This window comes from Mustela nigripes, unplaced genomic scaffold, assembly GCF_022355385.1.
Source record: "Mustela nigripes isolate SB6536 unplaced genomic scaffold, MUSNIG.SB6536 HiC_scaffold_148, whole genome shotgun sequence".
Taxonomy (NCBI): domain Eukaryota; kingdom Metazoa; phylum Chordata; class Mammalia; order Carnivora; family Mustelidae; genus Mustela; species Mustela nigripes.
The window spans coordinates 2,395,574-2,539,752 of NW_026739562.1; positions in this window are offsets into that span (position 1 = coordinate 2,395,574).

The window sequence follows — 144,179 nt, forward strand, 5'->3', positions numbered from 1 at the left end:
TTGGACAAAATTACTTTCCTTTTCTGGGTCTCAGTTTTCTATTTGTAAGCTGAGGGTTGCTGCACAGGATGAAGAGCTGATCCTAGAGAAGTGATGGTGTGAACAGCAGGCTGAAATCTCTGGGGAGGGGATTTGAGACAGAGCGATTAAGTACTGCCTTCAATATCAAAACCTTTGGAGGGGAGGTGAAGGGAGCAAGAGTGGGCAGGAGTAATTGAGCTGTGATGCGGGGCCAAGGGAAGATATGGTCACTTCATGAGATGCTCTGGCACTAGAATCTCCTTTCAAGAGTAATCTCAAATTGGGTGGAGATGGCCAGATGTCCTCTTTCTCATTGACCAGCCATTATAGATGGGCTAGCCCAAGAAGGGTTATAACGTTGAGCAAGGTGGCTCTACAGGTTATTCAATCCCTGAATAGCAAGGTGTTTGCTGCCCTAAAAATGAAGTCTGTTGGCCAACAGCACTCCCAACAGACAGAAAAGGAAATGCTTGGTGGGAGGTGTGGGTGGACATCACACTGTCCATCACAAGGTAGCACATGATTTGTCATATTACCCGTCCAGCTCATTTATGCACTATTCTCCCTTCCCTATCCCAACTTGGGTCCACCTGTTTGAAACTATTTACAGATTCTCAGACTTTCCCTGAAAGCATATCCTCAGCACCAGTACCCTGGTCCATTCAGCCCCATATTCTCCACTTAGCCATCACGTCTTTCCAAATGCCTTCCATGGCATTTGAGTGTGGGTTACGTTCCTTACACATGCCCGCTTTTGGGACATCAGTCATTCTTTCTTCATGCTTCCGACTCCCCTTCCAACTTGAAATGATTTGAAGCTGTTTAATGGGACTTCCATTACCTCGCCTATAGGGAATACATGTAATAGATACTGAATGTATATTTGTTGGAGAAAAAAGATAAGTAAATATGTGAATTTCAGAGATGTAAATGAGAGTGTGAGTATTTCAACCCAAAGGACTGGGGAAATAGTCTTGAACAATGAGGAGATAAAAAAAAAAATACCATGAAGAACTGGTATGATAAAATGCCAGTTTGACACAGGAGTTAGCCTTCGTGCAATGCTCTGCCATAAAGCGAAAGAATACAGCTGCCTTCCAGATCCCGGGGCGGGGGGGGGGGGGTAGAGAGAGAGGAAGTGAGCTGTCTATGAGTCTATGACTCATGATTGTTTTTATAGCTTTGTTTCTTAGTGTAATCTTTTATTCTTAAGGTCTGATTTCTTCGACCCCTTGATTGTTGGTTATTTTTGGCTTCAGAAGTGAAAGAAAAGGAGAAAAACCACTGCCTTTGTGCATGTGCACATCATTTTCTAAATTATCAACAGGGGTTTTTAAACCAAAACTCTTTGTGAAGCTGTGAAAATGCCTCCATTTCTGGTCCTTCAGGCATTCTGACGACTAAGGCTTATTTGTGGGATAACATCTGTTGATATTTTATACTACTTATGTTTCAGTCAAATGCTTTCACGTTTTCAATCTCTTTTATCATTAAAACAACCAGTGTGGGATCTACCAGTGTCCATATTTTTTTAGGAAGTATAAAGACTCAGAGAGGCCGAAAATTTGCTTCAGGTCACAGAGCAGTGTAAAACTTGGTTCCAGTGTAAAACTTGGTCTAACTCACCTGTTCTTCCTATTTTACCACAGCGGGGATGATGAGAGCCTTAACAGGTCATCTTTAATCCCATCATTAGATATATATTTATTTTATACTTAAAGGCTTTTGGTGCTCCAGGTATTAAAAGATAAATATCCCTAGGAGAGAATTATGTACCTAATGCCTTAAATAAAGGCAGAAAAGAAAATAGCAATTACTGTAGCATAATGGGTAATGATTTTAAATTGCCACATTCTATACTTTAAAAAATATAAAATATACATTATTATCTTATTTAAATGATCAGAAAACCAAAACTCAGAGGTGTTGAGCTACTTGCTCCAAGCCCTCACACAGTTCTGGAAAAACTACCTTTTGAATTCCATTCTTTCTCGCTCTAAAGCCTCTCATCTTAGTACTATGCCCTCTCACATATTTTTTTGCATAACCTCCATATTTCAGAGTTTCATCCTCCTTCACACTTAGAAATAGCATCAACAAGTTTAAATCTGTCCAAATTGCTCTGGTCTCTTGTGGGAGCCAAAGTACAAGTCCCCACCTGCCATTCTGAGTGAGATTGCTGGATCCAGAGCTATGCATCATTTAAGATCATTAGTGTAAAATCAATAGCTGCAGGAAATAATTGTAGCTATCCCTGCGACCTTGCCCCCTGCAGTACTTCATCCTTGAAGGTTATTTAATTAAAGTCCAAGCAAGATGGGTTAGCTCTGGAGTGGTGTATAAGTGGAAGTGACATGACACCAGAGGGAAACAGCCTTCACTCCCAGCACTGCAATGTGTGGCTCAGGCAGACAAGATCTCCTGATACTTGAAGCCAAAATACAAGGCTCTGTGAAAGGGCCCTGCCTTGCAGGTGGTTTAGATCTCCCCGGACTTTACCTGAAAGGAGTATGCAGTTGTTATTCAGTGAATATATATTAGGATATCTCTTGGGAAGGTACTATATGCTACATGCTCAATCTATAACAAAGTTGAATAGGATATCAACCTTGATTAACTTCCAGGGGTTAATCTGAATGGAAGCAAACAACCCAATAACTATGTAATAAACCAAATGTCTCCTGGTATGATAGCTCCAGAGGCATTATAGCTAGACCTCTCTTCCAATTATCTAGACTCTAAAATCTGGTATATTGGGGGAAGGGAGAGGAGTTTCAGTTTTTGTCTCATGGTCCCTCTTTCTGAATTCAGGTCACAGCTTAAACTCCTACTCTAGCCTCACTAATTGCACTGCCATGGCCCCCACTTCACCCAGCAATGAATGATTTGTTTCCAATGTTCCCAGACCATTGTCCACCTTCAAATTTATGCTGCTGACATTTTGTAGTAAGAGGATACTTAACTACTTTGTACCAAGTATGCATTCAGAGTCTCACTTTATTTTTGTTCACAAAGCAGTGAAAACACTTACTCATTATTCATTCATTACTTCAACAAATATTCATTGGGAATCCAGTCATGAAATCAACTACATGATCAGTTGTAGTTGTTATTCATACTTAATTATTCAAAAACTATATATGTATATATTTTAAAATATTTTATTTATTCGACAGAGAGAGACACAGCAAGAGAGGGAACACACAAGCCAGAGAAGTGAGAGAGGGAGAAGCAAGCTTCCTGCCAAGCAGGGAGCCCAATGTGGAGCTCCATCCCAGGACCCTGGGATCATGCCCTGAGCCGAAGACAGATGCTTAATGACTGAGCCACCTACCCGGGTGCCCCTCAAAAACTATATTAAAAGAAAAGTTTTATTTTTCTTGACATGATAAATTCTGATTTAATTCATTTAACAGATATTCACAGTGTTCCCACATTGTTCCCATCTACTGTTAAAAATGCTAGGGATAATAGCAGCAATGCCCACAATAGCCAAACTGTGGAAAAAGCTGAGATGCCCTTCAACAGATGAATGGATAAAGAAGATGTGGTCCATATATACAATGGAAGATTACCCAACCATTAGAAAGGATGAATACCCAACTTTTGCATCAACACAGATGGGACTGGAGGAGATTATGCTGAGTGAAATAAGTCAAGCAGAGAAAGTCAATTATAATATGGTTTCACTTACTTGTGGAACATAAGGAATAACATGGAGGGGTTTAGGAGAAGGAGAAGACAAGTGAAGGGGACAAATCAGAGAAGGAGATGAACCATGAGAGACAGTGGACTCTGAGAAAACAAACTGAGGGTTTTGCAGGAGAGGGATATGGGGGGATGGGCTGGCCATTTGATGGGTATTAAAAGGGCATGTATTGCAGGGAGCCCTGGGTGTTATATGCAAACAATGAATCATGGAACACTACATCAAAAACTAATGATGTACTATATGGTGATTAACATAACACAGTTAAAAAATAAATAAATAGATAGATAGATAAACAGAATTTTTAAAAAATGCTAGGGATACAACAGCAAATGAAATTGATAAGGTTATTTGCTTTGAGAAACTTAGCATTCCCATTGGGGAAGCATACAACAAAATAAAGAAATTTAAAAAGCAAATAATAGATTATTGTATGTACTAAAAGATTCTGTGGAAAAAAAATATAATTAAGTTAGATGTCTTGGGTAGACAGTACTGGGCTGGGTGCTAAGGTTCTTATTGACTGGCTGGTCATGGAAAACCACTGTAAAGAAGTGCAAATTGAGATGCACCCTTTAATAAAACACTTACTGAAGACATGCAAAACAAAGTCTAACCAGAAACTAGCTATGGCAAGTCTACAATCCCAGCCCAGCTCAAAGCCTGCACCTCTGTCCTAGAAACCCATGCTTATGTTTTGTATTGTCAGCATGGTTAATCTAGGAACTTTGTTTCCTAAAACCCCTTCCCTATGTCATTCTGAGCTACTATTGGCTAAAAGGAACATGTTTGAGGTTTCAATAGCAGAAGCAAAGCAGTTACCATGACACTCTGAAGGTCATCCCACAAAATGTAATGGACACATATGGAAGGTGTCTGCCCTGCTTCTTCTCTCCAAGTCCTGCTATTCTCCTGACTGATGGCCATGTGTATGAACAGCATCCCTGGGCTACCACCACAGAGATAAGTACTGACTCGCATCGACACCTCCACGAACCTTCCCTTGGTGAGCCTACCTGCTTGTTGGACACACCTGATGTCTTAGACTTCCTGCAAGCTCCATTCAACCATACCTATGCTTTAAGAGGAATACTTAGGGGACATTTCTGTGATCTTTCAAGTCTCATTTCTAGACTTCCATTTTCCTATTTTTTCCCAAATTGTATAATTTCTAATTCCTTTAAAAATATTTTGTTCCATAACACTTATAGTGCCTCTGTTTCTCTGATAGATACTCATATTGATCCTAGAACTGGAGCGAGAAGAACAAAACCTTAAGGATGGGAATCCATAATTGGTTCTCTGATGGGTTAAATTTTAAAGCACTAAAATCATGGGGGCTGGGAGTAAATTGGGTACTGGTAGTTCATAGCAAGTGGTGGAAAAACAGTCATTTGAAGTATTCACCTGTAGTTATTTGGAATCAAATGTCTATGAAAGACAAGCATTTGAGCGAGCTTAAAACAATTCAATAGAAATAAGAAGTATAAAATCTGGGGGAGGAGTCAAGATGGCAGAGAAGTAGCAGGCTGAGAAAACATCAGGTAGTAGGAGATCAGCTAGATAGCTTATCTAACCATTGTGAACACCTACAAATCCAGTGGGAAATCGAAAAGAAGAAGAGCAACAATTCTAGAAACATAAAATCAATCACTTTCTGAAAGGTAGAACCTGTGGAGAAGTGAATCCAAAGTGATGGGAAGATAGACTGTGGGGGGAGAGGCCAGCTCCTGGCAAGTGGTGGAGCAATGGAGCACAAAATCAGGACTTTTTAAAGTCTGCTCCACTGACATTGCTCCAGAGACTAAACCGGGGTGAAGCCTATGCAGGGTCAGTTTGGCCTCAGGTTCCACAGGGTCACAGAAGGATCAGGGATGTCTGAGTGTCGCAGAGCTCGCAGGTATTAGAGCGGGGAAGCCGGCTACAGTGACAAAGCCGAGGAGTGAGCTCTCAGCTCGGTGTTACCTTAAACTGGGCACAGGCTGGGTGATCTTAGAGTGTGGCCTGAAGCCAGGGAGACGGAGTGACTGAACACTTTACTCCAAGTGCATGGCGGGAGGCCAGGGAGATGGACGAGACCGAGTGCTCTTCTCCAAGCATGATCGATTGAGTGTTTTTCTCCAAGCGGGACCAGAGGCCAGGGAGATGGGGGCAGTTAGGCGCTTTTCTCTGAGGGTGCACTGAGGAGTGGGACCCCGAGCTCTCGGCTCCTCCAGGCCAGAGACTGGGAGGCCACCATTATCATTCCCGTCCTCTGGAACTCTACAGAAAGTGCTCAGGGAACAAAAGCTCCCAAAAGCAAACCCAAGCAGATTACTTAGCCTGGCCCCTGGTAAGGTGGTGCAATGCCCCCTGGGGCAAAGACACTTGAGAATCACTACAACAGGCCCCTACCCCAGAAGATCAACAAGAAACACGGCCAAGACCAATTTCACTCACCAAGGAGAACAGCGGAATTCCAGAGGAGAAGAAAGAAAATCATCTGGACAAAATGACAAGGTGGAAAAACTCACCACAAAAAAAAAGAACAAGAGGCAGTACCAAAGGCTGGGGACCGAATCAGTATGGAAATTGGTAATATGACAGTCCAGAGTTCAGAATGACAATTCTCAAGGTTCTAACCGAGCTCGAAAAAGGCATAGGAAATATTAGAGAAACCCTCTCCAGAGAGATAAAAGCCCTTTCTGGAGAAATAAAAGAAATATAATCTAACCAAGTTGAAATAAAAAAAGCTATTAATGAGGTGCAATAAAAAATGGAAGCTCTTACTGCTAGAATAAATGAGATGGAAGAAAGAATTAGTGACATAGAAGACCAAATGACAGAGAATAAAGAAGCTGAGCAAAAGAGAGACAAACAAATACTGGACCAGGAGGAGAGAATTAGAGAGATAAGTGACACCATAAGACGACACAACATTAGAATAACTGGGATTCCAGAAGAAGAAGAAAGAGAGAGGGGAGCAGAAGGTATATTGGAGAGAATTATTGTAGAGAATTTCCCTAATATGGCAAAGGGAGCAAACATCAAAATCCAGGAGATGCAAAGAACGCCCCTCAAAATAAATAAAATTAGGTCCACACCCCAACACCTGATAGTAAAAGTAAGTCTTAGCGACAAAGAGAAAATCCTGAAAGCAGCCTGGGAAAAGAAGCCTGTAACATACAAGGGTAAAAACATTAGATTGGCAGCAGACTTATCCACAGAGACCTGGCAGGCCAGAAAGAACTGGCATATTATATTCAGAGCATTAAACGAGAAAAACATGCAGCCAAGAATACTATATCCAGCTAGGCTATCATTGAAAATAGAAGGAGAGATTAAAAGCTTCCAGGACAAACAAAAACTGAAAGAATTTGTAAATACCAAACCAGCTCTACAGGAAATATTGAAAGGGGTCCTCTAAGCAAAGAGAGAGCCTACAAGTGGTAGATCAGAAAGGAACAGAGACAATATACAGTAACAGTTACCTTACAGGCAATACAATGGCACTAATTTCATATCTCTCAATAGTTACCCTGAATGTTAATGGACTAAATGCCCCAATCAAAAGATACAGGGTATCAGAATGAATTAAAAAAAAAAATCAATATGCTGCCTACAAGAAACTCATTTTAGACCTGAAGACACCTCCAGATTTAAAGTGAGGGGGTAGAAAACAATGTACCATGCTAATGGACATCAGAGGAAAGCTGGGGTGGCAATGCTTATATCAGATCAATTAGATTTTAAGCCAAAGACTATAAAAAGAGATGAGGAAGGACACTATATCATACTCAAAGGGTCGGTCCAACAAGAAGACATAACAATTTTAAATATCTACGCCCCTAATATGGGAGCAGCCAACTATATAAACCAATTAATAACAAAATCAAAGAAACACATCAACAATAATACAATAATAGTAGGGGACTTTAACACTCCCCTCACTGAAATGGACAGATCATCTAAGCAAAAGGTCAACAAGGAAATAAAGGCCTTAAATGACACACTGGACCAGATGGACATCACAGATATATTCAGAACATTCCATCCTAAAATAACAGAATACACATTCTTCTCTAGTGCACATGGAACATTCTCCAGATTAGACTACATCCTGGGTCATAAATCAGGTCTCAACCAGAAAAGATTGGGATCATTCCCTGCATATTTTCAGACCAGAATGCTCTGAAGCTAGAACTCAATCACAAGAGGAAATTTGGAAAGTACCCAAATACATGGAGACTAAACAGCATCCTTCTAAAAAATTAATGGGTCAACCAGGAAATTAAGGAAGAATTGAAAAAATTCATGGAAACAAATGATAAGGAAAACACAGTTCAAAATCTGTGGGACACAACAAAGGCAGTCCTGAGAGGAAAATCTATAGCATTACAAGCCTTTCTTAAGAGACAAGAAAGGTCTCAAATACACAACCTAACCCTGCACCTAAAAGAGTTGGAGAAAGAACAACAAAGAAAGCCTAAACCCAGCAGGAGAAGAGAAATCATAAAGATCAGAGCAGAAATCAATGAAATAGAAACAAAAAAACAATCGATGAAACGAGGAGCTGGTTCTTTGAAAGAATTAATAAGATTGACAAACCCATGGCCTGACTTATCAAAAAGAAAAGAGAAAGGACGCAAATAAAGAAAATCATAAATGAAAGAGGAGAGATCACAACCAACACCAAAGAAAAAAACAAAACAATTTTAAGAACATACTATGAGCAACTCTATGCCAACAATTTCGACAATCTGGAAGAAATGGATACATTTCTAGAGATATATAAACTTCCACAACTGAACCAGGAAGAAATAGAGAACCTGAACAGACCCATAACCAATTAGGAGATTGAAACAGTCATCAAAAATCTCCCAACAAACAAGAGCCCAGGGCCAGAGGGCTTCCCAGGGGAATTCTACCAAACATTTAAAGAAGAACTAATTCCTATTCTCCTGAAACTGTTCCAAAAAATAGAATTAGAAGGTAAACTTCCAAACTCATTTTATGAGGCCAGCATCACCTTGATCCCAAAACCAGACAAGGATCCCACCAAAAAAGAGAACTACAGACCAATATCCTTAATGAATACAGATGTGAAAATTCTCATCAAAATACTAACCAATAGGATTCAGCAGTACATTAAGAGGATTATTCACCATGACCACGTGGGATTTATTCCAGGGCTGCAAGGTTGGTTCAACATCCGCAAATCAATCAACATGATACAACACATTAATAAAAGAAAGAACAAGAACCATATGATACTCTCAATAGATGCTGAAAAAGCATTTGACAAAGTGAAGCATCCCTTCCTGATCAAAACTCTTCAAAGTGTAGGGATAGAGGGTACATACCTCAATATTATCAAAGCCATCTATGAAAAACCCACTGCAAATATCATTCTCAATGGAGAAAAACTGAAAGCTTTTCTGCTAAGGTCAGGAACACGGCAGGGAAGTCAATTATCACCACTGCTATTCAACATAGTACTAGTAGTCTTAGCCTCAGCAATCAGACAACAAAAAGAAATTAAAGGCATCCAAATCGGCAAAGAAGTCAAACTATCCCTCTTCACAGATGATATGATACTATATGTGGAAAACCCAAAAGCCTCCACTCCAAAACTGCTTGAACTTGTACAGGAATTCAGTAAAGTGTCAGGATATAAAGTTAATGCACAGAAATCAGTTGCATTTCTTTATACTAACAACAAGACAGAAGAAAGAGAAATTAAGGAGTCAATCCCATTTACAACTGTACCCAAAACCATAAGACACCTAGGAATAAACCTAACCAAAGAGGCAAAGAATCTATACTCAGAAAACTATAAAGTACTCATGAAAGAAATTGAGGAAGACACAAAGAAATGGAGAAACGTTCCATGCTCATGGATTGGAAGAACAAATATTGTGAAAATGTCTATTCTACCTAAAGCAATCTATACATTTAATGCAATCCCTATCAAAATCCCATCCATTTTTTTCAAAGAAATAGAACAAATAATCCTAAAATTTATATGGAACCAAAAAAGACCTTGAATAGCCAAAGGAATATTGAAAAAGACAGCCAAAGTTGGTGACATCACAATTCCAGACTTCAAGTTCCATTACCAAGGTGTCATCATCAACACAGTACGGCACTGGCATAAAAACAGACACATAGATCAATGGAACAGAATAGAGAGCCCAGAAATAGACCCTCAACTCTATCGTCAACTAATCTTTGACAAAGCAGGAAGGAATGTCCAATGGAAAATAGACAGCCTCCTCAACAAATGGTGTTGGGAAAATTGGACAGCCACATGCAGAGAAATGAAATTGGACTACTTCCTTACACCACACATGAAAATAGACTCAAAATGGATGAAGGACCTCAATGTGAGAAAGGAATCCATCAAAATCCTTAAAAAGAACACAGGCAGCAACCTCTTCGACCTCAGCCAGAACAACTTCTTCCTAGGAACATCACCAAAGGCAACAGAAGCAAGGGCAAAGATGAACTATTGGGATTTCATCAAGATCAAAAGGTTTCGCACAGCAAAGGAAACAGTTAACAAAACCAAAAGACAACTGACAGAATGGGAGAAGATATTTGCAAATGACATATCAGATAAAGGGCTAGTATCCAAAATCTATAAAGAGCTTATCAAACTCAACACCCAAAGAACAAATAATCCAATCAAAAAATGAGCAGAGGACACGAATAGAGATTTCTACAAAGAAGACATCCAGATGGCCAAAAGACACATGAAAAAATGCTCCACCCACATCACTTGGCATCAGGGAAATATAAATCAAAACCACAATGAGATACCACCTCACACCAGTCAAAATGGCTAAAGTTAACAAGTCAGGAAATGACAGATGCTGGTGAGGATGCGGAGAGAGGGGAACCCTCCTACAGTGTTGGTGGGAATGCAAGCTGGTGCAACCACTCTGGAAAACAGTGTGGAGGTTCCTTAAAAAAACTGAAAATAGAGCTACCCTATGACCCAGCGATTGCACTACTGGGTATATATCCTAAGGATACAAACGTGGTGCTCCAAAGGGGCACGTGCACCTGATGTTTTAGCAGCAATGTCCACAATAGCCAAACTATGTGGCTAGATGTCCATCAACAGATGAATGGATAAAGAAGAAGTGGTATATATATACAATGGAATACTATGCAGCCATCAAAAGAAGTGAAATCTTGCCACTTACGATGGTGTGGATGGAACTAGAGGGTATTTGCTTAGCGAAATAAGTCAATTGGAGAAAGATAACTATCATATGATCTCCCTGATATGAGGAAGTGGAGATGCAATGTGGGGGGTTTGGTGGTAGGAAAAGAAAAAAGGAAAGAAGATGGGATTGGGAGGGAGACAAACCATTTAAGACTCAATCTCAAAAAACAGACTGAGGGCTGCTGGGGGGAGTGGGGACGGGAGAGGGTGGTGGGGATATGGGCATTGGGGAGGGTGTGTGCTATGATGAGTGCTGTGAAATGTGTAAACCTGGTGATTCACAGACCTGTACCCCTGGGATAAAAATACATTATATGTTTATGTAAAAATGTAAAAATTAAAAAAAAAAAAAAAAGAAGAAGTATAAAATCTAGGAAGCCAGTTGGTTACTTGTATGGGAGCAAGAGCAGACTTAATTACCAGTTTTGTTCCTTGTTTTCAGAACCCAGAAATCTTTTATTACTGGGGGGAGGAGGGGTACATTTTGGAAATGACCGACTGAGAACGTCTGTACATCTGCTCCTCCACAGAGGCAACGAAAATGTTGTTAAAATTGTCCAAATGAACTTTTTCAGAACTCTAGAAATGAATGAAAAGATTATAACAGAACAAAGAGCATTTATCTAAGAAAACTTGCTAAACCTCAGCAAGAACAGTGGATGTCTGGGACATTTTAATTTGACTTACTCCCATTCCCCTCTCCCCAGCTCCATGGAGTCTTGAAAACCAGGAGTCTTACAACCACAGAAGGGCAGACTTGGGGTTTGGATTGCCTCAGAAAGCTCCATCTCAGGGCCCCTGGGTGGCTGTCAGTTAAGCATCTGCCTTCAGTTCAGCTCCTGATCTCAGGGTCCTGGGATCAAGCCCCACATTGGGCTCCCCACTCAGAAGGGAGTCTGCTTCTCCCTCTCCTTCTGGCCCTACACCCACTCGTGCTCTCTCTCTCTCTCTCAAATAAATAATTTTTTTTTTTAAAGCTCCATCTCCAGAGCACTGTTAGTATTTGATGCATCTCACAGCTTCCTGGTAGAGCTTCATGCATAAGGCATTGCCATTATTTGACCTGACTTGAGGCTCACTCAGTGGGGAAAAAAATCCTATCCCCACTGCCATACTGCAGAATGTGGAGCAAAAGTCAATTCCTTACGGGAATAGAAAGCTATGGGTTCTTTCTTTATTTATTTGATCTGAGCTCGGAGGTTGGCAGCTGGCTTAACACATATATAATGTAAACTTCAGAAGAACTTATCAAGAGGGAAATTCAAATAGACAAAAGGTTCCAGAAAAAGAGAGAAGCAATGCATAGAGAAGTTTTAGGCAAAGATAAAAACACACCTATGGCCCATATCTTTTTTTTTTTTTTTTTTAAAGAAACGATTTTTTTTTTTTAAGATTTTATTTATTTATTTGACAGACAGAGATCACAAGTAGGTGGAGATGCAGGCAGAGAGAAAGAAGCAGGCTCCATGCTGAGCAGAGAGCCCAATGCGGGGCTCGATCCCAGGAACCTGGGATCATGACCTGAGCCAAAGGCAGAGGCTTAGCCCTCTGAGCCACCCAGCCACCCCTGGCCCATATCTTTTTGAGGAATGAGTATTAGGGCCTGTGGTTTAAGACTGTAGCCTGAGAATAACAGCATCTTAAAGAACTGGGGCTTGAACTCCCAGAACATGAGGTAGGACAGAAGGAATGCCAGATTCCTGAGCAGCAAGAAAAGAGAATAGTAGGGAGGTGTTTGGGGAGACTGATGGTGCTCCCCATCAGTTTTTTTGAGGTTTGGTATCATTGAGACAAGATCTAAGTCAGTGCAGTCTGTGTGGCTAAATAGTTACCACTTTGAGTTTTTAAAGTTTCTAATATATTTTTCATAAGAGCTAAGCTATAGACTTGCAAATCATCTTGGACCCATTTCAACTTAGGTCATTAGTTGTTGCCAAGGAATTTCCTCTGGGATTTCACCTGACAACAAAATTTATTGTCCCTTCCAAGGCTAATGAAACTCAGCTGTATCTATAGAGTATCAGTTAGCCAGGCTCAAAATCCAAGTTTAGAAAAATCCATGATACAGTGCTAATATCTCTCTTTTTGTTTTTGCATTAGTAGTTTTTCCATTATTAAAAAATCTACATGTTTTATAGAAAGGATAGCAAATTCAAAGTGTTAAACCTTTGTAGTTAGAACCAGCTAAAAGTATGTTCCACATTTACAAGGTTTGTCTCATTCTCTTTATTATACTCTCAATATCTGCTTGCTATAGCATAAAGGCCCTTTATAAATATCATGTAAGTAAATGGATAAGTGAGTAAAATGATCAATGAGTTATAAATGAATGAGTTAATATTTTGGTGAATTTTTTTCCACACTATGTTTTCTGCATAATGTTGGTTTCCTTTTATTTTTAATTTTTTTATGTAGTTGCAACTATACTATGTATATACTATTGCTTCATTAATTAAGAGAAAAATTAATATGTGGTTGTATATTCTTACAAAATATGAGTTTAAGTAGTTATACAATATTCTATCGAAGGATTGATCATTTTAGCTCACCAGTATTCTCCCTTTAGTCTTTGAGGATGCTTTCCATTATTTCTTATTATAAATAGCACTATCAGGAATATATTTATTCATAACAAGTATCATAGTTAATATGATATTGAGGACTTATTTTTCCCCTCATATATATTCTTCACAACCTACCTACAAAGACCTTATCCCGAAATTTTCAAAGTTTTCTTTTGGTGGAAAAATACTGAAGGCTTGGATGTTGCCCCAAGAAACATTTTATTTTATTTATTTTTATGTTTGTGTGTTTGGAGGAAAATGTTCTACTGTTTTTGCATTATTAACACGTTACACACTGTATTACATAATAATGTTCAGAGGCCATTTACATGCTCTGGATGCTGTCATAAGGTTGAAACTTGGAAAAATAGCTTTTCGCATATGCCCAGCTGACTTTCAGAGAGAAAATTACTTGACCAAATGAGAAAGAAGGCAGAATCAGGCATTATTCCAGCTGGCATATTTTATATGTGCAACAGTGTTAATTTGCTAAATGAGGAATAAATGCTAGATAGCACCCTAGTCCAACTAATGCTTCAAAAGATGTGCTTTCTTCAAAAAAATATCTGAAAAAGTTATTCTTACTAAATCCCAGATTTTTACTACACACAATAACTACTGTCCACTGTAGAAAGATCTCTTTACATTATGAACTGATCATGTAACACAGAGGCTCTCTAGGCAGCGTCTGTTACTATGACTACTTGATCTTTAGCTAAACATTGGCTTGTCATCTGAACCTCAAATCAAAGGCACAGAGCAGCTGACTTTATGCTGGATTACTTAAAAGCCATATGTCTTGGTATTTCATTCCATTAAAATTATAAATATACATATTGTTAACCAGTTTTACTTCTATAATATAATTGACTGTAAGCAGGAGAGACATTGTAAGAAATGGGAGTAGAGATTGTTTTATAAATCTAAAGTAAAAGGCTAATAAGTCACATGAAAGGGTAGGATGCAAACTGTGAAAACTTGGTCGTGATAGAACTTTAATTTCTAATAGATAATTTCTAAACCCACTACTCCTCTATTCCTTAAATATATAACCCATGCTTTTATTGTACTCACTACATGCTTTTCTAAAGCCTTTCTCACTTGTCTGTCTCTCTTAGTAGATAGTAAGCTTATTCAGGACAATATATATATTTTGTTACTTCTACACCTGCATGATTTAGCCTAAAAATCAAAAAGACACTTGATAAATTTAATTCTATAAAATAAATTTAGCACTGATCTATAACAACAATGCGAGACAGCTTAGAAAAAGAGCAGATAATATTTCAGACACAGACATCAGTTTGGTGGAGAACTCAGATGTCATGATTGATCAAGCAGAGTATTACAGTGATGTTGGTAAATTTTCTTAAAAAACAATGGAACTCTTTTTACTCTCTTACTTTAAAAAATGAAACAAAATCAAATACAGCAACATACATTAATTACAATATTGAGTATAAAATTAAACAGCAGCTAAATCATGAAGTTCAAAAAAAATAAGATTTCCCTATAATTATTAACCCATCCACGTTAAGCAAATGTTGGATTTTAATTAGCAGTCAAGCTCAAGAATGCATTCTTTAATTAAATGAAAAGCCTCTTTTAATGCAAAGTTACATTTCCAAATTTAAGGCACAAAAGTTAAGAAAAAAATCCACAACTAATCTTTCAAGAGTATGAAGTACCTAATAAACAACAAGAAAATAAGATATTATACTAGATGTGGATAATGTGAGCAAATATTGTTGCAAGCAGCTTAGTGTCTGTCTACACTTAACAATTTTGTTGCTTTCATTTGCAAGATTAAGTCCCTTCCAAGGCTAATGTTTCCTTATAAAGATTATTATTTTTTATGAGGGGTGGTGGTAGATGAGATTGGATTTAGGGGTGGTTGTATTTTACTGGAGTTGGAATTTGAAAATCTTATTCTTAAATTGGACCTCTTTAAAAAGTGCCTGTATCTATTTTTAACTTTTTGAGGAACCTCCATACTGTTTTTCAGCTACCCTATGACCAAGCAATTGCACAACTAGGTATTTAACCAAAGAATACAAATATAGTGATTTGAAGGGGCACCCCAATGTTTATAGCGGCAATGTCCACAATTGCCAAACTATGGAAAGAGCCAGGTGTCTGTCAATAGATGAATAAAGAAAATTAGATAGATATGATATTACTCAGCCATCAAAAAGAATGAAATCTTGCCATTTGCAATGATGTGGATGGAATTACGGGATATTATGCTAAGCAAAATAAGTCAGTCAGAGAAAGACATGTGATTTCACTCATATGTGCAATTTAAGAAGCAAAACAGATGAACATAGGGGAAGGGAAGGAAAAATAACACAATGAAATCAGAGAGAGAAACAAACTATAAAAGACTCTTTTTTTTTTTTTTTAAAGATTTTATTTATTTGACAGACCGAGATCCCAAGTAGACAGAGAGGCAGGGAGAGAAAGAGAGAGAAACAGGCTCCTTGCTGAGCAGAGAGCCCTATGCGGGACTCAATCCCAGGATCCTGGGATCATGACCTGAGCCGAAGGCAGTGGCTTAACCCACTGAGCCACCCAGGCACCCCCCAAAAAAGACTCTTAACTCTAGGAAACAAACTGAGGGTTGCTGTAGGGGAGGTGGGTGGGGGAGATGAGGTAGCTGGGTGATGGGCATTACGGAGGGCACTTGATGTAGTGAGCACTGAGTGTTACATGCAACTGATGAATTCCTAAATTCTACCTCTGAAACGAATACTATACTATATGTTAATTAGTTTATTTTAAATGAAAAAAAAGATATAAAAAAAAAAGTTTTAAAGTGCCTGCTTAGTTCTGCCAAGTTGTTCACCTGCCCCCAACTTCCAAAGGAAGAATATTTGCTTATCCCACCTCTGTTGCTGGCAAATACCCTGGTTCCTCATATTTCGAGTCTACCTTTCTTCCTCACATCTCTTTCATTTCTCCATTTTAGAAGTTACCCTTTGAACTTGGCCTTCTAGCCCTATATAGCAATCCCCCAACTTCTAAGATCTCACTTTGGGCATGAATCTGAATCTCCTCTAGGATTTTCTGACCCTCCAAAAGATGGGGACCAGAAATAAACCAGCAAAATTGAATAAATTTCTATAGAAGAGGCCACTCTTTTTTTTTTTTTCCTTGTAAATCTCACCTGATTTCATAGTAAGTCCCAAAGTCCCAAAAGTTCAGCATTCAAATTTGTGAATGCTTATCTATTTTTTAGTATGTGTTTTCACCAATGGTCATTAACAGAAATCAGGACATCTGAAATCAAGGCTTATAAACTAATAGTAAGCAACATTGGAGGAAGATGTTATCCCTTGTTTTCCTTTTTTGACAGGTCTGTTGGTATTCAGCAATGAATTATTTCCCCATGCTAGGATGCTGCATACATACTGACAGCAATTATATAAAATAAGGATTTTATATAGGCTCCATTCAACCCCAGGAATGTATATAGAAATAAAGCTCTTGCAATTACTCCAGGAGAGGATGCCTTCAGAATATGGTCTTCTTCTGACAAAACCATCACCTACTCCCTTTAAATCCCTTTAAATTCTGTTGGAGAATACCATCACTTAGCATTGCCATCTTTCTAATTATCTCTTCTGGCTAGTCAAGGGTTCTGGGTACAAGGGCAGGGAATTTCTTACCTTAGTAAAGTTAATTTAGATATCACAAACCATGTTTAGAATGCAAAATTTTGATGAAGGCTGCTGTTATCAAAAGTATCAGAGGCTTTGTAGGGGAAGGGGGAACACATTGAAAAAAATCCTGCTTCATCATTTACAAGCTGGACAAGCTTAGGCAGGTCAATCTTAGATTCCTCAGGGTGCCTGGGTGGCTCAGTCAGTTAAGCATCTGACTCTGGGTTTTGGCTCAAGTCCTGCAATGGAACCTGAGCTGGGCTTAGCTGCTCAGCACAGCAGCCGCTTGTCTCTCTCCTTTTCCCTCTCTCTCTCCCTCTGCTCCTTCCACCACCTCCCCCAGCCCCGTGTTCTCTTTCTTTCTCCCCTTCTCTCTCACTCAGTCTCAAATAAATAAAATCTTTGAAAAAACAAACAAAAATGATCTTAGATTCCTCATCTCTAAAATGGAGAAAATAATGGTTTCTATTTATATATTTAGCTCTGAATGTGCAATGTAAGTGAATGTATATAATATGGCTGGCAGACATAACAGCCGACACATAGTAGGGTCTTTAAAATAATAAAATAGTTCTTATTGTCATTATTATTACTTATGGTGTTGGCTCTGCAACTGAGCTGTTTGCAGCTTAAAAAAGACAGTATTTATTTTTCACATTAAAAAAATTAAGTAAATACATTTTCTAAATTTTAAGCTTCTTCTCACTGATTATTTTGTTTATTTTCCTCAAACATTAAATGCCTGCTATCTCTTTGTACAAGTGAATGTTAGAATATGATAAAAAATACAAAAATGAACAAGGCAAAGAAATCATAATCCAAGCAATTTCCTCTCCTCAACATTCCCATTAATGGGGTTTTTAATCTTATTAATTTAATTATGTTTTTGTTAGAAAAGGCACATGATCAGTGATGAGAAGTATGGAATTTTGAGTCAAACTGCCTTGGTGGTGTATCAGTTTTATGACCTTTTAACCTTGGACAAGTCACCCAACCCTTTTTTGTCTTGGGTTCCTCACAGTTAAAGATTATGGTAGTATCTCTTCATAGGAGTTTTTAATAATAATTAGTATTCTTTAAGAATTTACAACAGAGCCTAGTCATAAGATAACCAACCACAACAAATGAATATGATGAAATTGATATTCTAGAACAGGATTAGGATTTTCAGTGTTGCATTGAAACAGAAAAACTGAGATCTTTAAGTAGGAAAAGTTGGGAAGAAAGGAGGAAGTAGGCAGAGGCTGCAGCCTTCAGTTGTATCAATCCTACCTTATTTCAACAAGACACCAAGTATTACAAAGAAATGCATAATCTGGGTATGAACATGCAGACTGTAGTCTGCCAGCCCAAATGCAAATCTAGAGACCTGAAGTCACAGCAATTTGAAACACTCTCAATTCACTTGATGGGCTTTATTTCATCTATCCCAATTAAGGCTATTTATTGCAATTAAAGTTTCTGTCAAGAACTCTATTACACAAGCAGACTCCTTGGGGCCTGAGGCTGGGTGTCCACCTGGGCTAGAGGCATTTATACCACACACAGACCTACAGAAGAAAGAAGACGGAATTAATCCTGAGCAAGATAACTCAACTGTAGTACTACTGACACTTGGTCTGGATAATTCTTCGTTGTGGGGGTCTGTCCTATGAATTGTGAGATATTTAGCAGCATCTCTGTTCGCTACACTGTAGCTTTCAGTAGTGCCTCTTTCCCCCATTTAACAGAGCAAACAATTTTTCCAGATATTGTCAAATGTCGCTTGAGAGGCACAATGTCACTCATTTGAGAACTACTGCTCTAGTGGTGTAAGAAATGGCCTAATGAGCAATAAAAATAAATCGTGAGGGACTGTAAATTATTGGCTCTAATTAATCTAATGCTCTCTATATGAAAACCTTATATAAAACAGCACTAAGTAGGATACACCAAGGCATTAAAACATTACCAAAACCTGAAACAACTAGAGTGGACCACTAAAAAAGAAGGGTGCTTTAATATCAAGAAATATGTTTTTATAAGACAGGAAGTGTTTGGTAGACTATATAAAAAGTAAAAGGATTCAATAAATCTCAATTCATTCCAGAAAGACATTTATGATAAAAAATTATTACTAATGAAAAACATACATATGAAGAAAATAAGACATACTAGGATATATTTTAAACATGTTAAAATTATCCATTTTGATATACATATTAATAAATATTAAATGACTAGACTATTTTATGTGCTAATTATAAGTGTTGCAAATATACTGAGATTTAGTAACCATAAAAGCCTCTACTTTGAAGGGGCTTTCATTCTAGATGTGTTAAATGGAGTGAGTAAAAGAAAATAAAACAAATACACAAAATGCTTAAAAATGTGAGCATAAGGGCACCTGGGTGGCTCGGTGGGTTGAGCCACTGCCTTCGGCTCAGGTCATGATCTCAGGGTCCTGGGATCAAGTCCCACATCGGGCTCTCTGCTCAGCAGGGAGCCTGCTTCCCTCTCTCTCTCTCTGCCTGCCTCTCTGCCTACTTGTGATCTCTCTCTGTCAAATAAATAAATAAAATCTTTAAAAAAAAATGTGAGCGTAAGGAAAGCTACCTTAGATAGAGTGGTCAAGAATAAGTCTTGAGATGGGGTGGCATTTTAGCTAAGATCTGAGGAATAAAAAAGCACTAGCTACAAAAAAAAAAAAGGCTGAAAAATTCAAGTTGAAAAGAACACAGAACAACAATGGAAATCAGGAGGGTTAAGTGTGTGAACAAAAGAAAGAAAAAACTCAGAGAGCCTAGAGGAACAAACAGAAACCAGGCCTTGGTGAAGAGATGGGATTTTAGTCTACGTGCAATGGAAAGCAGCAGTAAGGTTTTAAGCAGGAGGATGGTGCACTATGACTTGCATTTTGAAAACATCCCTTTGCTGCACAGTAAATGGAACTGAACAGAGGTAAGAGTAGAAGAGAAACCAGTATTTAGAAGTCCACTACAAGAGTTTATAAATAACATGACTGTTCCTTGGAGAGAGGGATGGTGATGGAATTAGGGGAAAGTCACTAGATTTAAGACATTTTGAAGGTAAAACTAATAGAATTTGGGTATCGTGCAGATGAGGCCACTATGGGAAGAAAAAACAGGGCTGTCTTTTATACTTTTGGCTTAAGCAACTGGGGGAAATAGTCACATTCTATCATTTGCTGATATGCAGAAGACTGGGGAGGATTGGGTATGTTTCTGGGGAGAAGTAGGAGTCAGAGATCCAGGTTTCAATAATGGCAAGGAGAGAGTTGGATACATGAACATGGATTTATGAGCTCCAGGAGAAATCATAACTTGAGAAAATGTATTTGGGTGTCACCAACAAGAAGTGGTATATAGGGGTGCCTGGGTGGCTCAGCTGGTTAAGCATCTGCCTTTAGTTCAGGTCATGATCCCAGGGTTCTGGGATCCAGACCTGGACTGGGGAACCTGCTTCTCCCTCTCCCACCTCCCCTGCTTGTGCTCTCTCTCTCTGTCAAAAAATAAATAAAATATTTAAAAATCTTTAAAAAAAAAAAGTCATATTTAAAACCATGGGAGAAGATCTGAACACTCAGATAATAGAGAGAAAAAGTAGAAGAGGATCCCAAACTTGGCCCTGCTGTATGCAAACATTTAAGAGACTGAGTAGATGGTTTGGAGAAAGTAGGAAAGTCAAGTAAGAGTTTCAAGCAAAGAGTTATTAAAAACCAAACTGGAGATTCTTTAAAAACTAAGTCCACCATGATGAATATGCTGATGGATTTATAAGTAAATGGAGGTCTGACAAGCATTGCTTGGTTTTGTTAACATCAAAGTCCTCAGTGACCATGACATGAAAAATCTCAGTATAGGGATTAGATAAGGGGCTGAAACAGAATGGGCTGAGTAAACAAGAAGGGAAGGAGTGGGGGCAGCTCACAGGTTAGGCAAGTGTTCAAGACGTTTTACTGTGAAGGGCGGAAAAAGGCAATGTTCAGGGACAGGTATATTTTCTAAGAATGTTTTGCTTTGTTTTTAAGATGCGTAATTCCAGATCATGTTCTTTGGCTGACAGTGGCAAGGAAGAGGAAGGCAAGGAGAAGAAAGTACAAGACAATACGAAGAAATAAATTTGCTCTAGGGACAAAAACTTAAGCCAAAAAAAAAAAAAATGGGATTCAATGCATTAAAAGAGGCATTGACCTTTGTTAGAAATGGAGGTCTATTGTAATGAGAAAATGTTGGTACAGATGTTCGTACATTTATAGACTTGGGGGAGGTAAAATGAGGGAATATCAGTCAGATGGTCAGTATTTTCTTAAAGAAGTATGATAAGAGGTCATCAGGGAATAAAGGAAAAGGGTGTCCGTGAGAAGTTTGAGGAGGAAGGAAGGTTACAAACTAAAATCTGAAAACCACACTGCATTGTGAAACTATAGGGATTTTAAAGCTTTTTTTTTTTTTTTTTTTTTTTTTAAGATTTTATTTATTTGACAGACAAGTAGGCAGAGAGGCAAGGCAGAGAGAGAGAGGAAGAAACAGGCTCCCTGCTGAGCAGAGAGCCCGATGCGGGGCTTGATCCCAGGACCCTGGGATCACGACCTGAGCTGAAGGCAGAGGCTTTAACCCACGGAGCCACCCAGGTGCCCCCAAACTATAGGGATTTTAAATCACATAGAAGAATGACCACAACTGAAGGGAGTTGGAAAGGAATAAATGGGTAAAGTTGTATTTTCAGATGAAATGGATGTACATCCAAATCTGAGAAACTTCCAGTTAAAAGCAATTCACTAAAGTGTCTGAATAGAGGATACATGTATAAACTTCTGTGCATTTGCAGATATAAGCAATGATTCCTTGAAAATAAAATAGACAATTACCATCTTCTTATACCTGCATTTAGTGTCGTAGTTGAGCTATACTATACATTGAAAGATTGGTCTGTGCATTTTCTGTGTAACTTCCTTCCTCCTGATTGTTCAGTGGTCATCTGAGGGCCCCTTTTCTTCTCCACTTGTATCAGCCAAGAAAAAGATTCAAGAGGCCACAGAGCGAAAAGACAGGCAGAAAGATTCAGATGACCAGAAACAAAATGAATTGTGAACTTCTTATAACTCCTAACCTGTGAACAAGCTTCCAAAAATTCTGGACAATCGTGTCTCCATGAATGGTAGGGTGGAAAATTTGTACATCTTGGAGTGGGAAATAAGGGAAAAAATACAGAGTGTTATTCCCTGATCAAGATGTATCTGACTTTAACTAAGTGAAAATTTCCCTGCAGTCCCTCAAGGGCACCACTGCTTGGCTCCTTGTTTATTTTCATGTCAAGTATTCTCTAATGATGATTAATAGATTGTATTCAAATAGAATGCAGTAATCCTGTAAGGCATATCCTTTGCACATATCTTTGATTTCATGTATATTATCTTTTCTGTTGATCTTGAAAATAATAGCCTTAGTCATTTATATTGCAACCAAGTTATTCCCAAATTGGTAGAATTTTTGGCGATTTTATTTCATAAATTTCCAATGAGAGTATATGACTCATGTAACTAACTGTGATTTCATTATTTATTTACATTTATTTCTATCTTTGGCCTTATCGATGCCCAGTTATTTTAAGAAGGGTACTGAAAATATGTTAAGATATGGAGTTTGTTGACTGTTAGTGGAAACATCTACCTAAATCTATCCTGAAGTTGGTTAGAATTCTCACGTTAGAGACATTTAACTAAGGTGGACTAGTCAAGCTGTCCACTTCCATTTTCCTTCCTTTGTTGGCTCCGTTATGAGAGCGTCCAGGGCTTTACTCAGGCTGGGCACTCTTCCTCTTCAGACCCAACACTCACTTTAGGAACCACTGCAGAGCCTTTCACTCTGCTTAGAAAGCTAGTCTCTCTTTTTAAACTTGAGATTAAGTGCTACCTCGGTTCTCAAGAAGTTACTTAGAAAAAAGATGCTTTTCTCTCTCCATAGATGAGATCAGATGTGGCTTCTTTACACTGGTTTCTCCATTAGTCCGATTCTTTCTGTTCTGAGCATTTATCAAATGGTCTGACCTACAATTTATCATTTTCTAGTGCTCCTCAGTTGTGCTCATTCTGCTATCTACCTATTTAGTATTTTTCTTTTTAAGCTTGACAAACTTCTTTTTTTTTTTAATGGACTTTATTTTTTTAGAGCAGCAAAAATGATAGGAAGATAAATTTTCCATATATCCCCTACCTGCACATATACATAGCCTCTCCCATTATCCACATTCCTCAAAGGAGTGGCAGATGGGTTATAATCGACGAGTCTACACTGACACACCTTATCATCTGTAAGAATCCACACCTTACATTAGGGTTCACTCTTAATACTGTATGTCCTATGGGTTTAGACAAATTCATAAGGACATGTATGCAACTTTATAGTATCATACAGAGTAGTTTCACTGCCCGAAAAATCCTCAGTGTTCTGCCTATTCATGCCCCACAAACCTCCCCACTCCTAGTAACCACTGATCTTCTTACTGTCTCCCCAAGTTTTGCCCTTTCCAGAATGTCATGTAGTTGGAGTCACATGGTATGTAGCCTTTTCAGATTGGTTTCTTTCACTTAGTAATACGTATGTAAGGTGCCCCTGTATCTTTTTGTGGCTTGATAGCTCATTTCTTTTTTTTTTTTTTTTTTTTTTTTAAGGATTTTACTTATTTATTTGACACAGAGAGAAAGAACACAAGCAGAGGGAGCAGCAGAAGGAAAGGGAGAAGCAGACTCCCCAGTGAGTGGGGAACCTGACATGGGACTTGACTTCAGGACCCTGAGATCATGACCTGAGCTGAAGGCAGACCCTTAACCAAATGAGCCACCCAGGTGCCCAGCTCATTTCTTTTTAGTGCTGAATAGTATTCCACTGTCTGGAGGTACCACAATTTATTTATCCGTTCACCTACTAAAGGACATCTTGATTGCTTCCAACTCTTGGCAATTATGAATGAAGCAATTATAAACATCCACATGCAGATTTTTGTGTGGACATAACTTTTCAACTCTTCTTGGCAAATATCAATGAGCTTGATTGCTGGATTGCATGGTAAGAGTATGTTTAGCTTTGTAAAAAACTGTGAGACTATCTTACAAAGGGGCTGTACCATTTTTCATTCCCACCAGCAATGAATAGAACTTCCTGTTGCTCCACATCCTTTCTAGCATTTGGTGTTGTCAGCGTTCAGATCTTGGTCCTTCTAATAGGTGGTTTGTTGTATCTCAGTGTTGTTTGAATCTGCATTTTCCTTATGACATATGATACAGAGCATCTCTTCTGATGCTTATTTGCCATCTGTATATCTTTGTTGGTATGTATCTATTAAGACCTTTACCTAATATTTGAATTAGGTTGTTTTCTTATTGTTACATTTTAAGAGTTCTTGTTTTTAAAACTGTTCTTTTTTAATAAAGAGTTTATATATTTATTTGACAGACAGAGATCACAAATAGGCAGAGAGGCAGGCAGAGAGAGGAAGGGAAGCAAGCTCCCAACGGAGCAGAGAGCCTGATGTGGGGCTCGATCCCAGGACCCTGGATCATGACCTGAGCTGAAGGCAGAGGCTTTAACCCACTGAGCCACCCAGGCACCCCTTTAAAACTGTTCTCAATCAGATATGACAATCTTATTTTTAATTTATAGTATTTCTACTATTTCTTATTCATAGCAGCCTGCTCTTGTTTCATATGCCCTTGAATATAAGGATAAAAAAAAATTAATTAAATAAAAAGTGTTCCATTGTTTACTCTCTTAATTGTTTCCCTGAACACTGCTTTTTCTGATTGTTGTGTGTTTTTTCTTCCTCACACATAAGTGAGTTTGGGTTATCTATCTGTTTCTGTTGTTGAAATGAAGGAAAATCTTCATTTACCTGCTGAGAATATGTATTCGAGGTATTAAGGCGCTCTCAGTAAATTAGAGTGGGCATAAAGAGAAACTCACTTTAGCAAACATTGCTCTTGGGCTCACTAGGGAGCAGATGTGTTTGCAACTTTAATCAGAAGCCAAAAGGCTGTATCAGGTTCCCCATGGCCTTTTCCTCCCTCTGCTATATGCATGTGGCAGTTTGGTGATTCTGATTCTTCCTGCATCCCAGCAGTCATGCCCGGAGTCCTCCCCAGGCAGATGCATTACTCTTTTCCAGACCATTTGATCAAATTCACAGAAGGGAGAGAGGGGAAGCAAAGGAAATATACCAAAGGTGTGTGTGTGTGTGTGTGTGTGTGTGTGTGTGTGTGTGTGAATAACTTTTCTTAATCATTCATTATATTCCATACTTCATGCTACAATCTTTATTTATCTCTCTCAACGCTCCTAGCAAACCTCCAAGATAATCATGATCAAGTCCATTTTGCAGATAAAGAAAACAAGATATATAGGGAAATCACATGATAACATTTTATTTTTTATTTTGATCCTAGTTTTTGGCCTCACGACACAGTAATATGGTTTACCCTAGCCTTGCTCAGGTATGCTCTCTGATACCTAATAATCATCCTGTGTGTTAACTCCTTTCTAGGCTTATGCAACTCTGCTACATTTTTTTTTTCAAGGGTTTCCAGCTCAGAAAGCTGAGGTTCAAGGAGATATAGCATAATAGGTCCTACTTTTAAAAGGGTAAGGGAAAGCCATTCATTTTGTAAATTGGAAGGTATTTTTCAACATGGTTCCATAGATTTTAATTAAGGCTCCTCACCACAAGCAGAATGTAAGTGATATGATTGTGACATTGGTCATGCCAGTGCTTGTCACAGTTTATTCTTCTGGTCATACTGCTGAGGCTGTGTCCTTTTCCTCCCTAACCACAACGTATATGTCCCTATGGACTCATTCTCTGGACATGATGGGGAAAAACATTCTTTAATTAAGGATACAACCTCAAAGAATTCAAGTTACTGAGGAGAAGAGTGGATAAGAAGGCAGATAAAGACATTTAAGAGAATAGATTGGAGAGATGGTGTGATCAGGTAGAAAGGATACAAACTTTATAATCTCTTGAGAGGTCTGGGACCCAGGTGGATAGAAGGTATCATCATCTCTACCAATATTTAGTGACAAGCAGTCATCAGATATTATTATGGAGAGAAAAGGAAGATCTTACAGAGCCAGCATAAGATCACAGGAACAAGGCCCCAGGTGTTTCTATTAACTAAATCATTGTTCTTCAAGGCACTTATCTTCTTTTGTGTAAAAATATGGAATTGCACTAATTTCTAGGGCTCCTTTCCAATTCCAAGAATAATGCTTGTGTGCTGTTTCTTCTAAGATTTATGAGAAAAGAGTTTCAGAAGTCCTTTGAAAACTAGGGAGTTCTAAATAAATGTGAGATCTGATTTTTTTACAAACATTCACAAACCTCCTAGCTCTCTCCAGCCACTACCCCAGGCACCAAGAACGCTAAGTACTTTGCTTAACAATGTAGAAGTCAGTCTTCATTGTGGGGAGGGAATGTTTCTCCAGATCCTGTGATTGAATAGCGCTTTTCCTCCACTATATTTTATGGCCAAAGCAGAAATTTTGGGGTTTTTGACTTGGGGTGCGGGTTAAAAGGACAAGTTGTGGGAGAGTCCTACCTATCATGGGGATCATGAGCTGGCTACGACAACCAGCAAGCAGGCTGAGGTTCTATAAAGTTCTATAAAGTGAATAAAAATTATAGCCCCTGCCTTCCATAATTTCCATTATCAGCAAGACTATAGATGAGTTATTTTGAAAGAGAATTAATAAAGATGTGAAGGCTTACTTCCGAGTGTATGAAAACCTTGGGCTTCCTTTATACATCTTTGGGATTCCAAGGCACTGGAGTTTCCATCGTGACATTCATGATGCTGCAATGCACCAGAGAGGGATAGTGGCATAAAACATACCGTGTAGAGAGAGGATCGAGAGCAGGATCTACAAATGCACATGGCACGACTGCTCCACATGCTTTGAAGGACGACAGCAGGTGCAGTGAGAGAGTTGAACAGGGATGACAGAATTGAAATTGGGCAGTGGATCTGAAGAACTAGCTTTAAGCTGGGTTAGGAGGAGTGAGGAGTCCACCTGAGAGTTGGGAGAAGGGACTGCCAAGCCTGAAGAAGAACGTGGGTGAAGAAGCCGGGGCATGAGAGAACGTGACACATCTGAGATGGCTCCACCTCCAGAATCCCATTTACCTGACTTGGGAAATGCTAAGTACCACTAAGGAAGACTTAAGTAAAAAAATTTTTTTTCAACTCTTTCTTGATTTAAAAAGCTATTGTGTACCCATTAACTAATTTTTCAAAGGAAGAAAGAAGGGGGAAGAAGGAAATAAAAATAAAAGTAGTTTTCACAGCAAATCTATGAAGGAAAGGTAAGAGCAATGTCAGCCCACTGTTCACTAATGCTCAAACTGCTTTATCTGCGAACTTACACGGAGACTCCCCAAATACTACACTTGAAGCTCTATTTGCTTGATTAATAAAATGTCCAAGCTTTCCTCAGATTTTTCTTCCCAAGTACTACCAAGAATTAGGAGGTATATACCAGCCTGGCCATCAGAGGTAAGGTCCTTTTTCTTAGAGTCCCCTGGGTGGACAGCTGCCGTCCCTCGGCTTCAGTGTCTACTACACTTCCGATCTCTCTTTCAGGTGGTTCCCCTCTGTTTTAGTTTCCTGTGACTTCAGTAAGGAATTACCACAAACTCAGTGGCCTAAAACAACAGGAATTTCTTCTCCTATAGTTCTGGAGGCCAGAAGCCTAAAATCAGTTTCCCTGGGACAAATCGAGGTGTCGGCAGTGCCCTGAGCCCTCATCTCTAGGAGAATTGGTTCTTTTCAGTTTCTAGTGGCTGCTGTCACTCCTTGACTGTGGCTACATAACTCCAATCTCTACCTTGTGGCCAAGTTGCCTTCTCTTTTTCTGTGTCATCTCTCTCTGACTCTCTTATAAGTATACTTGTGACTCCATTTTTGGGTCACTCAGACAATCCAGAATAGTATCTCCATCTCAAAATCTTGTTTTATATATAAGACAGTATTTTCAATTTCTAGCAGTATTTTCAATTTCTGACATTTGGGGGGAGGGGGGCATTTTTCTGTGTGCCTCCTCCCACACTGATCTATTGCACTGCAGCCCAGAGATCTAAGTTCATGACTGCATATTGCAAAAATCTCTAGGTGTCTGATCTTGTTAGGCCTTTGGAGCTCCTCTCATTCCCCATTATTAGGAAAATGATTTTGCTTCTCACTTCCATCTTTTTTATAAGGGGTTCCCATGGAAGAGATGCTAGACTCCTAATTAGAGAGCTTTTTCCTTTATGCTAGAGTTCTGCAAGGTCAGTTGCAGAGTTAGGTAGGATCAAGCTGTTCCAGAATCTCAAATCCCTCCACCATCAGGTCCTACTTGTAAGTCATGGCCCATTCTGCCATAATCTTTATTGACACATAATGATTTTCTTACAGGTGCATTGCGATGGTTAATTTTATGTGTCAACTTAACTGGGCTAAGGGGTGCCCAGATAGTTGAAAAACATTATTTCTGAGTGTAGGAGTTTCTAGAAGAAGTTACCATTTGATTCAGTAGACTGGATAAAGATTTGCCCTCACCAATGTGGTTGGGTATCATCCAATCCACTGGGAATTCTTACAGGAAAAAAAAGGCAAAGGAGGGACACATTCCCTCTCTTTCTTTTTGAGTTGGGACATTCATCTTTTCTAGCCCCTGGCTATGAGAGTTCCTGATTCTCAAGCAGTCAGACTATGGTTCTCATACCTGTAGCTCCCAGTTCTCAGGACTTTGGACTCCCACCAACTTTCCAGGTTCACCAGCTTGTGGACAGCAGATTGTGGTCCTGTTCAGCCTCTATTACTGCTTGAGCCAACTCCTATTATAAATCTCCTCATATATACCTCTATCTTATCAGTTCTTTTTCTCTGGAGAACCCTAATACATGGATGTTTGTTCTCAGTTTGAGGTTTTGTTCACTGTGCCAACTCATCAGAAATATATGAAAGTAGAGAAACCCCATTTGTCCATAGGGTTATTTACCATTTCATAGTAGAGAGTTACTACCTCCCTCTCCAGAAATGGAGTGCTGTTACCCAAAAAACAACAGGATCCTAGATGGCAACTGAAACTCTAAACTATAGGCCCTCTGGAGGAACTACTGTGCTAGGTATGTTACGTTGAGCTATATGCTCTCACATATTTTCTTCCTGGGTTTAAAAGATGGTTTTGGTTGCAAAAACCTAAGAGTTATTCTAGCTAATCAAGCAATGGATATTTATTGAATGGCAACAAATACTTTACAGCAAAATTATTGTAGGCATCCAGCAGAAATAATTAAGATACAACCTTAGCTGTACCTCTAGCCCCCATAAAAACCAAGGATAAGCACACAGATCTATAGGCTTGGGAGACTGTAAGAAATGATGCATAATCAGAAGTATAAAAATATAGGAAAAGCTGTATAGAGTTGAAAACCTAGATTAGCAACTGAAAGGTTGGTCCATAGTTAATTTATGTCTTCTGACCCCAATGACTCTTCCACATCTCCATAGCAAGAGCGCATTAGTCTCCATTTGGTTCTCTGTCATTATCCTAAGTAAATCATCCACTGCCTATCTTGCCATTTCTACTTTTGGTTTTCTACCAATCTTCCAATTCGCTTTATAATTTTTCTGGGAAGATCTCATCAATCCAGTGTGCCTCCACCGGACCTGGTCAGCAAAGTTCTTAATTACAGTTCACCAACTGGACTTGCATATTGAGTTCCTTTGGGACAAATGTCCACTAATGAACCAATCACCTATGGATGTTGGGCTCACACAGAACTATCTGGTCATCATATATGGTTGAGAAGTATTAGTAAGGAGTTGGGACGTGGGAACTTCAAGAATGTGGATTTGGGAGAGTAGATGTTACGTCTTGGCCTATTCAGGGTACCCACTTGCTCCGAGACCATGGAAATCAGCCCCGCATTGCTCTAGTTTGAGCTTCCTACAAAGCTTTCCTTCCCTCTTAGAATGAGCATGAGCTCAGTTGTATAACAGAACATGTATGGAGACTAGGGACCATATACACACAGTCTGCTCCTGCTTGTAATGAGATGCCCAAAGAGAGAGCTAGGTAATGTGTTAAACCTGTAATATAAGCTGAGTGCTGTGTCAGCACTGAACTAGCCACTCTCTTTGGTGCTGTTAGATACACATGGTAAGACTTCATTCCCATCATGTTTATCGCTCCAGCATTGCCTAAGGGGGTTATAAAAACTAGTAGCAGCTTGTGTAATTTTTCTGGCATGGCTAAGAGAATAGCCTTGAACTTGGAGACTGATCTCTGGGTGTAAAATGGTAATGGGCTATCATTCACATCACTCCTTCCCGGCTGCATTAAATAACACTTTGGTATTTAGCTATAATTCACAATCTGCAGTGGCTGTGTCAGAGGGAAGGAGGAAGTTCACTCAGTTTGACTGCAATTTCAAACACAAATGAAGTGAAGAATAGCATTGCTGAGCCTACAGAAATTATTATTCTAGGCACAGCTTTTTTAATTTGTGTAAATGTTGGATCCTGTACTTATAGAAGAAAAGAAAAAAGTGGCTGTGCTGGGGGAATGGGTGTGGCACAGAATGGTGGGATAAGGCACAATTTTTCTTTAATGAGGTGATTTTTTTTTTCTGCCAGAGTCTTGGACTCTGAAAAAGAAAAACTACATTTGAATATATGAAAGGAACGCATATAAAATGTCTTGAGTGGGGTATTAAAACACAGTCATTCCATTTCAGAAAGACATAACATATGAATCCACAATCCCCAAGTGGTGGTGAGGTCTCTGGGGTTGGAAGAGTCTGCTGTCCTCGCAGAGTGCCCATTCTGTTCCTGGACACCCCCACACAGTCCAGGAGCCCCAAGGGCATCTCTGCCTGGCACAGAATGCATACTTCTCTGTATGTTTCTGAAGGAGTGCCATTCTGATGGGCCACATAAAGCAAAGGAAGAAGAATCAGATGTGAGATTGGTAAATGGAGGGAGATTTTCTTTCCTTGGTCCTAGGAGTTAAAACTGAGAACAAGTGAAAACTATTGATTTTTCTATGAATAAGGCAATGCATTATAGTTACAAGATGGCGATGATGATGATGATGATGATGATGTATGTTGTTGCCCTCAGACAGACTTTGATTTGAATCCTAGTACCACTTCCAAGCTAAAGGACCTCAGACCAGTCACATTAGCTGCCTGAACTTTGGTTCCTTCAACTGTTGAAAGATGACATTAATGTGTACAAAGTGTTATGACAATTAAATTGGGTAGTATCTTTAAATGCACATGACCTACCCCAACTGGCCTTTCTTGCCGGCTTCATTTTGGGGCAGTCTGATAGTGTACATTCACCCTCCTCACTTCCTGACCTCATTTTAGTTTCTCAAATCCCTCATCTCTGGTCCTTTGTAATGTTTCTACTGCCTGGAAGGCTCTCCCACCCTCCAACATCAAGGTTTCACCTTTTAAACGGGATTTGTCAAACAAGCTCATTAGTTTGTCTTTATCCACAAAACAGATGAGGTTTCACAGGTGTGTTTAGTTTTGTTTTTCTTAACACCTTACAGTTATCTACCCACTGCATTTATTACAGCTATGGTTAAATATATTTTTTACAAACTATCTTTTGAAATGTCAGTCTCCAGCACAGAACTGAAAGCTTTATGAAGAAAAAAAAACTTACTGTATTGTTCACCAATTACCTCCAGCCTCTGGCCACAGTAACTGTACCCAGGAGTTACTCAATAAATCTGTGTAGATTATACTTCCATTCCCTGTGGTGGTTTGTGGGAAGAGAAGCAGTGAGCACTACCCAACTGAAAGTAGAATGTCTATAAAGCCAACAGGAAACATCATTTGGGTCCAGATAAGTGGTTACAGTCTCCCTACAAAGGCAGCAACTTCTTTACTGTCCTTTTCTTTTTTTCTACACTCCCAAAAAATACACGCAAGGCAGGAGAGAGTCCAATGGGATGCAGGGACAATCTCTGAGCCCTTTGGACATAGGCCAGCTTTCTCTTAGAGTACCCATGTTTTCTCAGTTCAAATTTTGATAGAGCTCATTGATTTGGTAAAAACATGTCAAAAGGACTTCCAGGACCTTTCAATGTGTTTGATAATATGGATACATTCTCGAGTAGGCATTTGAATTTGAAGCTGTATTAAAAGTTAAACTTCGCTTCCCAGATGTGAAAAGGTACTTCACAGAATTTATTTGACAAAATCAACTGGGAAGAGTCATACCCATGCTGTGTAAACTTTCCACTGAAGAAGGACTGTGTTCTATTGTTTCTGTATTTCCAGTGCCTGAAGGAGTATCCAGTACATAGTGGTAATGTATACATTTTCAGAATGGATGGATGGATGGATGGATGGATGGATGGATGGATGGACGGATGGATGGATAGATCACTCACACATAAGCTGGTAACCCATATTGCAACTATATACAGGAAACAGAATTTTTGAGTGTTCCAGTTTTTCATTTCATTACCTTACTTAATTCTTATAATAATCTTATGGATAAGTGCCCTCTGTTTACAGATGATGTTGAGAAAATCTACCTTTTATTAAACACAGCACAGAGCTTGTGCAGGATCTTGCAGAGCTGACTCTGGAGTAAGAAACGCAATCACAGGACTGCATGGTAAGTTCTAATGTACAATGTGTATCTAGAAATTCTATATAGGAAGTGACTGAGAAACACATGAAAGGACACTTAAAATCTTTAGACCAGGGAAAATTTTAGAAAATAAGTGACTTTCTTCTGATACTGAAGGAAGGAGAATCAGAGACCCAGACAATGAGCAATGGAAACAGCAAATAAGAATTCTTATTATAAATGGGTACTTGGGGGCACCCGGGTGGCACAGTGGGTTAAGCCTCTGCCTTCGGCTCAGGTCTCTCAGCATCCTGGGATCAAGTCCCGCATCGGGCTCTCTGCTCAACGGAGAGCCTGCTTCCCCGCCACCCGCCCCCCCTCGCCCGTCTCTCTGTCTGCCTCTCTGCCTATTTGTGATCTCTCTCTCTCTCCGTCAAATTAAAAAAAAAAAAAAATTTAAAAATGTGTAGTTGGCACAGCTGAGGAAGTCACAGAATACGGGGTGGCTGCGTGGCGGGGCTGTGAGAGATGAGAACTAGGGAGAATGGGGGCTGGAAGAGCAACAGTCCCGGTAACCTGATGCCAGAGGAACCACCGTATGTCTTTAAGTCACTGGAGACGTAGGGATTTTTTTCCCCCACAGAATTCAGTTACAGTCTAGAAAATGGATTGGGGCAGGGCACACCTGGAAGAGGGGGTGAGAGGGCCAGGTAGCAAGGGACTGTAGTGGCCTGTGTTAAAGAAGGTGCATGAAGTTTGGGAGGGAGAAAACAGATGCATTTTGAGATATGCAGGAGAGAATCAACATCTCCTGTGGTTGGTACTGATGTGGGACACAGAGGCAGAAGAATGATTATTAAATTTCCTTACCTACTGACAAGCCCTTAAAACAGGCAGAGTGATCTCCTCCTTAAGGCTTTGCTAAGGGCAAAGGACAATCCTAGCCGGACCAACCCCCTAGCCCCAACCAGGATCCTGTAAGTCTACTTTAAGAATTCCTTTAGGAAACTTTATCTCTAAACCTCCAAGATAGTGTCAACAATCATTCCCAAGCATATGACCCACTGATATACATCTAAAGGGTCTCATGAGAAGGTTTTATTACTAGTAATGAATAACCTTTTCCCCAGACAATAGCTAGACCCTCAAGGTCCTGGAAACCTTGCTTCCAAAATTCCTTAGAGACTTACTGAATCCCTAATCCTTTCCCTAATTTACAAGTATATAAGACCACTCCTCACATCCCCAGGGCAGCAGCTCTACCTGCCCATGGGTCCTGTCCCCGTGCTTTAATAAACCCCCATTTTGCATTAAAGATGTCTCAAGAATTATTTCTTGGTCATCAGCTCTGGACCTCACCCCACAGAACCTTACCTATTTCTTAGAACTTCATCAGTACCACTGTGTCTAATTTACAAATGAACGATCCTAAGGTTAACAGAGGGAAAATAAGCTATCCAAGGGCAGAGCAGGAAGTCAAGATCAGATGGGCCCACAGTGTTACCCTGTTCACATGAAACCATCTCCCAAATGCATGATGTCTCAGATATTTGAAGCTGTGGTCTCTGTTAGAGATCCAGAAACTCAAGTCCTTTGGACAGTTTTCATACCATCTTCTGTTTCTTTCCCCAAGTACCAGCTGTTGCATAAAACACTTCAAATTATCAAATGCAATTATCTTTGAAAATCAATTTCAGGATGTTTAGCCAGAAACTTTGTTAAGCAGTTATTGATTGAAAGCAGAAAATTTCACATGCAAATCAAATCTAGATTACCTTTGTCTCTAACACACATAGCATTGTCTTTCCCTGATGTAGATAAGATGCTACTGTTTAAAAAGAAAAAAAAAAAAAAAAAAAACTTCCTTGTTGGCATCCCAGAAGCAAGCACCCCTTTGCTTAATTTGCTTCTTTCTTTGACAAGAATAAACAAATCTTTAAAAATATAATGTGTCAGGCCATTCTCTCTGTGGTATATAAGTGGCTTGAAGGGACTCCAGGAGGCCCCTGTTGAGGGTCATTACCTCTTTCAGGCCCTCTGGGAAGCACTGGGTAAATAATTGCTTCCCCACATTACATAGATACCCTGGTGTTCCAAACATGGGCCAGGGCCACCGAGTAACTTCTGAACTGGGAGGATTTGGCTGATTAACTTTCCATTAAGTGCCTCCTGACTCCATGCTGAAACTTCAGGGATCAAGCTGAGAGCTGAGAAAAAAGAAACAATCTGTAAGCTTGGCTGGTAATTAACATCACCAGGTGACAAATCAATACTACCTGGCTGTTCCCATAAACAATGATAACAGGGAGAACCGAGCCTTCCAGCCCAAAGCCTCCTGGTTATTTTTCTGGGGCTTTTAAGACAGAAAGGTGAAAACGGGTTGGATGGTTTTCTGGAGCTGTAGGTGGTAGGGAGCCCTGAAGATGCAAACAGATGTTTCAAGGAAAAGAAGCTTGGGGAGGGAGAGTGAATTTGGGTGAATGGTTTTTAGGCTTCAGCATGTATAAAAATTAACCAGAAGAACTAGTTAGGAATGCAGATTCCAGAAATCCTGTTTCAGGGGTATCTGTTACAAGTTTCCCCAAATCATGCCGGCGCAGGTGGGTTACAAATCATACTTGAAGAATTACTTTTAAACACCTAACAGTTCCATTTGTTAGGTAGGTAGAGCCAAGCAATTTAAGAACTATTTATGTCCTGACAACTTGGTAGTTCTTTGAAAAAGCAATGCATATCAATTGAAAGAAAAATTAGCTTCCTCCCTTCTTAAATCACCACAAGTGGTGCTAATGGGCTGTGCATACCTGTTGGGCACTGTACAGCTTCTCAAAGTGTGGAATCAGGTCAGACACTGCCACCCTCACTTCCCGTTCTTACTGATTTTCATATGGGGCTTGCTTTTTTATCACAGCAACTGCAGAAAACCCAGCTCCCTGAAGATATGACACCATCGACAGGAATGTAACGTGATTTGGGGAAATGAGAACTAGTTGCAGCTAGTAATACCTACAGTCTCTCACAAAAGTTAAATTATCACTGTTTTCCTATCTATTGAAAACATCTCAGTGGCCCCCTTTGAATTTGGGATGGCACTCCAGTATGCCTCAGAACACACTTTGGGAATCATGGGCATGAACAGCAATGAAACAGAAAAGATCAGATAGCCTCAGACCCCCAGGGTCTCTTCCTGGGAGAGAATGGGCAATTAGACAGATGCTTGGGAAGGAAGAATTGCCTATCCTTTGGAGATGGAAACACTTTTCTCTTTCGGGATAGATGGTCTCTGGCACCCCAGCTTTAGACTTCTCAATGAGCCCAATTGGAATAATTTGTTGTTTGTTAGTAAGTGGTATGATTTAGTTAAGCCTCAAGAATTTTAAATTTAGAAATGTCTTGGTTTTGTTTTTGTCTTTGTTTCCACATACCTAAGTTCCAGGAAAATAGAAAAGCACATTCATTAGTTCTTTAATCTGCCCAACAAACCTGTAAGGTATTGTTATCACCATTTTCCAGATGGGGAATCTACGAATCAATCTGGCTAAGATACTCACATAATATTCTACAGATAGTGTTGCTGTTAGGCCTAGGGCCCAGGTTCAATTGGCTCTAGAACCCAAGCTCCTTGCTCTGAAAGCCAGGGCCTCTTTTCTAAGAAAAAGCCCCCCTCAGAGGCCCACCACATAAATCTGGAAGGTCCACCTTGAGAGGGTTGTCCCCCAATTCAGTAGTCATCTGACCAGTGGTTAACTTAACCTCAACAGCCTCAAACATCATATTTACCCCAAAAAAGGGTAAATAATAGTAACTACATTGTAGTTGAGAATGAACTGACATAAAGCCTTTGCACATAAAAAAAAAAAAAAAATCCATCAGTGATAGCTATTATTCTAGCCATAAGTAGTGGTACCATGGGCAAGTAAATACTCCCTATGAATTTATGTCAAAATTTTAGAAGAGATTATATCAAAATGAAATGGTTGTGTTTATTTTACATTAGAAAGAATAGCGAGCATTCAGAAAAGTGACAATGGTGTATGTGTGTGTGTGTGTGTGTGTATAAAATATTGGTTTATTTATATAACCTCATTGTAACCTTTAGGTGCATATACGACCCCTTCACAGTTCACTAGACTTCTGATGGCAAATGGAGATTTTTACTAGCCACTATATTACTATTATTTAAAAACCAAATACAAATAAGTGAAAGATATCTCAAGGTATAAAGTGGAAGGAGATTATGACTATCTCCTCCCTTCCAACTAAATTTCAGGTAAAGATAACTCTACCTTCACTCTACCCTCTAGATCCCTGCACATCTCCCCATGCTGTGTCATTTGGGGAAGTCATCTAATCACTTAATCTCTTCAGGACTTAGTTCTCTTTTCTATTTATGTTTATATTTAATAATAACTGTGTTACTTAATAGTAACTAGTTCACCTAAAATCAATTTTTAATTGACCTTGAATTTGTGTTAAGCATTAAAACTGTGAGAAAAAAATACATGGATAAGAAATACTCTACACATCAAAATCTTAAAACCGTGTGTGTGTGTATGAGAGAGAGAGAGAGACAGAGAGAGATGGAGAAATTGAGAGACTGAGAGATACAGTTTCATGATATCAGTACCAGGAAAAAAAAAAAAGGATATTTTCTGCCTTTCTATTTTGGAACTTATATTAAAAGTGACAGCCCTTCTCATACCTTCTGTGTTTCTATTGGTCCATGATGAACAATTTTCTTGAGACCCATTAAATCCAAAATATAGCAATTAACTTCCTTTTCCCCCATACTTTAAAAATTTTGGTTTCAGACCGTTAATTATGTGTCAGTGGTTGAAGGAGAGGTGAAAATTAAAGCTCTTACTTAAGTAAAGGTTAAGGAATCTAGGAAAACTTTACTTTTTAATATTGCTATTCCACATACACACAAAAATACTGATTTACATAGATTTCAGGGCTCACAATTATCTTTAATACATTCAATATTAGGTGTGTGTTATTAGGTATTATTATCATCAAACTCTTTTGACCTCTAACTTGAAATATATCAACAAATATCAACCTTAGATACAGCTATAGACATACACACAGATCTAGGTATCCATCTGGAAGGTATAGGTCTTCTCTTCCTACACTGGGATTTTTGCAGTGTTTCTATCATACTGATGTGCCCATTTCTAAGGCAGGGGCAAGGCTAGCCATGGTTTTTTATTTTTTTCTTTTAATTTTCCTAATCCCAATTCCTCAGGCTTGGTATTACTATGAAATATTTATTTATTCATATATATAAATTTTAATTTGGGGTGGTTTTAGAGGGAGTGGGAAAGGAGAAGATTTGGAAGCATTGTGTTTTGGTGATTTTTATTTCAATTCCCTTTTGACTCTTTAGTGTTAAATGCTCACACTGAGCTAAGAAAATGAGTGACAGGATTCTCATTAGTGCTACGGGGGTTCACAGTTTAACATTTACTTGGCTGTGTTTATAGCTCTACGGATGAATGGGTGCATGGTTAACAGAATACATATAGGATTGAAAAAAAATGCTATGGCACATTAAAACCAGAGAAGGGGAAAGCATTTAATTACTGGTGCTGTTTTGACAGCTGAGAGTACAATATTCTCTCTAAATATAACAACCATGCTAATAAAAGTTAGTGCTGTCAGCCCCTACTATGTGCCTGGCTTGGTGTTTGCGGTGTTGGGGGTGGGATGGTGAAACAGGAAAGATTCATTCAGTCTCTTGGAATTCGTTTTCACAGCACTTGCACTGTCTAGGCAAACCATCCTTCTCACAGCAGCAATTTTGGGTAGGTCTTGTCACCTCCATTTTATAAATGTGCAAACCCAAGTGTCAGAGAGGTGATGTGACTTGCCTATATGTCGGAAGTATTGGAGTCAGAATCTAAAGTTAATTCTTTTGACTCCAAAATCCAGTCCTTTTCACTACAGTGGGCTACCTTCTACCCCAGGTATATGGATGGCACAGAAATAATCAGTTCACTAATTGTACCTCGTTTATTTATTAATTTATTTATTTCAACATAGACTGGTTTCATGGAGAGTTTTACACTCTGGCAAATTGATGATGACTTTAATTTTAAATATATTATAGCCTACATATGGTAATGGTAATCACTCATTGAACCTAAGAGTGAGTGGGGTTTTCACGAACCACAGGGCTCCATTTAAATTTTCACAATATTTAGCCATATCACATTAGGCTGACAAAAGTAATTATGAGGGAAGAACATGTTCCATTTACATCCCCATTTCACATGATAAATGGCTCCGAACTGTCCTTTCCAAATTTCAGTACTCTGGTCCACTACTTTACCATCACCTGAGAAGCTTGTTAAAAAATGTAGCTTCCACACTTTTATTGAATCAGGATCTCTATGTGAGACGTGGGAACCTACCTTGGGAAATCTACATTTTAAACCATTTTTCTAGGTCATTTCCGTCCAAAATAAGTATGGATCTACTCCTATAGGTATGAACTACTCCACTACAGTTGGAGTAGCATAATCTCACATCTCATAGTTTTTACTGCTAATACCAGAATTATTAAAAGATGAAAACCTCATCCAGAATTGTAGTAAGTCCTGTACCTCATCAAAGAGGGGAGTAGACTCCCCACAACCACTGTTGAAAAAACAAACAAAGGCTTATGCAAATTGATTCTACTATAGAACCAACTAGGGAGAGTTCTAGACTATAATTGGTTCACCCAGGCCATTGCTCTGTTTCTCTCTCTGACACAATGTTTCCATTGGAAATGGTTTGTTTAACATAAGGCCTCCTGAACCACTGAGGAAAGGTGACTTCAATCACATGACACTAAGCTCACAGATGTCTGCTCCGCTTCGACTTTAATTTTTTTTTTAATATCGTCATTTTTTTTTCTAGATTTTATTTATTTATTTGACAGAGAGATCACAAGTAGGCAGAGAGTCAGGCAGAGAATGGGGGGAGAAGCAGGCTCCCCGCTGAGCAGAGAGCCCAATGCAGGGTCCGATCCCAGGACCCGGAGATCATGACCTGAGCCGAAGGCAGTGACCCAATCCACTGAGCCACCCAGGCACCCCATGCTTTGACTTTAATTTTAATTCACCAACTAAAACTCCCCAGAAGTTTATTCCATTCCAAAGCAAAACAAACAAACATCTCTACTCCTCTTTTCAGGGAAGAGAGTTTGACTACTTCCAATGTGTCAGACTGAAATCTTGAACTAAAAAAGACATATCTGTGAGAAATTTCTAGTTTCTCTACTCTATGCTCTCTCTGGAAATTTTTCACTCTTTATCCTTACCACAAAATGCTGATTATACACCCCTCCCCTTTGCCAATAGAGTTTGACTGGCTTTTTTTTTCCTCCCAAGCCAAGACTTCTTTCTCTCTCTCAATCTCTTTTTTTTTTTTTTTAAGATTTTATTTACTTATTTGACAGAGATCACAAGTAGGCAGAGAAGCAGAAGAGGAAGAGGAAGAGAAGAGAAGAGGAAGAAGCAGGCTCCCTGCAGAACAGAGAGCCCCTAGCAGGGCTCAATCCCAGGTCCCTGGGATCATGACCTGAGCTAAAGGCAGAGGCTTTAACCCACTGAGCCACCCAGACGCCCTAAGCCAAGACTTCTAAAACAAAAACAGACAAACAAAAACTCCTGTGCCCTGGGAGAAGTAGTCATTCAGAGTCTCAAACACAATTCCCTCTTCCTCGGACCACCAAAAGAATCTCTGAGTCTTGTTAAACACAGCAAAACTGAAACAGAAATTCATGCTAGAGCTCTACAACCTTGTTATAAACAGCTGACCCCTGAATAATGAGGGTTTGGGACACTGATACCTCTTCCCTGCACAATTGCAAATCCACAAAAATCTTTTGACTACCCCAAACCTTAATTATTAATAGTCTATTGTTGACTGGACACCTTACTAATAACATAAACAGTTGATTCACACATATCTTGTATGTTATATGCATTAGATGTTATATACATATATAAAGTATATAACTGTCCTCTTATCGTAATACATTTTTCTTTTTTTTTTTTGGTATTTCTAGGCTAGAGTTCATCTACGAGTTTTTCCAAATTGCCCAAATTACCTAAAAAATTTTCCAATATATTTACTGGAAAAAAAAAAAAAACCCAAACCCATGGACAAGTGGATGCCCACAGTTCAAACCCATGTTGTCCAAGGGTCAGCTGTATAAACATTCCTCATGACTGACATCATTACTGTTATTATTTTTCAATTACCATGCTCCCAATATCGCAATGACATATAGCTGAAAAAGCTACCTTCTAAGAATGTATTTCTAAGAATGTATACCAATTCATTCCTAAATCATTGCTTTAAAATATCAAGGGAAATTATAGCTCTCTGCCCTTACAAATGTGTGAAGTGACATGCCATACCTTTCCAGTTCCAATTACCTAGACCAGTTTCTAGAAACCAATTTCTTTCCACTTCATAGAACACAAATTCCAGATAGTGATGTTTTACACATGCTAAACAGTTTCTATAATTAGGTGTTTCTGAAAATTACCAGCACAATAAAATAACTTGATACAAGTTCTACAAAGTCTGCCAAAAAACAATAGAGTGTAAAGAGTTTTCCTCAAGCTAAAATCACAGAGCTGTGTTTCCACAGAATATTTTAAATGCCTGACATCCTACAAGACTCACCATAGAAAATGCTGGTTCTGGCCAACTTCTGTTATTGATCATTCTATCAAGAAATATTGTTGAATTTCAGCAATATTCCCAGCACTCCTCGAGGAAATAGGGTGGGAATGGAGAAATGTCTAGGACTCAAAGGGGAAAAAAAAAAGTAAATAACATTTTCTTACCTGCCACACCCAATGATATAACTTTTATAACTTTCATAACTATCTCATATGCTTGCTCATTTAATCCCATCAAATATTTCCTAACTCCTACAACTGTATACAGCACATAGCACCTTGTGAAGTTCTTCACCAACTCTTTCCTTGCCTTTAAAAAGAAGTTTTAATAATTTTTACCTATGAACATGCAAACGTAATATAGTAATGCAAAAGTATAATTATACTGTGTGTGTTGTAAAACTTACTTATGCATGTATGTATGTATTTATATTTTTTCAGACTATTTTTTTTACAGCAGTTTTAGGTACACAGAAAAATTGAGAAGAAGGAATCGAGACTTCTTTTGCAGCCCTCGTTCCCACACACTTAAAGCTTCTCCCCATTACTAACATCTCCCATTAGCAAGGAATATTTTTTATAACTGACAAACCTATATTGACACATCATAACCACCCAGAGTCTGTACTTTACGTTAGGCTTCACTCTCGGTGTTGTATATTCTGTGTGTTTGAAAAACGTACAATGACATTGTTATCCATCATTATAACATCCATCATTATAGTATCATATAGAATAGTTTCACTGCCCTAAAAATCCCCTGTGTTCTGCCTGTTTGCCCCACCCCACCTCCTAACTCCTGGAAATGGCTGACTCTTTTACTCTGTCCATAGTTTTGCCTTTTCCAGAATGTCATGTAGTTGGAATCATACAGTATGCAATCTTTCCAGACTGGCTTCACTTATTAATATGCATGCAAGTTTCCTCCATGTCTTCATGGCTTGATAGCTCTTCCCCCCACCCCATGTCTATAATATTCTATTGTTGGGATGTACCACTGTTATTCATCCATTCACCTACCAAAGAAAATCTTGATGCTTCAGAGTTTTGGCAGTTATGAATAAAACTGCTATAAATATCCATGAACATCTGTTCATATGCTTATTTGCCATCTATACATCTTCCTTGGTATAGTATCTGTTAAGGTTTTTGGCCCATGTTTTATGTGGGGTTGTTTGTTTTCTTATTGCTGAGTTTTAAGTGGTCTTTGCATATTTTAGACAACAGTGCTTGATCAGATGTGTCTTTCACAAGTATTTTCTCCAAGCCTATGGCGTGTCTTACCATTCTCTTCTGTTTCACAAACTGTAAGTTTTTAATTTTAACAAAATCCTGCTTATCAATTACTTATTTCATGGATTGTGCTTTGAGGTTGTGTCTAAAAAGACATCACCATACCCATTTTTTCCCTACTGTGGTATCTTCTAGGAGTTTTGTAGTTTTAGGTTTTACAGCTAGGTCTATGATCCATTCTGAGTTAATTTTTGTGAAAGGTGTAAAGATATTTAGATCCTTTTTTTTTTTTTGGATGTCTGCTTGTTCCAGTACAATTTGTTGAAAAGACTGTCTTTGCTTCCTTGTATTGCCTTTGCTCCTTTTTCATCCATCAGTTGACTGTATTTATTTGAGTCTGTTTTAAGGTCTTCTGTTCTATTATTCTTTTTGTTTACTATTTTGCCAATACAGCACCTTGATTACTATAGCTTTATAGTAACTCTTGAGTTCAGGTAATATCAGTCCTCCAACTTCATTCTTCAATATTGTGTCAGTTGACTGTGTTTTTAGCACAGGAATTTTTTTTTCCCCCTTTCTGGTGTTACTTCCTTCCCTCTTAATCCTTTCTATCCATACCATGTGCCAGCTCCACCAAGATACCCCAAGTTAAGAGCCTGGTATGTTTTCTCCCATAGCTTTCTCTATCATCATATAATTACTTACACAGGCATCTTTAGATTTCATCGATTCTAAATTGCATCTTGGTCACAGTTTAAGGCCTCTGAAATTAAGATACAATAATAATTGCTGTGAAACACCCGAGTGGTAACTTAATTGCTATTATCTATGCAGGCATATCAGTATCTAAAGAATGGAAGTTGGGGCCTGGGGAAAAACGTCTGTAGACAATGCTGGAATTCTCACATTATAAACGTTAATGATCTTGATTGCAAAGGAAGACATTTTGTGGAAACCCAAAATATCTGACCTCAATTTGAAAAGGGACTCATAAAAGTCCCACTGTGGATATGAAAAAGATTTAATAAAATCTTGACCAGTTTATTTTGTTTACATGGTCCTTTTAATGTATGAAAAAAAAAACTTATATCAGGCAAATACTGATATGTAGTTAAATATAAAAGAGCTCTTTAAATGAAAGTTAAATTTTTTAATGATAAAAAGGCCTTCTATCATAGTTTAATTTCAGCATTTTTTTCCTTTATATGAAATGATGGTGTGTTTTATAATCAATGGTATTTTAGGTTCAATAAAGCATTGTATTTAAAGATATACATATTTACAAAGTTTTTAATTTTTTTATGAATGTACAGCCATATTTTATACAGTTTATCTCACTCAGTGATATCTTGTCAAAATTCCTCCAAATCCAAGAGGGATATTTCAAATCATTTATCTTATTGGCTAAATGATAGTCCACTGTGAATTCACTCCTTTATTCCTTTATTGATAGGCATTCATTTTATTATTGTTTTGTTTTAATGTTATAATTATTATCCTTATAAATGCCTTCACATATACTAATAGATATCCCTATTTGGGATGAATTTCAAGAAGTGAAATTCCTAGGTTAATATTATTTATTTTATGTATAAAATTTAATAGATAGTGCTAGTTTGCTTTCCTAAAGGCACAAGACAATTCTAACTTAGCAATGCCCAAGAATACTCTTTCTCCTACAATCATGAAAGAAATATATTATTATTCTTTATTGGAGTCAACCATATATTAACAAATCATTGTTACTTTGCATTTCCCAACATATCAGTGATTTTTAACACCTTTCCATATGTTTATAAGTCATTAGGATTTATTTTGAATTTCTCTATTCATTTATCCTGCCCATTTTTCTGTTTGGTTACCTATTTTGTCTTTTTTTAAAAAGTCATGTGTATATAACGGACACAACATTTTGGTCACCAGAGACACATATTTTCCAAATATTTGTCTGCTGACTTCATAGATGATAATTTTTTCTCACAGTTATCTTAATTTTTATTTTTATCGTCTATTTTATGGCTTCAGGATATCCAAATTTGGTTAAGTTCTGCTAGATTTTCTTGCAAGACCTTCCTCCATTTGAAATTTGTTCTTCATATACTAAAATAAAAGTTAAATTTTATTTTTACCCCATCATGTCATCACCGTTCATTAAATAGAACCCCTTGTGGATCATTCATTTTCCCCCAGTCCTTTTTCTTATCTATTCTCAGACATTTACTCTACTCTAGAAGCTTTAAGAAATTTTCATCCAACCATCTTCAGCAGCCCTTGCTATTTAAAGAAGAATTTAGTCTCATATTGGTTATGTAATATGCACAAAATAGGAGACGAATGGTTTATAAATGGCAAAGGGAGCATTTGATCTCAGCCTGATCTGACTGCAAAACACTTGGCATCATCTCATCCTGCCTCCACACAGTCCCCTCTGATATGCTCATACTCATCCCTTATCCAACGACTGGCAGCTAGGGTTTTCAATTCCTAAAGATGAGGAAATGAGACAAGGGGAAGGGGAGCTAATTTGGCCAAGACCATGAATATCATTTGATAGGAACATTATTTTTATACAATATAAGCCTCCATGAATGACATACGCTTTTATAGGCCCCTCATCCCCAAATCAGTATGTGCCTTTTCACTGACTATACTGACATTTTACCTTTTATCCTCATCATGAAAGGCCTGTGTACCTCAGGAAAATCAGCCTACTTTTGAACATAAAAGTAGGCAAATTGGGGGTGCCTGGGTAGCTCAGTCTGTTAGGTATCCGACTTTTGATTTTAGCTCAGGTCATGATCTCAGGGTCGTGGCATCAAACCCATATCAGGCTCCATGCTCAGTGGGGAGTCTGCTTGAGATTCTCTCTCTCCCCCTCCCCCTCCCCACTGAGTACTCTCTCAATCTCTCAAATTAAAAAAAAAAAAAAAAAAAAGTAGGCAAACTGGATATGATTATCCCAGGAAGGAAAAAGGGGCGTCTGTATTCAACACATAACACTACCCCAGGGGGCCCTTTGCCCCTGCAGCCACAAGCCTGGATACTGCACCTAGTTTTGACCAACAGCAAACCTACAAACTAGCACATACTCCTGACAATGGAGCAGGATCCAAAAGTCTTTTACATCAAAGTCTAGGATTCAAGTGTCAAAACTTACACAATGCTGCCTCTATGTGGGAGTCACGAATTTAGGATACTGACTTCTGTAAAATCTAATCACCAGAGTCTATGACCCTGTATTTGTTCATATCCTCATCATCAGGAGATCACAAGTCCTGGTTTGCCTAGACAGTGCAGGTTTATGACTGTTGCCCCAGCATAATTCATAATACAGTCCCCTTTCCCTCTCAAAACTGTGTTGTTGCAATAAGTTCCATGCTCCTGCTCTTTAAAAAGAGACTATGCAAGCACGGCAGGTTGTTGTGGTACTACAGAGTTGACCTAGCTTCTCACCTGGTGAGGCTTATGGGATTATTAGTTAAATGCCAGAGGGGAAGGACTCCAGGAGAAAACAACCTTCACTATTTTATGTCACTGTCATCTACTAGAACCATGTTCTCTCAAAAAACAGAACCTTGTAATGTTTAGGAATTTTTTTCAATTAAATGGCCTACCTGCTGCGGTAGAAGTGAGGTATCTTGGGAACAGGTGGACAATTCCTATCCTCTGAAAACAAAAATCCAAGCTAATAGGTCTGAAGTTCTTCTGAAATTCTTTATCTCAGAGATATTGTGGTGCCCACACTCCTTACAGCCAACCATCAACAAGAGGACCCCAACAGGTCCCAAATAGAAGCTTAAAAAGACTCAAGTAAGCTTTGATTCCAATTCTTTTGTCCTTTCTATCACATTATCACATTCAGAAAAGTGACAAACTAATTTGAGTTAGTAAACCAATTCCACTACGACTTGGGGTCATATAAATATCATAATTTTTTTTATAGAGGTGAAATTCAAGTAACATAAAATTAACCATTTTAAAGTATGTGATCAGTGGCATTTTATATATTCACATTACTGTGCCGACCATAACGTCTATGTAATTCCAAAATATTTTATCATCCATAAAGTAGATGAGTACCTATTAAGCAGTCACCCCTTATTCCCCCGCTACCATCCCTGGCAACTATTAATCTGTTTTCTGTTTATATGGATTTACCTATTCTTGATATTTCATATAAATGGAAACATATGTGATCTTTTATGTCTGACTTATCTTGTTCCTTACAGTACTTCTTTCCTTTCTATTTTGAATAATATTCCATTTATGTATATAACACATTTTATTTATCCATTCACCCACGAGTGGACATTTGAGTTGTTTCCATCTTGTAGCTATTGTGACGAGTGCTACTATGAACACTCATGTCCAAGTATTTCTTTGAATAGTGTTTTTTAGATTGGGGGGCATATACATAGGAGTAGAATCACTATATCAGAGATACTTCCGAATTATGTTCCACAATGGATGCACCATTTTACATTCCCGTGAACAATATATGAGAGTTTACAATTCCTCCCTATTCTCATCAACAGTTATTTTCAATTCTTTTTTTTTATTACAGCCTAGTGCATGTGCAGTGGTACCTCAAACAGATTTTTTATACATGGGATCATGTCATCAAAGAAGAGAGGTAAGTTTTTTATTCCTTTCTAATTTATTTATTTTTTATTTTTTTAACTTTTTTTAAAAAAGATTTTATTTATTTATTTGATAGACAGAGATCACAAGTAGGCAGAGGCAGGCAGAGAGAGAGAGGAAGGGAAGCAGGCTCCCTGCTGAGCCTGATTCGGGGCTCCATTCCAGGACCTTGGGATCATGACCTGAACCGAAGGTAGAGGCTTTAACCCACTGAGCCACCCAGACACCCCTCCTCCCTTTCTAATTTAGATCCTATTTATTTAAATTATTTATTTATAATCACCTAATTTTTCTGCCTAAAACTTCCAGTACAATGTTCAATAGAAGTGATAAAGTGGGTATTCTTTTATTGTTCCTGATCTTGAAGAAAAGTTTTCATTCTTTCACAATTAAGTATGAGGGTACCTTAGGGTTTTTCGTAAGTGCTGTTTATCAGGTTGAAGAAGTTCCCCAATTTTTTTACAGATTTCATCATGAAATGTGTTGGTTTTTATCAAGTGCTTTTTCTCATGAATAAGATTTTGGGCAGAAAAGAAGAGTTGATTGAAAGAGTCATGAGCGATTAGAGACAGTAAAGGTAACTAATGGCTGAATTGACCAGGAAAGCTAACTTTGGAAGATGGATGGATTTACATTTATAAAGGTAGAAGAAGGCACCTGGGTGGCTCAGTTGGTTAAGCAACTGACTTCGGCTCAGGTAATGATCCCGGAGTACATCCTGAATCAAGTCCCGCATCCGGCTCCCAGCTCCACAGGGAGTCTGCTCCTCCCTCTGAACTTCTCCTCTCTCATGCTCTCTCCCACTGTCTCTCTCAAATAAATAAAATCTTAAAAAAAAAAAAAAAAGAAAGATAGATAGATAGAAGAAAAATAGGAATGTATTTTTCTTGTAGAAATGTAGAAGAAGCAACCCCATAGGAAATGTAAGCATGATTTAAGAATGCGTAGGTAAGTGGCTGGCTCAGTGGGTTAAAGTCTCTGCCTTTGGCTCAGGTCATAATCCTAGGGTCCTGGGATCGAACCCCTCTTTGGACCCTCTGCTCAGTGGGGAGTCTGCTTCCCTTCCTCTCTTTTGCCTACTTGTGATCTCTGTCGAATAAAGAAATAAAATCTTTAAAAAAAAAAAAATAGAATGGGTAGGTAATATACTGTTGGTGGGAATGCAAGCTGGTGCAGCCACTCCTGGAAACAGTATGGAAGTTTCACAAAAACTTGAAAATAGAGCTACCCTATGACCCAACAATTGCTCTACTGGGTATTTTCCCTAAAGAAACAAATGTAGGGACCTGAAGGGACACATGCACCCCAATGTTTATAGCAGCAATGTACACAATAGCCAGACTATGGAAAGAGTCTAGATATCCACCAACAGGTGAACAGATGAAGAAGATGTGGTATATATATATGTGTGTGTGTGTGTGTGTGTGTGTGTGTATGTGTGTGTGTGTGTGTGTGTATGTGTGTGTGTGTGTGTGTATATATATATATATATATATATATATATATATATATGAATATTATGCAGCCATCACGAAAAACAAGATCTTGCCATTTGCAAAAATGTGCATGGAGCTAGAGGATATTATGCTAAGCAAAATACGTCAATCAGAGAAAGACAATTACCATATGATCTCATTGATATGAGGAACTTAACAAATAAGACAGAGGATCATAGGGGAAGGGAGGCAAAAATGAAACAAGTTGAAACCAGAGAGGGAGAAAACCGTAAGAGACTCTTAATCTCTGGAAACAAACTGAAGGTTGCTGGGGATGGGGGGATGGGGTGGCTGGGTGACATTGGTGAAGGTATATGCTGTGGTAAGTGCTGTGAATTGTGTAAGACTGATGAATCACAGACATGTATCCCTGAAACAAATAATACATTTTATGTTTTTTTAACATTTTATTTATTTTTTTAAAGATTTTTATTTATTTATTTGACAGACAGAGATTACAAGTAGGCAGAGAGAGAGAAGAGGAAGCAGGCTCCCCGCTGAGCAGAGAGCCCAATGCAGGGCTCAATCCCAGGACCCTGGGATCATGACCTGAACCGATGGTAGAGGCTTTAACCCACTGAGCCACCCAGGTGCCCTAATACATTATATGTTAATTAAAAAAAAGAGTGAATAGTAATTTCCATCTAGTTTTTACTAACTCCCTATAGTACCTATAAAAACAATTCTCTATAGGTGTTCCAGCAAGAGTCCTGAGGTCTCAGCCTTATAGCCAGCAACAACTAACAGCTAAGTATGTGAGTAAAGTTTTCATGGTGATTCCAGACTGAGTCCTCATCTCAAATAGTAATTACATAAAACTGATTAAGAACCATCTGAGTGAGCTCAGCCTATCCTGATGAGAAATAAAGAAATGACCACTGTTGTTTTAAGCCACTGAGTTTTGGGGTGCTCTGTTATACAGTAGTAGATACATGAAAAACACATGAGCACAGACTAGAAGAAAGGCTACATAATGGGGCCAGGCCATACACAGTACAGTTGTTTCTAAATTCAAGTAATTCACTCAGTAGGCATATTATCCAGTGGGCAGAATGTCAGGTCACAGACACTACAGATAAACATGTGTATAAAATAGTTCCTACTCTAGTGGAAGTCACAGTTTAAGGAGGAGGAGAGACACTGTCTATATATAGCAAGCAGCAATAAAATGGCAGACGCCCTACCAAAACGATGTGGACCCAAAAGTTATTGGGGCACAATGGAGGGAGTGATAAATTCTGAAGACAGACAAGGGAAGAAAGAGATTTTCAAAATACAAGGGTGGCGTTCATTTTGAAAAGTGGAAAATAAGGAAGGAAACTTTCCAGTAAAAAAGGAACAACATGTATATATTTCACAAGTGTTAATTTATGTCATATTTAGAGGCTGTAAAAAGCCAGATGTGGTTTGAGTATCAGAGACAAGAGGAGTGGTGAGAAATGGCAGAGGATGAGGGGAATGGCATTTTAAAGGAGTGTGGGCTAATTTATGGGCTGAAAGAAGACAACCAGAGAGATGAATAGTAGCATAACATATTGAACAAAGAAGACAATCCTGATGACTTCAGATTTTTGCAGAAAAAAATAGAAAAATATTTACTCAATCAGCATCAGTCCAGGTTATGCTGCCTTCCTTGGCAGATAATAATGGAGATGCAGGCAGCCATTGTGGAACTCTTTGGAAAGGATCAGCCATTCAGGTTGATGTAATATGCACCTGATGTTTATTAGATGAAAACAGCCCTATGCTATGTGTCAAATAGTATCCTTTCTAATTTCCCTTCCCTGTCTCTACTCTTTCCTTTACTACAATACTCATAACCTCCAACTGAAGAAAATTATTGTTTTTATGGCCTTATATACTAGAACAAATTTCATTTCAAAGCTGAATGGAATGATCATCACAAATGAAAGTGAAATTGCTAACAAGTGAAGACTGTGACCCAATCATCACACTGAGACTTGGAGACACAGTTCCAAGAATTCCCGAATTATTTGATGTTTCTGTGACTGCACTCTTGATCATCCTTCCTGACAGCTTTCTTTAACTGGAAGTCAGAAGTTATAATCCTTTTGGAGTGCACTGCTTGGCTATTTCAATGTCAGCTAAAATCTCTCACTGAAGCCCAAGGACTATCAGCAAAGAAGAGAAACACTTCCAAATAAACAACTGATTTGTTGGTATAGTAACCAAAAAGGGGATAAGCCCCACCCCCACCCCTTGATGCAGTGGAATTAAATTACCCCGGATCTACATAAAATATTAGTACTGCCATTATTTAAATGCATGTTTACTGTTAATAATACTATTATTAGGGGCACCCAGGTGGCTCTGTCATTAAACGTCTGCCTTCCACTCAGGTAGTGATCCCAGGGTCCTGGAATCCAGCCTTGCATAGGGCTCCCTGCTCAGCGGGAAGCCTGCTTCTCCCTCCCCTACTCCCCTTGCTTGTGTTCTCTCCCTTGCTTTGTCTCTCTCTGTCAGATAAATAAATAAAATCTTTAAATAATAATTATATTATTATTAATAGCTCTCATTGTAATTCACCTTCTTTATGTAATTTTCACAGGCCTCATTTTTTGTAATAAATTATTAATAGTTTTTGCAGGAAGATTGTTGAGCCTGAGTACTTTTTTACCTACTGAGACAAAAGAATGTTCTTCTTTCCTGATGTTGTGTTTATCAATTGCAGTCTCCTAAACCAATAGATGGCAATACCACAAAGTAATGAGACAGCCCAGAGCCTAGAATCTTTCCTATACATAAACTTTCCTTTACTGTTGCATTAGTACCTTCTCAGATAATGTGACGGCTCCCTGATTCTATGTACACACAGCAGAGAAACTCATGCAACCCTACAGGGACTCCCTCAGTCACCTTTACTGTCTACAGACTTCCTTTCCCTGGCTCATGCATGCTTTGCACCTATTGCCACGCCCCTGTGACACTTTGCAACAGAAGTGTGCCTTTGCAATACTGAGCTATTTGCCAAAAGTGGCTTGGAGATTATGTTTCCCTTGGGTGACTCAGCTCATGACTGAAGACACAGGGTTATAAAAGCTCAGCTCCCCCTCTTAGAATTGGGACAAATTATTAAATGTAATATACATTCCAGGGTTTCCTTCAGGATCCACCTGAGTCCAAGACTTGAGATCTTCTTCTTTCCTGCCCTATTTCCCACACTATCATAAAGTCTTTTCCTAGGTACACAGCTTGAATAAATCAAATGTCTATAAGTCTTCATCTCAAGATCTGCTTCTTATGAACTAACCCTAAGGCAAAGGGTGTCAACAACTTTATTGAGAAAGAGAAGTAAGCATCCTATTAACAGGCAATCATAACATTCAAGTTGAAATTTTAAAAAGGTATTAAAGAAGTCCAACAAAAAATGGAGGCTCTTTCTGCTAGAATAAATGAGAAAGAAAAGAGAATTGGTGATATAGAAGAACAAATGATGGAGAATAAAGAAGTTGAGCAAAAGAGAGAAAAATAACTACTGAACCACAAGGGGAGAATTCAAGAGATAAGTGATACCATAAAATGAAACAATATTAAAATAATTGGGATCCCAGAAGAAGAAAGACAGAGAGGGGCAGAAGGTATACTGGAGCAAATTATAATACAGAATTTCCCTAATATGGCAAAGGGAATAAACATCAAAATCCAGGAGGCACAGAGAACCCCCCTCAAAATCAATAAAATTAGGTCCACATCCCGTCCTTTAACAGTAAAACTTACAAGTCTCAGTGACAAAGAGAAAATCCTGAAAGCAGCTTGGGACAAGGTCAGTAACATACAATGGTAGAAATATTAGACTGGCAGCACACTTATCCACAGAAACCTCACAGGCCAGAAAGGACTGGCATGATACACTCAGAGCACCAACTGAGAAAAATATGCAGCCAAGAATACTATATCCAGCTAGGCTGTCCTTGAAAATAGATTGAGAGAGAAAGTTTCCAGGACAAATAAAAATTAAAAGAATTTTTAAACACCAAACAAGCCCTACAGGAAATACTGACAGGGGTCCTCTAAGTAAAGAGAGACCCTAAAATAATAGAATAAAAAGGTAGAGACAATATACAGTAACAGTCATCTTACAGGCAATACAATGGCATTAAATTCATATCTTTCAATAGTTACCCTGAATGTAAATGGGCTAAATGCCCCAATAAAAAGGCACAGAGTGTCAGAATAGATAAAAAACAAGACCCATCAATATGCTATCTATAAGAAACTCATTTAAGACCCAAAGACACCTCCAGACTTAAAGTGAGGGGATGGAAAACAATTTACCATGTTAATGGACATCAAAAGAAAGCCCAAGTGGCAATCCTTATATCAGATAAATTAGATTTCAAGCCAAAGACTATATAATACGAGGTAAGGAAGGGCATACTTAAAGGGACTGTCTAACAAGAAGAGCTAACAATTTTAAATATCTATGCCCCTAACATGGAGCAGCCAAATATATAAACCAATTAATTACAAAATCAAAGAAACACATCAACAATAATACAATAATAGTAGGGGACTTTAACACCCCCTCACTGAAAAGGACAGATCATCTAAGCAAAATAACAAGGAAATAAAGGCTTTAAATGACACTGGACCAGATGGACATCACAAATATATATATATATATATATATATATATATATCATCCCAAAGCAACAGAATACACATTCTTCTCTAGTGCACATGGAACATTCTCCAGAATAGATCACATCCTGAGTCACCAATCAGATCTCAACCAGTAGCAAAAGAAGCTCAATCATGAGAGGAAATTTGGAAAGACCTCAAATATATGGAGGATAAAGAGCATCCTACTAAAGAATGAATGGGTCAACCAGGAAGTAAAGAAGAGTTGAAAAAAAGTCATGGAAACAAATGAAAATAAAAACAAAACCTTTGGGACACAGCAAAGGCGGTCCTGAGAGGGAAGTATATAGCGATACAAGAATTCTCATGAAATAAGAAAGGTCTCAAATACACAACCTAACCCTACACCTAAAGGAGCTGGAGAAAGAACAGCAAAGAAAGCTTAAACACAGCAAGAGACGAGAAATCATAGGGATCAGAGCAGAAATCAATGAAATAGAAACCAAAAGAACAGTAGAAAAGATCAACCAAACTAGGAGCTGGTTCTTTGAAAGAATTAATAAGACTGATAAACCCCAGAATTATCAAAAAGAAAAGAGAAAGGACCAAAATTAAGAAAATCATGAATGAAAGAGGAGAGATCACAACCAACACTAAAGAAATACAAACAATTTTATGAACAAATTATGAGCAACTATACACCAGCAAATTTGACAATCTGGAAGAAATGGATGCATTCGTAGAGACAAATAAACTACCACAACTGAACCAGGAAGAAAGAGAAAACCTGAACAGACCCATAACCAGTAAGAAGATTGAAGCAGTCATCAAAAATCTCCCAACAAACAAGAGCCCAGGGCCAGACGGCTTCTCAGGGGAATTCTACCAAACATTTAAAAGAAGATTTAATACCTATTCTCCTGAAACACCCAAAAAATAGAAAAGGAAGGAAAACTTCCAAACTCATTTTATGAAGCTAGCATTACCTTGGTCCCAAAATTAGACCTACCCCCATCAAAAAGGAGAATTATAGACCAATATCCTTGATGAACATGGATGCAAAAGTTCTCACCAAAATACTAGCCAATAAGATCCAACAGTACAGGAAAAGAATTATTCATCATGACAAAGTGGTATTTATTCCTGGGCTGCAAGGATGGTTCAACATCTGCAAATCAATCAACATGATACCATATATTAATAAAAGAAAGAACAAGAACCATAGGTACTCTTCAATAATTGCTGAAAAAGCATTTGACAAAGTACAGTATCCTTTCTTGATCAAAACTCTTCAAAGTGTAGGGATAGAGAGTACATACCTCAATACCATCAAAGTCATCTATGCAAAACCCAAAGCGAATATCATCCTCAATGCGGAAAAACTACAAGCTTTTCCTCTAAGGTCAGGAACATGGCAGTGAAGTCCACTATCACCACAGCTGTTCAACATAGTACTAGAAGTCCTAGCCTCAGCAATCAGACAACAAAAAGAAATAAAAGGCATTCAAATTGGCACAGAAGAAATAAAACTCTCACTTTTTGCAGATGACAAGATACTTTATGTGGAAATCCCAAAAGACTCCACTCCAAACTGATGGAACTCATAGAGGAATTCAGTAAAGTATCAGGATATAAAATCAATATACAGAAATCAGTTGCATTTCTATACACCAACAACACAGAAGAAAGAGAAAAGGAGTTGATCCCATTTACAATTGCACCCAAAACATAAGATACTTAGGAATAAACCTAACCAAAGAGGCAAAGAATCAGTACTCAGAAAACTATAAAGTACTCATGAACGAAATTGAGGAAGACACAGAGAAATGGAAAAACGTTCCATGCTCATGGATTGGAAGAACAAATATTGTGAAAATGTCTTTGCTACCTAAAGCAAACTACACATTTAATACAATCCCTATCAAAATACCATCAGGTTGGAAAGGAAAATATGAAGTAAAAAGGAAGTAAGGAACGATGTCCAATGGAAAAAAGATAGTCTCTTCAATAATTGGTGTTGGAAAAATTGGACAGCCACATGCAGAAGAATGAAACTGGACCATTTCCTTATACCACACACAAAAGTAGACTCAAAATGGACGAAAGGCCTCAATGTGAGACAGGAATTCATCAAAATCTTTGAGGAGAATACAGGCAGTAACTTCTTCAACCTCAGCTGCAGGAAGCAAGGGCAAAAATGAACTATGGGGACGTCGTCAAGATCAAAAGCTTGTGCAGAGCAGAGCAAACAGTCAATAAAACCAAAAGACAACTGACAGACTGGGAGAAGATATTTGCAAATGACATAGCAGATAAAGGGCTAGTATCTAAAATCTATAAGGAACTTATCAAACTCAACACCCAAAAAACAAAGAATCCAATCAAGAAATGGGCAGAAGACATGAAGAGATATTTCTATAAAGAAGACATCCAGATGGCCAACAGACGCGTGAATAAGTCCTCAACATCACTCAGCATCAGGGAAATACAAATCAAAACCACAAAGAGATACTACCTCACGCCAGTCAGAATGGCTAAAATTAACATGTCAGGAAACGACAGATGTTGGCCAGGATATGCAGAAAGGGGAACCTTCCTATACTGTTGGTGGGAATGTAAGCTGGTGCAGCCACTCTGGAAAACAGTATGGATGTTCCTCAAAAAGTCAATAAGAGAGCTACCCTATGACCCAGCAATTGCACTACTGGGTATTTACCCTAACGATACAAATGTAGGGATCTGAAGGGGCACATGCACCTGAATGTTTATAGCAGCAGTGTACACAATAGCCCAACTATGGAAAGAACCTAGATGTCCATCCACAGATGAATGGATAAAGAAGATGATATATAGATATAGATCTATCTATCTAACTATCTATCTAATCTATACATAATGGAATACTATGCAGCCATCAAAAGAGATGAAATCTTGCCATTTGCAACAACGTGGATGGAACTGGAGGGTATTATGCTACGTGAAATAAGTCAGAGAAAGACAATTATCATATGATATCTCTGACGTGAGGAATTTGAGAGGCAAGGTGGGGAGTTGTGGGGGGGCAGGGAGAGAAAAAAATGAAACAAGATGGGATTGGGAGGTATAAAAACCATAAGAGACTCTTAGTTTCATGAAATAAACTGAGGGCTGCCGGGGGGGTGGCAGGGTAGGGATAGGGTGGTTGGGTTATGGACACTGGGGAGGGTATGTGCTGTAGCAAGTGCTGTGAAATGTGTAAGCCTGATGATTTGGAGACATGTACCCCTGAAGCAAATAATACATTATATGTTAATAAAAATAAGTTTTTAAAAAAGTTAGTCAACAGACTGTAGTAACTCTACTCTGTGTTAGGGGTTGATATAGTGAACTCTTTGCCTCCATCCAGGTAAGAGGTATTAGGGATAGAGAAGTTTGATAATATTTATAGATCTCACTGCTTTTGAAGTGGGGGGTGGCAGGACCCAGCTGTATATAATTCTAGTGGGTACTAGGATGATCATCAACACATGCTTCTGCTTCCTCCTCCTCTACTTTCTTCTTCTCTTTCCTTCCTCCTCCTCTTTGTTTTCTTGTTCTTCTCTCTTCCTTCTCTTTCCACTCTTCCTCCCCCTTCCTCTTCATTCTGATTAGCAGCAGCAGCAACAACATATATTGAAATTTTACCATGTGCCTGAAACTACTGTAAACAATTTGAATGTAATAACTCACTTAATTGTCAAAACAGCCATATGGAAAGGTATTATAAAGACCCTATTTTACAGAAGAAACTGAAGTGTAGAGGACTTGCATAATTTGTCTACATTTCCGGTAAAGTAATAGCAAAGCCTGGAGTTGAACCCAGGTGCCAGAGCCCATGTTCTTGGAAAATACATTCCAGTACCCAATGATTACTATATAAGCAACTAAGGTAGTGCTATGGCTAGCTGTGTCTCATATCCAGGGGAATTACTTTTGAATTTGAAGCAAGGGAGTCACTTTGCTTTCAAATTCTATTTTAAACTATTATTTCTAAAATTCTGTGGGACCTATATAATCCATAGGTATTTCCTCATCTTCTGAAATCCTTTATTGCTTATTTGAGAATCAACATTTATTCTGAATAACCCTTTCTCACTTCATTTTCTTCCTTTTCACCCCCAACTGCACTAAATTATCTCTGTAGGAAGATACTGCTTCTTACAGATGTTGCATATTATGGAGCCTGACATTCAGCAAGCACTTAACAAAATCCTGTTGACAGATTAATTGCAGATTGATAAAATGGGGACTTTCCAATAATGTAATATGTTGCCAAGAGGATGCCATTAAATCCTCTTTCAAAGAGATGTTTATAAATAGGATTCAACTTCAGCCAGTTCAGATGAATTAGTGTGATGCTACTTCAAGTGAGAGGAACAATCTAAAAAAAAAATCCCTTCTAAGCTTATGACTTAACACCTCTGGGATCTGTCTTCCTAAACACCCACGCCCCTTCTTTTCAAGGTATTCATGGCACAAGAAGATTGGAAATCTGGACCTTACACATAATGTAATATTTTGAAAAAATCATAAGTTTTGAGGACAGTTTGAGATACTAATTTAAGCTCTATAATGTATAGCTTGGCAATCTTGATCAACTTTAACCTCTCTGAGCTTCAGTTTTCTCATTTGCAAATTGGGTCTGATGATAGTAACCTTATACATTTATTCCAAGAAAATATGGAAATGTGTAGGTTAATACAGTGTCTGAAGAAACATAAACGCTCAACAAATATTAGCCCCTTTACTTCTAACTTAACTCTTCATAAAATCAGATCATTCCACAAGTTGTATTTCAGTAGAAAATGGCCATTTAATATGTATGAGTTTAAGAATATGCATAAATATATGTATGAAATAGTTATACCACAAAGCTTAGTGAGGTAATTCTAAGAAAAGTAAACTCCAGATGTCAACCCTAGGGTTGGCAATGATCTGATGACACAAAATATAATCTGTAACTTATAAGGGTAATAAAAAATTAGTAATAAATATTTTACTACCATTCAGATCAGAATTTGTTTTTAGAAAGTGAGTGGCTACAGTGTGATGGCCAATTACTGTAGTAGCTCAAAGAAACAAAGAATCCCTAAGCAGTAGCAAAAGCTATAGAAAGCAAATATTAACAACTGGAGGAATTTTTAACAGTTATGTGAATCAGTGTAATAACAAATAATATTAGAAACAGTAAACTAACTAATAACAATGTAGGTAATGAGTTCTGTACCAGAATGTCTCAACTCTGAAAGATTATTGGTGGACACAAAGAATAACTTGGAATTAACATTTTAATGTTGATATAAGCAAGGGGGTATTTGGGACTGGGAAAGGATTGCCTAAAGAGGGAGTAAAACATGTTTGATAACCAGGACAGAATTCAGAAAGGAATGGGAAATTAGAACAAGGTCAAACTCATTATCATAAGACATTCCAGGCTAAGAGGTTCACCACATTATCCTAACAAAAAGGTTTTGGCAATAATATTCTATATGAATATTAGTATTAGTTTGCTGAGAAAAAAAACAGTATAGTCATAACTAAACTATTTAATGGATTGAGTTTTTATTATATATACTTAGATTCTTCTCAACAAATTTTTATATCTTTGAAGAGGATCAAAATTTTTAAAAAATCCTTTTAGTTTGTTAAGGATAGAAAATCCAGCAAAATTTGCAAAGTCCTGGTTTCCAGAATGGCCTGAATCCAAAGTTGAGAAATAGCCTTTGTTAATACATCCCAAGACCCAAGTTAAGAAATAGCCTTGTTAATATATCTTCTATGGGTGATAAAAGATCACACCAGCATAAAATATAAACTAAATATATATAACCATTTGTGTCAGTGTGCACCCACATATAGACATGTACAATTTAGTTTTAACATAGTATCTAATGGGAGAAATTCACTTTAACATTACAAAAATCAAAAAACAAGTCAATTTAAGATCCATTGACTTCTCAGTTCAGAGTTTTATGCTAGAATAATCAAGTTTCAGGGAACTGGTTGTCATCAATCACTCAAAAAAATCTGAATAATCTCCACATATAAAAATCATAATTGCTAAAAATATGCATACATATTTAACATGTGAGAATTTTACTGGGGACTATGTAAATGAAATTCATTTAAAATTTTGCATTCATGATGTTTCTTGAATTGGTATTTAATAGCAATTATAAATTTAACTTTGTATACACAGTCAAATTATGCAATCTAAGTTTAAATTAATTTTCATTAATAAAAACAACATAGAGCATTGAGAACATCCAATTGCATTCAACCACATTTGATTTAGCCACTAAAATTATCTGAAATAAGCAGCAATTTAATATCTAAGATATTAATTCTAAATTTAAATGATACACTAATTAAAGACTTTTCAGAGAGCTAATTACTTTAAAATACAGAATTACTTTCATTTTTTTAAACACTTGTCTAACTTTGAGCATTACACATTTTACACTTCGATATTTCTTCATTTCCATAATGGCCCTCTATAATTTTATGGGTCAAAGACAAATGAATTAACATGATTACTTCAGTCATAAATGCATGATGACATTCATGGAAAATGTTGATGCAAACAGGACATCTAGACCCATATCATGTCTACACCTGCAAATTCTAGAAAATTCTAGGCTCTGTGAGGTAGGCAACCATGTCATCATTAACTTACTAGACCCATTAAAACCTGCCACCTAATAGGAGCTCTGTATATGCAATAAATGTGACCACTGACATTATTTTTTGGGGAATGGGATGCTTAGTGTTTAATACACATTATTCTACCTATAAAAATTAAATTAATCACTCTACAATAAACTATATGTCTTAGTAATGGGATGGGGAGATCTGAGATAAAACACACTGTATTAAATATAGTTAGAGACAATATATAAATATAAATAAATATAATAAATATATAAATATATAAAAGGACAATAGTGAAGCCATATATGAAAACAGAACTCTAGCTCACAATTGGCAGCAACCTTCCTAGGAAACCAGATTACTATCTACAAGTCAAACTTGTAAGGAAAGACCATTATCTCAGGAAACCAAACCAATAACAAACAATAACAACAAATAACAATAAGTTCTGTAACAATCAGCCCCCCAAAACCAGTATTTGATTACCTCTTACTAATCCCATAGGATGCCCCACTTCTAGTTAGCCCACCTACAATTTTTCCATAGAAAGCCTCCATTCACAGCATACCTAAAGCCTCATGCATTTTTAACTATTAAGCCTTCCCACTCTTCTCTGCCTGCAAGTGATAATAGTTCTCTCCATTACTATAGCAAGTTCTGAAAAAACAGACTTTGTTGTCTTTTGAGTGGTCTTTATTCCATAATGGGGTGGGTTTATTGATGATTTAAAAATTTTTTTCTGTATATTACATACATTGTAGTGAGTTAAACTTCCATAATCAGGAAATGTAAATGTTATCTAGCCAGGTAGAGGTAATATACCTTTACACTGCCATGTTCATATGCTCTGGATATATGTGTGTGTAGTTAGACAGGGGGTGGCAGTTCAGGAGACATTTGGGTGAAAGGCTTGGATAGACTGTGTATTATGGATCCTCAAATAGAATATAACCTTACCCTAGCAGAAACCACCTAGAAGTGCTGCATGTATCACTTTGTAGTTTTCTTTCTAACTCAAGAACCAAAAACCAAAACTCTGACTATCTTCCAACTTTTGACATCTAAGATTTGAAATGTCTTTTGCTTAGAACTGCTAATTTCTGGCAAAGAGTTGCTGACAATTGAACTTATCACTAACATTATTATTTTCAGTGCATCTGAAGAATATATAAACCTTAAACATGACAATTTCTTACTGCCACAAGAACTTATCTTGTTATCCATCCTCCTCACAGAATGATCCAGAAACAAAGTGTTATGGGAAGAAAAATAGCTAGCTCTTAATGAGTAATTATTATGTGACAAGTATTAAATATTTTACATGTATCTTATCATTTAATTTCATAGAGCTCGGTATGGCATGTACTATCATTCTCCCCATTTTCAAATTAAGAACTTGAGACCTATATGCATAAGTAGACTATTTAAGAAGAAATGTTTACTACCGGATTAACTCAGACATTTTTATTTCAAAATCTATGGATTTAACTGTTAGTTATAATCTCTTCCTACTCCAACTCTCAAAAAAAGAGATACATATGTACATGCAACCTGACAATAAAATATGATTCAAGCATTAATTAAGAGGAGTAAATTCACCATATTCTTGGTTTTAGATCTGATAGTCTATGCATATGGCTTCTGGATATCTGGATTTAGTAGGAAATTCATTTACACATATATAAAAAGTTTGGATTCTCAGATTTAAGAAGCAAAAGATAGGACACCTGGGTGGCTTCGTTGGTTAAGCATCTGCCTTCAGCTCGGGTCATGATCCCAGGGTCCTGGGAGTCCTGCATCAGACTTCCTCCTCAGCAGGGAGTCTGTTTCTCCTGCTGCCCCTCCCCCTGCTTGTGTTCTCTCTCTCTTTCTCAAAAACAAATAAAAGCAAAAGATAAATTCCATTTTGAATGGCTCAACATGTAAAAACATATTCTTTATTATAAATTTAAGAAGAAAGTTGTAAGTTTAGTTTAGAGAGAGTTTAGAGAGAGAGAGAGAGAGAAGAGGGAAAGGCAAAGGAAGAGGGAATCTTAAACAGGCTCCACACTCAGTGTAGAGCGCAACATAGGGCTTGATCTCACAAACCTGAGATCATGACCTGAGATGAAATTAAGAGTTGAATGCTTAACCAACTGAGCTGCCCAGATATCTGAATAGGCATTATAAATTGTGTAATATATGGAATACTAAAAATGTTATGTAATCTGTACGAGTATAATCTATAGACTTAGGCTACTAAATTCCACCCTTATAGGGTATATGCCTCTGACAAGTAACTAAACATCTTTATGACACAATTTTTACATCTGACAAATGGGAATAGTCCAAGCAACATTCTTTTGGGTTGTTACCAATAGTAAGGAGATAATACATTCAAGCACTGTATTAACGAGTGTATTAACATCCTGAATCATTCACATCAAAATTCCCTAGTTCAAAGCAACATGAAACTAGAAAAATTCCCAATATTGAACACATGCAATTGTTCAATTTCATTAATTACTGACAGACTCTTCAGAGAAAAAAAAAAAAAATTAAACACGTTTCCAAAGAAAGAATACCCACTGTGGGAGAGAAGGTGAGGGGGGAGAAAGGCAGAAGGAAGGGGGTAAAAGTTGACAGAGGAGAGAATAGATTAGAAAGAGAGAAGACCAACATGCCTACTACTAATTATTTTGTTTTCTGTTCATAAAGCAGAGTTTCCCAATCTCTTAACTTTTCTGATACCCTTCAAAAGCTCTCCAATAGTCTACTTTTCAATGGTTTCTAATTTGCTTCCTAGTTCATCAGAGAGGATGTAATTAGAAGCTGTATTTTAATTAAATAACAATGAAACTAATGCATTTAAAGTTTCTGACTTTGTTGCCAAGGTAAAATAGTAATTGAAAACAAAATGGTTAGAAGCAGGCAAAATAGGTTGAAGGTTGAACTGATGGCAAGTGGTCCTCAGTAAATAATCAGAAAAACCACAACACAGTCCTTCCTGACTTTATTTTCCACCTCTTGGTTTCTCATACTCTGTAACTTGAAGGACATATTTAGAGTAGGACACTGTATTTCCTAAGCATCATCAATGTATGGGCCAGAACTATAGCAGAAAAGAAGAGACAAAAGAGAGAATGTGTGTACATGCATGCACAGGTGGGGGGAGGGTGCACTGAGAAAAGTACAAGAATATAAAGTGAAAGCCAGAGTCACAGAAAGATGCAGAGATGGGGGCATTAGGCATAATGACAAGGTCATCACTTCAAATTGAAAAATAATCTAGGTTCTAATCTTCTATCAATTACTTTTCATCTCTGATTTTAGGAAGTTACTTAAGCCTTCCAATGCTTGGGGTGCCTGTTTGGCTCGTCAGTTGAGTGTCTGCCTTCAGCTCAGGTCATGATCCCAGTGTCACAGGATCAGGATCAAGCCCCAAATAGGGGATCCCTGCTTGTTGGGAGCTTGCTTCTTCCTCTCCCCCTCTCCCTACCCCACTTGTGTGCCCTCTCATTCTCTCAATCTCTCTCTCAAATAAATAAATAAAATGTTTTTTAAAAAATTCTTCCAATCCTTGGTTTTCTCAACTTGTATACTGAGAATAATTATGCCAACACTATAGGTTTTAGTTGGAAATAAAATGTATCTGTTGTAATTACTCAAAACAAACTAGATATTCTACATATGGTAACTCATATTATCTAACTATGCTTCCTGTAATTACTTAACTTCACACCTCTGCTTTTAATATTCCACAGGCCATGGTACCTTCTAAAGGAAATATGTTGTTAGTCTGCTGGGGCTCCCATAACAAAATCCCACAGACTGAGGGGCTTAAACAATAGAAATTTACTTGCTCATAGTTCTGAAGGCTAAACGTTCAAGATCAGGACACCAGCCTCTTCTGAGCCTTCCCTCCTTGGCTTGCAGATAGCCACCTTCTTGCTGTGTCCTCACATGGCCTTTTCTCTGAGTGTACACATCCCTACTCTCTCTTCTTTTTCTTACAGGGACACCAGTCATATTGGATTAAGGGTCCGACCTCATTTAAACTAAAGTACCTCTTTAAATTCCCTACCTCCAAATACAATTACATGGCAGGCTAGGTTTCAACATATAGATTTTGGGTGAATACAATTCAGTCCGTAACACATGCATTAAAAATGATCAAATTAATGGAAGTGGCTTAGCTTTCACTTATAGAGACTTTCTACATGTCCCTGAAGAACACCTGATCTTGAGACAGAGCTTATGTCTAGTTCTACTTTATTATTCAAACCCTATTTCCAAGATTCCTTTTGTTAACATGCCCTCAGTTTGTGTACTTTTACAAAAATTTAGATGATTGATTGGAACCACTGGATTGAAAACTATTCCCCAAGCCAAAGGCACTGAAATACCATTTGGATGCTATTATTGATACTGTCTGCTTTAACAAATGTACAGGGTATTTTTACTTTTTCAGGGAATTTTTGATGAACATGAAATATTCATGGAGGACAGATAATATTTAAATGACACCATTAAATAATTAAAAATGTGAAGATCTCCACTGGGAATTACAACATTAAGACTGCAAATACATTCTCATTATCTGCTCTCAATTTCTGAGATATTGTGGAATAAAAGGAACTTCTGAGTAATTTCTCTATGCTTTTATTAAGAGAATGGAAATCTACCTTTGGAGAGACGATCTTTGTATTAGATTTTCAGCAGAATGATTATTAAAATATTCCTGAATAAATTCTGGGTCCTAAAAATCAAATGTAATGTCTAAAAAGAATATACTAAATGCTAGCACTCCAAATACCAGCGTGACTCAAGGTATAAGAAAAAGCTTTTGGGAACCCAAAGGACCGAGATTAATTCAGTTATTATATTTGCCAAGGATATATTCTATTTGTTTTTATATTCCCCTTACACCAATCAGAAATTGGTTTATTTCTATATGTGTTTGTATGTGGCATGGCAATCAATCACCTGATTATCTGATTGAATTGTCTCAATAGGTCTATAGAGAGGACTATGTTATAGGAGAAGAAACTGAAGCTAGAAATGTTAAGTAATTGACAAAGATTATAAATGATAAGTGGCTTTGCAGTTAGGTTTAGTTACCTAAACCTAATCATAAACTTTATTACCTTTTCTCAAAATAATGGTAACATCATATATTGCTTCCTCACAGGGCTTTTATAAAATTCACTGAAACAATGAAAGTTAAAGAGGTCTACAAATTATTCAAGGATTCACAAATAAATTTTGTATTATTGTATACTATTCCTAAGCTATAGTAACATTTTTGCCTAACTCTTTACCAGCTAGAGATATCAACTTGGTATTTTTTTTACATATTAAATATAATTTATCAATTATTTTGCAATAGAAGACTCATGGATTTTACGAAAAGGGAAAACAGAATACAGAACTATTAATATGACAAGTGAAATGGGATTTATTAGAATTTTGTTGGTTGTGCATTCAGTATTATGCTTAAGACTGTGAAGGGTTGCAAAGACTATTTGAACAACATAAACATACATTTTCTCACTTTTAAGCTTAAACTACGAGAAAGACATTTTGAAATAGTAATTATTACATAAAGAATAGCAATATTTATTGTGTGCAAAGAGATACTTCAAACATAACACATATGACCTTACACATTCATGCACAACCATAAAATTAATAAGAAACTTTACTAATGCCTCAATTTCCAATTGTTCTTACTTATTAACACCTTGGAATTTATTTGGTTTATTACCATCACTCAAGGGCTATTAGTCAATATTGTGTAAATCAACAAATCTAATACTTGGTCTTCATTACTCTGAAATATTTATTATTGAGAACCTCACCTCATTTTGGAAATACTGACCTCCCTTGGATGCCATGACACTCATCATGAGTGTTCTCCTGTATCTCTTTGATACTGTCTGTCTGTTTTGTCATTATTTCTTCCTCATTTGACCCAAAGTATAGACAATGCCAAGAACTTGTTTTAACATAACAATCCCAGGCACCTCCACAGCTTCAATTAGCATCTTCCCAGGTAAAGTATTTAAAAGGCAAAAGTAGACAGTGCAATGATCACTGGTTTATCAAATACTTATTGACCATCTTCTCTTTGATAGGTGCTTCTCTAGATGGAAATACTGCAGCAGCAAAAACAGAGAGAAACCCATGTCCTCACAGAACCGTCTTTCTAGTGATGAGGGGGAAGTTATCCTCTTAATCAGCAAAGATGAATTTTAAGTTAAAAACAAAACAAAAAAGGAGGGTAAGGGATACTTTCAGTATTGCAGAATCCACTCATTTCTAGTTACTTAGGTCAGGTGAAGACCATAGTTAGATCTGTGTTTCTAAAAACTCTTCAAAAATGCCCATTTTTATACTTTACATAGCCATGCTTATAAAAGAACAGGAAAATGATGGACATTTTCTTACTTTGGTGTGAAGATTCAACTAAAAGGAAACTTAATGAAAAGTGGCATAATACAAAGCAGTGTTTCTTCTTACGTCCAAAAAAAAAAAAAAAAATCTGTGGTACACAAATGAAGGCAAATTTACTGGTTCTCTAGCACTATCAGGGACCAAAATACTGTACACATTTTCATTCATTCATTCTTACCAAATGAAAGGTACATCCTATGAACATGTTTTGTAACTATTGGTGTTGACCTTGACTATATGGCTGAAGCAGTGTTTGCCAGATTTTGGCACTACGAATTATTCTAGCTTCCCCCTTTTCCATTCTGCATTCTTTGGAAGGAAGATGCTGTGCACAGTCCCCAGTGGGGATTTATGCTCTCTCTGTTTGAGGGCAGAGAATCGACTTTATTTAGAATCCTTCCATACAGATTTGTCTCTTCTCCCACTTACCAATTTAGTTGAGTTTTATTTATATCAGCATGGCTCATGGATATTCATTTTGTACTTTGGGTTATAATCTAATATTACTTCATGTTTTTTGTTGCTCAAATTGTTAAAGCTTTGCATTAGGAGCTCTTTCAGTTGGGTTCTGTACCCCTTTGACATAATCAATACAGTTTTCTTTGTTTTAGCATTTGCATATTTTCTGACACTATAAGATGCTTCAGGCTCACCTCATATATTCCCTAGAATCAGACATTTCACCAGGGAATGCTGGTTCTTTTTACTAGTACATGGTTTTGGAAACCAAGATCTGGATCTTGAGTGTGCTCATTATTACTATGTGTATCACTTCTTTTAGGTCCTCTCAGCAGACAGAAAAAAGAAATAAATATGTATACTAACTTGTGTATAAACACATACTCATAAATATTTCCACATGGAAAAAAATATATATATATACAGAGAGAGAGAGAGAGAGTGTGTGTGTGTTAAACATGAGATCTTACCAGTATCTCCAGTTCTAAGCCATTGCCACATGGATTTTTTTTACCCTCCTTTTAGTTATCTACAAACTCCTACTCCAATAATAACAAACTAGGCTCCCACTATCCATTTACTTAACTGCTCAATTCCAGTATAGATGCATAGAACTATCAGAAGTGTTACCCCTTTCCTCAAGGGAAACAACTTTTTCAACCAAAATACAGTGAGCATAGGCAGTTCCTTTGCCTTCAGTATTGCAGAATCCACTCATTTCTAGTTACTTAGGTCAGCATTCCCTCCCCTCACCCCTACCCTCTCCAGGGAGATTTTTTCATACATTTGTAATATAGATAGATATTCTTGACTCACCCTACATTCTTGCCTCAAGCTCCTAAATGATATTTTTTAAATATTTGTATACATTAAGGTACATTATTTGTGTGGTAAAGTTCTGCATTTTTCGAAATGTATGCTGTCATGTATGATATATTACAGTATAAGAATAGTTTTGCCACCATAAAAATCCCTATGTTTCACCCATTCAACTGTCTCCTGAATCCTAACTCCCTGGAAACCACAGATCTTTTCACTGTCCCACATTTTTGCTTTTTCTAGAATGCCATTTAATTAGAATCATATCATATGTAGCCTTTTAAGACTGGCTTCTTTCATGGAGAAATATGTACTTAATGTTCCTACATATCTTTTTGGCTTGATAGCTTATTTATTTTTATTATTGAATAATATTCCATTCTATGCATATACCACAGTTTATACATTAATTCACCTATTGAAGGACACCATGGTTGTGTCCAGTTTGGGGCAAGTATATAAAAAGCTGCTATAAACATTCACAAGCACATTTTTTTTTTCTGAAAATAAGTTTTGGGCTCAAGTAGGTGAATACCTAAGAGCACAAATGTTAACCCATATAATAATAGCATGTTTAGATTTGTAAGAAACCATCAAAATGTCTTTCAAAGTGGATGTATCATTCTGCATTCTCACCAATAATAAATGAGAGTTCCTGTTGCTTCACATCCTCATCAGCATTTGCTGTTTTCAGTGCTTTGGATTTAGGTATTCTAATAAATATATAGTGATATGTCTTTATTGCTTAAATTTGCGATTGCCAGGGGGCAAATGATGTTGAACATCTTGTCATATTCACATTTGACACTTCATCTTTTGTGATATGTCTGTTCAGATCTTTGGCCCATATTCCACTGGCTTGTTTTCTTATTGTTAAGTTTTAAGAATTATTTGTATATTTTTGATACTAGTCTTTTGTTTTGTTTAAATTTAATTTTTTTCAGTGTTCCAAAATTCATTGTTTATGCACCACACTCAATATTGCTTCACGCCATACATGCCCTCCATAATACCCACCACCAGGCTCACCCAACCCTTCACCCCCTTCCCTCCAAAACCCTCCGTTTGTTTCTGAGTCCACAGTCTCTCATACTTTGTCTTCCCCTCTGATTTACCTCAACTCATTTCTCCTCTCCATCTCCCAATGTCCTCTGTGTTATTCCTTATGCTCCACAAGTAAGTGAAACTATAGTCTTGTATCACATATATGTTCTGAAAACACTTTCTCCCAGTCTGTAGCTTGTCTTAATTCTCTTAACAGTGTCCTTTCCAGAAGTTTTTAATTTTAATAAATTCTAACTTACCAACTTTTCTTTCATGACTATGAAAGAAAACATGTCTTCCTGGAAAATGTCACGTAAGATATTTAACTGAGTATAACAGGAATGTTTCATGTCTGACAGCCCTCTTCTGAGTAAGTGATGCAAACCATACCTATTACTTAAAAATCTCACATTAACCTGGATTACTCTGCCTCTGAAAGAACAAACAGGAACCTGGAAAACTGTGTTCCTAGAGATTTTTCTGGTTTCTCCTATTTATGTGAGTCTGATTCTTTGACTGATTCTTTATATTATTTTACTTTCTAGTTTGCAATTACCCCACAGGTATGAAAAATTTCACATATTCATTTAATTTTTCAACAAGCCTATGAGATAGGTATTATTATCATTATCTTACTGATGATTTTATTAAGGCTCAGATGTTAACAAGCTTCCCCAAACTTATGTAAATACCAGAGACCAAATAACTCAGATAACCCAAATAACCCAAATAACCCAGATATGTTACTTTGAAGCCAGGCTATTTTATCATTCTAATTTCTTTGGGTCTGAGCAACTGATTAGGTCCTCAATACATAAATTTAATGTGTTATCAGACATATTTTTTGCTTCGAGCTTACATTTTCTGGAAGATGTGGTATATAAACATATACCTTTAATTTCATAACCCACAAATATAATATTTTAAAAGGTCCTAGAATTATAAAGAACCTGTCGACTTTGATCTTTGTCCTACAAAGAATCAGAAATACTTAAAGGAAGTAATAAGTACATTTTGAGATTAGCCTGGAAGGATCAATAGGGGTTGCCATGTGTGTGGAGAGTGGTAGGGCCTAAGTGGAAGAGAGATAAGAAGAAATGTGGGGTAATTTTGCAAATAATATTCTACATGAAATTTTAAACTTTGTATCAATAGGATAAAATCAATGTACTATTTTGCATCCTAATTTTTGGCTCTAATTTATACTTATAAGATTCATCCATGTCATTTCATGTTCTTATAGTTTATATAGTCTTATTACTATATCATATTTCATTGCATGAATGTATCCTACTTTCTTTATCCATTTTTTTTTTCTGTAAATGTATAACTGCCTTGTTTCCAGTTGCAGGATATTACAAATAGTGTTGCTTTCTTCCATAGGTTTTCAGTTGCACGTATATAATGCATTTCTATTGGCTAGGGTCTGACATATTTTTGTATTCTTCACAGCATCTAATTCAATGCTCTGTTTTTAAAAAATGAACAAATGAATAAATATATGTGGTATGTGATATGTTCTTTTTCTTAAATTGATTTTAAGTTGCCCATGAGCTACACATTTTTGCATCCTGATGCATCAATGCTGGGTTCAAAATAAATGCATAACAAAAATAAGATTTACATATAAAACATATACATATATAAAAACTTGAAGGTGTATGTCATATGTGAAGACCTTTTATTACCTAGAATTTGTTAAATCCTAAAGGAATATGGTTCTAATTGTACCTGTACCAAAGAAAGAGTTAAGTGTGAATGAGGTTTTTAGGGAGTGGAAGAACAAGAGAGGGACTGGGTATGGAATTAGTTATTAAGGTTCTGAAAAAGAGTACAAATAAAAACAAGAAAAACAATCAGATAAGCCTTTAGAGTTACATATTAATTAACAAAATAGAGAAACTTCTTGTATAAGTATTTATTCACTACCTTAAACCTCTAAGCAAGTGAGTCAACTTGTTTTAGTTGTATTCCTTCATTAACAGAGAAAATAACATACTTGTAGGTGTAAAAACACTTCATCTAAAGAGAGGATCCTTCAAGTAGCAAAATGAACATGTATTATTTATAAAATACGCATTTTCTCTGTTTCCCCCTCTGTCTTCCTGCCTCCCTTCTTCCTCCTCCGCCATGTCTATTTTCTTCTTTCCATTCCCCTCTCCTTTTTTCCCTCTTTCCCTCTTCCTCTCTCTCTGTGTTTGTTCGGTCTCCCTAGAAGTAGACCTGATGCAAGAATTTTCACGCAAGGATGTCTTTGAGAAGTGAAGGGTAGAGTGATAGGAGAATGGAGAAGAGACACTTGGAAGAAAAAGCAGCTTAATAACACAGAGAGCGACCAGAGCTCATCCAGTGGGCAAACTGTAAAATGATGCAAAACAATTAATATATATCCCCACCAAGGAATGAGGGAGGTGGGGTATTTATATCCTGAACTGAGAATCACTGATAGACACTTGCACAGGGGAAGCTCTGACATTTCTAGCCTTCCCACACATATGCTTCATGGCCTTCTGCAGTTCCAGAAAGTGACCTCAGCACAGATAGAGATACTAGCAGTAGGAACTCAGCCAAGCCCCACTAAAATAGCAGGATCTGAAGACATATAAACAAAATGCTGACAGTAATTATTCTTTCCTTCTTACTCTAGTCCTAACTTTCTCTTACTTTCTTATATCTCTTTCATTCTTTCTGACACCACAACCACCACAAAAGGCTTCAAACTCACCTGGGGTGGCTCAGTCAGTTAAGCATCTGACTCTTGATTTTAAATCAGGTCATGATCCCAAGGTCATGAGATGGAGCCCCGTGCTGGACTCCATGCTCAGCAGGGAGTCTGCTTGAGATTCTCTCTCTCCTGTTCTTCCCTCTCCCCTCTTCTACAACCTACCCAAATAAAATAAACATAAATAAATAAATAAATAAATATTCACCTTTAAGTTCACCTTATATATATCCATGGATCCATTTTTTCAAAACATTAAAACTGAAGAAATTTAGACAACAGGCAACAGGAAAAATTAAAGTTAAAAAAAATGATGGACCCAAGGTGGGATTAATACCCAAAATATTTTCCATGCAAGGGAAAAGCCATAGATTCACATGAAAACTGGCCACCATCACCATCGGTAAACATCATATGATTCACATTATCTATAGCAGAATAAAACAGTCCAGTTTTCCAGGGAAAGCACTTTTTACTAATACCAAGATTACAGAGATTTTCTACATCAAGCCCTCAATAAAGAGAACACTATGCAATGTGGTAAACAATGTCATTCTCAAACTTTCTAGAGAAATAGAAGATGCGTAAAGCTAGAAGGAAACCAAAGTTAAGGCCTTAAGAGAAAAAGAAGCCGGAAAGGAAACATATCCCCTTTGAAAACTATTCTCCAACTTCAGATTATCAAAAACAATACCTTCAGGAAACAGCTGTCATAACCAGGGATTCTAATGGCATCATAGCAAAGTTGATAACTGACCTGAAGATGCTTCAGGAAACCACTGACCATCTCAAGGACACACTGACCTTTGAATAGCCTCCAGAGAAGGGTTAAGGCAGTCAATCCAAGAATCAAGGGGAAAAAAATATAGGAATCAAAATCATTATTGCTGTCATCATGCCATCCAAGCATGACAGCTACATGGCCTGTCACCACTCTGGGCTTCAGGGGCACTGAGAAAGAAAGGGCTGGCAGCCATCCGCCCCAGATGAAGTTACCCAATTCCTCCAGCAATTAAACTGGAGTACTCCCCCATCACCCTGGTTCTCTGGTCTTCAGAGTTCCTCTATCAAGATGCTCTATATTTCCTTGATTCTAACTAGCTATACCCTATGTTTACCTGTCTAAATTTTTCACTCTATCCTGAAACACTACTCTATAAGAAATAAACTCATTTTTATCTTTAATCTTTTCCTTAGCTTTTTCCTTACTTCTTGCTTTAATGAAAACATTGCTTTTTCCTAAACATATAATTCCCCATGATGATTAGATCTTCTCTCAAAGTTCATGTATTATCAGTCTGAGGAGAGAGTTGTTTTCCTTTTCATTAAGCCTTGATATTCATAGACTGTTAATCCCTTGTAAGAGTCAGGAGAGGCTAGAATAAGCCACATTTACAAAGAAATCCTGAAATGCCACAGTGTGACACAAAAGTTTATTCCTCATTCAAAACATAGTCTGACGAGAAGGTCAAGTGACTTCCCCCAAATCAGCTGCTTCTTTGTTGCTGTTCCACATCCTTTTGACACTGAGGTCTTCTGGGTATCATTCAGCCAACAAGGACAGATAAAAACTGAGGGACTATGCACTATACCCTACTCACACCAGTCACATGACATGTTATTTCTGCTTATACTATAATAATCATACTCAGTCATATCACACCAACTTACTGAAATGGTGGTTCTAAAATACAGACTCCTAGGGTTCCCAACAAGAGAAAATAATACTGACCAGTATCTACCAAAGCTCAACATTCTGGTTACACAAATACCCAATTTTATCTTTTCTCCAACACACAGAATATACTCTTTATTCCTAAAAGAGACTGGCTAAATTACTGTCTGATCACTGCATTTACCTCAAAATCACGTTCTCCATGTGATTCCCACTCCTCCACATCAAATCCACATGTAAGTCTTTTCCATGAAGATAAAATGTATGTCTCACTTTAATACACAGTGTTGGAGTATGGAAAGGCTATCCACATCAGACAGTTCCGTTCAAAAAGAAAGGCACAGGGAGACAAAAGAAACACACAGTAGTCACAGATTCATAGTAATTTTGAAATTTAGGGAATAAGACCCTAGGAAATGTCCTTTTCTGGGAGGTAGTGGAGATTCCACAAACTGGTTCTATTCTTAAAAGATCTATTTTGTTCATAGCTCCCCATGACCTCAACTTTTCTCTTGAAAAGTATTTGCCTTCCCATTACCTTATGCAGCCACATCGTATATAGGATTAGTATGACCTCCTTGCAGCAATTCAGGTTTGAAGGCTGCCTCTTGACTGTGGGAAACTAGGAGACTGGAATTTGTTTTTTAATTTTTTAATTACCATATAATGCATTATTTGCCCCCGGGGTACAGGTCTGTGAATCATCAGGCTTACACATTTCACAGCACTCACCATAGCACATAACTTCCCCAATGTCTATCACCCAGCCATCCCATCCCTCTCCCCCACCCCCCAGCAACCTTAAGTTTGTTTCCTGAGATTAAGGGTCTCTTATGGTTTGTCTCTCTCCCGATGGCATTTTGTTTAATTTTTCTCTCCCTACCTTCCATAACCCCCACTTCTACCACTCAAATTCCTCATTATCAGAGAAATAATATGATAATTGCCTTTCCCTGACTGACTGACTTATTTTGCTTCGCATAATACCCTCTAATTCCACCCTTGTCACTGCAAATGGCAAGATAGGTGGGGGGGGGGTTGATGGCTGCATAGTATTCCATTGTGTGTGTGTGTGTGTGTGTGTGTGTGTGTGTGTGTGTGTATACCCCATCTTCTTTATCCATTCATCTGTTGATGGACATTTAGGTTCTTTCCATAGTTTGGCTATTGTGGACAATACCTCACTACCAATACTATAAATATTTGGGTGCACGTGTCCCTTTGGAACCCTACATTTGTATCTTTAGGGTAAATACCTAATAGTGCAATTGCTGGGTCATAGGGTAGCTCTATTTTCAACTTTCTGAGGAACACCCATACTGTTTTCCAGAGTGGCTGCACCAGCTTGCATTCCCATCAACAGTGTAGGAGGGTTCCCCTTTCTCGACATCTTCGCCAACATCTGTCGTTTCCTGACTTGTTAATTTTAGCCATTCTGACTGGTATGAGGTGGTATCTTTGTGGTTTTGATTTGTATTTCTCTGATGCTGAGTTATGTTGAGCACTTTTTAATGTGTCTGTTGGCCTTTGGATGTCTTCTTTGCCAAAATGTCTGTTCATGTCTTCTGCCCATTTCTTGATTGGATTATTTGTTCTCTGGTTGTTGAGTTTGATCCTTTATAGATTTTAGATACTAGCCCTTTATCTGCTATGCCATTCGCAAATATCTTCTCCTAGTCTGTCAGTTGTCTTTTGGCTTTATTGACTGTTTACTTTGCTGTGCAAAAGCTTTTGATCTTACCTCAATACCATCAAAGCCATCTATGAAAAACCCATAGTGAATATCATTCTCAATGAGGAAAAACTGAGAGTTTTTTCCCTAAGGCCAGGAACATGGGGGGAGATGTCCACTATCACCACTGCTAGTCAACATAGTACTAAAAGTCCTAGCCTCGGCAATCAGACAACAAAAAGAAATTAAAGGCATACAAATCGGCACAGAAGTCAAGCTCTCACTCTCTGTAGATGATATGATATCTTATGTGGAAAACACAAAATACTCCACTCCAAAACTGGTAGAACTCATACAGGAATTCAGTAAAGTGTCAGGATATAAAATAAAAGCACAGAAATCAGCTGCATTTCTATATACCAACAACACAGAAGAAAAAGAAATTAAGGAGTAGATCCCATTTACAATTGCACCTAAAACCTTAAGAAACCTAGGAATAAACCTAACCAAAGAGGCAAGGAATCAGTACTCAGAAAACTATAAAGTAATCATGAAAGAAATTGAGGAAGACATAAAGAAATGCAAAAACATTCCACACTCATAGATTAGAAGAACAAATATTGTGACAATGTCTATGCTACCTAAAGCAATCTACAAATTTAATGCAATTCTTATCAAAATGCCACCAACCTTTTTCAAGGGAATGGAACAAACAATCCTAAAATTTATATGGAACCAGAAAAGATCCAAAATAGCCAGAGGAATGTTGAAAAAGAAAGCCAAATTGGTGGCATCACAATTCCAGACTTCAAGTTCTATTACAAAGCTGTAATCAAGACAGTATAATACTGGCACAAAAACAGACATATAGATCAATGGAATAGAATAGATAGCCCAGAAATGGACTCTCAGCTCTATGGTTAATTAATTTTTGATACAGCAGGAAAGAATGTCCAATGGAAAAAAGACAGGCTCTTCAACAAACGGTACTGGGGAAATTGGAAATTGTTATAATAGCTGTAACAACATTAGACATTTTCAGTCTGGTCCTTACATTTCCCTGGCAATACATTTTCCCCAAAAAACTTATTAGGCTTGGGGTCTGTCTTTTTTTAGTTAATTAATTGTCCAATAGTCCAATAAGTTTCTTTCTAGATATAATTCTTGAGCTGTGATTTTCTCTATGTTTAATGACTATTACTTTGATGCTCCCTTGAAATATATACAAATACAGGCCATATACTCTATTTCTTCTTCAACCTGAGCCATTTTGGTAAAACGAAAAACTGAACTAGATTTTGACACACACACAAACGTAATCCCATTTGTTACTATTTGGAATCTATAAAGAAGCTTTGCTGACACAAATCCCCCATTTTTTTTTATTCCATCTATCCCATTTCATTTCTTCTAAAAAAACAGTCAAATTTTTATCATGTCAGCTATTTTTTATAACACTGTCAAATGTTGTCCATAACAACCAACTAACACGAATTATATGAACTCTTCAAATCTTTTCCACTAGATGTGCCAGGTTAGTTAGGTAAATCATCTGTCTCCAAAGTATTACCCAAAGTGACAATCTTCCAAATGTTTCTCCCAGCACAACATGAGGTACCCTCTTCCAATATCATGTCTTCCCTGTTTGCTTTCTACTACTAACCCAGTGCCATATATTTGTGAAAATTTGTTTGTGATATTGGTTCAATTCCTCTCAAGATACCTAGTATTTTCTAAGATACCAAGATACTGATATCTCAAAGATACTAGCTGCTGAACAAATACTGACACTCTCAGTGACTTAACATAATAGAAGTTTTGTTCTCTCTCCTGCCATATTCAGTTGTGAAAGTTAAGGTTTCCTAGAAGCTTTCCTCTAAGTGGTGACTCAGATCCTGTTGTCTTTTATCAGATGTCTTTGTCATCTCAGAATCCTTTTTCCATCCACAAAACTGGGAGGAGAGACAATGGGCCAAAGAGTTTTCAATGCTTTGAGAATTCATACCTAGAAATAGCCTAGATCATTTCTGCCCACATTCACTTGACCATAACTAATGCTTATTCCTAACTATCTTGCTCCTAACTAACAACAAAGAAAATTGGGAAATCTAGCTTTCTCCATGCCTAGGAAAAGCATGTAAAATTGATGAGAGATTCAGCTAGTGTCTGTCACAGTCAAACCTTCTAGTTAATAAATATGTCTCAATATTCCTTCCATACATTTGAAAATTCTCATTCCCTCAGTATAACAGAACCCAGTCTCCACTTAGCCAGAGACTCTGACTAAATTTCTGGAATAAGTGCCTGAGGCCCAGCCATCTCTGTCATCTTTGGATGTGGTTTATGATAGTCCTATAAACTTTGGACTAAAAGGATAAGTTATCTTCTCACCACCCATATAAATGAACACATCACATATGGTAGTAAACTGGAGACAGGATATCAGCAGTAAATACTCCTATTTGGAAAGATGAAGAACGAAAAATTCACCACTCTCACTGGTCTGAACAATTCTTCAGTGTCGCTAGACAGACACAGTGAAACTCTCCACTCTAGGTTTTATGATTCTTGCTCTCTGGGACCTAACCTCTTGCCTGTGGCTCTCCACAGACTTTGGGATCCTCCCTTTGGGAGGCTTTTTATTCTTAACCACATCACTGCCCTGTCCAACTTCTTTTCTGAGAAGTGACTCAAAAATCAGTCTGTTTCCATCTTTTGGTCCTTCTACCAGTATAAGTTAATTCTGAAGATATACAACTGAGGCAGATAGAGGGAAGAAATCAAAGGGAAGACATACTGACTACTTACTCATCCTGTTAGAAGACTGACAACATCACTTCTTTTTGTCTACCAGTGGGCAGAACTCAGTCACATGGCCCCATCTAACTTCATGGGAGGAGGACTATTGTTCCTCTATGTGACCAAGAAGAAGAAATGGGATTGGCTAGTTAGTCTCTGAAACTCTTCACCTATGTTTTATAAAGAGCCTGCTCCTTGACGGTGATAGCCATTGGGGTCTAACATTTCCTCTCTTTTAGTACCATCATTCTTGATAGCCCTGCTCTTCTCTCTCTTGCAACACAGACCTTGAGATTTTGAAAATTCTTCCTATCTTTAGTCATTCATGTGGTCAACCACTCAGATCACTGGCCTCAACATTCTTGGGCTCCTCAACTCTGATGATTTTCTGCAACATGACACCTCAACCACCTACTCTCAAAGTCATGTACTAGAGCTTATCATCACCTGAAACAGCTCCATTTCCAGAATCTATAACTTCAATTCTACCTCCCATCCCACCTAACACTGTGTCTAAACAACATCATCTTTATATTTCTTAATACAAAACCTTCTTCCTAATTTAGTAAGGAACTTTGGGGTACCTGAGTGGTTCACTCCCTGGATGGCTGTCAGTTAAGCAGCCTAGATGCTGCAGTTGGTAAACAGCCAACTCTTGATTTTCTTGGGGTGCCTGGGCAGCTTAATTGGTTAAGTGACCAACTCTTGATTCTGGCTCAGGTCATTATCTTGAGGTCATGGGATCGAGACCTGAGTCAGGCTCTGTGCTCAGCAGGAGTCTGCTTGAGATTCTCTCTCCCTCGGCCCCTCTCCCACATAAAGGTTCACTCCATCCCTCTTCTCTCTGAAATAAATAAATAAATCTTTTTAAAAACCCACTCTTAACCCTTTAATCCAGTCTCTATACTCACAGTTCCCTATTATTCCAGTTTACTTTGTCAGTTGACCTCTTCATACCTAGACTATTAACTCCCTTTACTTTTTCCCCAATCTAATAACCTTCCCCTTATACTAATTCTCTCATTATCCAGTTTAGGTTCTTTGGTTCACCATTTTAAAAACAGTCTTGCTAAACACCTTTTCTACTCTATTATAAACCCATTTTGAAAAATACCAACCCTAAATGACACCAAACATTCCCTTTCCTTCTGCTTTCACACAAGTAACTGAACACTGCTTAAGAAAACTACACAGGAACAAACTGATGCTGCAATTTTTCCATGATCTTCAAATTAAAAGAGGCCCCAATGTGTGCTTGAAATCAGATGTTTCTCTATACAAAAAATCTTTTCCAATTTCCACAACAATTATATTAAGCTTTTGTGCTCCCCATGAAACTCTATGTATATCCTCACCTCATTCCCATTGCCTGACACAAAGAGAAATATCTGGTGTAAGACACAAATCCTTCATATCTCACCACCAGTTCGTAAGACTACCTCCTTTCCCTGAGCCCCTTCACCTCTCTCTTATAACTGAAGAGGTGTGCTTTCTCTAGTGGACAATTCACCTATGTTCCCGTGTCCATTCTCATCTGACTTTGTAGAAATGAAACTATTCCTCCCCGTATGTTACTTATCTCACCAGTAATACTGCACTTTTCTCAACAGCATTAAATTCTTATCTGCTGTATCTGAAAATAGAGTAAATAAATTAAATGTTCTCATTTATAGCCATTGTTTCAATCTCTGTCTTTATGTTAATGACTGCTAATTCTCTTCTGAGTTTTGATATACATTATCTGCAGATACCTTCTTGACAATTTACATATAGGTTGAACTGAACACATCCAAAACTGGAATCACTGGCTATTCTATACTAAAGTATTTTTCTATTTTTCCTTCTCTCAATGAATGGTACTACTGTTCATCCTCCTCTGCATGTCAAGTACCTGGGAGCCATCTCTGACAACTCCCTCTCCTTTTCCACCTCTCTTAACAAATTCTGAATGCCAAATCTAAACACACCTTGAATATTTCTATTTCCATTACCACCACCCTCGCCCAAATAACCTCCCATCTTTCTGGACTATCAAAACACTCCCCTTCCTCTTTCCTGCTTTTTAACCTGCACCCCCACCCCAACTTATCCCCAAGTAATCAGGTGTCTTCCCTGCAATTATACAACTGAGGCAGATAGAGGGAAGAAATCAATTTCTGCAATTATAGTAGTGGTTCCTAAATGAAAATCTGTAATCTATCACATGTATAAAATCCTTCAATGGAGTCTTTTTTGTTCTTTGCTCCTGGGGTGCAATTAAAATGATTAACATGGCTCAGCATGGTCTAGGTCCCAAATCCTGTCCCAGTCTCATCTCAACAGCTTCCAAAGCTATAACTACACTGACCTTCTTTTTAATCTTCACACAAAACACGCTCTCCCTCACCACAGGGCTTTACACATGCTGCTCCATTGTAAAAATACCACCTCTTAGAACCAACCATTTTTCACAATTCTTTCTTACCACTTTTGCTCTCAAATGAAATGCTACTTTGCCAGGAAAGCCTTTGCTGACATATCAGACTAGGTCAAATACCCTTTTTTATATTACCATGGCACAGTGTTCATTTCCTTTGTAAGATGCATGATTTCCTGTTTATATATATGATTTAAATTTATTTGTGCTGTTATTTCACTGGGGTCTATCTTGCCCTCTTCCTAAAAATTCCCCAGGTGTAACAATTATACTTAATGCTTTATACATATTTCCCACACCTAATATAGCACAGGGATATAGAAAGTGCTCAGTAAATATTATCGAATAAAATACATGAATTAATTTCAGGATAGCAAAGTAAAGAGAAAAACAGTGTGCCCCAGGTATGCAAGTTACCTTACTGAGGCATTATTCAACTTCTTATAATACTTCTCTCAATTTAACTTCCATTAAGTAATGCATGACAGATAGTTCAAGATGATCTTAACCAAAAAATAACTAAGGAAAATTTGTGCTATATTACCATTTTCATACAGATCCTCCCAGTCTTGGGTTTAATTAATATGCTACATATGCCAGGAAAATTGCAGATATAATCATGCAAAAAAAAAAATACCCTATCAGATAAGCTACCTAAGAGAACCCTGAGTGAAACCAGTACTACATTGCAAGAACTACAGGTTGGACAATTCAGGAACAAATTTATGATTATGCTAGGTTATTTTCTTCTAGAATTATCTTTTTCCAGTGTGAATTTTAGAGACCTCATAAAATGGAAGGGTTGGTACTCTCTGTTTCTCTTTACATAAAATGGTGATACAGGAGTATAAACTCTTGACTGGGAACTAAAAACTTGTTTTCAGTCCTGGCTCTGCCATTGTGTGACATTCTGTACATCGTTTCTGAAACTCAGTTTTGTACACTTTTAAGATATTAAGGTGAATTTATAAAGTCCCTTTCACATCTAAGACTCTTAAGTCCGCATCTTTGTTATGTGTCAACAACAATCATAATGGGAAATTCAGAATTCATCTGGCATGCCTGGGTGACTCAGTCAGTTAAGCAACTACCTTTGGCTCAGGTCGTGATTTCAGGGTCCTGGGATGGAGCTCTGCATCAAGCTCCCTGTTCAGCAGGGTATTTGTTTTCTCCTCTCCCTCTGCCCCTCTCCCTGCTCATGCTTGCGTGTGCTCACTCTCTCTCTCTCATACACAAATAAATAAATAAAATCCTAAAAAAAAATTTCATCTGGAAAATGTTTATCAAGTATTTCAGAGTCAAACAAAAAATCCTAGACAGTGAAAAAAAAAAACACACTTGCACACACAAATAAAATGTAAATAAGTAAAATATCAAACCCTTCAGTGGTTCCTTGTTAGCCCACCTTGTTTTCCTACTGCTTGATATCCTAAAGAGACATAGCCTAAAGAGACATCAAATTTTATGTTCTTGTAAAAAATTAATATGAATATACTATCGATTTTCCCATTGGGTTTTCAATGATTTCCTACAATGTTTAGCATGCATGTGAGTGGCATGCATGAAAATAAAACTTGTCCTGATTTGTTTTCCCTTTGGTGGGTCTGGATATTATCCCAGAACAATGAAGCACAAAAGGCTAAAAGAGGTAGTAAATGAAATATAGATGAAAGAGAGAAATTGTTCATAGAGCTTGGGAAGAGTTTATCTCTAAAAATAGCTGCCTATATTAAACAGAGATCTTCCTAAAGCAGTGGCTGCTAATAGAGCTAGATCATTAAAAAGAAATACTTTTGGTGTGTCATAAAATTGGAATAATAAAGCAGCACTTGCTTAAACTAATAAAGGTACATTAGGGTATGTGAAATGGGAAGACTTGCTCAAGAGAGAAACTGCTATTTAATGACCAAAAGGGGAAGGACGCAGTGAACAGGAATCTTCCTGTAAAAGAAGCCGACATTTTGAAGTTTCAACTTACCTCTAGGCAAGAACAATCTTCATTCTCCAGGGATGGAAAGGGGGAATAAGAAAGTCTTCATCAGTTAGATTCTGATGGAGAAGCCTAACCCCGTAGGGAATGGAGCTGAGAAAATGATCAGATAATGTCCCCAAATCAGGCCTTCAGGAAGAGAGTAAGATTGTTTCCTGGGACATCATCCTGTTGGGGGTTGCACAAATAAAGACTATGGTAGTCACAGACCTCTCTGGGCTAATATTTCTTTTAAATGTACATCATATAAATCATTTCTCAGGTCCTGACTAAATTCTCTCAATGCTGGGTCAGTTCTTATCAGTAACAGAGAAGGGGAAGCTTCTTCATTCAAAGAGTTTTTGCTTGGGATATTGAGTTTAGTTGTCACACCTGAAACCATGGTGGAGAAGTCCAGTTAAGAACTCTCAAGACAAAGTATGAAGGTTCCTTGAATCAAGGAAATATACTGAATAATGAGAAACAGGCTAAAATTCAAAAACTCACTGTCTCTTGGCTAGGTAAAGAAAATAAGGAGATGACTTTGCACTGATACTCCGCTGAACAGCTAACCAAAGTCACCTTCCATTGGTCAAACCTCAAATGCCTGATCAAGTGCTGATAATATGCTAGGCTTTGGAGATCTGAAACATAGAATAATAATAGTGGCTGGACTATTTGGAGAGTCCCAGAGCACTGTTTGAGTTCTACAGATGTACAAAACCATTTGACTGCTTCTGGACAGAAATGTACATGCTAATTTCCAGAACTGTTTTAAGCTTTCTTGTTATAAAACTAGCAAATAATCTACCCATTCATGTGATAAATGGAAAGGGGTAACTCCTAACCATTTGAATTATCATAGGTTGGTTTTCCAGGAAACAAACACTGAAATGGAGATCTGTATGTACAGGTTATTCCTTCAGGAGTATTCTTAGGAATGGCACCTACAAGGGAAGCGGAATTCAGGTGAGGGAGAAGGTAGACTGTGATAAGTTTGCAAGAGAAGCCTCAGCTGACCCCACTGGAAGTTCTGTAACCTCCAGAAATGTCCTTTACTGAGGTAAGGGGGTTGGGCCTTGGTATCCCCAATTAGACTAGTCGCTTAATGCAAATGACCTCTGGAAAGGGTGCGTGCCTTGTGCAAAGTATCTCCCTTCGCTGTACAGTACTTCCTGGAAGCCTAATTTCCAGCTATGGGCCAATAGTTGGCAGTGCAGGGTGGCACATTACAGCATTCACAATGCCAATGGGATGTTTTACTGTACATATTTAAAATTCAGCTTTTAATTCACTGTCTATGTGACAGTTCATATCACTTATCTCTGTTCTTTCACATATCACTGCTCTCTGCCTCAGTTACCTCAGGTGAAAATGAAGATAGTAACATGCCTACTTCACATTTTTGTTTCAAAAATAAAATACAGATCAGACAATTAGAACAGCAACTAGGTTTAGGAAGCAATTAATAAATATCAGTCAAAATTAATTTTTATAATCAAGGCTTTCTCTATATGGTTAACATGGTAAAGTATCTAATAATACTGACAGTCTTCATTTATTTGTAGATTTCATATTTGAAAATTCATCTTTATGCTAAATTATATTTTTCCATGTTTTTTCAAGGACATGTACAGAGTAAGCAAAAAGGCACAGAATAAACTGAATGTACATATTCCCAGGTAAGGCTCAAAAAGGTGATACTCTGCTCTCTGGTTTCAGCTCTCATCATGTAACCAGTATCCTTTTTTCACATTTTTGGGCTTTTTGTTAGCAATTTTGCCATTTTAAAATGGCCCCTAATTGTAGTGCTGAAATGCTATCTAATGTTCCTAAGTGCAAGAAGGCTATGCTATGCCTCATAAACAAAATATGTGTGTTAGATAAGCTTCATTCAGGCATGAGTTACAGTGCTGTTGGCTCTTAGTCCAATGTTAATGAATCAATAGTAATATTAATTAAGGTGTCTTCAGCAGATACACACATAAATCAAAGCTATGTACTGATTGGCAGACAAAAATATCATAAGCAAAAGCTCACAGGACTCTAAATCTGTATTTCCCCCAGGAAGACTGTATTCACTAATTTGGTGTTCATGGTGTCTTTATAGAACATAACTACCACAAATAAGAATCATTTATAATGATAATAGCATAATAACAATAATAAAATAATAACAATAACAATATTATACTATTTCTTGAGTCCTAGGTATTTCGCATTTATTCTCATGGGGCTGTTGCTGCCCCATCTCAAATACTCAGTCCACTGCTACATTTGCCTGAAATGGTGGCATATACTTTTTAGTATGCTGATAGCTTTCGGCCTCAAGAATATGAATCTCTCTAACTTTGCCAGCGAGGTCTCTTGGCCGCACATGAGTGCAACTCAGAAACGTGAGCAAGTTCAAGTCCTGGGGCCAGCTAAGGAATGAGGAATGGAGGATTGGAGGTAGATACTCCAGCATCCCAGCAATCCTATCCTAATATACTTCAAAATCCCAATTCTGAAGTATATTATATCTCAGAATTTCCCAGTAGAATTTAGGAAGATTCCTGTAAGGATGATGAGTCATGGAGGCCAGCCTCCAAGATAGACCCCAGTGGTCTTCACTTAGAGGAAAACCTGCCCTCTGTATTCCCTTTCCATATTGATTAGGGATAATCTGTGCAAACAGTAGGATGTTAAGGAAGTTACATTGTCTGACTTTTGAGGATATGTTATGAAATATACTGGGCTTCAGCTTTTGTCTTTCTTTGATCACTTGCTCTGGGGAAGATAGTTGCCATGTATTAAAAATATTCAAGCAGCTCTCTACAGAGGTACATGTTATGAGGAACTGAGACCTCATACTTTGCCAGCAGCAACATACTAGCCATAAGGGCAAGCCATCATGGAAACAGATCCACCAGTCCCAGCCAATCCTTCAAAAGGACTGTACCCCTTGAAGAAATGGGAACCCTCCTACACTGTTGGTGGGAATGCAAGCTGTTACAACCTCTCTGGAAAATAGTATGGAGGTTCTTCAAAGAGGTGAAAATAGAGCTACCCTATAAACCCAACAATTGCACTATTGGGTATTTATTACCCTTAAGATACAAATATAGTGATCTGGAAGGGACATGTGCACCTCAATATTTATAGCAGCAATGTCCACAACAGTCAAACCATGGAAAGAAACTGCATGTCCATCCACAGATGAATGGATAAAGAAGATGTGGTATAGATATATGATGGAATATCATGCAGCCTTCAAAAAACACAAAATCTTGCCATTTGCAATGACGCACATGGAACCAGAGGGTATTATGCTAAGCAAAATAAGTCAATCAGAGAAAGACAATTACCATATGATCTCATATGAGGAATCTGAGAAACAAGAGAGAGGATCATAGGGGAAGGGAAGGAAAAATGAAATAAGACAAAGCCAGAGAGCAAGACAAAACTTAAGAGACTCTTAATCTCAGGAAGCAAACTGAGCGTTGCTGGAGTGCATGGGGGTGGGAGGATGGGGTGGCTGGGTGATGGACACTGGGAAGGGTATGTGCTATGGTGAGTGCTGTGAATTGTGTAAGACTGATGAATCACAGACCTGTACCCCTGAAACAAATAATACATTATATGTCAATTAAATATATATAAATATATAATAAATATAAATCAGTCAATAAAGCAGGTAAAAAAATAAATTGAAATCAAGTCAAATGTCAACAAAAAAAAAAAAAAAAAGAAAAGAAAGAAAGAAAGAAAGGAAAAAAAAGAAGAAGGAGGACTGCATCCCTAACAAACATCTTGATTCAAACTCAGGAGAGCTTCTGAGGCAGAATTACCCAGCTAAGCTATTCAAATTTCTGACTATCAGAAACTTACATGACATGGGGCACCTGGGTGACTCAATCAATTAAGCGGCTACCTTTGGCTCAGGTCATGATCTCAGCATCCTGGGACTGAGCACTTCATCAGGTTCCCTGCTTCTCCCTTTGCCCCTCCCCTACACTTATGTTCTTCTCTCAAATAAATAAATAAATAAAATCTTATTTTTTTTTTTTTAAAGAAAGAAACTGGGGGCCCTAGGTAGCTCAGTAGTTAAGCATCTGCCTTCAGCTCAGGTCATGATCCCAGGGTCCTGGGATGGAGCCCCACATCAGGATCCCTGCCCAGCAGGGAGCCTGCTTCTCCCTCTCTCACTCGTTCTGCTTATGTTTCCTCTCTCTGTCAAATAAATAAAACCTTAAAAAAATAAATAATAAAAAAGAAACTTTTGTGACATAATAAACATTTATTATTGTTTTAATTCACCTAGTGTTGGGGTAATTTGTTACACAGCAGTAGATAACTAATGTATCTAAACACTAACAAACATTTCATTGGCTTTACTCCTTTCTGTCTCATTTTTCCCACTCTCACATGTATGCTTTATAGAATCATCTCAAGTGTAAACTATATATGCCCATTTCCTTATTTTAGGATCTGATTTTAGGGTAGTTTAAACTTTGACTCTTGGTACAAAAAGGCTCTTGAAAGCAAACTCTTGGCATGAGGTATTGGGATTGGATCATTCACTGGTCACTGGATCTCATTTCTGGTGCTAAGCAGTGTGATGATATCTGGGAAGCTGTGATGTCATGATTACTAAAAGTCATTTTGGGTTGATTACAGGTTAGATACAAGTAAAAAGGGATATATTGACTACACAATGGTTCTAATTCTTGAATAATAATGGAAAAATGGCATATATAGTGGAGTAAATTGGCTTTCATTGACTACCCTAGAAGCCTTGAAAAGAAATAATGGCAAGCATAAGTCAATCAGCTATTCACTCTAAGTATTTTGTGAAAAACAGGAAGCATTCCTATCAGATTTTAAGGAAAACTCCATTCCCTGCAGCAGGAACATCAAGTCAAGTATTTGAGCACAAAGGTAGCAGAGTTATAAAGACTTAATACACTGGCAGCTTTCCTGTCTGAAGTGAAAGCCTTATGAGGGACATGTCATAGCCTCATATGAACTGCATGTCTTACAAAATTATGCTTGACTTCCTTAATATCTCCTCCTGTTTCCCCTCACTGCCTCTAGACTAACAACTCAAATCAGATCTCAGATTTAGAAAGAGAAGTACAGTCTTAAATTGATAGAAATTTACTTATTTATCCAAGAACTATAGAAATGGTTAATACGTACGAATAGGGACTAGTAAGACAATACTGGATTAGACTAGGAAATATGGAATATAAGGTTGCATGAAGGAATTCACTGACATAGCAGCTCTCTCCAATGACTAGAACTTTATATCCTGACAAGGATGTTTGGACATGGTCCAAAAATTAAAAAGGGTATTGCTCCCACAGTTTGAATAGGACAGTGACTTACAATAAATGAGGTTTTTCCACCAGAAATGCCTTGCTATTAAAAGGTAAGAAAGTATCAAGTGGTGAACATTAGAATATACTTATTATGTGAAACCAGCAAACCCACCAGCTGATTATTCCCTAGGAGGGTCCAGAATTAACTACATTTATGAAAGCAGTAAGACCACCAGTAAGGGAGGACAATGGCTTCACTGTAAAGTGTAATGGTGTCTGTCCTCTATAGATGAAGAGTAATAGAATAAAAGGTGCTGCAATGGAGCTGGGCTCCCTGGTATCAGTGAGGGTGGTACAACTCAGAGAACAGAGGCAAGATGGTGGCAAGGTGGATAGATTACTATCATAGGCAATAGGCTGGAATGGAAACAAGAGGGCCTTGAAATTCAGGAAATTGCTGAAATAGTTGATAAGCCATGGTATTCCTGGAGATGAAAAAGATGGACAGCCAAAAAAGAACTACTTAAATTATATTGAAAGCCAGTGAATTTAATCACAGCAATGGAAAATCATGATCTCCCACCTAGCTTCCAGATTTGTGCCATTTTGAAACCCAGGGCCCATCTGTTGAAGGAGAGGTTGCATTTTCTTGAAGAAAAATATTCCAGTGCATAAGCACATATATAAAATATTCTCCAAAACGTTCCCCAAAAGGTTCTGTGGCCATTCTTCAGTATAAATGTACACTGGGGTAAAGGAAATATTTTTTGGCATTTTAGAGTTGTCAGAAAAGGGATTGATCTGATAACCAGGAGACCTGAAATGCTGGGATGACTCCCTGTTGGCATAGTGAGATTATATAGATTCCAGATGACAAATAAAATACTAGGTCAGCTCTATATCACAGTGAGCCCAATGGGCCCACTGAACTGTCCTGTGTCTTACTTTTTTATCTTCCACTTAGATTTATAAGTTGGTGGAAATTCTCTAAAACTGCCCCACTGGCCAAGTGAATATATCAGAAACAATACACATCCCAGGTGAACTTAAGTGTTACTTTAAAATATTTGAATAGGGATTGGTGTACTCAACATATCCCTACATTTGATTCATTGGAATGGCCTCTGCAAGAAACAGACGAATCATGCCAGATTAAGGCTACTGTCATTGAAACATAACTAAATAATAGTCCCAATCACATCTACTCTACTGAATATATTTTTAAAAAGAAGAGATCAACATAGACTTGGAAGTATATATGGGGTCACGGATCCGACAAATGTGTTCTTTTCAATCTCCAACAGGAAAAAGAATCAAAGAAGCTTTCATTCACTTGGAAAAGACAGCATTTCACATTTACTCACTTGCATAATGGCTATGTGAACATTCTAGCTCTCACACACAGTAATGTCCAGGGGACAAAGACTTCCTTGGTAGTCTGAAGAATATAATCCTGGGTCCTCCACATTAATAAAGGGGATAATGTGAAGAATGGGCCAAATCTCTATAGAGGAGTAAAGGACTTCTAACTCCTGTGAATACTGCCAAGAAAGAGCCCTCAGCTCTCAGTCCCCTTGGGAATTGCCCCTGCTGGAGAGAGCTACCTTAACCTGTTCTGTGCTCTCTTCCTGGAGTGGCATAATTCCAATGACTGATCTGTGTGGGGATATGAAGGCCCCACTGACACACCCCACCTAGGGAAAACTCTAAAGAAGAAATTTCATTCCAGCTTCAGAGTTTCTATTAAAACTGCATCATAGTTTCATCGCCTTCTGACCAGTCAGCCTCTCTCATTTACCATCTCTTCTAATAGCCCTTCCTAATAAACCACCTGCACACTAATTTAAGTCTCAAAATCTTCTTCTTTAGAAACTGAAACATAATAGTATTGTATAATAGTTGTATTATATTCAATAGTATTGAACACAATAGTATTCAACCTGAAACATAATAGTATTTGAACATAGTAAAGAAAAAAAATGGCCAATAGTTTGGATGCCCCATCAAAACATGCCCCATCAAAACATGCATGTGGGGATGTAGAATATAAATCTTACAGAAATTCAAAGGACTGCCACATTCTAAGATATGATGGCACACTGCTTCTAAAGTAATGCAAACATTACTGTTTTTTATATCCTTGCCATTAAGAAAGATGCACAGTGTTTGGTGACCCACACTGCATTTTGGAGGCAGAGAGTGATTTTCAAAGCAAAAAAGGATTCTGCATTAGATATCAGTTATAGTACAGCTTGTCCTTCAGGTCAGGCCACATCAGATCCATTGATGCTAGAGCATCTATGGAAGATAAGGACGGCATGTGGAGTCTCTAGTGAGTATGATAGAAAAATTACAATGAAGTTCCCAGGTGTTCCAGGGCAAAACCATGTCTTCTGCATTACTCGTCATTTGAAAATCTGCTACTGGGCCTCAGGAGAGACTAAATGCTACACTATAGGAAATAAAATCGCTATAAAAATGTAGCTGCCTACAATGTGGTCAGTATTCTAAGACTCACCCAGGGTAAATGAATGTTGTTAAGTTCCTGGGTAAGAGGAGTATGTATAAAAGTACCCTGACCTCCATTCTCTATTGGGACCTTTCTGAGGTATGTCAAGAGACCCTGAGCAATTGTACTCCAGTTGCCCATAGTGTAAAATATACACTTCACTTGTTTTAGTTCCCTGGCTTACTTTTACACTTCTTCACTTGTATGCTTAATGATCACACCCAAATCCTTGTCCTGTGGTCTGTATCTGGATAAACCTTAATCAATATACTTATCTTTAAAAGCTATCACAAGCTGAGTGTAATTACTCACATCTTATGGATAGGTAAATAAGACTCAAAAAAGCTAAAGAACCTGACCAAGATCACATAGTAGTTAGAGGTAGACAGTTCCATAATGATTACAAATCTTAATTCTTCACATAACAGCTTCTTAAGTTTTGCTTCCTTTACATGCCACTTAGATTAGGTTACCCAATTCAAATAAACATATACATAGTAAATGTAAAACCCCAAACCCTAGCTATAAAGAACAACCATAAAAGTGTCTATAATAAGAAAATGTATCTCTGCCACATCTAATGGCTAATGACATCTACTCTCTAACGACATGAAGTAATTCTAAAAGGCTTTTCTTCTTGCTTTGGGTATTAGTTGTGCCCCCCACCACCCAGCTTCTGTTTTGCTTCAGCTGAGCTGCTCAAAACTGAGGACAACATTCATTTACCCTCTCATCACCACAATGCAGCATGCAATTAAAATCATGGTTACCACAGTTCTGAAAACGGCATTACGTTATAAAGGGATAGTCTGTGAAACTCTCTCCATTGAACTATTTCCTTTGAAACCATTTGTTAGTTTTTGATACCTAACTTGATAGAATGCACTTATTTCTTGATATAACATTTTTCAGCCAATACACCTAGGAAAATTTGATATATACATTCCCAATTCTAAATGCAACATTTACAATGTGCAGTGAAAAGACAATGTGCAGTAACAGCTATGAATTACATTCCAGATACAATTGATGGAAAATCAGAAGCACAGCAGGTCTTTTGAAAAGTATTCTGGGGATCAACAAAGGGGATGTGGGTCTCAAACTTGCGGGTACTAAGAGAGTCATCACAGTGTGATTCATACTCAGTGTGAGCCATTTTTCTGCTATCCTAAGCTTGTACTGAGTAGATTTCCACAGTATTTTATGCATAGTACTTTTTTTTTCTTAGATTTTATTTGACACGGAGAGATCACAAGTAGGCAGAGAGAGAGAGAGAGAGGAGGAAGCAGGCTCCCGGCTGAGCAGAGATCCCAATGCGGGACTTGATCCCAGGACCCTGAGATCATGACCTGAGCTGAAAGCAGAGGCTTAACCCACTGAGCCACCCAGGCACCCCATAGCACTTGTTCTGACTAATGCTGTTCAATGACTACCCCGTCCCCACAAAATTAACATTTTGCTAAAGAAAAAAGAAACTAAAGGAGAAAAATAATTATAATAGAAGAAGACATGGCTAATGCACAAAACGCAAATCTTAACATAATAAACACCTTGGTGATAGAAATTGATGTTTTAAGCATCTTCTATCCAAACAAACACAATTTGAGCCTTATATAGGTAGTTTGTTCTACTTACATTTTGGGAAGTTTGACGCAGATTTTGGATTGATGTATAACACATTATAATTGATTCATTTTAAATAAAGGGAAATTGGCTCCCAGTTCCTGTTTGTATGCAGAATGTCAGAGTTTTCTGGGACAGACTACTGCTGACAGTAGTCAGGATTCTAACTACCTATCCATCTACCTACCTATCAAATCAATCCATCCCTTCTCATCTTTACAAAAATAAACAGAGGTAGCTCATAACACAGAAAATGCAGGGTTTCAAAAAATTGTAATGGTAATACAAAAACAAAAATCCTAGACAGAACAAGAAAATAAGCGTGCCAAGCACGAAGACCAAGGTAGTATCGTCACTTACATCTTGATTTCCTGATATGGAAAATATCGAAGTATAATTTCTGAGACAGAAAAAGAAAATTCCCAATTAAAGTTCTATTTTCTTAAAGATTTATTTATATATATAGAGAGAGAGACTGTGTGGGCACATGGGAAAGAGGGGGCACTGCAGAGGGACATAGAAACTTTAGGAGACTCCGCACTGCATACAGAGCCCGATACAGGGCTCCACCTCACAATCTCGAGATCATGACCTGAGCAGAGACTAAGAGTCAGACACTTAACTCACTGAGCCACCTGAGTGCCACCCCCTTATAAATTTTAAATGTTATGTCTCATATGTTTTGGTTTTTTTTTTACATAGGGGCTTATTTATAAAAATATATGGACATGATTGGATATGGCTTTTAATAGTAAAGACCCACAAGAATAGCCCGAGAATATGCTGCTGAAGTACAGTTCCATGATGACAATTTAGTAAATGGTTAATATGATATGGATTCATTTGAAAAGTGATAGAACATAAATGTGTATCATCTATTCCTTTATTCCTTTGGATTCCTTCCTTTCTCTTTCTCCCTCGTTCTTCCTAAATACTGTTTCTCAGACTACAGTATGGATACAATACAAGTGGGATAACAGGGATAAACCTACTTTGATGAGAAAAAAATGCTAATATTCCATATTGGCAGCTAGGACAAAAAGCTACTTAGACATTACTGGCACTTAACTGAGACTAACTCATAATCCCAACAGTGTCTTCCTATATGATCTTTGAAGGAAGATTTTTTCCTTGTATGCTTCTTGAATCACCTTGCACAGTCTGCATTTGGTTGACAATTAACCAATATTTTTTAATTGATTAATACAAAGGAGCCACTCCAACTGAGATGGGAAATGGCATATGGAGCTTTCTTAGCTAGTCATTACCCAGAGCCAACATTCAGCTGATACTACTGTATCAAGAAAAGATGGAAGTCTTCTTGATAAATAGGTTCCTCTGCTGGCTAAGTTGACCAAAGAGAGAACAAAAATCATAGTGGAGGAACTGGTACAAAGCCTGGCTTATCTATTCATTACTATTGCACAGATACAGATACATCACGCACACTTAGAGTTGAAATATTTTTAAGTCCTACCTTTGCTTTTGCTTTTGACTATGGAGACAATCTATAACTGATCTCCCTCCTCTGGCCATCAATTTTTTGCTATGCTCTAAATAAATGTCTTGGAGTATTCTTTTGGGAGAACTGCACATGCACATACATTATTTATGTATTTACATATTATATATACTTATGCATATTATACACATATGCTGGAATAATATATACCATATTATAATTTATATATATATATTACCCACACACACACTAAGTGCCTGGCCTACTTTGCCGGTGTGATTGAACAAGTTGCTGTTGTTATTATTCTTCTGTTATCCCTCTATAATCCATTCACTGAAGAAAGAGCAAACATCTTCCTGAGGCTGAGATCTATGAAGTCTTAAGCAAAGTAACCAGAGGGTCAATTTGTTGAAACTGTATTACAGCAATATCCCAAGAAAGTATATCACAGCTACATTATATTTTTCTTACAAAAGTGATGCTTATGTGCTTTGAACTGTTTTCCCAAATAAGATAAATAAATATAGAACCATCCATAAGAAAACAGGTCATCATAGTTTCAGAAATTGAATGTGCCTCCTTCCTACTGCCCAAGTGGAGTCAGAATAGTGTCAGGCCACTGAATTAGCTTTGGTCTGAGGCTGGCATCCATGGAATCAGAGTGAAAGCGGGGAATCTACACTGAGGCTGCACAGGAAGCCAAAGGTGGGAGGATGAGACAATCTAATGTTCCTATGAGGGAGCCAGCCTCGAAACACCAGAAACCACATGCCAAAAGCCATATACACACATGTATACATGCACACACACAGAGATATAGACACCTATCTCTCTCTCTATCCATGTCTATATCTATGTCTATGTCTATATCTACATCTATATCTGTATCTGTATCTATCTATATCTATTATAGTGCCAAGTTTAGAACTGGGAAGGGACAAGATTATGGGGGGCAGGTGGAAATAGGTAATCAGCAAATAACATAAGGTATGCCAGGAATGTAAGTGCTACAACTTGTTTCACTGGGTGAGGCATGTGTACTAAGTTTAGTACAGCTCATTTGGCCAGAATAAAAGCAAAATAAAAATGATTTCCTTAATATATCTGATCTCAAACTCTACAGTAAAAAAATCTTCCTCCTTTGACCCTCTTTAATGAGAACAAGACCCTCTGATAGACATAGTGTACCTTTATCCATCTATCTCAATAGTATAAGAAGTATTAAGAGAAAGGAAAACAGAGTCACTTCCTTCCCTCCAAAATGGATCTTGGAAGAGTCCATTGTGCAGTCCCTACCACACCAGCTGGCCCTGCTTTAGCACTTATCCTACCCCCATATGGCTTCTCTTCTCTGCGCAAACATGGAGCTGTGTACGAACATCCATCTGGATTCAGGCCAGAAGAATGATGAATCACTGACTTATTTGCCTACTGCTTTTTTCTCTTTCTATTTGCTCTAACCTCAGCTCTTCACCCATCACCAAAAAGGAAAGAGGAGACAGAGACTGCTGGTGAGTTTTGCATTTCATAAATCTTATAATCCAGGCAGGCTTCAATTGTCTCCTCTGATTTTTCAACAACTCTATGAATCAAACATCACTTGCTCAGGATTGGATCCCTGAGGGCTACCCACAGCTAAGCCTTTTGCTTTCCAGGGCAGCAAACACAAAGGAAGGCCACATGAGGTCAAGGCTCTTTGTGGCCAACTCATCGCCTTTACCTATGAAGCACAGCTTTCAAAGACACAGTTCAGGAAGGAGGCCATCTAGGGTAACTGAATTTGTTCGGGGAAACACAGCCACATGTTTGCTTGTTTGATTTTTCCAGGGGGTTGCAATATATTTGCATTTTCTGAGAATACCTTACAAACAGAGTTCTGTATTCTTCAGGGTGCTTTAGAAAAAAAAAAAAAAATGTTCCTTTGTTACTGTACCTACCCTCTGATGTAGATAGGTCAGACATTGATATTTTGATAGATTAGAAAATGGAATCACTAAGAGTTGAAATAATTGAATCACAGTGTTACACCTTTCAATAGAGAGACTAGGTCTGGAATCCCCAAATCAGAGCTCTATTCACTATATTTCACTGCCCACATTATCTACTAGGAATTCGGAAATTTTATTTGTGTTTACATGACTAAGTTCTTTTCTTGGCTGAAACCCATTCTTTTTCCTTCCTTCCTTCCCTCTTTCCTTCCTTCCTTCCTTCGAACCTTCCTTCCTTCCAGGTTTTATTTATTTTTTTGAGCGAGACAGAACAAGCAAGAGAGAGCAGAAGAGGTAGAAAGAAGAGGGAGAGGTATAAGCAGACTTCCCACCCGCCTGGGAGCCTGATGTGGGGCTTGATCTCAGAACCCTGTGATCATGAACTGAGCTGAAGGCAGACATTTAATGACTTAGCTATTCAGGGGCCCCTTCATCCAATTCCATTTTATGAAATGGAACTTACAATCAAGGGGGAAGTATATAGTGTCAGAATTATTCTTTCCCCTTACTTTTCTCTGCAATCTTACAGTAACTACCTTCCCACCCTTTTTTAAGACTTAAAATAAGATCAGCTTATCAAGGACAATATTCTCCAACCACAAGAAACAGCCTTCTTAATGGTACCAGGAGTACAAATACCATTAAAAATGTGTATATAAATAGGATGGCTTCTTTTTCTTGACAAACATCCTCCACCCTCCTGCCCCACTCCGGGACTAATTAAATTGCTAATAAGCAAGGAAAGACCTCTGTGCCATGCAGACAGGTTTTAGGCAATTATTTCTGTAAAATATTTAGGAAAGAGATGTTAGAGGTCAGTTCTCATATTCTAAGAATCTGGTGTCTGACCCGAAACAGTAAAATGCATGTTCAATAGAGTCATCAGACCTGGATTCCTGACAGACACTGGTCTTAGGCACCATGCTGTAAGTCTGCCACTTACTCGCCTCTCCAAATCCACTTACCATACTTCTCTCCCCTCCATACCTGGGAAGCTGCCCACATGGATGCCTCAACAGGTTCTTCAGACCTCTGCTTCTGTTGAGGTTTGTCCAATGAAGCATCAGCAACAAACCAGAGGATAGGAGGTTAGTGAGATTAGGGCACTTATTTTGCATCTTCCTTCCCATAGGCATCATCCCACCAAAGCTTTTAGTTCCGATTAAGCAGCCATTGACTCAGGGCCACTCCTTTTCTGGGTTCTGATAACAGTTCTTTCTTCTCTGCCCTTCAGGTCTGGGGTAGTAACAACAAGTTTCCATGTTACAATCTCAGACGATTGAACTCCCTATTCATGCCTCTCTAAATTGCCCTTATACCAAATTCTTCTCAATTTAATCTATGGTGTGGGTGCTATGTTTCCTGTTGGTATTTTGACTAATAGAGACCAGTTACTTTATCTCTCTGAACTTCTTTTTCCTCATTTATAAAATGAGTCTAATAACATACTCATTTACCTTGTATGATTCTTGTAAGAATCAAAATTTGTAGTTGATAAAAAATTAACAAAGGCTATTTATGTGCCGAAAGATTAGCTAAGCTTTAGAAATCCAGCAGTGAATAATATAGATAAAGCATGTTAATTGTTTATTGTCATAAAACAAACCATCCCCCAAATTCCACAGCTTTAAATAACCATTTTACTTACTCATGAAACTGTGGGCCAATAATTTGAGCTTGAAACACCTGGATGATTTTTAGCTGACTCCATCTGTAATTCCTCATTGTGAGGGCAGTGAGCTGGTAGCTGGACTAAGACTATGTTTTAGTCCAGCTACCAGCTGAGTCTCTCAGACTCCAAGACGGTCTCATCCACATGCTGGATGCTGGGGCTGACCTCTCTCTCCATAAGGTTATTCAACTCCAAGAAAACCAGCGTGGCTTCTTTGTATGTTGGCCTTAGTTCCAAGAGAGTGACAGCAGAAACTATAAGGTCCTGAGGCCTACACTCAGAACTTTTTAAATGTTACGTCTACTGCATTCTACTAGTCAAAGTGAGTCAGAAGTCTAGCTGAGATCCAAACTGCTAAAGAAACATATTCCATCTTTTCTTGGAAGGAACAGCAGAAACATTTTTCAAAATCACATTTCAAACGGGGTGTACATCCAGGGTTGGATCTGAAGCCATTTTTTGTAATCTACTACAAAAAAATCTGCACTTCATAGAACATACAATCTAGTATATACAGGTATATTATCCTGTTTAATATAAGGTACACAATTCATTCATTCAACACAGATGTATTGAGAACAGGGCAGTGAGTGGTTAGGATATACCAAACCATAGTAGTTAATCACAATACAAAATACATAGAAATATGCATTACCAACTTGATGCTTTAACTCCAGTTGTAGTCAGACATCATCAGTCAGCAAGTAAACTCCTAATAACTAAGACCCAAGAGCCCAGACTTCAACTCTGGCAAGATACATATAGGATAATGGCAGTAATTATAGCTCCCTCCTTTCCTGCTATTAATATTATTGCCACCCCTTAAATTAAACAAACAAACAAATAAACAACAAAGTCTTAACCTTACACTTCTGGGTGTCTGGCAAATCCATGTTGGGACCATGTTTTTGAGCCTTCATTCTCCTATTTCAATTCCACAGGTTTACATGGGGGCCTGGCTCCCTCAGTGAGAGGGCGCCTTTCTCCCCTATGTTCATTCTAATCTTTATGAGGATTTCAGGGAGTGCCAAGCTTGTCCAAGACGTCCTTCTGTCATTACTCCCTTAGATATCTTATTAGTAATTAGAAACTTTTTAGAATGACTCAATCATTATTTTGTATGTGAAAGAGCAACCAAAACAAGAAGTGGTGGGGTCCCTTTCCAGATACTGGAATGGGTGCTACCTGGAAGCTATTAATGCTCTCTACCATCAGGCCCTCTGTTCTTCCCAAACTCCCAATTCACAACAACATCTGCCAATTTCACCTTCCAGCTACTCACCCCTCTCCAAAAATAAATAGTTGTGGAGAATGGATACAGGCACAGATAACTCTTGCCTCCATTAAATGGTCCCATTTGTCTCACACACCTCATGCTTAAACCATTCTGGACTTCCTACCTTTACCCAAATGCATGTTGCACTTTCAAACCTTTCTATACTGCCATTTCTTCTGTCTAGAAATGCTTTGGTGTCCCCACCCAACTATGTCCCACCCTTACAATCCCAGCACAGAGATCACCTCTGAATCCACGCTCTATTCATATATATTCACCTATTCAAGCTGATTCATTTAACACTTGGAATACCATAGTATTCAGTGGACACATCACTCACTATCACAACAGGTCACTTTTATTTTCATAAATGTTTCTTCTCCTCACTGGACAGTCATCTCTTAAGGAAAAAGATTTTTGTTTTATGGTTTGTTTGTTAGGGTTGTTTTTTGTTTGGTTGGTTTTTGTTTTGTTTTTTGTTTTTCCCTGCATCAGTGCCTGGCTAAACATGAGTGTACCTTCTATGTTGAATGGGATTAGAATTCATTTTAAGTTTGCTTTTAGCTTGATACCTAATTTACCAAGGTCTCCACTCCAATATGTCCATAATGACTCTTGGGCTAGAAATATTCAGTTCTCCACGTGCATTCGATCAGCTCATTCCATTAAACACAAAACCAATCTGGAGTAGATGCTCTAAGAAATTAAATGCTACCTCTTCTCATCGAGAAAAAAAAAAAAAGATTCCTAGAAACTCTCCACTCTTCAGGGAGGATATTCACATATATCTGTGCTTTTTAATGGAGAAAAAAATAAATAATTGGTTTTCATAATTAGTTCCATAAAGCTGAGTCTGTCACTGCTAAATATATAGTTGCACTGCCTCAGTGCCTGAATAAAAGGAAAGAGAACTCGGAGTTCTTAATTCACCTTCTTCATAAGGGTGAAGGTTACATTTTTTCTTAAAGGCAATTATTGAGAGCATTCAAGATAGAACACTTAATATTTAGGGTCTGACTGCTTCCCTGAAGTCATTCTGGTTTGAAGGTAGATGCACAGTCTGCAAAAAAGTCCTTTGCTGAACATTTGAATTCCTTATATTATTTCTCTTTGCCAAAGCCCCCCTTTGTAAAATACAGTTAATTGTAAACAAAGAGGAAAATAGATGTTAAATGTAGGAATAAAGACACAGATTTTTATTGCTCATCCAGGAATTCATTCAATCAATAGGATTCTCAGAATAATTTACTGCAGATAAATATTAAAGAGAAAATTTACTTTAAAAAGTAGAATAAAATTAATTATGTCTTGCAATTTCCATATATGTCCCTATGAACTCTTTTTCTTTTTGGTAAAATAACATGAAATTATAAAGATTGAAAAATGGTACAATGGATCCCAATAGTAAACAAGGATGGATAGATCCCCTGGAATAACAAAGTTTAAGGTAGTTTTTGTTCATTGTCCTTGTTTGGGGGTTTTGGCGTTTTGTTGTTGTTGTTTGTTTGTTTTTGTAATTATCTTTCTCCTACAGGGATAGATAGACAAATAACTGTGTTTTTAAGTTACTATGAGAAGTTCTACCACTAGATAGAAAATTTTTTTTTTTTAATTTTTAATTTTTTTTATAAACATATATTTTTATCCCCAGGGGTACAGGTCTGTGAATCACCAGGTTTACACACTTCACAGCACTCACCAAAGCACATACCCTCCCCAATGTCCATAATCCCACCCCCTTCTCCCAAACCCCCTCCCCCCAGCAACCCTCAGTTTGTTTTGTGAGATTCAGAGTCACTTATGGTTTGTCTCCCTCCCAATTCCATCTTGTTTCATTGATTCTTCTTCTACCCACACTAGATAGAAATTTAAGTTAATTTGAGCTTTTGATTTTTAGGATTGTATTTAAATTTTTATTTTGTTGTAAAACTATGTATGATATTTACATGATTACAAATTCAAACCAACAAAGAATTCTATACCCTTACCCTTCGCTCTATTCTTTCTTCCCCTACAAATAAACACTTAAAATAGATTATGGCTTATCCTGTTTTAAATATAAACCTACATATTAAGAATAATATGCTTTATACGTTATTAAAAATATACAGATAATATCCCTTTTTCTTAAATAATCAGACCAATAGATCATACACCAGTTATCTATTACTGTATAACAAACCACCCCAAATACAGAGGCTTGAAATAGCCATCATGTATCTGTTCATGTCTGTTGTTAGCCTGATCTCTCTTCCCATGTGATGTCTCATCCTCAAAGAAGTTAACCCAGGCTTTTATACACAGCAGTCTTAGGGTCACGAGTAAGATTAGAAGCTATCACACCTTTTAAGACTTAGACTGAAAACCTTTACAATATCCACTACAGTTTTTTGGGAATTTTGTTTGTTTGTTTGGTTCCAGCAACTTCCAAGACAAGTCTAGATTCATAAGGTAGAGAAATAAATTTTACTTCTTAACAGAAGGAGTGGCAAAGGTACATTGTATGGAACATGCCTGTAATAATAGGAAGAAACTGTCATGACTGATCTGTTCTCAAGACCTGACCTCTCCTTATATCTGAGGGTGTAACAAGGACTCCATTAGCAGCTCAAGCAATAAACATCCTGGGCTCTAGTCAGTCATATTAGCAACCAGTCTGCCTTTTTAAGGAGGAAACCCAGGGGCACCTAGGTGGCTCAGTGGGTTGAGGCCTCTGCCCTCAGTTCAGGTCATGATCCCAGGGTCCTGGGATCAAGCCCCATGTCAGGCTCTCTGCTCTGCAGGGAGCCTGCTTCCCTTCCTCTCTCTCTGCCTGCCCCTCTGCCTACTTCTGATCTCTGTCTGTCAAATAAATAAATAAAATCTTTTTATAAATAAATAAATAAATAAATAAAGAGGAAGCACAGAAGGCACAGATTTGCCTCCTGCCTAGCCACAGACTCAACTATGTTCTTTCACACATTGCTCCAATTTTATGCAAATGACCCCCTATTCCCATGAAACTGACAGACGTGACCTTGCCTCTATTTAGTCTGTGTTAATCAGTGAATAGCCTTCTTATGGTAACTCTTTCCTATCTAGTGATAGTTTGAGACATAAGTTGGCCCAATCAAACTAAAGGAAAGTGCATACTACATAAAATTCTTGGCAGTAGGTCTCTCTCTTTTGCCCCTGCTGGACAGGAAAAAGAATCTCTTTGGTCATGATTTCATCTGCAAAGTATTTCAACATCATAAAAGAATCAGCTTTAGATTAAGCCAATACTGAGGGCAGAATATTGGAAAGACAATAAGAACCAGGCTCTTTGATGACACTCTAAAGCCTCTATTCCATTCAATACCCGGAGTCTGCCCTGCTGGACTTGCATTTATGCAAGATTTAAATGTTCTTGTTACTTAAAACAGGTCAAGGTTCTTTTTTATCATTTCACTTTGGATTTTGTAATCGCTTGTACGAGGATTTGAATTTGGAAAATGATTTTCATTTTATAACATATAACATTAATGTCACTATCCTCAGTGGGAAAGGTACTAAAGTTCTGGATGCTATTTCAGAGATAGAGAAACTGAGTCTTGGGGAATGCTAATAAAACAAAATGAGATAACCAAATGGAAGCGTGCTGACCCAGATCCAGAGCTCAGAGGAGAGGTGTGGTAATTGTTAGCCTCAGGAAGACACCACCGTTTCCCAAGGGCTTGACTCCAATGTTCCTGGACCAAAGCCTTACTACCAAAATTTGCAGATCCTTGGGTCAAATTCAAGTTCTACATCTTTCTGATCAGGCTATTGCTTTCTACTTAGCATTTATCCCAGAGATTCCTTGGTGAGATCAAGCTTTGGAAGGAAATCATGTTTTGTGACAACAAAAATAAAGTGTTTTTTTGAGCACTGGAATATTCCCTTAGAAGGACAGACTCAGAAAAGGATGCATCCATGGACAGCATAAGGGTAGTATGTGTACCGATGTGAAGAAGACAACTGGAGTGACCTAAAACAAAGCAGAAAGGATGATAGGGTTAGGGCAATGAAAAATCCTGAAAAGAGCATGGATTTCTGGCATCAAGCAATCAGTTTTGGAGTGCAAAATATCTTCTGGAAATTCTCTCTCCAAGATGTCCTTGTGTATAACATTGGGTAACAGTACCTACCCAAGAAGGCTTAAAAATTACTAAATGGGATAATATATATATATATATATATATATATATATATATGTAGGGTACTTTAGCATAGGCTACATTTCATGTCTTGGGATCCATAAATGTTACCATAAAGACATGTCCTAGTAAGACTGTGCCCAAGATTTTTTCATTTCTGTTAGGGGTGTGTGTGTGTGTGTGTGTGTGTGTGTGTGTATCTGTGTGTGTTTAGAGATGGACTTCCATTTTATTGCTAGAAATATCTCTCCTGATTTTTTATGAAAACAATATTTTTTTCATTTCAACTTTGAGGCAATACTTCCTTTCTCTTTTCTAAAAAATATTTTATTTGTTTATGCAGTAATAAAGCAATGCAAATGTAAAGGAAAAGAAGAAGTCTTGAGATAATAGGTAGCTATATACACAGTACGTTTCTTTTTCCAGGAAATATAAAAAGAGATAACGGAGAGCTAAACTATACTGCACAGTGTATTTCTTTTTTTGGGGAAAGAAAGAAAAGGTATCTTTCCTAAATAAGGGTAAAACTGTACTTTCCCCACAAATAATTTCCCCACAAAAAATTTACACAAAAAATGTAAATTATTAAGGGATATGCAAGAGCTAGCTATTGTTACCCACTGAAAGAGGAAGTGCTGAGAGGACATCTTTACCTCATGATGTACAGAGAATCTGGTAGAGAAGACTGAAGTCCTATCTGTATTGTTTACTGAAGTTGTCTACAAGTAATATTCCTGGACTGAAAAACTTGGACTTTGGGAAATGTCCTGCCCTGGGAAAATGATGTTCTAATGCCCTGGGCAGAAGGAGTTGTTTGATGAAGATGGTGGACATTTTGTCAACCATCTTGGACAAGGAAATACTTAGGAAGAATATGAAGACTCAAAACCAGAATCCTCTCCACCAGAGGGTTCAAGAGAATTTCCATTTATGTATACTTTTGTCCACTCAGTAAACAATGTACTGAATAGTGATTATGTACCAATAACTATTCAGGTGTTTGGACTATAGCGGTGAACAAGACCCCTCTTAAGGAGCTTTCACTCTAGTTGAAGACATGGACAGTCAACAATTAAAAACAATATGCAAAATAAATGCAGGTAATGATCATTGCTGTGTAAACAATATTTCCTATGATCAAGGAAGGCCCCTCTGAGAGTGACATTGGAGCTGATGTCTCAGTAATAGGAAGAGGCAGAACAATGGTGCCAACGGTCCACTCATAATGCTCAGAATCTGTGACTATGTGAGCTTACACGGAAAAAGAGAATTTGCAGAAGTTGTTAGGGTTAAGGAAGTTGATGTGGAGAGATTATCCTGGATGATCCACGTGGACCCAATGGTGTCATTGAGTTTAAACATGGAACAGGAAGGCAGAAAAGTGGGTCAGATGGATCCGAGGTGAGGACTGGATTCACTGTTGCTGGTTTTGAAGATAGAGGAAAGAGGCCATAAGCCATCGGATATAACAGCTTCTAGGAGCTGAGAATGGCCTCAGCTAACACCCACGAGGAAAACAGAGCCCTCAGCCCTACAGTCACGAGGAACTGGATTCTGTCCTCAACACTAATGAGCAGGAAGTGGATCCCTGTTGAGCTTCCGAAAAAGAGGACAGCCCCACTGATAACTTGATGCTAGTTCAGTAAGATTTGTACTTGACTTCTGACCTGCAGAACTGTAATAAATATGTGTTGTTTCACTGCCAGGAGGTTGGGGTACTTTGTTACAGCAATAATAGAAAATAAATCTGCATGCAAAGACAAGGGGACACATATTTCAGACTGCAGAGACAATAACGTACAAGCCCTAAGGTGGCTGAGGTGACTAGCAAAATAGTGACAATCAGGACAGATTGTTGCAATATTTAGACACTCTCCTGAATTCTCAGACATAGTTGAAGAGGGAAACTTGTTAAAGAAATTTTATGCCTCATAATCAATTAAGATACAGATTTAGACTATTATGAATTGGAGAAAAAAGAATTACTATGCAGACTTGTAAAATTTAGATATATGAGTCTTATTAGTAACATTTGTTTTTTAAAGATTTTATTTATTTAACTGTCAGAGAAAGAGACAGAAAGAGAGAGAGAGAGCATGAGCAGGGGGAGGGCAGAGGGAGAAGCAGGCTCCCCACTGAGCAAGGAGCCTGATGTGGGTCTCGATCCCAGGACCCTGAGTTCAGGACCTGAGCCAAAGACAGATACTGAACGATTTAAGCCACACAGGCATTCCTAATATAACCTTTTACACTTGGAATTCACAGTGGGCCTCTCAGACAAGAGTTCATCAGGTGGCAAGCACTGGAGTTCCGGAATGGAGATTTTAGCCCTAAGAAGCAGCCTGAAGAGTCCATTTGTAAAAGCATTTGATGAAAGAAAACAGATGAAGGCATCACTCTGTCAGTATAGCCCATAGCCACAGGATCCCTGGTAGGGTAGAGCATCTGACAATAAATGAGGAATGCAGTGAGGAGGGGTGACCCTGGGTGAGCAGAAGAGGGTTGTTTATGGTCCTGAAAGAGCTTTTCTTATTGCAAGACAGGGAAGAGCCTTTTTCAGGGAAGATGCCATTAGCTTTTTCAGAGGGGACACTGACCCAGGCAATTTAACCACCTTTCAGAAGCAATCTCTCTGCTTTTCTATTTTACTGTGTTTCATTTCAACTTTTCTCTTTTTCTCTAAATTGTGTAGCCAATTGCAAACATGTCTCAAGGAAAGGGGAGAATGGATGCCAGCCGGTTCTCAAGTTTCCATCCGTGAGCTGCCCCTCTGCTCCTCTCACAAACTACAAGCTGCACATGGAGCAGCTGGGAAACAGCCAGAGAGAAAAGCTGTCTGCAAGCAGGAAGCTTCCAGCTGTCGTTATTAACTGGAGGCCCAGGCAGGTGGGACTCATGCAAGGGGATGGGGAGGGAAATAAGGAGACGAGTGGACAAAATAAGGAGCAGGTGTGAACATGGCTTCTTGAGGAGGGAGCTAAGAGGAGCAGAAAGAAAGGCAGACAGCAGTGCTTCGGCCACGTCTGGCACGAAATCGGGGTCAAGGCTGAGAGGACGACCTGGCATGGTGCAGCGGAGGGGTTAAGTCCCCTGGCGTTGGGAAGCCTGGGAGTGGACGCCTGCTCTGCCACTATTCAGCGGTCTGACCTCAGCCATCCATGTAAGCAGTTGCATATTGACTTTAATCTTCCACACCTTCCTGGAATAGTATGATGATGACACGATACTGCGTATAAAGCGCCAGGCACCTAAGTGCACTTGGTAAATATTAGTAGATGCTATTGCTATTCCTGATAGGTACTATTTTTTTTTTTTTTTAATTTAGTTACCTGACAGGGAGCACAAGCAGGCGAAGTAGCAGGCAGACGGAGAGGGAGAAGCAGATTCCCTGCTGAGTAAGGAGCCTGACATGGGGCTTGATCCCAGGACCCCAGGTTCATGACCTGAGCCGGAGGCAGTTGCTTAACCAACTGAACCATCCAGGCACCCCCCAATAGGTATTTTTAAAGAGTGGCTAAGTTCTAAATAACTTTTCAATACTTTGCTACAACCAGGAAGTGAGTGGAAGCATCCACCTCTCCTCAGAGGAGATAGTTTGAGAATTAACAAATGTTATAGCTGAGGGTACTTTGGGGATCATGGTACACAATCCCCTTAATTGACAAGTGAGGAAACTGAGGCTTAAAATGTTACTGTTCAAGGTTACAAAGGCTGTGAGAGGCAGGGTAGGTACTTGAAGGTTACTTTGTTCCTCATTCCATGACTCTCGTCAAGCAGTGTTTGTCGGTTGTTCACATGATTTGAAAGCACCATCTTATAAGACTGAGATATGGAAGTTTCACCCACGTTCCCTCATACCACCAGCTCACACTGCATTTTATCCCCACCTGAATTACATTTGCATGGACAGTATATTCTGCCTATCTCCCACTTCTCCATATTTTCCATGTTTCCAGGTCAAAACCCCTGTGGATTTCCTAAGTCACCAATCCCAATGGAATCATCCAATTCCAAGAGTTTGAATATTTTTAGGGGGAAAAAAATGAAATGTTACTATTTAGAGGTTAGAAAATACTGTAACTAACCCACATATGGTTTTGTTCCTCACCAAACCCCCCACAATGGGTTTCAATTCAATTCAATTTCAATGACCTCCTCCAATTTTTCATACACCATTACTAGTCTTATGCTCAGCTTTAGTCACAGCATACATCTGGCTGACTAGCATTGATTTTATTTAGTGACTCCTACTATGTAGATGCCTTTTGTGATAGAAAAATTCTGTACTTGCAATAAAGTTTTCTATTTAGCATTTCTATTATAGTAAGAAGAAGCTCTTATATAATTTCTAAGAGTTTAGACTTCTGGATTTAAGCAAAGTTTTCCTTCCCTTAGTTTGATAGAGTTATAGACACTAATCTGAGTGTTTCTGTGGAAGGAGATGTGGTTTGTAGATGTGGTTGACACCTGCAGTTGGCTTGAAGTAAAGAAGATGATCTCAATTGCATGGGAAGGCCTCATGCAATTGGTGAAAAGCCCTTAACAGCAAAACAGGTTTTCCTGAAGAAGAAGCAATTCTGCCCAAGTCTCCAGCCTACTTGAATGGCCAATGGACCTAAGTCTTGCTAGCCTCCCCCAACTCTGGAAAAACTTCACTGATAGAAGGTAAAGAAAAACATGAGCCAGCGGTTGATGGGAGGCATTATCAAATGAAGGTAACACCAGCTGCTAAAACTGGTATATCGTGAATTTCTGCAGCTTAGCTCATTAGAAAACCATTTCTCACTCGAATAATGAAACCCAGTAGGTAGGGACAGAGGAGAGACCCCCCACGTAGCATAGCAGAGCTTAGAGACTACACGACCCTCACGGTGACCTGGACATCAACATCCATCCAGGAGACTGGGGAAGAAAGAAAATGGAAGATCATGTGAAAGGTTTGATGAGCCAGGATCACTTCTATACACATTCCACTGGCCAGGACTTGGTCACATGGTCATCCCTACTTGGAAGGAAACATGAGCTAGTTGTTCCCCAGGAGAAACTGAAAATGTGCTGGACAGCCACCCTCTGTCACACAAAATCTTTGTCAGAGAAGCTTCTTGAAAAACACCATGTATCCTTGGTAGGACCATCCTGTTTGTTCGAAGTTTTGTGACTCACTGTGTTGTTGACACAGGAACAAAAATAGAAAATGGCGAAAAAAAAAATTTAAACACACGCGCACACACACACACACACACACACACACACACAAAACCAGAATGAGATGGCACAGAAAGCAAAGTGTGAGGCAGGAGACAATTTAAAACAGCAATTAGAGTCTAATTAAACCCGAAGTTTTGTATCATTATCAGAAGTGAGGACATAGCTAATTACACTGAAAGCAAGTTTCAGTTCAGGCTATAGTCATTCAATAAGGGAATCTTTTCTTCCTAGCAGAAAACACTAACTTTGAAAGCCACTTAAAAGATTCTCAATAATGGATGGTATGTATGTGTGTGCATTTTAATCTCTTTATCCATATTGTCCACGTGGTATTTAGTCTTTGTACTTAAAACAACAGTAATTGTTTGTGGTAGCATGAGAAATTTTTGCCTCATTGATTTTCCATAGCACCGAAATGTCACATTAGCTCAAGTTGAAAAGCTAATAGGATGTGAATAATGATAATAATAATCAGAATGATAATAGAAAGAATCATACATGTGAATGTACATTAAAATCCTCTATTGTGTCTCAGGGCTCTGGTGACATTTCAAACCCAGGAAAAGAGAGAAAATGGTTTATTAACATTACAGTCTCTGGAATCCCACTGCAACCTTGGCCACACATTTTGGCACAGATGACAATTTACAGAATGAATGAACAAGGACCAAAATACTCTGAGTCCCGCCTCAATTTTACTCGGTTTCCAGGTACAGTTCATTAATGTTCAGTCTTCCACATGCCTGCCTAGGACACACATCTACACTAATAAAAGTAAATAAGTCTCAAAATAGGCATTTGGAATTTGTCATATGCATCGGGTCATTAAGTAACTGCACTCAAGTCAGATACAGCTTGGAATCCCAGGGAGGCCAGTTATCACCCAGACACCTCGGAACGTTCACTGAGTCTCAAACATTTACCCAAGGACACCAGCTTATGCTACTAATATTAGAAAATGAAAGAAGATTCTCCGATCCTCTGAGTCCGCAGTAAATAACACAGTAAGTAACAGTATCTTACTTCATCTTTTAGAGATTCTAACCCCCCACTGGTAATTGCAGATTCATAATTATAAGCAAATGAATCTATTATTCTATTATACCAGAATGTATCTTCAGAACCCAGACCCCCACAGACTCTCACTGTGATACCCTGTCATGGAATTCTAAACTTTTATTTTATAGCACTTCACAGTGATGATTATTTGATGGGTTTTTTAAGTAGTTGTTCAATGTCCACCTTCCCCTCTACGTCATCTAGCAGAGAGCTTCCTTCCTCTGTTCAGTTCTATGTCCCCAGGACCCAGCAGAGGACTGAAGACAGAAAGTGGCACTCAGTCAGTCAATGTTCCATGACTGACCTGAGAATGCCTCCTTCCTCCCTATGCCAGGCTTTACAACACTTCTACTTTCCAAATTGAATTTTACCTTACTATTACGTTCTAGAATGCACGACTGGCTACCTCCAAAATCTATCCAATTGATCTCATAACTCTTGACTGTATTTTAATTTGTTCAGACCACACTGCTCTTAAATTCTTCACCCACATGGTTCATTATGACCTACAAGTCCTTACTCTCAAGCTTGCTAGGGACTTAAAATGGTGACATTCTCAACTTTTCCATCTACTTCTGTTGATTACAACTGTTCCTAAAGATTTCTGGGCATTGGAACGAGACAGTAATGAGAGTCTCCTAAAATATTTTTAACTTTTCAGAGGGAATCTATAGAACCAACACAAGAAGCATCACAGAAGTGACACACAATTATTTTAAATAGAAAAATTCCCAGGCCAAATCAAGACTTGATGCTACTCAAACCAAAGTTGTTGACTATATATAAAATGTCACACATTTGAAAATAAATTCTTAGCCATGCTTTATGGACTCAAATTCTGATCAAAGGAAGGGTTCTAAATTAATATCTTACTCCTCAGGGACAGTATAGCACAGAAAACAATTATAACATTCAATTGCCCATTCTTATAATCAATTTTTATTATGAATCTATAATCATCAAGCTAGCTTCTGATTATTATTTTCTAACAAGGTGACCATGTCTTATTTATCCAAAAGACTAACTAATCAACTTCATTTTGGTATATATTCATTACTATCTAGTGAGCTCATTCAGCATGAATAAGTCTTCATGAAACAACTCAACTCAGCTGTACTGATAAATCCAAGTTTCTTGGGGCACCTGGGTGGCTCAGTGGGTTAAGCCGCTGCCTTTGGCTCAGGCCATGATCTCAGGGTCCTGGGATCGAGTCCCGCATCGGGCTCTCTGCTCGGCAGGGAGCCTGCTTCCCTGTCTTTCTCTGCCTGCCTCTCTGTCTACTGTGATCTCTCTCTGTCAAATAAATAAATAAAATCTTTAAAAAAAAATCCAAGTTTCTTAATGTGCAAAGCTGAGGAACCTTGGTATATTAGTGAATTATCCAGGGTTTCCAGAGAAACAGAACCAATAGAATTCAGAAGGAGATAATCTCCCATCTAACTCCTTAGATCTATGTACCTATATCTATCTAACTATAAAAACATCTTGAAAGAGATTTATTATAAGGGATTGGCTCACATGATTATAGCTTCTGGTAAGTCCTATGAACTGCCATGTACAAGTTAGAAACCCAGGGAAGCTGGTGGTGTAGTTTAGAGGCCTGAGGGCTGGCGAGCCAATGGTAAAGATTCCAGTCAGAATCTGAAGGCTTGGGAACCAGGGCAGGAGAAGACTGATGTTTCTGCTCCAGGAGATAGGCAGAGAGCAGTTTTGACCTTCCTCTGCCTTTTGATTCTGTTGAGGCCCTCAGTGGATTCAATGATGTTCACCCACACTGGAAAGAACAATATGCTCTCCTCAGCCCAACAATTCAAATGTTAATCTCTTCTAGAAACATCCTCACAGACATACCCAGAAATAATGTTTAATCAGCTATCTGGGCATCCTGTGGGACATTCAAGTTGCCACATTAATTAATCACCACCTTAGAGAGCCTTCTTATATTTCACAAAATTATGAAATAGAAGGCTTAAGACTTCTACTTCTAAGGTAATATCTGCCTATCAGATTGCATGAAGGCCAATTAAGCAACTTTCCCTGGAAATAATCCAACACCTCAACCACTAGATTATCCTTCTATCAGAAGTATTTAACATTCATCACTTTCCCTGAAATTCTTTGTGACTGACCTAGTCTACCCAACATGTACCTTATTTCGTGGCTCATCACCTTTGGGGGCTAGAACATTGCATATACCAGCAAAGAATGTGATTTGTTGTCAGGTAATGATGATCATTTTTAGGATTATGTAATAGCCACAAGGCATACATATTCATTAAGTATAAACTCTAATTATTTTCTATTACCATGCACTATAATCACCATGATTTATAATCTCTCGGAAATTACCAAAATGGAATGTGCTCCCCCATCAAGGATTTCACAGGTCGGAGATGATTCTGAAATCCTGAATTCACCTCTTTTATACGATGAACCCTTTGTGAGTTAAGGGAGACCCAGAGCACAGGCAAAGCTCTGTGGGGACATGTGGACTCCAGTGACACATTTGGTAATGGCACTAAGCAGCAAAGCAAAGCAAACAGGCAAGCTGATTCCTAATGTCATAAGGCAATTAGATATGCTAATTACTAAATAATATATGCAAATGCTCAAATGTATGTGAATGTGATGATTATCTATCACACACTGAGAATCACTTCCTTTCTATCAAATTCTCTTCTCCCCAGGGTATTTCCAGCAGATACATGGGCTGACACCTACCACTGACCAAACAAAGGATCATCTCAAACTGGTCTTAAAATCCTGCACAAGGTGAGAAATCACTGGCCACGTGAGTGCTATATACTTCAGTGCAACAATCAGGTATCATGTGTTACAAATTCCCTGGTCAAAGGCTGGATATCTTAATTGAATAGTTTCGATTAAGCAGTAAATAGTCATACTTGAGGTGAAAAGGAGTAGAATTCTGATTTATCTTTAAGGATCTTTTTCCTCTCTTGTCTCTTTCTTAAACCATCTGTGAACACTCAGCCAGCAGTGTATCCTGTCCAATTTCCTGGAGCCTCTGTATCTTTATCTGTAAAATAGGAATGATTCCATCGACTTGATATGTCTTAAAACAAATTATTGAGAGGAATTATACTGAATAGTGAATGTAAGGAGTGTTCTAAAACACATAACACCTACTGATGTAAAGACACATAACAGTGAAGTCCTACACAAACTTAGATTCTTACCAATTCACACTCTGTATATAAACACAGAACTTGCACTCTGAAAATTGATGAAAAAAGACTTTGTTCAACTGAGATTTGATTTAATTTTTGTTCCCATTTCCTTCCTTCTTTAGCTCTGAAGAGAGATGAAAATACTGTATGATGAAATGAAAGAAAAAACAGAGACGAGAAAAAGTGAACACTATAATCTAAAGAAAATGGATTTAGACTATGAGTTAGAACTGCCTCTGGTTCCAATTCCCCTGTGTGACTCTTTGGCCTCATTTTTCTCTACTTTCAAATACATATTTCTTACTTCTCTGATGAAGTTACTATGTGAGGAACTTAGGTTATCTACTTAAACTCTAGAGTAGTGACAGGGGATGAAACACCAATGGAAATTTCATTTTTAAAGAAGAAATGAAGAGATCATATGGGGAATAGAAGACAAATTAGTTATCAGATGCACCATCCATTTACAAAATTCCTTAGAATTTATATACGGCATCTTATATAATCTTCACAAACACCTGTGAAGTGGGTAGAATTCTCTCTCCTTAAGGAAAAGGAAATTGAAGCTTAGAAAGTTTATACTAAACCAAGGACACACAGAGCTAATAAATGGTGGCCTTGCCTGGAATAATTCTTCATAGTGATCTCAAATGGATGGCAATCAGAGTCTTTAAGTTGTATCATTTGTAAAGTTAAAATAAATCCAGGGCTAATACACACATAATTCATCGAGCACAGAAGGATTAAAGGACCAAAAGTCCTAGTCATCTTTTCCAAAATCAAAAGAAGTTGGTAATGCTTGAGTGTGTGTGTGTGTGTGTGTGTGTGTGTGTGTGTGTGTGAGAGAGAGAGAGAGAGAGAGAGAGAGAGAGAACAGGTAAGTAAAAGCAGAAACAAATTTTCATTTTAGAGGCAATTGGATTATCACCTAAAAATGAGGGCTTACAAATACCTCTGGCCAGAAACAGGAAAATGGACCACAAAAGTTACCAGTTTAAGTTCATAATTGAGAATTGCCTGGAGCTGGACCTCTTCTTGACTTTCAGTTTTATGTGTACTACTTAATAGCTGAGACCAAGCAAGTTATTTAATCACTCTGTGCCTCAATTTCTCTTCCCTAAAGTTAAAAAAAAAAAAAGTACCTATTCATTCATTGTAGGCATTAAAATAATATGACACATGTAAAGTTCTTAAAATAGTGCCTATCACACGTTAAGTATTCAAAAAAAAAAACCCACAAAAATCTAGTGCAAAGTTTAAGGACCTCTCAAAGATACCTAACATAGATAAGGAGGCAACCTAGATTCAGGAGGGATCATAGCTATAAGTAGATGAGGCAATAAAGAATTATTATTGCCGAATTAAGAGGAAAAGATATCAGTTTGTTGTTTTTGCTTTCTTTTTTAAACTGTTACAGAGTTTTTCTTTTGTTACCCACCATACATGCTTTGAAATAAGTGTTCTACCTATAACCACCCTTAATCAACCTCCCTTTGTCTCCTCTTCTGGTTCTTTGAGTCCTCCACATTAGTTCACATTTGTCAGAGGGGTGAGAAACAAAGTAGCTAAAACAAAAAGTAGAGTGTCTTAGCAAAACATATAGAAGACCCCTCTTAACGAAGACATCAGGGTTTAGTTGGTAATTATAGATTATAATTTATTTCTATTATTAGTATTTGATAGTGTTACCAGTTTTTAACAACTTACAGTGGTAATCATATACATTGTTTTTATCCTTTTCAACAAACATGGGAGGGTCCACAGGACAGATTTTAGTCATTTTTCCAATTTAAAGGAAATGAATCTTTGGTGACAGGATTTTGGGCTTAGTAACAAGGAATGAGAGAGTCAATTCTGGAATGTAATGTACATGGAAGATTTCATTTATTTAACTATGAATAATAGGCATTAACTCTGTTTTGCTTCTGCTGTCTACAAACTACATGAGTGGAGAAGAAAAGCAACTGATTCAATATTGTTCTCTTCAGATAATTCTCAATCCCAAACTCTTCACTTCTTGCTTGAAGTGGTCTGCCCTGGATTATCATTGTTATCTTTTACACATCAATTGTCCACTACCAGAAATTTCCGAAGACTTGCCAGCAGAAGCGTGAGTGTTTGTGTTACGGAGATGGCAAATGGAGGGAATGGCCCTGAACACTTTCCTTCCCCACTCCCTGTGGAAGACAACATCTGTTTCTGAGGTTAACTACTCAGGCTAATTGACAAGCAGACTTGTTGTCTGTTTCTCCATTGTACTCACCCCCAATTCCTCATGTAGCATTCTGACCCTAAGCTCCTGGGAAAAAATGCTGGAATCTTCTGGAACACATATTTGGGTTATTTAGGGGCTCATGGACGCTCCTCTGGAATAGATCCCTAAACTTAGATCCCTGCAGAGGAATGACTCCTCCTTTTCTCCATGACACAGAGAGGCTACTCTATTTTCTGCCTAAATTCCCTTGCTCTGGTATGGCTGTTCATTTAGGGAACTCACAAGGTATCTTCAGCTCTGCTGCCTTTCATGGTGTCCTTCCCACACATGGAAAATTCCTGTTTTACGAGTAGTGGGAATGAAGACTGCCCCAGGTCCATTTGCCTTATTTTTACTTTTTCCTCCCTCTATGTCCACCTCCACCCAGCCCCAAAGCACTTATCACCACTCATTGGCAATGCCAGGAAAGTCTACCAATTTAGTGGTCCAGAAACTTTTGGACAAGGGTATGAATCTCCTCAGAGCTGACGCACCGGTCAGATCTAATACCTCTACCACTTTACTTAATATATACCACCCATACAGAGGGGTGAATGCTCCAAAATGTTTTCCTTTCTCTAAGAAAATAACTACTTTCTTTGACTTTTTGCTAATTGTTTTCAACCTTTTGTTCGCAGTAATTGCCAATCTAATTTGGCTTAACTGCAACTAGCAGACAGAGAGACACCATGAATCAGTCTCTCTCTGATAGGGAATTTCCACCTTTTTAATCCCCTACTGTACAGTTAATGGATGGGACCAGCTAATCCCTCACAAAGAGGAAAAGTTCTCCACCACCCCTCTGCCTCTAATATCTATCCTAACAATGTATCTATCTCCCCAAATGTTTCTCTTTACCCATCCGTCCATCTGACTGTGCCTCTTTTCTTCATTTCATTTCAAATATTTCACTTTTCCATTTGTTGTACTGCAATATAGGGCTCCCAGCCTCAGTCTGAAAGCTCAGGACATAACCTTCTTATAAAACTGTATCTAGGACAAATCATTCCTGGAGTTTTGAAATTTCCACGTTCAATTCAAAGCTAGTGGTTTAAAGACAATGGTAACGCCAGATTTCAAATCTTCCCGACACCCTCCCCATGAAACTCTTAACAACAATGAAAATAATATGCATTTACAATTAACACAAGATAAAAAGTAGCCCCACCTTCAAATTAATTGTGAGTAGATTTAAAAATCCTGACAGGCTTCCCGCCCATTACTATAAGCCTGTAGATGTGGAGAACAGAATAGAAGAAGCTTAAGGAATTCAATGAAGAAAAGAGTATGAAGGACGCAGAAAAAGCACAGACAAATCAGCTGAGAAAGTGAAAGTCCAATATTAAATGCCAGTATAGTGAACACAGGTCAGAACTTGATGGCTCACAGCACTGGCTACAGCAAAGGGACATGGCAGATAGTGGCCATCATGTAGGAAAATTGCTTTGGGGGGAGATTCAGATATATGGAGGATGGGTGGTACTGCTTAGGAATGAGGCAGCAAAAGAAAATAAAGAAAAAAAGGAGGGGGGAATTAAGGATTATACGAACAAAAGAAAAATAGGGCTCATCATCCCCTCCTTTGTACTACCACGCCAGCCCCATTCATAGAAGGAGCTGCACAGAAGAGAACAAAAGAAAATAGAATTCTTGAGCTAGGAACAATGTTTAAAAAAATAAAAATAAACAAAAAATGAATAGAAATAGCAAAAAATCTGACTGTATTCATAAAAAGCTACAGAAATAAAAATAGGAAAGATGAATCAAAGCATTTCAGCTGGCAAAATTTCTCTCTTCCTTCCAAAAAGACAACCTTGAAGCTGAGAAAACTGTAACACTACACTCAAAAATGAATTAAAAATCTTCAAATAAACATTTGGAAATGTGAGGACAAAAACCCGGAGTTGGAAATACATGAACACCAAGTGCTGGCAAGGATGTGGGGCAGCAGTCACCTTCATTTGTTGCTGGTGGGAATGTAAAATAGCACAGCTACTTTGGAAGACAGTTTAGAGGTTTCTTCCAAAACTGAACACTCAAAGTTAGACTTACTGTACAATTCAACCATCACACTCAGCTATTTACCCAAAGGAGCTAAAAATTTATGTCGACACAAAAACCTTAACTAGAATGTTTATAGCAGTTTGATTCAAAATTGCCTAAATTTGTACGTATTCAAGGTTCCTTTCAATGGGAATCCCTAAAATAGAATATTTTTGAGCAATAAAAACAAATGAACTATCAAGTCACAAAAATACATGGAGGAGAACCTTACACACAACTGCTTAGTTGAAAGAAGCTTGTCTGAAAAGGTTTCATAATATTCAATCCCATCTATGTGAAATTCTGGAAGATGCAAAACTATGGAGACAGTCAAAATACCAGTGATTACCTGTTTTTCAGGGAGTGAGGCTGGGGAATAATAGGTGGATATTTAGGTATATTTAGGGCAGTGAAACCACTCTCCATGATGTTATAATGGTAGATACATGACATTACTCATTTATCAAAATTCGCAGAACTGTATAATACAAAGAGTGAACCCAAATGTAATCTACAGACTGTAGTTAATAATAATGTGTCAATACTGGTTCATCAATTGTAACAAATGTTCCACAATAACACTGCATGTTACAAATAGGGGAAACCTGTGAGAAGGAGAGGGCATATATAGGAATCCTCTACACTTCCCACCTAATTTTTGGATAAACCTAAAATTACTCTAAAAATTGAAATTTATTAAAAACATGGCAATTATCTGAACAGATGTCTCACCAAAGAAGATAAAAAGATAGCAAATAAGCATATCAAAAGATGCTCAACCTCATTTGTCACTAGAGAGTTACAAATTAAAACAATATTTAACATACCATGATACACCTAATAAAATGGCTAAATACCAATTCTGAAAATATGTGGGGCAGTAGGAAACTCTCGTTCATTGCTGGTGGGATTGTAAAGTGGCACAGCTAGCGAGGAAGACAGTCTGGCAATTTATTGCCAAGTTAAATACAGTCTTACCTTATTACCCAACAATCTCCCTTCTAGGTATCTACCCAACTTATTTTAAAGCTTATGTCTATGTAAAAACCTGCATGTGAATATTTGTGATAACTATTCATAATGCTCTGACTGGAAGCATCTAAGATATCCTTCAATAAGTGAATGAATTAATGAATTGGTATATCCAAATAATATATGAATAACAATAATATATGAATATATATTATTAAATATGAATAATAATAATAATATATAAATAATAGTATCCATTGATAAAAAGAAATGAGCTATCAAGCTACAAAAGACATTGATTAAGCTTAAACGCACATGCCTGAGGAAGTCAGTCTGAAAAGGCTACCTATTTTATAATTCCAAGTATATGACATTCTGAAAAGGTGCAACTATGAAAACAATACAAAGATCACTTGCTGGTGGGCTGGAACCTTGGGAGCTTCCCAGGTGAAATCTGAAACTGAGGCCAGTTCACAGAAGGCAAGAGACAGAAGAAGAAAGAGGCAGGGCATGCCAGATTGGTAGGTGGCAGGTTTAGTAAGCAAGGGGACTTATATTTGAGGCTTGTCTTGAGCAGCTCCAAGATGAGCAAATCTACCCAGCTACCTGCTAGAATCTTAAAAGTTTATATAGAGACCTTAATTGGGTTCAGGCTCATATTCAGTCCAGATTGTCTCAATACCTTACTCTCTCAAGGCTGCATCCTTGAAACAGCTCCAGCTGTGGAATGGTAGGTGGAACACATTCCAAGGATATGGGTGAGGATGAGCTTGTGGTTCAACTGGGGGTCATGTCCTCTTGATGACCTCCTCCAACAGTTGCCAGATGTCCATGAGAAGAAAGATTTAATAAATCAAACACAGGGTGTATTCATATAATGGAGAAACTACTCTGTGTGATAATGTAATGGTAGATATATGTCATGATGCGTTTGTCAAAACCCATAAAATTTACAGCCCAAAGATTGAAACTTTATTAATTTTTTTTTAAAAAAATTAGGACATCTCAGGATCACTGAATGAAATGTAGCATGGTGCAAAAGAATTTAACCATATTACAAATATATGAAACAACTTTAGTGTTGGGAGTGGATGAGGAAGCTGCTGCCCTAAGTAATGTGGAAGTGAGGGCAACCTGTCACTGCACGTAAGCACTGTGTTCTGGCTAGCAAAGTTCTTTCCCATGGGGTATGGATTAGCAATCTTCAGAGTGCTGCACATGTATACTAGAACTGAAAAATTAAGTAAATGGATGGCAGATAGTGAAATCCAGATTCCTTGGACATAAGAGTTAGAATAAGTGTTTACTCATATGCAAGGGGAGCCTGCTGATAATTGATAAGAGCAAGAAACATCAGTAACAACTCATGTGTAGCTTAATAGAGTGAAGATATGTTACATAAAAAAATTATAGATATGTGTATATACAGATATATATTCCTTTTGTCAGTTGAAATGGCCTAGAATCAATGATACTCCAGTAGCAACAAGGACACCTAGTACCATGATTTTGGTTTCTAATATTGTTCTCCCATAAAAGGGACCAGAGCTACTTGAAGAAATGATTGATCCAAGGACTGGGGTAAAAATACATTAGATTAGTCTGGAGCATGTGGTAATGTCCCGAATTAAGTGCTTTAGTAGATCTCCCACAAACAATTTAATGGTGGTATGTCAAAGGCACAGAGGAGACAACAGCAAGAGTTCCCAATGGCCAAAGCTAAAAAAATTTGAGCAAAAAAGTAAAGAAGCAATGTACTATAACCAATAGTATAAAGAAGCATAAAGTATACCCATAGTATAAAATAAATACCCATGAGATCATACTGATATAAATAAACAATGGTATAATTAAATGAATGGAATAGATGAATGTGTGCGTTAGAATTCCAAATAATTTGTGGACTTACTCTATCCTCCATACTGTAATCAAATGAAAAACTTAAGTGTGGGAAGTACACTGATTTCCTCCTAGAGTCTACAGTATGTATGGGGGGGCGGGTGGTGGAGAACAGCTTCATGGTAGAAAAATCTGGCAAACACTATCTCAGTGTTCAAGGTCAAAATCAACTGAGAAAACATGTTTGTTATATGTAACCTTAAAATGATTTCATGAAAATGGCATTTTACATCCATGGTCTTCCTCCCCAAAAAACTCATAGATAGCCCCAGTCTTCCCTTGGAAAAAAAGCAAAACAAAACACCAGACAAATAGAGTGTCATTCTACCAAACACCTGACCTACAAAACTATCATCATCAAAAACAGTAAAAACATGAGAAATTCTCATAGTCCAGAGATGCCTAGGAAACATGACAACTAAATCCAATGTAGTACCTTGTTTGGGATCCTGGACAGAAAAAGGGGATTAGGCAAAAACTAAGGAGGTCTGAATGAAGTACAAATATGAGTTGTCTTTCAGTACTGATTCATTAATTACAATACACATGCCAAACTAATGTAAGATATTAATCATAGGGAAAACTGGATTGCAATGTATGAGATCTCTGTACAATGTTCTCCATTTCTCCATACATTAAAACTTGTAAAAAAATAAAGTTGATATAAATAATGAAAAATACTTAATTTGGAAAATTCAAGCAAACCAGATAACATCCAAGAATGAACATTAGATAAATATGTAAAACTGGTCAGAGAGAAAGTGGCTGAAATAAATGACAAGCAAAGGAAGTCCAAAATACATATAATTGATGACATAAGGCCAAACATCAGAACAATAAAACAAAACTAATGCTTAAAACTATAACCCAAGAAAACTTTCTGAAAATAAAACAAGACCTGTATCTACTCATTAAAAAGGGTTTACTATACACTGGGTAAAAATGACTCAGAATGATCAATTCTGAAACATTACCCATTAAAACTGTTAGATTTTTAAAAGTAGAAGAAAAAGTGCTCATGACTTAGAAGGAGAAAGAGGAGGAGGAGAAGAAGAAACACAGCAACAGAATTAAACTGATACCAGATTTAAAATAAAATGTATAAAGACAATTAGTAATTTTTAAAAAGTGCAAACCAAAGATACTATATTAGCATGCTCATCTGTTCAACTCTCACAGCTACAGGAAGTAATTTTGAAGATGAAATCAAAGCTAAAGGAAGAATCTGCTTCAAATCTATGGTCACTGATCAGGAGTGTGGCTTCAATTTTACAAAAAAAAAAAAAAAAAATTGGTTATGCTACACATATTTCTATTCTAAAACCAGCATTGAACTCATTGGAATTCTCTACAAACTGACCTGGACAATTAATGTAAAATTCAGCCTTGTCAATGGAGGCAGAAAGTTTTCTTTGCCCTGAGAGAAAAATTATCAACACACCGTATCAAGGCTAATTGGCACTGATCTAAGCCTGCTTGGGAGAGAAAGTACCGTAGTTCGGTTAAAAGGATAAGCCTTGGGGTAAAAACTACAGCAACAAAAATTCTTCCATATTAGTGTTTTTTCTGCTGCTTATTAACTGTGTGACCTCAAGAAAGTTACTTAATGTTTCTGTATGTCATTCTTCATCTGTATAAAGGGGATAATTAAGTCTACCTTACAACTTAGTTAAAAAATTAAATGTGACCATTAGGAGTTCCTTCAGAGTTGGTTTGTGTGTTCTTTCAATAAGCCCCAAACTTCTTTTTTAACACTTCCTACTCAGACTTATCTTCTCTTTTCTTTGTCTTAGCCTTGTTAACTACAACTTCTCCAAAGATAATTCCTTGTATTGTAAAACTGTATTTAGAAACCAAGAATTAGGAGCTAAATGTACTCTTTGGTACTGGGGTTACACTGAGTCCAGGTCCTCTCAACGGAAATAGTTAGGAAATATATGTATATTTACTAAGTCACATATACCCACGCATTAATATCAGAGAAGGAATGATTTGAACTACAACAAATCATGACAACACTGAATTATAACTCATAATTTAAAGGTAACTATTTTTCCTGAGTCTATCCTGACTAAACAAATAAATAAATAAATGGGAAGAAAGGCCGGCACAGTCTTACAATTGAACTCCAATTAATGCATGTAAAAGAAGAGGGGAGTAGAAAATAAACATTACACTACAGTTAATACTTGCTGCAGACAAGAGCCATGATGGATGCTAAAATTAATAGGTACAATTTTGAAGAGAAACAGGATATGCACAGCCTCAAAGTATCTGCCTCACAGTACTTCTTCCTGCAGAGGGAAAAGATCCTAATCTTAAATGGAGAAACCTACCAGAACCACTTTTATGGACTGACAAAGCTCTCAGTATCACCAATAATAATCCATAACAATATCATGAACCCCCTGATAGCAAGCACCAAAAAGGATAGAGACGCATTTCAGCAGTATTTTTTCCAAAAAGGCCTATGTGCAGACTGCCCAATCAGGAGAAAATGAAAGAGAAAAGCCAAGATTGAGGGACATTTGATATAACAACTGACCAATATTCTTCAAGAAGCGTTAAGGCTGTAGAAACCAAGGAAAGACTAACAAATATTACAGACTACAAGAAGTTAAGAAAATATAAAAAATTAAATGCAATTTGGGATTCTAGATAAGACTCTGGACTAGAAAAAGGATACCAGTAGGAAAACTGGTGAAATACACATAAATTTTATAATTTAGTTAATAGTAGTGTACAGGGTTGATTTCTTGACCTTGATAATTATACTAAAATCACATAACTCAATATTAGGGGAAGTGAGATAAGCAACAGATGGAAACTCTCTATTTTTGTGACTTTTCTGTATGGCTAACATTCATTTAAAATTAAAAATTAAGAAAAGAAAAAAAACAAGTATCTCAATAAAAAAAATGAACTATGACAGTATATGCAAATGGTACAAAAATTAAATGAGTATATATGGCAGTACCAGGTATAACTACACACACACAAATTTTGTGGATACCACTATCATCATCATCATCAGCAGCAGCAGTATTATTAATATAAAAAGATGATGTGAGATACTACGTATAATTTTTTTTGTTGTTTACCCAGGTTGACAACAAAAGCCCATAGGTGAGGATAAAGGTGATAAGCTTACAGCATTCGAAGTTCAGACCTGCTAGCTCTTGGGCCAACCATTTCTTCTCATGTCTTGCTGAAAAGCAGCATTTCAGAAGACCTAGTTATACCTCCTCCCCTTACCCCAAGATGGTTTTAAAAATAATGGGGGGAGAGACAAGTTTATTGGTTTTGAATAATGCAATATTCATTCATGGAGAAATTCTACATCCTTTCTTTATGTTCCAGTTGGGGCAGAAAGAAATCGTGTGACTATTTCTGATTCTCAAAGCCAAGGTATTCATTTGCCAAATTTGCCTGGAAAAAGGAGTGTTTTGGGTATAATCGTGTCCTCAAAAAAGATATTTTGAAGTCCTAACCCTGAGGACCTCAGAATGTGATTATATTTGGAGGTAAGAGTAATAGATGCAATTAGTTAAGTTTGATAAGATTATACTGAAGTAGGCTGCCAAAATCCATTAAGTCCCTATAAGAAGATGTTGTGGGGACATGGAGAATGCCATGTGACAACGGAAGCAGAGATTGGAGTGATCCAAGACAAAAAATGCCAGGGAGCAATGGTCACTATTAGAGGTTAGGACAAGGCAGAGAAGGATTCTATTCAGAGTCTCAAAGGGAGTGTAGCCCTGGCAATACCTTGATTTTGGACTTCCAGCCTTAAGAACAGTGAGAGAATAAATTTCTGTTGCTTTAAGCCAACCAATTTGTGGTATTTGTTAGGCTAGCCCTAAGGAACTACTGCAAGGGAAGATGGGTACATGTCTCAATGGTTACCAGTCAGACTAACCTGTCCAATGCTTCCAGGGTAGGGCAAAGAGACTTGAGGAGAAATAGCATGGTGAGATGGACAGGTGTAGAAGATGGATTCTCATAGTGTCTGTAGATATCACAGGTGAGACCACACTGAGTAGGTGAGATTGGGCCCCAGTGTTTTAGAAGTGGTACAAGAAAAAATGCACAGCAAAGGAAGGTGGTAATGACACCAGCAGTGTGACTCAGGAGCCGAGAATCAGTGTTCAGTGGGGCTACTTGGATTTGAGCCACCATCAGGATGATGGCTCTTAAAACCAGCAGTAGTCTAAGGCACCTGGGTGGCTCAGTCAGTTAAGTGTTCAACTCCTGATTTGGGCCTTGGTCATGACCTTAGGATTGTGAGATCAAGCCCTGAGTCAGGCTCCATGCTCAGAATGGAGTCTGCGTGTCCCTCTCCTTCTGCTCTTCACCCCCACCCCCACTCACTCTCTCTCAAATAAACAAACAAACAAACAAATATATAAATATACAAATAAATAAAAGCTTATTAAAAAAACCAACAACAACCAGTAGTTCACTTCCCCCTCAGAATCAACAAGGCAGGAAAGTAGTCCAAAGCTGTCCAGGGAAAAACAAAAACCCAACTGACATATCCTTCCCACTCTTCCTTCTCATGCCAACACCCAAGAGGTTCTCATCGTGAAGGGAGGGATGTGCCAAAGAGAACAGACCCCCATACTTCAACCCAACAGCTTCCATGAGTTGTTTACATGCAACAGCCTGAGCTTTCTTTGGGATTTGGATTTGAAGTTATATAATTAAAAGGTCTGAACCTTAAGAACCAAAATAAATTTCCTTCAATAACCTAAAAAGAGCCTAAAATGTTATGAAATTAGATATCATGAAGGGTACCAGCTCCCATGTGAGAAAGAGAGGGATCAATTGAGCCTTATCGGGAATTCTTGTTAGAAACAATAAAGCCTTTTATGTGTACACCCCAAGAGTTTTAACTACACTGTAATTATAATGTTAATAATAATCATAAAACAATAACATAATCATATTAATAGTTGCATCCTTTTATCACATGGGCAAAATGTTCCCTTTCTGGAAGAGAAGGTTTCCTTTCCTGTTTATCTGAGGGCAAAGCTGCTCTTGACCGTAACTTAGAACAAAGAATTATCGATAAGCTGAGGAGAGGACTCAGTGAATTTGGCAAGGCCTAGGGGTTTCTAAATGATGAACATTTTTGCAAGTGAATGGTGGAGGTGGGGAGGTCTCTGGAGAGGCTTGTGCCTTGAAATATAATGAGTTTCTTTGGGGAGTAATTCATTAGGAAATGAGAAAGCAAATGCTCTGTCAAGAGGAAGCTTTCGAAACTATTACTCTGTTTTAATCAGGAGGCTTGATTTTCCATTAAGAAACAAGAAAAAATGTTTTCCCTGGCCAGGCAACTCTTTCAACAGGAGACTTTGTTGGTTTTTAATAAGGCAGAGTATTTAGGGGCCCAGAGATTGGTCCACCTCAAGAGGTTTGTAGAATTCCAGAGTCAGGAAAATATGAAACATTTTTTAATTATTATAGAAGAAAAAGTTGCTAACCTTAAAAAACAGCATTGTCTTACATTTTAAAGCTAGGTGTGTGCCCTTGGAAAAACATCTTTACCTCTCTGCACATCAATTTTCTCCTCCACAGATGAAAATAACACTTCTCACTTAGAGGTATATTTGAGTTTAAAATGATCCATGTGAAGTACTTACCAAAAAAGCACTAACTAACAAATAGCAGAGCCACAATTTGAACCCCAGCTGGTCTGCTAAAAAAACTCAAGTTCTTCTTTTTTTTTTTTAATAAAGATTTATTTATGTATTTGAGAAAGAAAGAGAAGGGGGCAAAAGGGGTGTTGGCAGGAGAGAGAGAGAGACAGAGTCCCAAGCAGACTCTAATGCTGAGCACAGAGCCCGACGTGGGGCTCGATTCCATGACCCTGAGATCACAACCTGAACCAAAACCCTGAGTCAGACATTTAGCCGACCGTATCACCCAGGTGCTCTACAAAATTCAAATTCTTAATCCCTATCCTCTTTTGCCCCAACTTCACAGAGAACTGTCACGAAGATCACATATGAATATAAGAATAAGCCTATGAAGGACAATATAAATATAAAGTTTGGAATCTGCCAAGATATATCCAGGACTTTACAGTCAGAACTAAAGGCTTTTGGTAGTGATTTTTTTTTAAGATTTTATTTATTTATTTGACAGACAGAGATCACAAGTAGGCAGAGAGGCAGGCAGAGAGAGAGGAGGAAGCAGGCTCTCCGTGGAGCAGAGAGCCCGATGCGGGGCTCCATCCCAGGACCCTGGGATCATGACCCAAGCCAAAGGCAGAGGCTTTAACCCACTGAGCCATCCAGTTGCTTCTTGGTAATGATTTGAAGAAGAAAAGAAAGAGCTCCATTAGAGAACATAAGACATTTCTTTTGTCCACTGCTCCATCCCAAGTTCCATAAGCATAATGCTGTCTTATTATAAGTTTTGTTGAAAGGATGGCACAGGACCCAACGCCCATCAAAGGAAAGAACTCCTGTGACAACACTTATTGCAAGACTAAGCCCTGTAAATGTTTATCCTTAATGGTTTAGCACACAGAAAACAGCCCTACACTTTAAGGAAACTTCTTTATAGATGTTGATCATTTGAACTTTAGCACAGTATGTGCATAATAGAAAACTTGAACTTAGCACAGTATGTGAATAATATCCTTACAGATGTTGATCATTTTGAACTTAGCACAGTATGTGAATAATAGAAAAAATATTTTAGAAGGTGTTATGACTTGATGTACAAAAGTAGTATATACTTTTAGGAAGATATTATTCAGTTTTTTCTTATTAATCAGATATATTAACTGAAAATAAATTGCAGTTACATCTGACAAAGATTGTCTCCCTTTCCAGACTCTAGTCAGGCTCTTCTAAGCTTTCTAAGTCTACACTGTGATGTCTATTGTAGCACGACTTTTGCTATGTCTTGGTTTAGCGAGACTCCCAGCCCAGCCCATCTCCACCCCATTATCTCATTGACTTGCTGATCCTTCCTCATCCCCCAGCTGATATTTGATCACCCTGGACCTTGCCATAAGCAAGAACCCTGACAGATATGTTTAGCAAGGATCCCCTCTCAACCCTGAAGTTTTCCCTTCATGATTTTCCACCCATTGGACCCTATGGCACCACTCCTGCTTGATTCCTTGCTCTAGTTCTATTAACCATTAACTATTAAGGAGGATGTGCCACCCTCCTTCCCACATCAGGGTCTTCTGTGTATACCTCCCCTCACTTCATCAGTTGAGCATCCTTCAGATTTCAGCACAGAGGTCACTCCCTTAGAGAACTATCTTTCTAACACATCAGATTAAATCAGGTCATCTTGATATAAGTTCTCAATGTGCACCAGACATTAAAAGCATACATCACAGTAATACTATATTTCCATATTTCCATTCTTTTGGAATGGGGGTTTGTCCCACTAAAACATGAAGCTCCATGATGTAAATGATAACATGCATGCCACATTGTGCAAATTTCTTTATTCAACTGAAAGTCCAACAGCAACAAAATACTGGAAGACCCAACCCAAAGGCTTTGTTTGTACCGCTCACATTTCTCCACTTCCTGTATCTCCTCCCTTCTCCATCTCTTGTCTGCCATTTTTTAGGTGCCTGCAACATACAAGGGGACACACTACACATTCCATCTCTAACTCTTTGAATAGTAAACTAGTCAAGGCCATTATTACCTTCTCATTTGATAGGGATGGATAAGCAGACTAAATCTTAAGAAGTCTAATCACTTAAACCACACAGCACAGGAAACAGGTACTGTAGTAGAAGTGAGAACACAGGTCTGCAGAGCTTTGAGTCCAGGATGTGTTAACTCTCCATCCTCCACACGCTTGGTACTGTATAATTGACCATCAAGGCACCCCCAAAGCATGACTCTTGTATGTACCACTTCTTTGGGTGTATGCCTTGTCACTTGTCAGCTATGTTTGTGGAAGATCACAAGATTAAAACTTCTGGAACTGCAGGGAATATATCCTATACTTCTTTCAGACTTTTCTTCTAAGCCAGAAGGGCTTGTGCCAGAAGTAGATGCTCGATGCATATGTTACTCAAGAATCACAAAATGTGACAGCAGGAAGAAAACTCACGAAGCTGGTCCAGTCTGTCATTTCAGAAATCAGAAACTTCGTGTCAGGTATGCCATCTCTCTAGCTCAGGGACATTGCTAAGTAACTGGCAGAGAACTTACAAGTCAAAACGCTTAAGTTTAAATTTTCTGTTGTGCCCTGCTGCACACTGACTCCCTGACTGGGGAGTGAATGATAAAGTAGATAAACTTATTTTTTAAAATAAATGATGTCACTTCTCAGGCCATATAAATTTTTGGGAATGCCTGGTGCTGTGTAGGTGTTCTGTTCCTGATTAATTTCAGAGAGGGTTTTAACCAGGATGGAAAAAAGGAAGAATGAGAGACACACGCTCTCATGACTCTTCACTCAAAGTCACAGCCTTTCACTGTCCATTTGTGGGGTCAAAGAGTCTCTGAAATATGGCCCACCATGATTGTGCTTACCAAGCAATATGAAAGAAGTTTTGTCTGTCTTGGTGCAAGCCCTTTACCCTCTCTGGAGTCATCCAGACTTGCTTCTGTGGCTGACACATGTCAAACAAGTAGACAGACTCTATTGCTTCTACTTCAAAGGTAAGTTTTATAATTCTAAATCCTTTGTATAGCCACAGTTTCATGAAAATTTACAAGACCAAAAAATACCTACAACTTAAGTAGTGGGTCTCTAGATGGCAGCTGCTGTGCGAGACACTTAGAACTTATTCCTGTGCATTGGTCAAAAGCCTGCACTGAAATCTTGGGCTTTCTCCTACGGACCCTTCTCAGGGGCCAAAGCATGGCACAGAGTGCAGGCACCACTGGGGCTCGAAACCTTGCATCTGTCATCTGTACTCTTGGGCCACAAGCTTCATATCCAGTAAGGTCGCCAGCCTGCATATGATGGGGCTCTAATGACAATTCCTTAATTAGCCTGGGATGACTATTTTATTGAGTTACTGCAAGCTTAAGAGTCAAGGAAAGGCAATATGGATTATCTCTTTAAAGTAAATAATTTAAGTTCTCCGTAGTACATGACAAAGATAACTAGAGTTTCTGATATCCTCTCAGAGAAATTAATCATTTGGTATTTTGTATCCTGCAATGATTTCATCTAACTAAGGTGAAATATACATACATACTTATATTTCTACAGGTATATATACTATATTTTACTTAGATTAAGAGATTAAGTGATATGTATGTATTCTTTGTGACTATGAAAAATGATAAAATAATGTATTTAAGTAATACCATTCATCTGCACGATAAAATGGGAAAATAAACATTCTAAATGAATATAGGGAGGAGTTCTATCTTACAAATAATCAAATTAGTGCAAATTAAAACAATGAAGCTGTATTTCATGGCTACTGCACAGATGAACTTTTAAAATAAATCACAATTGCCAAAGATAGTGAAGATGTCTTTATAAGCACAAAGAATTTGGGGTACAACTGTGATGGGCATCTATCATTTTGAAAAGCAAAATATGATTGCCTATCAACAGAAATAAAGATATTTCAGTAATCCCATTCTGAAATCATTCTGGAGAAACCATTTATTTATTTTTTTTTTTTTTTAAAGATTTTATTTATTTACTTGACAGACAGAGACCACAAGTAAGCAGAGAGGCAGGCAGACAGAGAGGAGGAAGCAGGCTCCCTGCTGAGCAGAGAACCGGATGTGGGGCTCGATCCCAGGATGCTGGGATCATGACCCGAGCCGAAGGCAGAGGCTTTAACCCACTGAGCCACCCAGGCGCCCCCTGGAGAAACCATTTATTTAGCTTTTTTTATTCCTTATAATTAAGATGTTGACTGCGATATTAACCATATGCCTAAAGATGAAAAATAACAAAAATGTCCAAAATTATTGTGTCCACTCATTGAAATGTTACACAAATATTTTTAAACAGTTTTAAAACTTCAATATGTCAAATGTATATGACATAAAATTAAAATATCAAATATAAAATTCTATGTTCATACTGACTACAATCATGCAAAAATATACTTGCCTAAATGTTTGTGTAAACATAATGTCCTTTAATTATTTTAAGCAACTAGCATGAGGAATGCTTATTTTTTAACATTATGTTATTTTCCCAAGTAAAACGAGGAAAAAAATAGAGTAAGCCAGGTTCTATGGACAGAAAATAGAATTTTTTTTTTTCAGTGTAGAGGATGTGTAAGTAGACATTGAGGTCAACAGGTTTAAAAGTCAGTAGAGTAGCTGAGTTTGTGGATCCCTCTCCCTTGAAAGTTTTGAGACCTTGGAAAAATAATTTATACTCTCTGAGTGCCAGTTTCCTCTTATGTAAGGTGGAAACCGTCATTTCTCATAGCTATGAAGACTCAGTGAAATAAAGTCTTTATCACTTAATGAAGATTCTGGTCTATAATGAGTAAGTGTTCAAGAAACAAGAGTTTTGTTTTGTCTTTGGTTTTCATCTTGTGGCAGCAACCATTTTTAGGCAAAAATATTTGCCACATTTTTTAGGCAAAAATATTATCCAGTAAGTCTTTTTAATTTATCAGAAGGTCTAAATAAAAAATAAAAACCAAAGCCTATCCAGAATATATCTGATAAAACTATTCTATTATGGATCTTAGCAACGCAACATATTTGTAAGGCAATTTTTTTTCCTATTTTCTTTCAGGTACTTTGAATTTTGAAGTACACAAGGTTATTGCAAGAAAAATGCTTTCATAAAATTAAACTATGTCCATATCTACATTTGAAGAGAAGCACTGAAAAATTACATCAAGTGTATCACTGTTTTATAGAAATAAAATACCTGAAGAGCTGACATACTATACACAACTCTTCTCTTTCCATCTCATATCTCACACCTATGTCTGCTTCTATACTCAGTCTCCTGAAAGTAAAAATCTTCCCCCTCCCCATTCCCACCCAGTTCCATTAAATGAATGAGCAGTTTACTCTTATTTTTTTTTTTAATTCCCAGTAGGTCTGGCCTATTTCATGTGGGCACAATGAACGTAGGTTCCAAAGGATCCCACTGATCCACATATTATAGAGAGATTCTAATATAAAAGTCCACGGAGACAGTTTTTAGATTTTCAAATGTCCAGTTTTAACTTGAAAGCTGTGCACATTTGCTCTAGGAAGACATAACAATGGCTCCGCAACATTGTTCCTCTTTTCAATGTAACGACACTTGAAAGGAATTCAGTTTCTTTGCAACAAAAGTATCCCAAGGACCCAAGGTCCTGAGTGTTCACATCTCAGAAAGACTCCATGTGAGCAAAGCCACTGTAGTTTCTTTTGAACATTTCATTGTTGCCTCTCAGCCCGTTTGGATTCGTGTTGGGCGGAGGACAATCTTTCTGACTTGAAACTGGGTGAGACAGAGGAAAAATCCATGAGATTCATCACCTTTCCTTGACAATGTACCTTGACAGCAAAGTGACCCAGGCAGTGAAGAAGCATTTTGTGTGCATAACAATTTAATGAGATCTTGGAGACTTTGGTCTCCAGCAAGAATTTCACTGGGAAATTTATTTACTAGATGGCTTTTATGGGTAAATCTTTCCCTGAATCCCCATGAGAGCCTGCAACATCTTTGAGAAGTGAATATGAAGGCAAATCAGATAATTTCCTCCACTCAAGAACTATGGCTAGGAATAGAAGACCGTTCTTCCATAATGGGAATTTCATTTTTTCTTTAGGAAGAATAGGTCAAATCATTCACATTCTGAGTTACCTATCTGCAATGAAGAACTCATTTAAAACATATGGCACAGTCCTCTATGAACTAATTATTAAATCTATTTTAAAAGATGCCTAAGGGGTGCCTGGGTGGCTCAGTGGGTCAAAGCCTCTGCCTTTGGCTCAGGTCATGATCCCAGGGTCCTGGGATCGAGCCTCGCATCAGGATCTCTGCTTGCCTGCTTCTCCCTCTCTCTCTGCCTGCCTCTCTGCCTACTTGTGATCTCTGTCAAATAAATAAATAAATCTTAAAAAATAACAAAAAAAAAAAGCCTAAAAAAAGATTTGTTGAGTGGTTATCCTAGTCACCCTTCATTCATTCACTCACTTATTCATTCATTCATTCATTCACTGTGCATATATATTTACTGATTGTCTATTATGTGCCAGGAACTATTCTAATGAATCAAAACATTTTTAAACAAAACAGCCAAAAATAGTCCCTGCCTTTGTGAAGCATTCACTCCAGAAGGAAACAGAAAATAAAGAAAAGGGGTAAAAATACATAAATGATATATTAGAATTGCAGGTGCTTGGCAGAAGAATTGTTGAGCCAAGAAAACAACCAGAGCAAAGGCCTTAAGGAAGAGTTTGGGGCAGAGGAGCTACATATCTGACATATGTTAAAAGAATGACTCTGGGTACAGCGACTGAATAGTGAAGTCCTGTGTCTTCTAGGAAGCCATGCGTGATACTCCCATCTCAAAGGAGTGGCCTCCCCACGGCCCTTCTAACACATTCACGCATTCATTCGGCCTCAGTGACCTAATATCACTGCTCTTGTAGGAGATGGACATACAGAAATGAGTAGTATCTTATCATCCTTTGACACCCCAGCATTCAGAATTCCTTCCTATTTGGGAAAACCTCTCTTATATGAGCCTTTCCATGTGACAGAGGGTCTTATCCTTCCTCCTACAAAGTTCAGTCAAACATGCCATGTGCAAGTAATGGTACAGACAGTGACATTTATATTCTATGATTAATGTGTGAAAAAAGGAAATCTTACTGGTTTCTAGCTGAAATTCTGACCAAACTCAACCATCTGCTTAGAGAGGACAAATTATCCTACCTACCCCCCACTAAAGTTACTTAAGTTACCTGAAGCATACTGTTTGCTTCTTCTTTTTTTGTTTTCACCAAACTCAAGCATTATTCTTTCATTTACTACCTGCTTACTCTGGTTTTCAGTATTTCTTTTTCCCCTTCATCCCCTTGTTCATCTCTCAGGAAAATGAGTCAAGGATGAACTAACTGTAAGAAAGAGACCTATGTTCCCAGATACTTTTCACGTTGTCCTCATCTGAGAAAATCATCTCTGGTTCTAAATGACCTTCATTTGGGGAAACTTGTGGAACTTGTTTTCCTGGGTGTAGGTCTCTGTCCTGTCTGGCTGTCATCCTTGTGTATGCTTGGTCAACTTGGTGAACAGCATTCTGCAATGGTATTTACTGAAGTGTGGCCAGCTCTGTTTGGCCTTTTGGACAGACGCTAACATTTGTGGTGATGATGGTGACAACGACGATGGGTAGGCTGCTGCCTTTTCTCCTTAGTGTTCTGAGCACTTCTCTATCCCCAAAGGCAACAAGGAAATCTTGACTGCTCTCTCCAAATCTGGCTACAATGTATGGGACAATATAGGGCTAACCTCAAGTCCATTGGCTTAAGGACCTCCCTTGGACACTGCGACTCTATGCCATGTTTCTGAGTCTCCCAATCTTGTTTAAGCTCAAAGAAGAGTGTTTACCCAATGCTTTCAAAATTTCCAGCATCATTCTCTCATGCTGTTTCTTTTCTCTTTTTTTCGCCCTTTTTCCCTCCCCAGACACCCCCTTTCTCCTCTCTATCCTTCTTATTGCCTCCTTTTCATAACATCTTTATACCCTTTTCTTTTAGCCTTTGTGATTAACATGTAAACCCAGCTATGGGGCTTCCAGAAAAATCCTTTTCTCTCTCACCAAAGAAAATTTGCCATTTTTTGTTGTTCTTTTATCCACACCAAAAGCAATTTTTCAGTCTCCTTGTGAAACTTAGAAACTAGAATCAAAAGTTCAGGTCTGGGTTCCAGGCTGCACTGCCCCTTCCCCAAAATAATCAACTCTTTCACTACAGTCGCTAGACAATCCACTCACAGCAACCAGGAAAATGAAGATTTTAAAAATGTTATTTTCCGCATACTAATAAAACAAACAAGAGCACATACTTACTGAGACCCTCCTCTATATCCAGGTCTATCTATTCCCCAAATGCTGCCCCAACACACTGCTCCTCTACTGGAAAATAAATAAATTGAGGAAGAACCTCTCTTCATCCCAGGTTCAGGGATTATGCAATTCAAGAAACGTGGGCCGATTTTTTAAAATTATAAAACCTCGAGTCCTATAAAATATTTACGTTATATAATAATAAGAGAGAATCAAGTTGTTGAATGTTTATTATTAGCATATTTTCATTAAATTTTTATAATTTGCATACCAAAGGGTGTGCTGCTGTGAATATGAAAAATGTATAATGATATAAAAAAAAATTGAGGCTGAGAAGTCTTAAATCTGCCCATCACATGACTAAGGAGTGCTGGAGGCAGCATGATGCCTGAGCCAGAGTCCACATCCTTCTGGAGAGCCACAGTACGGAAGCTTATTAAAAAGTAAAAGCGCTGAGAGGTCAAGTCAGAGGAAACGATTTCTGTTTAACTGCATTTAATAGCATTCCTTATGTCTCTGACGCTAGAATGGGACTATCAAGACAGTTAAAAGACTGTAAATGGGCAGCAAGTTTTTCCTACTGTTCCTGGTTGCATGGGGGATGGAAAACAAAGACAACAAAGTCACAGTGGGTCAATGCTGGAGCCATACCAACAGTACAGCAGGAGATCCATTCACTCAGCAAATGTTTGCAGAGAGCAAATAGTGTCAGTCATTGTATTAAGCACCAGAAACCGAAAAATAGACAAGATACCCTTTTTGTCCCCAAGAAGCTCTGTGTCAAGTACTCTCTACTTCCGCTAGAGTAATTGATTCTCCAACTTAAACAGGAGCTTGTTAAAATACAGGATGCTGAGTCCCACCTCCAGAATCCTGCTTCTGTAGATCTGGGGGTGGTGCCAAAAAATTTGCATCTTTAACAAGCCCCCAGGTGATGCTGACGATACAGATCCCAGGAGCACACTTTAAAAATACCTTCAAGGGGTGCCTGGGTGGCTCAGTGGGTTAAGCTGCTGCCTTCGGCTCAGGTCATGATCTCAGGGTCCTGGGATCGAGTCCCGCATCCGGCTCTCTGCTTGGCAGGGAGCCTGCTTCCCTCTCTCTCTCTCTGCCTGCCTCTCTACTTGTGATTTCTCTCTGTCAAATAAATAAATTAAATCTTAAAAAAAAATACCTTCAAATACTGGCTGTATTGGGATCCTGGGGAAATACTTTTTGTTAATTCCCACTATTTCCAAAAAGGAAGTTCAAAACCATAATCTTAATCTATTGATACCTCTATGTCCATGGTAATAAAGGAAAAGCCACAATTATTTGTCTTTCTGGCCGTAGGTGTGTGGGCATATTACATTTATCACAGTCTTTTCACTCTCACAATGAATCAATAATGGATCTATTGATCAGTCATTGCTCGATTTCAGAGCCTCAAAGAGGTCAGGAGTTGATGGAGCATACATAACTACAAAGCCCAAAGGCAGGTTCAAACCTGTCCTTCTTATTCCAGAGATTCAGTATTTTTTGTTCTGATTCACTGCTGAAACCAAGCCATTTGATGGCGGTGGTGGAAGGTGCGGCCAATGAGACCAGTGGCTTGTTAAGCCCCCATAAGTAATTGACTGAATTCCTTTTTTTCCCCTCTTTTTTTCCTGTTCATGAGGAAAGCACCTCATCTGTTAAAAGACTGTAGCTCAGACAGTACTGACAAAAGGAAAAAGGCAGCTCTCTATTCCCTGGAGCCTGGAACATCTCCTTCCAACACCTCCTTCCTAAGTTGCTTCTGGAATTCAGCTTTCAGCCCTGCCCCACCTGTCATATGGCCCCAGAAGTGGAGGTGAAAGGCCACCAAGATAGCATCACACTGGCTATGGGAAGGACTGTATGTCACCAGCACCACCAGCAGGAAAGCAGGAACACAGACCTCCTTCTGTGCTGCCTGCCTCCTCCCCCTCCAGTGCTGGTTGTCATGGTGACAAGGGCAATGCGTGCAGGTGCCTTATTGTGACTGAGACACGTTGCGACTCAGATGATGGGAAGAATTCAAGAGGATCTGCAGCCCAGCCGGCTCTGCAGCTCCAGCAGGAGGGCTCTGAGTCCTGTGGTGCTCCAAGCAGCGGGTAGAGAATTGAGAAGACTGAGGAAGTACAGGGGCCCAAGTCAGGCCTGAGAGGAGGCCCCACCCCTACCCCACATGGCTTTGCCTGGATGGATGCTTAGAGAGTCTCAATCTGTAGGTGTGGGTCTTGTATTTGTCCCTGATTAGAAAAGAGGCTCTCCTATCCTCAGAAGCACAGATGTTCTAATCTCTCCCTTACTGGCCTACCAACTCTTCCTTTTGCAGCAGAAACCCAGGAGCGGGCTAGGAGGCAGAACCCAATTCGCACACACTTGCTCTCTGACATCAAGGTGACATGCCAAGACACAGGGAAACAACTCGAAAATTAGCAAGCATGTTTTCAAGTGTTTCTCTGAAACAACAACTCTTTCGAGTGTCTTCTTTGCAAATTAGGTTAGAGTTTCTGAAGTATTGAGGAGTTATCATTTCATTTGGGTTTCAGGGCAATTTGCAGGGGGGTTAAACAGCACCCCCACTTTTGCATTCTACCACTGATGGCTTCCCAGCAGCTCTCCCGCACACTTGGCTACCGATCTGCTCACCCCTCACCTTCCCAACTCTATCCTCCCCTCTCCAGCTCTATCAATGGGACGAACACTCTTATGAATGGGAGGAGTTCATACACATCCCAGAAAAGGAAAAAGGAAAACAGAACCACAGGATACTGAGCATAATTAGCGTGCTAGGTGTGTGATAAACATTTCTCATTAAATTCAGCCCAAGTAGCACTCAGAGGTAAGTGTAACCATCTCCATTTTACAGATACTGGACTTCCAAGAGCTTAAAGAAGTATGCCCTACATTGGAAACAAAACATGGGATTCATATTTAGGTCTTTATTGTCACCTAACTTCAAGGTTTGTTTGTTTGTGTTTTTTTTTCTCTTTTTCCCATACTACAGTGCCACATCACAACAACCCCAAAAAGAAGAAAACACAAGTGTCTTCTTTCCTCTAGTAATTTTAACATTTAACTGTCAAGAGCTAGAATCTTACTGCTTTCCGATGCCATGTCCCAGGGCTCTTAACCCCGTCTTTATTATTAATATCCGATATTTGTTAAATAAACTTTATGATGTCCATTTCACACCCTATCGCATAAGAAATATATTAAAGGTTTTTATTCATATTAATGATGTACAAATTTGGACTTAAGGAGATTATCTGCCCAAGGTCCCATAGCTCATGTAAGTCTTAGGCAGGATGTGACTGCAGGCCTATGTGTTCCCAGAGCAAAACACCTACTCTCTATGCCACGCTCGAGGGAAAGGTCTTATTAGCTTTCCTGGGGGTGATAAAGTAAAGGGAAGAGATATTATATCTTTTTCTCTAGTTGGTTCCCATGAAAATAAAGCACCATGTGGCTTTGGGACTTAGACAAGGGCATTTCAAGAAGTGTAAGAGCCCTTCTTGTATTATCTTCTGTGCACTTTGTTTTGTTTTGTTTTGTTTGAATTCCGGAATGTTCCCAGTGCCTGCTGTTTTGGGTTTAGATCCTTAGGTATTGGCAACCTAAGTCTGCAACTGAAATGACTTTCACAAAAGCCTTCCTTCCAGGATGTGTTTGATAGAGACCAATGCACTTAATATTCATTTCAGGCTAATTAGCTAAAGCAAGGGTCCCATGAGCAACCACGAGCCCGGAGAAGGGACAATTCCGGACATCTTTGTCTAATTCCTCTTTAAATGCTAATAGCTTTGAGATTATTCTATTAACAGGCAGTATCAGAAAAGGAATAAAAGGGCCTGTTTCATTTAATAAAGGGATCACCAAATGGATCGGAATGTTTGTAACAGCCTGAGTAATTATCTATTCATTTAGGTCAAACTACTGTGGGCATCAGGAAAACATAACTAAGAAGAGCAATCCGATTTATACACAGCCTGCAGTGGGGCCTCATTATGAAACAACCTCTGATCCCTATACTTCCACATGTCTGATAGAAAACCCATCAGCTCTACAACAGAGAGGGAAGACCTTTTTCCTTGGAGTCCCAGAACTCCAAGCCAAACATTTGTTAATATTTCAAAAGTATTTTCTAATGCAACGTGTGTTGTTACATAAACAGTATGTTTGGGCAGAGAGGCAACAGAGGCTGGGCCTAGACACTAAATACCATCTAGAAAATCAAGAAGACTTGCATCCAAACCCTGGTTTCTTGTTAGTAACCCCCAAACAACCTAGCCTGCAAGTTTATAGGGTTACATCTCTCCCAGCTATTTATTGGAACATTAATTAGGAAATTCCATCTCACTGTTCTGAGTCTTTTTTTTTTTTTTTTTTTTTTTTTTTTTTTACTTATGAAGTTAGCATAATCATAGTGTCAAGCTTGCGAAAGTTGTTGTAAGGATTAAATGAAATACTATTATGTCCAAAGAGACTAGGCCAGAGTGAATGTCCAATAGATGGTCAGAATTGTTACCTGCCTTAGCTACAGAGGCTGGCTCTCTCAGAGACACCTGAGAGGGCCAAGAAAAAAGTGATCAGCTTAGGAATTAGCTCAAGAAGAATCCATCCAACAAGTAGGTTCTGCCAAAGGAAATGGATTATACTCTTGTTAGATGAGTGGTGACATCAGTCTCTTCTTAGGACTTTGAATTTTTACTTCCACAGAGATTAAGAAATTGGTGCAGCCACCTGGGATAGGAGTTAGTGAGAGCAGCTAAGTATCTGCCCTGTGGTTGAACAGGTAGAGTTTAGCAAAGGCCTTCAGTTTTACAGGCTGTTGCTACATGCCCTGCCTTCACCAGCATTGGCTGCCGAATCAAGAAGAACATTTCAAAAATGCAGATTCTGGGTCCCGATCCAGACCTGCCAAATCAAAAATCTCCAAGTTAATACCAGCGAATATGGGTTTTCTAAAACCTCCTCCGGACACCAGGACATATTGTGTGGGCTAGAGTTTGGAAACCCATGGACTAAGCAAGTGGGTGAGACCAAGCCCCCGGAGATGTCCCATTGCGAAGAGGACCTTTCTGAATACAGTCCACAAGCCAGCTCGCACTCATGTCTTTAGAAGGATGCCTCTGAGGCCCATTAACATTCACTTCATAAAACACTAAATGCCTGTGTTTCCTATTCCTGCTTTCCTCCACTAATAAGAAAAGGGGAAATAAAAGACAGTTCTTAATCATGACCTTCTTCTGCTATCCCACCAGGCCACCTCTGTCTTGACCCATCTCTTGCCTATGAGGGGGAAAACAGAATACAGCAGGAGCTTTTCAGCAGATATAAAAACACCCAGTTATCATGACCAGCAACTTAGGTATGACTGACTTCCACTGCAAATGGCCACTGCAGCATATTAATAAAACAAGAATCAGGTTGAAATTTATTTCAGAAGTTTCAAAGTGAATTCAACACTGTAAAAAATAAATATATCCAGGAATAGAACTGCTGGGTCATAAGTCAGGTATATGTTTAGCTTAGGCAAACACCACCCAAAAGTTTCCGAAAGCAACAGAACCAGGTTATACTCCCTCCAGCACACAAGGGTGTTCCAATTTCTTCCACATCGTCATTATGATATGGATGTCACAGTTTTTTGGTTTTTTTTTTTTTCATTTTAGCCATTCCAGTGAGTGTTTAGTGGGATCTCATGTGGTTTTAATTTTGCATTTCGAAAAGCATAATCATTTCACATGAAGTACCTATTAGATTGTTTTGCCTGTAACTCATCAAATTCTTTCCTAAGCATATGCCCAAGAGTGCATCCGTCCACCAGAAGACATATATATGCAGATTTATTTTTAACAGACAAAAGCTAAAAATAACCTAAATATCCATCAACAGGAGTGTAGATAAGTAAATTGCTGTTGTATATTTACAATGGAATAAACATAGCAAGAAAAACAGAAACTACTAAAACATACAAAATCATGGATGAATCTCACGGATATTATGTCGCAGGATTAAATAAAAAACGGGCAGAAATGAGCATGTACTCTACAATCCCATTTATATGAAGCTTACAACCATCACTAATAGAGACAGGGGGTGTCCTGCTGGAGGGGAACGTAATCAGGGCAGGCTTCATGGGTGCACATCTCACGAGGCTCCACACTCAGAAAAGTCCTGTGCTTGGTTTCATGCTCTGTTCTGTCTTGAAATTCTTAATATATTTTGAGCAAAGGGCAGTACATTTTCATTTGGACTTCAAGCTATGTATTATGTAGCTGGCCCTTGGTGTACTTGACTAGAGAAAGGCATGAGGGAGCCTCGTGGGTACTGGAAACATTCTCTGTCTTGATCAGGGTGGTAGTTACACAGATACACGTATATGTTAAAATCCACTGAGCTATACACAAAAGATTCGTGAACTTTACTGCATGTAAGCTACAACTTAATAAATTAAACTTTAACAAAAACATGAAAGAGTAAATAGAACCTAAAGCCACATGAGGAGTGATCTTACCAGAATTGCCCGAGGCTCTTGTGCACAGTTCTGGGGAGGATTCCAACCAGAAGTGACTCCAGCTGTAAAAAGAACAGGGCCATCATGAATATTAACATACACTCAGCATCTACTATGTGTCAGGGACTGTGGAAATCACTTTCCATGTACTAAATCATTAAGTCCTCATGGCAGTCTTCTAAGAGAGACAGCATTAGCCTCGATTTATGGGAGGAAAAGGAGGCCCCGAGAGGTTAAGTAACTTGTCTCATCATAGAGTATATGCGAGTGGCCAGAGTTTCAAACTCAGATCCATCTGTTTTATAGATACATCCTTTCAAAACTATTCTGCCATCTCAACCTGTAAAAATTTCCTGGTCATGGACTGGCGGTTGGAAGGGCGGGGGGAGAAAAAGCTGAGCATGTTCCAAAAATATTTCAATGTGACATAACTATTCAGAAGTTGCCAGCAATATGGAGAAATCCTTTTCCTGTCCTAGTGGCATGCTGTGCCCCCCACCCAGGACATGGGATTTGATCTTCCCCACAGCAGGTATTAGTCCTGGAAATACAATTACCCATCTCAAGTATTTGACTCAAGGACTCAGTTCAGCCTCTAATTCTACAGCTTGCTGATGGGCCATAAGAACTAAGCATTGTTATGTGACCTTCAAAACATGACGGACGAGTTGCAAAATAAATGATTCATTTAATGGGTTTAGATATACAGGGCCTTCCCCTGCTTCAGCACTGAGGTCTTATTTATGGCCCGGTCTTAACTGAGTTTCTTTGTGTGTAAGCTTTGAAAAACCATTACAGTCAAAACCTTTCACAGGATTTATTATTAGAATGCTTTGAAAATTTCTGTGTCGAGAACAGAAGCAGTCAAACTATTATGTCTGTTGTATGAATACAAAAAAAAAAAAATCCACTTAAAACAAATTTCCAAATGTTTGACACTGTGGAAATAATAAAAATGAAAAATAATCTCTACTTAATCTGGCTTAAAAAATATGCTTAGAGGGACGCCTGGGTGGCTCAGTTGGTTAAGCAGCTGCCTTCGGCTCAGGTCATGATCCCAGCGTCCTGGGATCGAGTCCCACATTGGGCTCCTTGCTCAGCAGGGAGCCTGCTTCTCCCTCTGCCTCTGCCTGCCATTCTGTCTGCCTGTGCTCGCTCTCTCCCCCTCTCTCTGATAAATAAATAAAATCTTTAAAAAAAAAAAATATGCTTAGATAGGGTTTCACGAGCCCTGTACATAATCTTTATCCAATGGATTACTCAATAAATAAGTACTGAACATCTTTATATACATGTCAGTATGCTAGGGATTTTTAAACATACAATTGAATGAGATGCACATTTGACCTTCCCTAAGGCATGTGTAAATAATATTATATAACATGCGTCCTACATATCCATACTACAAAAGATGATATGATCGATTAAAGAACGGTAGCATCAAGAGAAGGGATGATGGGAGAAGCAAGCCCATACATTCTTATCTTCCTCAGGAAAAACTAGTGATTGCCAGAAACATAATGGAATTGACAAGTAATATAAAATCAGCCATATGATCAGTGTGGTTCCTGTTATTTCATTCTTATTGTTCTGGTTTTCCTCCAGGCAATTTTAGAGACTATCCATCTTGGCCTTCTATCCTCTCAATCTCTATCTCTATCTCATAGTGCTTTACCCTCCTCTTTCCTCACCTGGATCAGAAATCTTGGGAGACATTAAAGAGAAACCCAGAAGGGTGTGAAGTACCTGTGTCTCAGCTCAAGACCAAAGACAACGGCACGTATGCCTTTTCAAATATTTTAGTCTCCCTTCGGGTAATGGAGGCATAAAGACCATACAGTAACAGGTAAAAATGTTTGGGGAATCTGAGGCAACATCATGGCAGTAACCAAATTAGCTAGCTATTGGTTTAAGTTCTGATACTACACAGAATAATCTTCTTAGCAAAGGCCTGAAAAATTCCCATCAGCTCTTCACCACGAGAAGAAAAGACACAGTAGTCTCAGACCCAGGAAGGAAGGAAGCAAGCAAGACAGGGAAGGGAGGAAGAAAGGAAGGAAAAAATAGGGAGGGAGAGAGAGAGAGAAAGAAAGGGGAGAAAGGCAGCATTGAATGATGTTTGTTCTCACAGCTAAAAAGGAAACACTGAACCATCTCGGTTTAACAATTAGGCTCTCAAGAAATTGACAGAGTCTGGACACAGAATGGATATAGAAATGGAGATAGTAATAGCTAACATTTATTAAGTTCTTACGATGTACCAGGCACCCTTCCAAGCTCTTCATGTTTTAACTCATTTACTCCACAAGACAATCCTGAAAAGTGATATTATAATCATGGCCACTTTAAACATGAGGGAAAGGAAGCAAAGATTGCTTAAGTAAAATGTTTAGTCACACCACACACTCAGAAGTAATGAAGCTGAAATTCAAACCCACGCAGACTGTCTCCAGACCCCTCACTCCGAACCACCACACTGTTTTAGACAAGGTAATGAAACTATGGAAGGCTTTGGAAATAAAACTACAAAACTACAGGGGTGCCTGGGTGGTTTAGTTCGTTAAGTGTCTGCCTTCAGCTCAGGTCTTGATCTCGGGTACCTGGGATCGAGCCCTGTGTCAGTGATGCCTGCTCAGTAGGGAGTCTGCTTCCCCCTCTTCCTCTTCTTCTTCCCCCTACTAGTGCTCTCTCTCTCTCAAATAAGTAAATAAATATTTTAAAAAATACTATAGTTTGTCTCCCTCCCAATCCCATCTTGTTTCATTTATTCTTCTACCCACTTAAGCCCCCATGTTGCATCACCACGTCCTCATATCAGGGAGATCATATGATAGTTGTCTTTCTCTGCTTGACTTATTTCGCTAAGCATGATACGCTCTAGTTCCATCCATGTTGTCGCAAATGGCAAGATTTCATTTCTTTTGATGGCTGCATATTATTCCATTGTGTATATATACCACATCTTCTTGATCCATTCATCTGTTGATGGACATCTAGGTTCTTTCCATAGTTTGGCTATTGTAGACATTGGGGAGGGTATGTGCTTTGGTGAGTGCTGTGAAGTGTGTAAACCTGGTGATTCACAGACCTGTACCCCTGGGGATAAAAATATATGTTTATAAAAAATAAAAAATTAAAGAAAAAAAAATACTATAAAACTATAGAAAAAAGTATTTAAGATAGACAACAAATATCCACAGTGTATCTGCGAGCCAGTTTGGTCTCTGTCTTTACCACATTACCTGGCTACTTTAATTACTGAGGGGGGCAAGGACTACTGAGCTTGGAAGGAGGTGAGAATCTTGTCACTGGAAATGGTCTATTTACAGATAAGAAAAGTGAAACTGAAGAAATCACATGATTCCTTCTAATCTGCATAGCTAGGGTTAGAACCTAGATACTCTAAATTCTCAGACCTATGTGCTTTCTCTATAGCCACACTAACTTATACACTTGATTTTAATGCTTCCTTCCTCTGCTCCATTCTCCTGCCATCTATCTCCTGGCCACACAGCCTGTCACTGGACATGAACAAGCTCACCCTTATAGAGCAAATACAGAATCTTAGAACCTTAGAGGAATAGTGTTCTTAGATATGACCTAGAAAACCCTTTGTTCTCCAGACTTATTTTATATAGATGAGAAGACTGGGGCCTAGAAAAGCAAAACAGTTTTCACAAACTCATGTCTATATGTAGCTAACTGGAAGCTCACTTCTCCTATTGGATTACCCTAGACATTCACTTTTATATGTAATAAACCATTTATCACCAAGGACATGTATTGGATCATACATGGATAATCCCGTACCTTCAATTTTCATATTGAATGCTCAAAAAGACTCATGAGAAGCATATTATGCTTATTTTTTTTCTAATTAAAGATCATTAAAACCTCAGATCTAATGACTCCAAACTCAGTGTTGTCTTTAATCTGCCATGCCGTCTCTCTATACTCTTCAGTATTCTTGATTACATTTCCTGGCTCTGGATTAAACATCATTTAATATCTGTTAGCTACCAACCACACAGAAGTGATATGTTCCTCAGGATTTATACTACATTTTCTAAACATGCACTGAGTACTGGCTGTATCTGGTATAATATACATATGCATAATACATGTATATGGATATACATATATATACCTATGTACATGTATATATATGAACATCTACACATAGAGATCTATACCTATCTAATACTCAAGTAAGAAATCCAAATATATCTCTTCATATGCCCATATCATGTCATATGGTCCCTTTATTTAAAATTGCTACACAAAATCAATATGTAAAAAGCCTTAATTTGAAAGAGCTGATATAAAATATTTATGACAATGAGAATTGATGCATCTATCCAACTCAATCATCTCTTATGTACCCCAAAGTTTTGCTTACTTAGACTACAATTACTAGAGTCAATTTCTTGCCTTGCTTTATTTATTATTCAGGACCAAAAGACAATAAAATTAAATTGGGTTTCCCTGTGAGCTTTAATAAGCCAAAAAAGGGCCATATAGTACAGTAGCAAGTTGCTGCATACCTCGAAACTGGTAAGAAAGAAGGCTGAAACCTTCAACAAAGACTCCACTGCAGAAGAGACTGAAGGAGTGGTGGGAAGGTCAAAGAGCCTAGAATCCACTCTGAATTACAGGGAGACTAATTAAGAAACTGGTATTCCAGGAAAACATGATCATCTACTAATAAAGAGAGCAAACAAATCCAAACCAATCAAAGATACATCAAGTATGGGCCTATTTCAGCATCATTGGTCTCCATCCTTGAAACAGGTAAGAGCTGACTGTTTTAACCTTAAAAGAGTTTGACGTACTCCTGACTACAGATAATGCTCGATGAGCATCCTTCTCTGTATTCCTTGTATGGTGCTTGCTAAATGGGGAAGAAAAA